The sequence below is a fragment of the Pseudocercospora fijiensis genome (assembly GCF_000340215.1).
Source record: "Pseudocercospora fijiensis CIRAD86 unplaced genomic scaffold MYCFIscaffold_6, whole genome shotgun sequence".
NCBI lineage: Eukaryota > Fungi > Ascomycota > Dothideomycetes > Mycosphaerellales > Mycosphaerellaceae > Pseudocercospora > Pseudocercospora fijiensis.
Genome location: NW_006921537.1, coordinates 340853 through 476860, shown reverse-complemented (window position 1 = coordinate 476860; position 136008 = coordinate 340853). Strand labels below are relative to the sequence as shown.

Below are 136008 nucleotides of genomic sequence, written 5' to 3'. Positions count from 1 at the left end.
TTTTGCTTGCCGGCGCTCGCGGCGTTTCTTGCTCCTTGCTCGGCTTGGTATTTCTCTGCGACTTGCTTGAGGCTGTCGGCAGCCTTGGAATTGCTCAATTGCAGTGTCAGCACATGCCCGCTTTTGCTTCGATAGCTGAGTTTGCGAGTGTCGGGTGATAGAAACATGGGTCGAGGTGTTTCGGTTGTTTGTGTGGTAGTAGCACCCATATTGGCAGGCAATATCAAGTTTGTTCACGCGTCTGAGTCTTGGGGGCTCACGGTCTTAGCCAATGTCGTCAGTGGTATCGATGCGCGATCTGTAATATCCTCCGCGATGTGTGTCGAATTGAGTTGAAAGGCTCGCCATGGCCATGGCTACAATGGGTGTGCAGACGATATATACTGCGGCGGTATAGTTCGGTAAGGAAGATGCGCGTGTCCAGGTAGTTCTTGTGGATTTGTGACGTCAATTGGCACGATATCCTGTGAAGAAGTCAAGGTGATAATGATCTCAAAGAGCATCACCAAGCATCACTGGCGCCGAAACTAGCTGGTTTGCGGGCTCACCTGACCCGGCTAACAACGGCCATCTCGCGATCGGAGTCGGGCACTGATCTCACAACCGGAATGTGCTCGTGTGACCGACTCCGATGTGAAGAGAGCAGCCACATCGCGGGCAGATCGAGTGTCAGGCCGAATGTGGTGGCTGGTATAGCTGGTTGGCAGCGCAGCTGCCAATCTAGACACCGCGGCCACCGCCCGCGAAAATCCAAGTTGTCCGCCAAGACCGAAATGATTGGCTGAGAAATTTCGCAGAAGTAATGTGCAATCAAAGATTGAAGGGAAATTTGACTTACCCCGGATTTCAGCGTAGAACGTCAGTCGAAACAAATATTAGAGGGAAATTTGACTTGCCCCGGATTTTAGCGTAGAACGCAAATCGAAAGCGCTTAACGAACCCCGGATATAAGCGTAATGCGCTAACAAAAATTCAGTAGGAGCTTACCGTATACTAAAGACCTAGATATAGCTATATCCTACTAAATACGAAGCCTATCGACTAGTATAAAGGTCCCTATAGCGAAAATGTTAGTAAGACTACTAATAGTACTATTGATTTTAATAAAGCTATTAGTAGAGCTACTAGTAACTTTAGACTATTAGACTATTAGTAGGGCTACTAGTAGGCAACTACTAGTAGGGCTAGGTATTAAGAAAACTATTAACAAACCTATTAGTTAAACTATTAGGTAAACTTTTGCTGTTAGATAGACTATTGGATAAACTGTTGGCTAAACTGTTGGTAAACCTAATAATAGAACTAAAAATAAAACTAAAAATAAAACTAATAACTCAAATAGCACTAATAGTAAAACTGTTAGTAAAACTACTAATAGGACTATTAATAAAACTACTAATAAAACTAATAACAAAACTACTAATAAAACTACTAGTAAAACTACTAAGACTACGAGCTAACCTACGAATAGGACTACTAATTAAAGTACTAAGACTACTAACTAAACTAGAAACAAAACTATTAACAAAACTACTAATAAAACTATTAATAAAACTACTAATAAAACTATTAAAGAAACTACTAATAAAATACTAATTAAAATTTTCGTTAAACAGAAACTAGTAATCGAACTGCTAATTAAACTATTAGTTAAATAGTTAATTAAGCTATTTATAAAATTACTAATAAAACGACTAATTAAACCACTAGTTAAGCTACTAGTTAAACTACTAATTAAACTACTAACGAAATTTTAAATTAAACCGTTACTAGTAATTAAAATGCTAATCGGACTACTCGCTAAACTACTAATCGAACTACTAATCGATCTACTAATCGTCCTACTAATCGACCTACTAACCGACCTGCTAATCGTCCTACTAATCGACCTATCTCTATTTAGAAGCTAGTAACTTAGTACTATATACTTTAAATTATATAATTTATCGGGGGACTAGCTACTAATAAAATACTAGTTAAAACTTCCGTTAGACTAAAACTAGTAATCGAACTCCTAATTAAACTATTAATTAGATATTTAATTAAACTGCTAATTAACTTGCTAATTAAACTACTAATTAAACTACTAATTAACCTACTAATAAAACTACTAGTAAAACTACTAATTCTACTACTAATAAAACTACTAATTAAACTACTAATTAAACTACTAATTAAACTACTAATTAAACTACTAATTAAACTACTAATTAAACTACTAATTAAACTACTAATTAAACTACTAATTAAACTACTAATTAAACTACTAATTAAACTACTAATTAATCGAACTACTAATTAAACTACTAATTAAACTACTAATCGAACTATTAATCGAACTATTAATCGAACGATTAATCGACCTACTAATTAATATACTAATCGACCTATCTCTATTTAGAAGCTAGTAGTTTAGTATTATTATTTATATACTTTAAACTATATAATTTATCGGGGTACTAGCTACTACTAAAATACTAATTAAAATTTCCGTTAAACTAAAACTACTAATCGAACTACTAATTAAACTATTAATTAAACTACTAATCAAACTACTAATCAAACGGGTAGTTAAACTATTAATTAGACTATTAATTAAACTACTAAATACGTTTTAAATCAAACTATTACTAGTAATCGAACTTCTATTTAAATTTCTAATTAAACTATTAATTAAACTATTAATCAAACTATTAATCGAACTATTAATTAAACTATCAATTAAACTATTAATTAAACTATTAATTAAACTATTAATTAAACTATTAATTAAACTATTAATTAAGCTATTGATTAAACTCTCAATCGAACTATTAATTTAACTATTAATCGAACTATTAGTCGAACCGTTAATCGACCTCTACTAATCGACCTATCTCTATTTAGAAGTTAGTAATTTAGTATTCTACACTTTAAACTATATAATTTATCGGGGGACTAGTAGTAGAAATAACTAGTATAATAGCTAAATCTATAATAGCTAGATAGTATAGCTTAAAGCTATTAATCTCTAAGAATTATACTACTAGACTTACTAGCTAGAGGATAACTACTAGTAATTAGGGGGTTATATATAATATATCTAGGCCTCTACTAAGGTAGTATATCTATTCTTTTAGTATCTATTCTATATATAGCCTAAATAATTAAGTTTTATTTATATATTTTAAGCTAAGTTTAATAACTTTTACTACTAGTAAATTTACTACTAAAGTCTAAATCGCTATTTTAGTATATAGCTAAAGTCCTATTCTCTCTTACTATAGCAATTAGCTAAGTAGTACTTAGTATTTACTATAGATATATTTAATTTTCTAACTAAATATTTAAAGCCTACTAACTAAGAGTCTAAGAGAATTAATAGCGCGCGTCTAGACTAGTAGCAAACTACTACTTAGATACTAGTACTTATACTAAGCCCTACTAAACTATATACTATAGCTAGAACAAACTACTATATAACTTAAAAAAGCATAACTATAATTAAGAATTGTAAGATTAGTAAATTTTCCTTTATAAACTAGGGTATAGAGATATATAGAAACTAAAATTATAGTATTCTCTATAACTAGTATATTTACTTTCTATATATACGTTTATATATAGATAGATAGATAGATATTTCATTTGCCTGTTGTAGTGCCTTTCGGCCTATGTAGGTCTGTTTCTATATATTGTTTTAGGTAGGAAACCAACTTAGTTAGTAAAAACCTCCCTCCTGTCCTATTTATAAGTGTTAATCTTCCTTGTTTCCTTATTCTCCTTCCTCTAGGGTATACTAGTGTTATAGTTGTTACCCTCTGACTACCTTGCCTACTGCCTTGCCCTTCTTTCCCCCTCTTTTTCCCTCCTTCTTATCTACTCCTTAGTTTCCCTTACTAGTGCGAATTGTTATACAAATCCCTGTTTGATAATCTACTTTACTATCCTCTTTAGGTCTTCTTTGCTCTAGATTAGCTTGTCGTATTCCCTTTCTATTGCTTTTAGTCTCTAATTACTTCTACCTTCTAACTATTAAGGGCAGACTAGCAGTATATGCTTAGGGTTCTAAGATTAGTAGCTATATTAGCAAGCTCTGCTTTCAATTCCTAGGACGTTTCTTCTAAATAGGTAAGATCTAAATCCAATGTGTTTAGATCTGATTTAGATAGCTAGGCTTGCCTCGGCCCTATTTAGGTCCTTATAGAGCTAGTAGTTATATTAACTAAATTTGATTAGTGCCTTTAGGGTTCCTAGTCTAACTTGTGTTTTGTTCTATTCCTACTCCTATAGGTATCTAGCAATTGATTCTGCTAGGCTTTATTTCTCTCCCTTTAGTTTGTCTTCCTTTAGCCTTATATTTAGTCCCTAAAGCTCTTTCTCTAGCATTTCTCTTGTTAAGACTCTATATTGCTCTAGGTCTTTGACTTTCTAGGGAGTTATTTATAGTCTATCTCGCCTCCTAGTCCTAATGTACTAGGCTTTTATCTTGTCTAGTGCCTTTTAGATAGTCTATTAGGCTAGGTATTCTATTATCTTTGCTATATATTAGTATCTTAGTCCCTTGAAGTATTATTTAACTAGTAGGATCCCTAATTCCATTTCTACTACCCTTATTAGTATAGTTTTATATACTCCTAGGATTTTCTTTAGGCTTTAGGTTTAGGACCTGCTAACTAGTTACTCAATCCTCTTTAGTGTTTTCTCCTAGGCTGTCTATATCTGTGCTCTATATAGCATTACTAGCTTAACAATTGCTTTATATATAACTTTAGCTTTCTCGAATATAGCCCCCTATATAGAGGCTATAAGCCTATTAATAGATTATATATTAGCATCTGCCCTCTGCTTTGCCTTCTTTACTTATAGTCCCCAATTCAGTTTTAGATCTAGCTAGATCCCTAGTACCCTAAGCTCTGCTAATAGTTAGGTTTCAAAGCCTTAGATAGTAATTGATTGCTTTATATTATAGGTTAATTTAGCCTTACTAAAATAGATAAGCTAGTACTTTTCTAGGGCGAATTTTGCTCTATGCCTCCTTGCCTATTTTTTATACTCCTAGTGCTTCTCTTCTAGGATCTTATAGTTAGTTTCTATTATCTTAGACTAGGCTAGGATGTTCGTATTATCTATAAACCCTAATACTAATGTGTTTTTTGATTCTAGGAGTAGGAGTAGGTCTGCTATAAAGATAAGGAAGAGGATTAGGGAGAGTGTTAATCCTTAGGGGATTCCCTTTTTAGTTAGCATTAGGTCTGATTTGAATTTGCCTAGAATAAGCTATATTGATCTTTCCTATAGGAAGGACTAGATAAATTGGACTATCTAGTTTAGTATAGCTTTCTATTTAAGTATATATAGGAGCCTTTTATAGGAGACATTGTTAAAGGCTCCTAAGATATTAAGGGAGAGGAGGGTTGCTACCTAGTTTTAACTATAGTGCTAGATATACTTAATCTGTTCTATAATTAGTTTTATAGCTATTAGTGTTAACCTCTTCTTTCTTCCTCCTATTTAGCCTTTAGGAAGGATGTTCCTTTCCTCGGTAAAGGTTATTAGCCTTTTAGCGACAATTTTTTCTAGTACCTTGCCTATTGTATTAAGTAGGGCTATTAGTCTATAGGCCTTGAGCTATGTATAGTCTTCCTTCTAAGGCTTCTTTAGCACTACTATTAGGGACTTCCTAAATAGTCTTAGGTAGTGTCCTAGTACTAGGCTTTATAAAAAGATATTAGCTAGTGCTAGGGCTAGCCCCTTCCTATATGCTTTTAGAAGTTTGTTATAGATCTTGTCTTCTCCTAGTGCCTTATTGCCTGGAATTTTCTTTAGGATCCTTTTAATAGTTTCGGGTTTGACCTAGGTGTCTCTTAGTATGCCTAGTAGTAGAGTCTCTTGTTCTATCTCCTTTATATCTAATAGGTCTGCTTATACTTTTCTATAGAAGAAGTGTTAGCCTAGGGCTCTTACTTTCCCTTCTATTATAGTCTGCATTTGTCCTTATTAGTCTATAATGTCCGGGAATTATAGTAGTATATCCTTATCCTATTTAGGTCTCCTTGCCTATTTAGCTATCCTCTATATCTCCTCTAGTTTCTTTATAATCATTCCTATTATAGATCTCTATTCTTGTATCTTGTCTTTCTTAATCTAGATCTTCTTTTCCTAGCAGGCTTTATTATAGTTGTCCTATACTTCCTAGGTATAGGTTTATGTCTACTGCCTCCTAGCCTTCCTTGCTACTTTAACCTTCCTTATATACTTACTAGTCTAGTATAGTTGCTAGTATAGTAAATGTTTCTTTGCTAGGGTATGCTTTCTAGCTACCTGTTTTAGGATCCCTATTAGTTCTTCTACTACTTTATTAATATCCTCTAGCCTTAGTAAGTACTTTATTAAGAGTTCCTCTAGTTTTAGGTCCCTTTCTAGTTCCTCCCTAATCTTGCCTTATTAGGCACCTTTCTAGTTAAGCTTCTCTTCTAGTTCCCTTTCCTAATTAGCTTAGACATTTAGCTTAATCTATACCGGGAAGTGGTCTAATAATTCTTCTAGCTCCTAGTTGATCCTATATCTTATAATCCTATTCCTAATCTAATATAATATAAAGTATAGGTCTAGTATGCTGCTGCTTCCTCTTGCCTCCTAAGTAATTAGTCCCTTTAGGGTAACAATTTCTATTTCTTCCCTCTCTAATATATTAATTAGTCTTCCTACTAGGAAGTAGTAAGCTAGGGTAAAGTCTAAGCCCTAGAGGGGATAGTAGAGGTTGAAATCCCTAAGTAGGATTTAGTAGGTGTTCCCCTAGATAACTCTAGGTAGTCTTTCTAGGGTTTTTAGTTAGGTACTACTTCTTGAGTCTAGTAGTAGGTTATATATATAGTAGACTTAGAGTATACCTTAGGATGTCTCTACTTAAACTAATATTAGGTCCCTATCCTCCTATAGTATAGCCTACTAGGTTTCTGTATCTATCTCCTTGCTAATATAGATGTATGTCCTTAGGGCTCCCTAGTTATAGATAATTAGGTAGTATCTTAGGTCTTTAACTATTGCTAGTCTCTTTATATATAGGTTGAGCTAGGGCTCTTAGATTGCAATAATATAATGTTCTTTTAGGTTTAGTGCTTAAAGGAAGCTCCTCTGTACCTTGTCTTTACTCTTATTGATATTGTACTATATAATGTTTAGTAATGTTGCAATGTTTATTGTGTTTTATCTATATTATTTCCCTATAAGTTTTCCCTTAGTCTTCCCTTACTTTAGACTAATATTTAACTAAGCTTTGTCTGCCCTACTTCCTTTCCTACAATATTAAGGTATCTTAGTCTCCCTAGTTGTTAGTGACTCTCTTATACTAGTAAGGCCCTAAATGTAAACCTATTATCTTATCTAGACCTCTTTTATAGTACTTAGCTAGGTTGCTTCTATACCTAGCTGCCCTAGCTTGTTGTATATCTTTTTAGTATATTGATTCTAGCTTCCTTTGCCTTCCTAGCTGCCTATATTCTTACTAGGCATTCCTTCGCCTAAGAGGGGTGTCTTTTAGTATAGTATATACATCTTGCTTCTCCCTTATATGCTTTATATTCTTTGACCTAGTAATCCCCTATACAATAGGAGTAGGTATTGGTTGTCTTTATATACTTAGCTACTAAGTGTCTATAGTGTTGATATTTAAAGTACTGCATTATCCTATAGTTGCTTCTATATATCTCTGTTTCTAATCTTTCAAAGTCCTAGAACAACCCCTAGTCTAGTACGTGCTGTACTATATTAGCTTGCTTTGCACTCTCTACCTAGATAATTAGGGAAGACTGCTTCTTAGTCTCTTCGATTTTCCTTTTAATCTATGCTACTTTTATAATCTTTAGGCCTAGGTATATAGCTTAGTTTTGTCTCTATAGGCTCTTAATATCCTATTCTTCCCTAAAGCTTCTTATTATACTATAGGCTATAATTATAAATTGCTATTAGGAGACCTTTACTGTTTTCCCTATCTTGGTTGTCTATTCTTTTTGTGTTTCTAGCTTCTTTTTGTCCTGCTCTTATACTATAAATAGCTTGATTACCCCTTTTCCTTCGTTCCTAGCCCTAATTACCTCTTTAACTGCAATTCTTTCTATAATCTCTTTCCCTATAAGTCCTTAGATTTCCTTTTGCTCCTATAGGTCCGTAATATAGACTCTAACTACTATCCTCGGGGGTTTTAGCGCCTCCTAACTAGCTACTACTGCCTAGGTACGGTAGTTTAGGCTTATCTCCTATTGTTTCTTCGTAATCTTTGCTACGACTGTATTAGCTACCTTTATAATTACGTAGCTTGCTTAGTTGTAGATTGCTTTTAGTCCTCTAAGGAGTTCTAAGATTATTATCCTATATACCCTCTTAGGGGTTCTTCTATCTTCCGCCTTTAGTACCTCCTCTGCCCTAGTATATAGTGCTTTCTATTCGTCCTCCCTTCCTTCTTAACTATCTTCCCTTCGTCTCTAATTGTTCGCTACTATTCTCGAGCAATTTCTCTTTGAATATCCACGTTTATATATACTCCTTAGTATATATATTAGAAAAAAAATTACCCTTTTCCTAAAAAGTAAAAAAAAGGTCGAATATTTCGAAAAACACTTAACCTAATACCTTGAATTGTGCTATTATTATAGCGAGGTCCAAAGTATTAATTAGTCTGCCGCCGGAGGATTACAACGCTACATAATAAGTAGCCGGACACCCCTGCTCCCGAAAATTTCGAGCCCTCAATAAAGCGTACAAGTACACTCGTTAAACAGCAAACGAATTCAAATGATTGGATGCCGGGTCCGGATTTAAGTTCGTATATAGAGTGTACACTGTACCTAGGAAATCCGGGGTAGCCTAGGTTGGGGAGGTACTTACCGCCGGCTTTTTTTAAGCAACGCCAAGCCGAAAATTTTCGAACGTGGATAACCATTAACCTCTGCGCTGCCACTCTTGGAACGCGCCCGCGGTCCACAACACTTCCTAGTATAGCTGGTGCAAGCAGGAAATAATAATCTGGGCGGCTGAAATTGCGACAAGCGCTCAACGCCAACAAATCTGGTTCGCTGCCCGTTTCGCGTGCCTGGAGCGCGCGAGAGGGAGCGGGAGCAGTGTTGCGGCCATGGCAGGCTGATTGCGGCGACGAGGGATCAGGGTGTCATGTCACCACCAAAGGCATGCTTGTTCTCAGGGCAGGGACCATGGCACGGCACGCCTCCCGCCTGGCGATCTGCAGGAATACATCATTGTCGAGCTCCTTCTGTGGTAAGATATCAACAAACAGAACGGGCTTTCAGGAGTCACTCCGCCCGTGCGCGTGTGCAGAGCAGAAAGTACATTTGGAGACAGTCCTGACATATTCTTCGACGGAGCAATTTCAACATTCGATTGTGCTGCTCTCAGACAGATGCGAGCCGAGTGATCCAGGGTCCAGCCTTGGCAGACACCCCGTGAGCGCGCGTGGCTAGCGCTGCCGAGTCCCGCGCTCGCACTCCTCCAACAGAGCACAACAAATCCAGAGCTGGCAGAGCACCTCTCGCGGCGCGTTGGCAGTCACGTCGCATCGACCCTGATCTCCATCGTCACGCCCACCACCCTCCTTCCCGCCCGACATTGCTGTACATACATGACAATAACATATCCCCAATCGCCCTCCCCCGCCGACGCGGCGTCACGGCACTGAGACGTAAACACGCCCACGCAACGTCGCCGGATGAGACGCGTGTTTGCATTCCAGTCATACCTAACAACACCGCCGCGCCGCCCCGCCACCGAAGCGACAACACCGACATCATTACGCTGCCGCACTGCGCGCATCCACATGAACCGACTCCGATAGCTGCACCCCGTTCTGCCGACTCCAGACGACAGCGCAGTCCCCAGCGAACGACCGCCACACGCGCGCGCCAACCACCCCTCCACCCAGCGACCCAATCTGGCTGCCTGTGAAACATTGCGAGGCATCAACTCGGCACACTGGCCCCAACAGCCACCAGTGCGAGGAGAGAAGCGTCTGTATCAGTAGACCACTCCGCCGCGCGACTGCGACTGCGCACACGGGACGGCTCGCCGCGAATCTGACCCGCGACACACTCAGCCGTTCAGCGCACCGCCAGCACCCAGCCGCCTCAGCAATGGAGTTGGAGTACTCGCCGCGACACTCGCCAGGCGGCACCATGCACATGCTGTCGCCCACTCATCCCCACGACGGCTTCACCACCATCCGGCAGATCCGCCGCTCACTATCGCGATCTCCCTCGAAGCCATCGCGATTTGCTCTGCTCACCACCAAAGGAACCACATCCCCAAATGCTCCCATGTCTCCAGCGCCGCGATCACCCTCGGGACTGAGTCGCGCATTCAGCCTTGACTCCACCCAAGCAAACGCCGGCAGCAAGACAACGTCCTCGCGTACCAGCGTGGTGCGAACAAGATCGCGCAGGACTTCTCCCAACAGCCCGCTCAGGCGCGCATTGAGCGACAACTCCAATTCAGCCAACACAATTCCTCGATACGCGACGCGCAGAAGTTCGACGGAGCATGACCAGGAGAATATGGATTGCTCCGAGGACTCCGTGAAGCCAGCTTCAGAATTGCGCTACGACAATCCCATCAAGATCGACTTTGGCAAGCCAGGCCCAGAAAAGCTGCTGCAGCCTGTCATGCGAGAGCACGCATCGCCAATGAAGTCGAGCCCGCTGAAGCGCAGTGATGGAGTCATGAATCTGGAAGCCGCAAGCCTAGGAAGCCCACGGAGTAGCAAGCGTCGCAGCTTACACGCCGCATCCAGTGTGGAGTTCAACATCTTTGAGCAGAGCTTCGACGGCGCCAGCAACGACTCTCCGCAATCGACCGACGAGCAGGACAGAGATGGTCCAGTGCCTACCTTCAACAACTGGGCTGCACCACCTCCCAGCTCACCACATCGACGTCCGTTCAGCTTGCGCAAATCGACACTTTCCCAGCGCGCCGGACCCGGTCGCAAGAACTTGTTCGCCGACTCAATGCGCGACTCGGTGATGAGTCCATCCCTGAATCGCGCAAGGTCGAGAATCTCGCTCGATGGCGCTTTGCCACTCCGCAGTCCTGATATGGATTCGCCTTTTCGCAGAGGCAATGCCAGTGACCCGCCTGTTCTGTTCCCGCCGCCTGGACAGAAACTGTACCAGTCAGCTCCAAAGCCGCACCCACTGTCTCACGCACTGACGCCTTCATCCTCCACGTCAAGCGTTGCCGAAGACAATACCACACCGCAACCTGAGCAGCAACAGCCCGCTACTACCGCTCCTGTTCACGAGGCATCAGCACAGCCAAAGGTAGTCGTGTCCAAACCTCCCGTTCCTGGATTCTCCAAGTCCCTACCACTGGGAGCGATGCGACCGGCTGCGATCGCTGCTGCAAATGGCGAATCTCATGCGACACCGGCTGCGTACAAGATGGCGAAGCCGCTACCGCAAGCATTCATGTCAACAGGCTTGATCTCGAAGCGCCACCGCAATATAGATGAGCCGCCTGCAGGCCTGTTCTCAAGCACGCACATGCCGGATACGCCCTCGAAGAAAGCACCACAGATCCACTTTGGTGCCAGTCCAGCTCCCTCGGCACTAGGAAAGCTTGCACGACCCATGCACGAATTTGGAAGTCCAACTACGCCGTTCAATGGTCGAGTGTCCAACGTCTCACCAGAGGCTTTCGGAAAAGGTGTCAATATCTTCGGTTCCAGGACGAATCAGCCTCAACTGACCAGGAGAAGCTCGTTCCTCAGCATCAATGGAGACGATGTCGACAATTCTCCTACACACCGCCTGGACAACCAACACCATCTTGACAACCAAGCACTCGCCGACGATTTGCCACCGACACCAACAAAGTCTACATCGTCCACCACTCGACCACAGTCCAAGGGCAAGAGTAATAGTCTGCGCAGCAGTCTGTTCGGGAGGAGGACATCACTGGGTCCGGACACGTTCGCCTCACCTGCTGAGCGTGAACATTCGCCGACCGCAGATGACGACGAATGTAAGTATCAATTTGCTGAGTCCACGCCCTGTTTTCGGCGCGAGAAGAGCTCGGACTGTGTCGTCGTCGATGACTCGCCCATGCCATTCATCACACTGACGACCAGTACGACTCCTTCGCCGCGTCTGTTTCGGAGCCAGTCGGAGTACCACCCTCCAAGACTGGCTTCTCCCTCACCACTTGCAAAGCGATCGCTGCGTTCTTTCCCGCTGTTGGATGCTTCCGAAAGCACTCTCACTAAACTTTCCTTCTTCTCAGCCCCAAGCCCGTCCAAGGCGATCCCAATCGTTGGCGACAAGACATCTCCCCACACTCCAGTGGAGTCGTTCACTCCTCCAGACCCGAGCAGTCTGTCCATCTCCGTCGATCATCGCCCGTCTGTGCCGGTAAACAGCTCTAGCTTCCCTCCGGCAACGCCAACAGGTCCTCGGGGAGATTCTTTTGGTGTCAGCCTTGGCCAAAGCCTCGCACAATCAGGCTACTTCCAAAACGAAGTGGATACATCGCTCAACACACGCTTCGCTCACATCGCATCCGTCGGCACTGGAGAGTTCTCGCAGGTCTACAAGGTCTCCAAGCCACTGGGTGCCAGCAACTCCACGAATCACAAGCGCAGCCCTGGAAGCGAAGTCTGGGCAGTCAAGAAGTCCAGGAAGCCATACACTGGCGTCAAGGACCGCCAGCGTAAGATGCGAGAAGTAGAGATCCTCAGGTCTCTACGAGGCCATGAGCACATCGTTGAACTCGTCGGTGAATGGGAGTCTAAGAATCACCTGTACATCCAGACAGAATACTGCGAGAACGGCAATCTGAAGGACTTTTTGCTGCAAGCTGGATTCAAGGGCCGACTGGACGATTTCCGCATCTGGAAGATCTTGTTGGAGCTGTCGCAAGGCGTCAAGGCCATTCACGACGCACACTTCATACATCTTGACTTGAAGCCTGCCAATGTCTTCATCGACTGGGAGGGTCTTCTCAAGATTGGCGACTTTGGCATGGCGAGCTCCTGGCCAGCACCTGCCGGTCTTGATGGAGAAGGTGACCGAGAGTACATTGGCCCCGAAGTTCTGTCTGGTCGCTTCGACAGACCGGCCGACATTTTCGCACTCGGTATGATCATGTTAGAGATTGCCGGCAACATCGTGCTCCCTGACAATGGTGCATCATGGCAACGACTTCGTGCTGGTGACCTCAGCGACTTGCCAAGTCTCACGTGGAGCACTGACAGCAGCTTGCCACGCGACGAGTCTGGTGATCCAGTGGAGATGCTCAATGGGCAGTCGAACGAATCACTGTGCACCTCACACCAGGGTGATGACGATCTTTCCTTCCTTCGACCATCTGTGCCCAAGCATCAGCGCAGCCAGGAACTCGGCCAAGCACCGAACTTCATGGTCGACCCAACAGATTCCGAAGCCCTCGATACAGTAGTCCAGTGGATGATTAGCCCAGACCCAGATTTGCGACCGTCTGTGGACCAGCTTTTGGTGACACATGGTGTTCAATGGGTCGAAACTCGGCGTCGTGCTGGAGCCACGGTGTACGAAGGGGCTTGGGGGCCGGCTGAAGACGTGCTCAATCATGGCGAGCAGGATGATGTGGAAATGCTGGACATTTAAGCGTGTGAAGCATGGCATTGTTGTCCCACCGCATTCATAACCCCTTACTCGTTTGAGTGGCGGTTGAGACCCCCTTGCGAACCTTGCTTGGACAACGGAGGAACCTCACATACATCGGGCCATCACAATATCATTCTTCGACACGGCGTCGGCAGCGACAATCAGAAAGGTGCAAGGGACAGTGGATATGAAATGAAAAACACAAGAAGCAAATCATAACGGCCTACTATCGAAAACATTTAACGACCTAACGAAGCATTTGTGGAGCATGCATGCAGCGCAACAGCAGCAGAAATGGAGTTTTAAGGGATGGATTGATGGATTGATTTCTGGGGATTGACCGGGAAAGTGTTTTGAGCGAAGCATGAGAGTGGATGGCGTGTCCAAGTTGGCGGCTAACGCTTTGACCATACTATACTGTAGCATTGATCAATGATAAGAGTGCTAGACTCGGGAGCATTTCGTCGACTCTCAAAGGTTGAGATGGAAGCGGGACATCCGGAGACCGGCTTCTTGGAAGAGATTTTCATTGTGAGTCTCGACAGCGCCATTCCTAAGGCCGACATCACGTTTGGATTTCTCGGTTTGGCTTCAATACCATCGACTATGATCGTCCAGATCGCGATATCGCTGGCTAGCCCGTGGGTAGCACTAGAGGCTCGCAAGTTTAAGGACGGGACCATTACAGGGACGATTGCTTTGCACCTACAGTACAAGCGACGACCTCAAAACGGTCAATCTCACCCTATTCCATTGGTTATCACGACATGGATATGAAACCTTCCATCCATGAAAGTTCCCTTGCTTCTAATTTGGGCACCACAGAAACTCAAGTACCGACGCTTCCGGAGGTAGGCCTAATCTCCTCGCGCGTGGTCAGTATCACCCCGGCGAACATGGTCAGATGCAGGTACACCACATCCAATACATCATCGACTGTGCCCATTGGGTATACTGCTTACACGTTGGAACAGTGGTAGAAGTGCCGGCGCTGGGCATGAGTGCAGCACATATGAGGCACGCGGAGAAGCTTGGTAGAACGGCACCTACACGTTCGTTGACTCACTCACGCACCAGACTGCGCTACACGTTCACAAGATGTTGCTCGATAATGTCGTAGCACTCCTACTTTCCTCCGTCCTAGCCTCTGCTCAACAGGACCTCGTCAGCACCCTCAACTCTCAGTCCGATCTCAAAACTATCGCCGCAGTCTTCCCCAAGCTCCCACGAGTCCAAGAATTCATCGATGGGGCATATAATGTCACTATGCTTCTGCCCACCGATTCCGCCATAGCTGCCGTGCCTGCGGACAGCTGGGAAGGCAAAATCTTCTCGGCAATGGACATTAATGGAATCGCAGCCATCCTGTCCCTCCACGTCATAAACGGTGTCTACAAATCCACCGACTTCCAAACCACTCCCAAGTTTGTCCACAGTCTCTTGACTGATGAGGAGCCAGTCAACGACAAAGCAGTCGCATACGTCACAGGAGGTCAAAACGTTGGTCTCGTGCTAAATGGTGAAGACACGCCTTTCTTCCCTTTCCAACTTCCTCGCATCCGCTTATTTTTCGTTTCCAGGCTCCACCGCCACCTGCCTCTCCGGCTACCTCTCCACCTCCAAAGTCGTCCAAGCCGACATCCAAGCTACCCACGGCATCACAATCCACAAAGTCGACTCCGTCCTCCGCCTCCCCCTCAACGTCTCCGCCACCGGAACAAACCTCGGTCTCACCGCCGCAGTCGCCGCCCTCAACTCCACAGGCCTCACCAACACCGCAGACACAACTCCCGACCTCACCATCTTCATCCCCAACAATGCGGCCTTCGCGGCCATCGAATCCACCATCGCGAAAGCTACGACGGACCAAGTGGCTGGCATCCTTGCTTACCACGCAAGTGCGGGAAAGGTTCTGTTTTCTCCTGATCTGAGTAATGCGACTGTCCCCAGTCTGGCGCCGGGGTTGAATTTGACGGTTACGGTGCTTCCGGATGGCACGGTTCTGGTTGATAATGCCAAGGTTGTGGTTCCGAATGTGATTTTGGAAAATGGCGTTGCGCATGTTATTGATTCGTGAGTGGCCCATATCTCTCTCCCCTGAGAAGTTTTTTTTTTTCTTTTTTTGGCTTTGATTGATGAATGAATGACTGATTATTATTTTTTGGGGGGGGTTTAGTGTCCTTATGCCGAAAGTTCCGGGTATCACGGCCGGTGGTTATGGTCCTCCTCCTACGTCAGGTGGGAATACGACGAATTCTACGAAACCTGTGGCGTATACTGGTGAGGCGGCGGGACTTTCGGCTCGTTTCTCTGCAACTGTCACTGCGGGTGTGGTGCTTCTCGCTATCATGTTGGCGCTATAATGAGGCGATGCTAGGCTATAGTATAAGTGAGTGGTGGATAGCATGTGATAATCTTACATGTGTAGCAGCTTGGTCCGTAACGTAATTGCATTGTTATGACTTTTGATCTCTTGATGCAACTGAACGCTGCCTTCGCTGCTATGAATTACGGGGAATAAGGTAGCAAGTAAGTTCTCGTCTCTTGCATTTCACAACTCTAGAAACTCTTATTAATCCCGAGCCTTCTAACTATACCCTTCTTCTCCTACCCCAATCCCCTATACCCTACAACACAAGTCTCGAACCTCAACCTCTCCCTCGCACGAAACACCGAATTCGAAACCCCCTAAAATCACAACGCGAGAAAAGAAACAACCCTCCGCGCCGCGAAAAGGAATAGTTTTATACTCCTACCTCTCCGTCTCGCTCCCATTCCCCACGAAGTGGAGCTCGTTTGCATAGTCCATAAATGTGTCGCCGGCGACGAAGCGTTCTTCTTTGCCCTTCTCGCCCCATTGTTGCGAGATTACTGTGCGTTCTATGACATAGTTTGGACCTGCGCTGGGATGGGTGTGTGGTGGTGCTTTGTAGCCGGGTGCGTAATCGAGAAGGATTGTGCGGGTTTCGTAGCCTGGGAGTTCGGGGATTGGGTAGCGGAGGAGGATGGTGCGGGTCGTTGGTGCTAAAGTCATTGTAGAGGTAGAGGGGTCTTTTCTCTCGTTGCGGTGTTTTTTGCGATTAGGGGTGAATTGTGGATCTGAGGTCTTGGAATTGAATGCCTGGACGTTTTCTGGGCTTTGATATGTTATGTGCTCTGCTTGCGGCTGCCGTCTCTTCGACTTTGCCTGGAACTTGGTAAGCTGTCTCTAAAGTGTAAGATACCTCCTAGCTGTGTTCAGAAAATGGCTTCTCCTACATGGTATATTAGTAGAAGATTCCACATTGCCTGCGCCCTGGGATGTTCTGAATAGGTTAGATGTCATCCGATTTAGCTAAGCATTTCTAAGCGCGATCAAGAAGGATTGGTGCTGACAAGCTACAGTAAAATAAGCTGGGGATCTTTGCAAGCTTTGTCTGGAGTAGTCTGCAATCCCAATCTGCAATAAGTCGAGAACAAAGTAAGGGCACGATGTTGAAGTATTCCAAAAGCAATGCGGGGACATCAGACGCGAGCACTCTCTTTCTATTGCCTACCGAAGCCTGCACGCTAGCGGCTGCTTTGATTCATTCACTCCGGGACGTGCCGCACTTTTTCTAGAGCACGGACGAAGACTTCTAGAGAAACATTTTCAATCTTCATCTCACTTGATTAGGCTTATTACGACATCTCCAAGCTTCCGAAATTGGACTATGAAGAGACACACTATGTTGCAAGCACTCGCAACTCCTCCATCCTCAAGGCAGACCAGCGACTGGTCCAGCCATCGCGCGGATGTCCAGACGGATGAGGTCGCATGGAGTCCGACTCCTTCACCTCTCTACTACTAGTCTGCTCAGAATAGCTCGTGCCTCTGCCGAAGATTCGCCCAGCAGGTCAAATCACTTGACGCTGTCGATCCTCCACCATTTCCCCAACTCCCCTCAATCTCCCCGCTTCGGGGTAGTTCTAGCCCTCGAGACGGTCGAATGCCTGCATTTACCGCTGTATACCCTCTGCTCATCCCAGATCTCCCTCTCGCTTGACCAGGTTTCAACTATGGCAAAACGTGTTGGCCACGCTGCCTCGAGTGAGAGGGGTGACGGGACTTTCAAGACCATCGCCTCGAGGCATTCTTGGCGATCATGCAATACATCTAATTCTCTTCATATTTACCAAAAACTCCCTCTAGCATGACATGACCGAGATTTGACATCGGACTCTCTTGCTTTTAGCTTCAACGCTTCGCAGAGAGGCCCTTTCGCCAACACTGCAGAGCTGAGCCAATCCCTCACGGTCGTCATGTCTCGCCACTCCAGCATATCAGTCGAAAATCAAGCAAAAGCCAAGCACCAGGAGCAATGGATCGAACTTGCTCGGCAACAGAATGTCGACGTGGACGGAATAGAGCCATATGCACCCAACTCCGAGGCAGAGAAACGACTACTCCGAAAGCTAGACATGCGAATAATTGTGAGATGTTCTCGTTGCATTGATTCGTTCGCGAAAGCCGCCATGAAAATACTGAACATCACATTAGCCATGCTGCTGGTGCTTATACTTACTCGGCTATCTTGATCGCGCAAACATTGGGTACCATCGAGTCGAGTCGAATGTACAGGACCCGCAAATGCGCTGACGGATATTTCCAGCAACGCGAAGACCGGCGGTCTCGAAAAAGACTTCAACCTCAGTTCGACGCAATATTCGGTCGTGTTGCTGGTCTTCTTCGTCAGCTATGTCATCTTCGAAATCCCTTCGAATCTCATCCTCACACGAGTACGGCCATCACTTTACCTTCCAGCGCTAGCCGTGGGGTGGGGAGGGATCGCGGCATCGATGGCGGGTTGCAATAATTGGCATCAGCTCGCAGGTGTGCGCTTCGCTCTCGGGGTGATCGAGTGTTGACAAAGAGGCTTAGTACACCTCAAAGAGCATGTGGAAATGAGCTAATCTCCGATAGACAAAGAGGTCTAGAGATAAATAGAGCTCGTGTCTCCTAGGTAGAATAGACAAGACAAGTAACATTATACAGTGGTACCTGTTTCAACAGGTTATGAGCCTGTTTCAACATCGAGGCAGGATTTGCGCCGGGAATCGCTTTCTACCTCTCGTGCTGGTACAAACGCTACGAGCTCGCCCGCCGGTTTTCGTGGTATTACACTGCGGTTGCGTGTGCTGGGATTGTGTCGGGTCTACTTGCTGGCCTCATCACCAAAAACCTCGACGGAGCACGCGGGATTGCTGGCTGGAGATGGTTGTTCATCATTGAGGGGGTTGGACTTGAAGAGTGTGTGTGTAGGCTATTACGTGCATAATGCCTGAGGCTGCAACTGTGCACACTTTATCTTTGGGCTTTCTGTAGTTAGCCCTTCTTCTGAATACAACATTAGTTACATTAAGTAGTTATAAGCCCCCTGCGTTTCTAACGCATTCTATACGTATTCTAATAGTTAATCCGACTACTACGTAGCTAGCGCCTATTACTAAAAATTACGCCGATACTAATACTATCGCCGCCGCCGCCCTCGAGTACTCTAGTAGGTACTAGTCCGACTCGAGTCGGTTACTATTAGTATTAGCTGTCCGCTATACTAGTTCCTAATATTAGTATTAGCTATCTGCTATACTAAAATATAGGCGCGCCTATCGGCCGCCCCTCGAGATAAGTCTATAGTCTCTATCTATACCGTCGCCTTCGCTATCCGCATTCGTAATAGCACTATTAACTAGTGCTATAGGCGCCTATATAAGCAATATTCCTAAGCTTAAGAATAAGGAGAATTACCTATCTTAGTCGTACGCCGCTAAAGGCGCCTTTAAAGATATATTAGTCTAGCGCTATATATAGGGTACTCGCTAGCGACCCCTTTCTAAGGCCTCTAGTAAGTCTTCTAAAGAGTTTAAAGACCGCTAAGATAAATAGGACTCTAAAGATTAAACGGTACGTACCTAGATCTTTGCTAATTATATTAGTAACATTTAATAATTACTACTTAGTCTATCTATATCCTAGGAAGTATAGGACTTCCTTAAGAAGAAATACACTAGTAAAGGTAGGTCTACTAAATTTATACTCTACTAGGAATATATTACCCTTCGCTACGATAGTAAGGACGTTAAGAAGTTCTATAATAAGTATAAGAAGAAGCTCGGTGCCTTAAAGGATACTAAATTAGCTATTAGCTAATACTAGGCTGTCTATATGTTTATTATATAAATCGCACCGTTCTACGAAGCTTTCGTATAGATACGCCGTAAGCAAATGCGCGCCTTAGAATATACTATTAATAATAGTATCCTTAACAACATTATTAGCGCGTTGCTTAATAAGAATGTAGCTTAACTAAACTAGGCCTAATACAATAGCTTCTTCGGTCTTTAACGCTAACTATAATAGCAAGGTAGTAATAGTAACGGTCGAGGTAACTCGAACCGTAGCGGTCGTAGTAGCCGCGGAAACAGCAATAGTTGTAGTCGTAGTAGAAACAACTAGAATAGTTAAAATCGCGAGAAGTGCTTATACTATTAAGGCACTTACCCTTCTAACTGCTACTATACTAAATACCCTTATCTAAAGGAGGAAGACCGACTACGTCGTAAATAGTAGAAGGCTAAGAAGAAGAGGGTATAGCAGCAGCAGCGTAGACTAACTGCTTAGTAATAGTAGCAGCCGCTATCTAGCTAAAATAGTGCTTAGGGGCTGTATGCGGCTAATGCTACCCCGGGGGTGTTATTAGACCTAAGCTACAATTACGCCTTTATAGCTATAGTTACTATAAGCGACCTAGTGTCTACGGCTCTTACGGCTAGCACTCGTACTACTAATTGGGTTGTCGACTTAGGTACTAGTATATATATAGTTAATAACCCTTTATTGCTTATTAAATACGAAGGCTATTATATTCCTATTCGGTTTAGTAGCAACACGAAGCACGCTACGATAGTTAGTATAGCTTAGACTAAGGTTATTAATAAGCGTAGTATTAGCAATATAAAGCTGTCTAATACACTATATGTTCTAGGTCTAGCAGCTAACCTCCTATCTACTAAGAAGCTTGCCGATAAGGGCTATTTCTATCGGAATAATAGGCGTATACTGTTTACTATTGTTAAAGGCTCGGAAGTTACTATTGCTTAGACATACCGCAAGAATAGTCTCCCCTATCTGCATATACTAACCTCTAGTCCGGATAGCTAGGTTATTACGCTTCTATCGAAGAAGGGGGTACTAATAGGTACGATAGAAGAGTAGCATCTACGATATAGCTATATCTATTACCGCAAGCTGTTACGAATAGAAGCTAAGGGTTAGATTATTATTACTAGCACTAGCAATAAGAACGACTTCCGCAACTGCATTGCCTATCGAATAGCTATATTATATAAGGAATACAATCGGCTACTACGCGTACGACTATCTACGATCTATTACATTATCTATATAGATATAGTTACTATTACCAATCCTAGTCTGTTATAGGAGCGCTATTTTATACTGTTTATATGCGCTAAGTTAGGCTATCGACACGAATATGCTAGCTTACTAAAGTTAGGGGCTGTAGTAGCAATTAAGGACTACCGTATATACGTCCGTATACAAACTAGCTATTCGATCCTAATCTACCGCCTCGATAGAGGGGGTAAATACGGCGGAAATCAGCTATTAAGCTAGGCTCGTAATTAGGGCATTGTACTATAGGTTACAGCTCCTTATTCTTCGACTTAGAATAGCCTAGCTAAGGTTAGCAATTATATCGTATATACGACCGCTCGGAAGATAATGCTTTATACTAATTTGCTAAAGGCCCTATAGCTGTATATAGTTACTACTGCTATATAGGTCCTTAATATTACTCCTAGAACCTTAGAAGGTCTTAGCCCCTATGCTATTATAGCTAGGGAGCTTAATTAGTCTCGAAAGCAGCTACGCCTTTAATATCTTCGGGCCTATAGCTATACTGCTATTATATATAATTACGGAGTTGCTCGTAGAAAGAAGATAGATAGCAGAGGCCTTGTTAGTAAGCTAGTTAGCTATACTAAGGACTTAGTAGACTTAGGAAAATATATAATTTATCTTCCTAACTAGTATAAGGTTATTCTATTAAAGGATGTCTAGTTCATTAAGACAGCTAGCGAGCTGTTGCTTCTAGAGGGCATAAACCTATACGCTAATCCTAATAACCTAGCTAAGAACGAGTTTGTTACACTCGAGTCTATTATACCGGCTCTATTTAATTCTATAAGTAACGAGGCACCGTCGCTATAGGAAGCCGCTAGTATAGTCTAGCAGCTTCTAGCCTAGTAAGAAGAGCCTCTAGACGAGCCTGCTTAGGATATAGAGGTAACTAATAAGGTCGCAGCTCGCTAGTCCGTTACTACTCGACGATAACCTACTAGCTATTCAACCGCCTTTAAGTAATAAAGATAGCTTTTAGTTAGCCGAGGAAGAACTAGTGTACGATCCTTACGCTAAGAAGAGCGAGCTAGGCTAGTTGCCTAAGTTTAAGCGACCTGCTAAGGCTATTAGTAATCGTTCTACGCGCAAGACCCGGAGCAACAAGTTAGCTCGTAACCTCTTATATAGGTACCTAGCTAATGCCGGTGTTTAACGTAAGGCGCGCCGCTAACTAGCTAACATGCCGATAGTCTATATAAAGGGCTTTATAGCCTCCTGCTATATTGCCGAACAGTCTAATAAGCCTAAAGAGACTATTCCTATTCTAAAGAGCTTTAAGGACGCTAAGGAATTACTATACTAGCTATAGTAGAAGGAAGCCTATAAGGCTAAGTACAAGTCACTTATAGACAACATTACCTAGATCTATATTTCTAAGCTAGAGGTTCTAAATAGCCGTAAGGTAGTCCGTAGCAGATAGGTATTTACTATCAAGCGCAATACTAATAGCGAGGTTAGCCGCTTTAAGGCACGCTAGGTTATTAAGGGCTTTACTTAGGTTAAGGGTAAGGACTATAATAATACCTATACTACCGTTGCTAAGCTATCTACTCTTCGGGCCTTATTTAGTCTTATTGCCTATTATAATTTAGAGGCTTAGTAGTTTAATATTCTTACTGCCTTCTTAAACGCTATAATTAGCGACAACTACAAGATCTACGTTAAGCAGCTATACGGCTTTAAGGATCGTAGTAGAGGCAAGGGCATAGTTTACCTGCTAAAGAAGGCCCTATATAGACTTAAGCAATCGCCTATACTATAGTATAAAGAGCTCCGCAAGTACCTAAAGAGCCTAAACTTCATCCCTATAATAAGTAATATGTGTGTGTTTAAACACACTATTAGTAACTCTATTATCGTTATCTACGTAGATAATATAATTATTATTATATATAGTCTGTTAGCTCTATAGGCAGTCGCTTAGTTGCTTAAGGATCGATTTAATATACGCGAGCTTAGTAATCTTTACTACTATCTCGGTATACGTATTATTCGCAACCGTAAGGACCGTACTATTTATATTATATTATTTTTTTTTATATAGGACGCCTATTTAAACCGGCTTAGTAAGAAGTACGGTATATAGGGCCGTATAGCGCCTGCTACTCTAATAGCACTACGCTATATTAAGACTAGCATTTAGCGTGCACCTAATAGCTATATAGCTAGTGCTGCTTTTAAGGCTAAGTACTAAGAAGGCATTAGAGAGGCTCTATAGCCTACGATAATCACTCGACTAGATATATGCTATACTGCTAGCCTATTGTCGCGATTTATTGCCAATCCGACTAAAGAATACTATTACGCTTTGCTATAGCTAATTAAGTACCTAGTCGGCACTTCTAGCCGTAGCATATGCTTTCGAGGTACGTATAACTATAAGCTAAACTTTGCTAGTTACTGTAACGCCTTATAGGCTAATAATCTAGTTACTCGCCGCTCTACTAGTAGCTTCTACTTTATACTAGTAGGTAGACCGCTTCTATATAAGTCCGGCCGACAGGCCTTAGTTACTTTGTTATCTACTAAAGCTAAGTATGTTTAGCTTACTACTACCGCTAAGGAAGCCGTGCCCTTAATGCGTATATTAGAGGAAATAGGTTATAAGGGCTCTATTAAGCCTGTTACCCTATATAAGGATAATTAGTTAGCAATTGCTATTACTAATACTAAGTCTATAACTAATAGCTATACTAAGTATATAGATACTAGGGTACACTATATTCGAGAGAAGATTGCTAATAGTACGGTTGCTATTATATAGATTAGCACTTACGATAGGTTACTAATAGCTTTACTAAGCTACTTAATAAGCTTAAGCATAGTCTCTTTATTTAGTAGTTAAACTTAGTGGATTGTAAGGCTGCTATTAAGAGCGCCGCTTAGCCTACTGCTAAGTACTAAATAGATAGAAGATATAGGTTTATTGTCTAGTTTAACTGCTTGTATTTGTTTAATTGCTCTATTATAATAGCCTGAAAGTAGTCTAGTTGTTTCTATACCTAATACCCCTTTATTTGCTTCGCTAGTTTGTTTGTTTAGCTGTATGCACGCGATAAGGGGGTAACTTGAAGAGTGTGTATATAGGCTATTACGTGCATAATGCCTGAGGCTGCAACTGTGCACACTTCATCTTTAGGCTTTCTGCAGTTAGCCCTTCTTCTGAATATAACATCAGTTACATCAAGTGTTGGATCGTATGCTGTTGGCACCGTTGTGTGGTTCTTCATGGCAGACTATCCTTCGACCACTCGCTGGCTGACACCAGAGGAACGAATGTTGGCTGCGCAGCGCATGGCTTATGATGGTATCGGCTCTACACAAGGTACAGAGGAGCAAGTCAAAGAGTGGACTGCTTTCAAGATGACGATTTCCGACTGGAAAGTCTGGGCTCTCGCTCTGATGTATGCTCTCCTCACCGGTTCGCAAACAATGCAGTACTTCATCCCGACTCTTGTTGGCGTATTCGGTTGGAAGGGCTGGCAGGGACAGTGTAGGCTTGGGCCTCTTTCTATCAAGAGTACATGCATTGCTGACAGAACTCAGATCACTCCATTCCGCCATACGCACTCGCTCTAGTCTGTACACTCGCCTTCCCGTGGATCTCAGACCACTACAAGAACAAGCCCCTATTCATCATGACCTTCGCCGGCTTCGACACCATCATGTTCATAATCCTCGCAGCGACAAGAAACCACATCGTGCGCTGTAAGTCACCCGCAGTGCATCGCGCCAAATGCAAACATACATATTGACACCCGCGCAGATGTCTTCACAGTCTTCGCATTCGGCCCATTGTTTGGCTTAGTGCCATTGGTTCTTATGTGGGTAGCGAACGTGATCGACAGTCCAGCCGAGAAGCGAGCAGTGGCTATAGCGCTGGTGAACGCTGTTGGAAACTGCTCGTCGATCTATGGAGTCTTCTTATGGCCGAAGAGCGATGCGCCTCAATATGTGGCAGGCTTCAGCGCGACGACAATCTTCGTCGCTGGCATCGCTGCATTGGCGCCCATCGTGGCTTGGAGATTCAATAAGGAGCAAGGCACTGGCCCGCTGACAAGGCTGGGCATTGAGAATGCAATGCCTTGGGGGAGGAAAGCGGGCAAGGAAGTACAAATTGCTACAGCAGATGTCTGAGGCTGTGGTTGTGATGCTTGCTTGCTACTGGCGAGCTAAAGTGTGCTTGCTGCTACGAGTGAAATCACAATCTTACCGCCGTCCTGAGAAGCGACCTCCATCAATATCTTCCTGCGCCATGTCGTTGGAGATACGTTTAGGTGACTTTTTCTTCGGCACGCTTTCCTCGCCACCTCCACGCTTCCGCTTTGGCGACTTGCTTGGTGTTCGACTGTCAGGACGGCTCTGCTTTGGTGACTTGCCACCAGCTTCGGAGCCCCTTTGCTTCCCCTTTGAAGACGACGATCCGGCGCCTACTTGTGCCTGGCCTTGTTGGTCATGTTTTCTTTTCAGCCTCCTCTGCACGATCCTATCCACACCAAGACTCGATCCAGGAACGTCATCACGATCATCTTGTGTCGATGGTGGCGCAGGGAACTCATCCATGTCATCCGGAAACTTCGAAAGTCCCGTCAGGTACCCCTTGAACATGTCTTCCCTCAGCGATGGCAATACGTTACGTTCGTCTTGCCATTTCGGGTCATCCTCACGGGCCCTCCGAAGTCCATTTGCATGGTCAATCTTCTTGGATTCGTCAGTGCGTTTCTGAATATATTCCAGGAGTTTGGAAAACGGCGGTCGAAATCTCTGCTCATGGCTCAAACATATGAGAATGAGATCTCTGAGGTTAGAAGAGTAGTGGTTTTCGGCAGGCTTTCGAAATGTGGGCCTGTCCAAAGTGTTTTCGTCGCCGTCATTTTTGACGCCTTCGGAAGTCTCCAGCGGGTCGTAGGAAAGTCTGTGGTCGCCATCTTCGAGTTCGAGAAGACTCCACATTATAATGCCTACGCCTGCTCGAACCTTTAGTATCTTGCAGGCTTGTTACGTCTGTCATTGGAAACCACATACCCCAGACATTAGTCTTCGCGTCCATTCGGCGACGGGGCATGCGCTCCTCGCCGGGATACGGCACCTTTGTCTGCTCTCTCGGTTTGCAAAACGGCGTGCCGCAGACTGGATAATCGTTTGTGCTTCGGTTGTCATCGCGCGGCACGATCTTGGCAAGACCATAATCGCCAGTCTTGGGAACAGGATAGCCCTTGTACTGCTCATCGTCTGGTAGTCCAAGAAAGATGTTCCGTGGCTTGTAATCAAGATGCAGAATGGTTTCCCATTTGTCGTCGGGAGCCGGCTGCTCCATCTCCTGGCCTGCTCTTGCTAGACATTCGAAGGTATGCCAAAGAAACCTATCAACAGGATATCAGCATTTGTCTCGCGCCCGAATCAAGTCTTCGTAGCGAAGAGTCGCTCCTTACGGCTCCGGCAAGAATATCCGCTCAAGCTCATCACGAGTCTTGTGAAACTCTGCAGCAATCTTGACAGGATCCTTGCTTTTCATCTTTTCTGTGTAATCTGCCAATTCCTTAACGTAAACCCCCAATGCCTTCTTATACGCAGATTTTGTCGTCGTATTTTCATCAGGCTTCACGGGTTCCGGAAAGTAGTTGCGCTTGGCCAGGTCCGCATCGCGAAGCTCCTTGTACCAGCAAGTCCATTGACCGAGGTCGCCATGAGGACAGAACTCCAAGTATAGTCTGTACATCAGTCGGTCCTCGAACATGTGCCAGTTCCTCAGGTTAACAATGTTTGTACTACCCTTGCGACCCCGTAGCGCTGCCATCGCAGCTATCTCAGAAGGCACAGTTTTCTCCTCATCGTCGGGATCGAGCGGGTCATACCAGAAGTGATTGAGCTTCTTGCTCCACTGAATCGATGTGAGGTAGCTGTCTTTGATCACGCACCGCTAGATCCTGTTAGAATTCGAGGTAGGTATTTCCAGGTCTCATACGTACGTCGAGTATGCTCTGATCCATACCCTGTTTAATCCACAAGAGAGGTAGGTTTCCAATAGCTCCTTTCTTTGCGAAGCTCCAGCCACCTACCCAAGATTTGCCCATGCGATATTCTTCTCTCAACCTTGCTTGTCGGCTTGCACTATCCTCGCAGGACTGGAGAAGCTGCTGAAGCTTGGCAAGCTTCCCATTCTCACCTTCCCATGGCTGTCTCAACTGTGTCCATTCCTCATTGGTCGCTTTCACGAACTCCTGGATCTTGGGATCGATCCTACGCACCAGTCTTCCCAGTACTCTAGATACTGATTGATCCTCGGTCCGTGTTGTGTTCAGCAGTGCATTTCCGGCAGCTATATGTTCTCTCAAGGTTTCAAGTTGGACCTTCCTCTTGCCATCGATTCCAACTCCAGGTTCAGTATTGTCAAGCTCTTCCGCGCCGCTGATTTCATCCAGATAGTACCCGGCAGTCTCATTGATGACACCTTCGATGATGGGCACGTCTTTGAGCGATTCGAGGTATTTGCTAATTAGTGGCCCCAGCTTTTTCCGGGTGGCGATTGGTATCGCTTCATACGTGCTTCGCGATGTCGTTTCCTCCGAAAGATCATACGCATAGGCTCGCAATGATTTCCAGTCTTCGAAAGCCTGGTCGGACATGGTGGGTTTGATGTGATGTAGCTATTATGACACGCATAGTTGTTGGCGGCGCTACGATAGCTAACTATAGATGTTCAGCTGATTTCATTGTAGGGCTACCTATACCAAGATAATAAGACTGCCGGATCTGGTCGAGGTGACAATGGTTCAAAGCAGTCCTTAGGGTATCAAAGGGCTCGGCTTCGTCTCTACGCACCCCTTTGTCTACTTGCTCTTATGATTACTCTTGAGAGTGCGCTTCTGCATGGCGAATCTGCGAAATCGACGCAGCCTTCGTCGCCTGATTCGCAGCCATCGTGGTCTACTGAGCCTACTTCGCGGAAATCTTCGCCGCAGGCCATACTGCGTCACGTACGATTGACATGCAGCCACATGGGGCTATCTGTGCCGTGTATGGGGTTCGGTAATGAGCAATAGAGGTCTCTAGACTCCGGACGCCCCTAGCAGTAGTTCTCCGATGCGTGATTCTGATTGTGGTGCGGGTTGATACGCGTCGCTGGTGGGTGAACAAAGAACGAGGCTGATGCCAAGACTTGCCGCTTACGTACTCGGGTCTCTGGGCTCTCTGTTGCTTGGAGGATTCGGAATGGCATGCTGAGAGAGGACGCCTCCTTCCAAAAAATCCTTCGAAAAGGTACCTAAGATGCGCACGCACCCTGTGGAGCATGTGATAGTCGCGTTGGCATTGTCCTGATCCAACGCCGAACGGTAAACGAAGCATACGCTCCAGTCAAGAGATTGGGATAGAGATTCCCAAGAAGACCAGCTTCGGTATTCTAGCCCCGATCAAGACCCCAATCCAATGTTGTGAATCGTGCTAAGGATGCAACTAATCATCGGATTGACAACTATATAACTATACAAAGAAGGATTAGGAGCCTGCTATAGAAACTGCAGTTAATATACCTATTGTATGTCCTTCCTCTTAGCACAAGTTAGCTAATAGTATTAGCTAACTAGTATATTACCTAACTGAACTACAATACTCCCCCTTAGGTAGAGATAATATGCTATTTAGATTAGACACTCTAAATCTAGGCTTAGAGCTTTACTTTATCTTCTAACTGTCTTTAGATGTTAGACTATATCTGCTTTATATATAGCTTTATATGCTATGCTACTTGTACGTGCTTGTATTATATTGTTTGCCGATTAGTTTGCTTTAGAGTAATGTCCTTAGTCGTAATTGTAGGGTTAGCAGGCGCCTATAAGAGACACTTAAACTTAACTAGACAACTTGAACTTTTACAATCTACTCTTTAGTAATCCCCTAAGTACTAGCAGCCTCTACTAGAATTCAAATTCTTACTAAAACTTTTCAAGTCTAATAGCTAGCCGAGACTTTATTATAGCGATAATTCTTTACCCTAGCCTAGGGAGTATAGCGAGTAGTATAGGTAGTAGTAGTAGCGGTAGCGGTAGTAATAATCTAAATAAGAATCGGTACCCCTCGCGTTATAACAAGCTCTAGCTTATAGAGACTAGTAAGTATTGCTGTTAGAGTTTTCCTTTTCTAATAATTTGCTAACTAGGCGCAGTCCTTAAGGAAGTTTAGTTAACTATCGCGATTCTCTAGAGAATTATCTAGTGCTTAACTAATATTGGTCCGGAGTAGACTCCGCCTTAGCTACGCAACGTTGATATTAGGCATTTTATTACGAGCTAGGATAATGCTTAGCTGTTTCTAAGTATGCCTCCGCGTCTGCGTAAGGCGGCTAAGGCATTCAATTTAGGCTCAAAATCGAATATTAACTACTTGCCTACCGCGCTTGTATATGCGGCTGCTACTAGACGCGTGTATACTAGTAACAGCTAGTACGGTCCTTATAAGCAGTTAAAGGGTCCGTACTTAGAGTATATAACTCTAAGTTATCGAATTAACGGTTAGGATATCGCTTTCCTAAAGGGCGCTTACACTAACTATACTAGCCTAAATTATTATAGTTAATGCGAGTTCTCTAGTAAGTTGAATCTAGTCTTGTGTATTTTTTTAAAGCAAAAACACTAATTCTTTTATTAGGTTACGTCTCTCGGCTACGCTCTAATACGAATCGTTAGACGCCTATAGCGCCTCTGCCGCCTCGCAATCCGGGGAGCAGAGCAGGCACTAATTAGCGTCGTCTATACGTACTAGTCCCGTCTAGCATCGATTAGAGTACTCCTTAGGGCGCCTAGGCAGTAGCAAATTTGCTACTATAGTAGGCAAATGCTTATGCCTAGGCTACTACTTAGGGACGTAGTCGTAGGCTAGGTTCTAGGTTGTCTACTAGTCCTAGCTCGACTCGCGATTCTAGTAGTCCTTAGAGGGGTTTCTCTAATTACGAAGACAGTAATGCTAAGATAGGTAGCTAATTAGGGAGATTCGGTTTTTTTTTTTTTAGTAAGCAGAGAGTTGTAATGTATGTTTTCGATTTTGAAATAGGCTAGGCAGTCTAGATTAGTAAAAGCCTTGCAGCATTAGAGAGTTTCTAACTCTTAAGGGCTAAGGTATTTCTTCCTGCTTAGTCTTAATATTGTTATAAAAGAAATTTTGCAGCTTAGACTGTATAGTACAGCTAGGCTGTTTCTAGAAATTAGAATGAAATTCAATAAGTGTATAAAGTTTGTTTTTAATCCTACAAATAAGATTTTTTTTTTAAGGAGTGACTTAGGAGTTTGTCCTAGAGACGCTGTGTTATTAGAGAATTTTGTTTAGAGATTTGGGCTTAGTAAAACAGTCCGCTAGCTGCTTGTTAGTAGTGACGAATTCGACACTAGTCTTTCCCTAGGCATACTGTTCTCTATAGTAGTAGTTCCTAAGGGAAACGTGCCTTAACCTCTTGGAATTTGTATAGTCCTTAATAAGGGAAATAGCTAACTAGTTGTCTACCTAGATATAAATCCTGTTAACTTCTTCCCTAGTAAGTGGTTAAAGCTTAGTTATCAAATTTCGGAGCTAGCAGATTTCTCTATATACTTCTGTTAGAGCAATATACTCTACTTTAGTGCTAGAGAGCACGACTTCCTTCTAGAGCTGTAATCTCTATATAATTAGAGTGTTGTTAAGAAGTATAAGGGCGCCTAATATTGATCTTGATAATAAAGGGTTACTAGCAAAGTCTACGTTAGAGTATGCCTAAAATTCCAAAGTTTTCTTCTTTCTAAAGACAAGTCCTTTGTTAACTGTGCTAGCAATGTACCTCTAGAGATATTTAGCAGCTATAACATACTTAGGTCCGGGATTCTAAAGGAACCTAGCAAGGTAGTTAACGGCATAGCTAATGTCTAGTCTAGTCTAGTTAGCTAGAAACTGCATTTCACTAATTATAGTGTTAAATAGCTAGTAGTCCTAACGGTTATAGGGGGTTGTAAGAGGCTCGTAAAGCTTCTTAAGTAGATGCTTTATTAGCTTGCACTAGTCCAAGCTATACTTCTAAAGCTTCTCTTTAGTATAGTGTGTCTAGGAGATAGTAAGGTTTCCCTCCTTGTCTTCCTTTAGATAAAGGCCTAGAAATAGGTTAGACGTAACAATCTTAATTGTGTACTTCTTGCGAAGACCTTCAATTAGAGTATCGATCTTTGCCTTAGAGGTTCTAAAGATTTAGAAGTTATCTATATAAAGGAGGACAAGAATACTATTACCTTACTATAGGCAACAGTTACTCTTTGTCCTGCTTAGGCTAAGTTAACGAAGAGTATCTAAAGCATTATAGTACTAGAGATTAGCAGCCTACTTAAGGCTATACAATCCTTTTCTAATACGGATAATCTACTTTAGAGGGTGCTTCTTAAACAGGTACGCGCCTTCTAGGGGTCTAATGAAAATCTCTTTGTCTAGAGGGGGATTTAAGAAAGCAGTCTCGATATTAACCTATCTTCGCTTCTAGTTTTTGTTTACTAAAAGCCTAAGGATAAGTCTAGTAGTAGCTGCTCTTAGTATAGGAGTATAGGTGTTGATATAGTTAAGACCTTGCTTCTATATAAAGCCTCTAGCTGTCTATCTTGCCTTGTATTTGTTAATAGAGCCGTCTAGTAGGTATTTGATCTTAAAAACCCATTTTCCTATTAGAGGTGTTCTGCCTTTTAGTAGGGATTCGGCTAGAATCTACTCGATTACACTAGACTTTTTAAGAGACCTTATCTCTTTTATAACGGCTTTTCTCTATTTATCCTAGTTAGGCCTTTTTAGGGCTTTAGCTAGGGTTGTTAGGTTAGCTAGCTTCTAAGTATCTTTTATAGTAGCAGCTATAGCAATCTTAGTAATCTTGCTATAGTTATGCTTAGCTACGGCTCTACTAGACCTAAGTCGTACTTCGGCTTAAGGAGGGTTTAGCTAAGGTGGGTTAGGAGCCCTCTTTCTCTTGCTAGTAGTCTTAGGGACTTAGAAGGGAGTGATTAGGGTGTCTTCTAGTTTAGTAGTATCTATTTCTTAAGTGTACTGATTTTTCTTAGGAGTAGCTTCCTACTAGGCAGCTAGTAGTTCTAGTTAGTGATTTTAGAGTATTAGCTTATTAGCTATAGGTATTAGCTGAGGTAGTGTTCCTTACTTAAGTGTACCTTGCTCCCCCTAAGCTATAAGGGAGTCTTCCTAATCTTCCTAATTATAAGCCTACTAAGGCTAAGGGATGCTACCTCTAAATAGCTCCCCCTAAGGTTCTAAAGAGTACTAAGGTGTTTGGTTATTACTAGGGAATAGTGCTAGGATTCCTGACTCAAATGAAAGGTTAGACTAGGTTTTAAGTACCTAAATAGTCTCCTAAGGGACAGCTAGTCTCAAATACTCCCCCTAAGCTTAAAGGGTACTTAGAAGCTTAGTAAAATTGTCTTTATAGACAAAGTCCTCGTTGAAGGTAACGTATAGAGAGAATCTGATATTATGCTACTATACGCTATCCTTCTAGTGCGGGTTCTAAAGTAGATAGTTTGTTAACGAATTTTCTTAGAATCTAATAAACTAGTAAACGAAAGCTCTTAGTGCAAATTTCTAGGAGTTAAGTCGTTTAACTCCGGATTCGAGGTATTTAAATGCCTTATAGCCAAATCGTCTCGTCTTAGACAGGTTAATGTCTATACTGCTAATATTCAAGTCTAATTCGAAAGCCTTAAGTAGAACTTCCTTAGTTCTTAAGTTTACTAGTCTATTAGTTAGGTAAATCGAATATATTACTGTAAAGTACTAGTAGTATATTAGTAGGCTAGAGTCAATTATTATTGCTCTTACCTTAAGCAGAATCGTCTTGTTTAACGACTCTGTAATGCTATTCTACTCCGGTATATATAGTGTAGACACATCCTATCTAATGCTAACTTCCTCTATAAAATGTACTAGATCGTTGTTAGTAAACTCTCCCCCGCTATTACTAAAGATAATCTTAGGGATTTTGTTATATTGCCTCTTAATTCTAGTTATCTAGTTAGTTAGCTTATTACTACTTGTTACCTTGTCTTTGTTTCGAAGTAATAGACCCTACCTAAGCCTAGTTTTAGCATTAGTTAGGATTATAATGTACCTGTTTCTAAATAGATTAAATGGTTGTACGCTAACAAGGTCAATATAGACTTCGTTAAGGGCTTTTTCTAGTCTAGTTCTGTATTCTCTTAATACAACTCTTTAAGCTCTCGAGAGCTTATAAATCTTATAGTGCTCGAGTTCAGATATATCAACTTCTTCTAGGCCTAGAATAGCTTCCTTAGTAGCTGTTAGGATCTTGTTACCGACGTAGCTAAGTCTCTAATGCTATCTTAATATATCCGCTCGTAGTCTAGCGATAGCTAGGGCTAATAGCTGTCCTTTCTAACTCGATTCTAAGTTTAGTTTTAAAGCTGAGCCTAGCATTTTGACTCTAGCATCTTTAAGGGTAAGTACTCCTTATACTTCCTTAACCTTTCTAATTAGCTTACCTTTAAGTATTAAAGTGCCTAAAGGTCTGTCTAAGTAAATGCTATATTTCTTCTAAAGACGCTCTACTAAGATTAGGTTGCAATCTAAGTTCGGGGAGTAGAGGACGTCTATTAGAGTAATTAGGGTTTTCTTTCCTTTATAGGTTAGGAAGATGTTAACAGTTCCTAATCGTAATACACTTGATTTTCCTACTGCTTAGGAGAACTAAACAGGCTTAGTTAGGTGCTTAAGATCGCTAAACTAGCTCTTATTCCCTATAATATATAGTAATATACCTATGTCCTAAACTTTTGTATTAGCTGTTAGGTTCTTAGAGCTTGCTATAGCTAGTCCCGGCTTTGCAATAGCTCCCCTAATTAGGCCCCTACTAAGGCCGTCTAGCTAATAGTCTCCCTTATCTTCCGAGTTAGAGGAGGAGTCTAATTCATCTTTGTTATTGTTAATAGTACTACTAGATTTGCCCTTTCCTTTGCCTTTACCCTTCTTGCCTTTGTCTTTGTCTTTGTCTTTGCTCTTGTCTTTCTTTCCCTAACTAGGTAGTGCTATATTAGGGTATTGCTTATAGCACTTAGCGTTAGTGTATTTGTGCTTGTACTAAGTGCACTAGTCGTCATTATTGCTAATAGCCCCTCTAACAAGCTTTAAGCCGCTAGATAACTATCTAGGAGGCTTTTCTCTCCTTAGGGACGTTATTATTGCTTTAAGGGAGGAGTCCTTAGCTTTAGGCTTGTTGTTATGCTTCTAGGATCTAAGCTATTCGTAACTAGAAAGGCCCTAAATAAACAGCATCCTAATAAGCATGTTAGGTATCTTAATGTCTAATAACTTTATAGGCGCTTCTATTGTTGTAACTAAGCTAGCAAATTGTTCTATCGATGTTTAGAATCTGTTGAACTACTACTAAAAAGATTCGCAGTACTACTAGGTATTCGGATTAGTAAGGGGCATCCTAATATGCCTAATAAGTTTAATAGTATCAAATATGTCTACGGTTACAATAGGCTTGTATAGAGCCTTAATATAGTCGTATATATCCTTAGCTAACTTAGGTATATTACCGAAGTCTAGTCTAAGGGCAGGGTCGAGTCTAGTAATAAGTATGCCTAGGGCTTAGATGTCTTTCTTCTTCTAGTCCCTAAACATGTCTCTGTACTACTAACCGGCTGAGTCCCCTATAAACATGCTCTTCAGAGGTAGTTTTATTTCATTAGCCTAGTTAAGTCTATAGAATACTATACTAACTAGGTCCTTTTCTAGAAGAGCCGCCTAGAATATAAGCTTCTAGTCTTAGAAGTTGATTCCCTTCCTAAGAACCTGATTCTCCTTTACTGTCTTTATCTAATTAGTGTCTATCGTTCCTAGCTTCCTTTTAGTATAGTGCTAGGTAGGGCTTATAAGGGACACTTGCTAGGTTTTAGTCCGAACTAGAGCTCTTAACTAGGTACCTAATAGGTCTAGATAGCTAGCTCTGTTTAGTAGACTCTAGAAACAGTTCTTTTGTAGTTAAACTAGACAGGTAAGCGTATACGCCGGGCTTATAACCTGTTATAAATCGTACTAAGGATGTAACTAATTATCGGATTGACAACTATATAACTATATAAAGAAGGATTAGGAGCCTGCTATAGAAACTGCAGTTAATATACCTATTATATATCCTTCCTCTTAGCATAGGTTAGCTAATAGTATTAGCTAACTAGCATATTACCTAACTGAACTACAACATCTAAGTACCGACGTTAACCGGGAAACAAACGTCTACCGAAATGTCTATTAAAAACACTACTACGGTCCTAATTATCGCCCTCTTTATTACTAGCTAAGTCATCGCACACTGCTAGATACTCTAACTTCTCCTCGTCAAAATAAGCAGCCTCTTCTACCTCCTACTCGTCCTGCCTCTCTACGGTCTTATCGTGCTGCTATCGATTCTAGCTATATAGCTGTTGCTTATACATAGTTAGATCCGCACGCAACTCTAGCTACGTGTCGTACTCTCTAGGGTCTTCGAAGCACACTCCGTAGCCTTTATAGTAGCATACCCTTAGATCCGGTTAGAGGACTAGTGTTTAATTAAGTATGTACTGCTAAAAATACTCAAAGATGCGGCCGGTAATATAGTCGGTAAGCTAGTTAGTTAGTTAGTATGTCATTTGAAGCCTATTTAAAGACCCTTAATCTACGCGGCTTATAGATACGTAGCCTAATGCCCCCGCATTAGCTACAATTTGACCCGCTCCGTACTAATCCTTCGCCTTACTATCGTCGTAATTTTATAGACATTCCCGTCAACATTTGATTAGTGCGCCTTGCAATGTCCCTTAGATTGATGTGTACCTCTTAACGAATCTTAATAAATAGGCTAATACCTCCTTATACAACTAGGGGGTTGCTCGCTCGGTTAGGGGTATAGTATGTATATATTAGCTTACTAGCAATAGGATTGAGCTACCTATTTGCCGGCGTACTATAGATAAATGTCTGTTCTACTGCTACCTAAAGCGATAGGTGCGCTACCTACCCTAATTAGTAGTTCAAATACGGAGTCTAAGGGTAGTAGCGGTATTATAGGGCGGCTCGGTTTCGATAAGCCGTACGCCCGGTAGTAATAGGCTTTGAAGAGGTTAGTATTAATGTCCGGGCTGTTTCGGTCGGTAGTCTTTCGATAGTAGTTTCATTAGCGTGCTAGCTAGTCGGCTAATTGCTTAGTAGAGTAAGTGAATTACTTATATAGTATTGTTTTACGCTAATAGGGGTTCGTATAGCATTTAACTGTCTTTGCGGCGAGTGCGTAGTTGTCCTTAGGTGCCCGCTAGGTTCGTTGGCGTATAGTACGCTCTAGAAGGCGTATGTAACGCTATTAGGGGCCGAATTGATATTTCGGTTCGCCTAAGTAGATATCCCGAGTTTAGACTTCAATTCTTGTTACTATAAGTCCGTAAGCCCTTCCGCGACCTGTAACGGTAGGTGGTCCCTCTAGCGGCTGCGTATTTGCTTAACCGTTCGGTTATAGTCCCTCGTCCCTTTTTTATAGTATGCTTTAGCTAGGATTAGCGGTAGCTTAACGGTCTAGGCGGATGTCTTTCGTAGAGCTGCTTACGTAGCGTTAGCTTAGAGCGGTGGCACGCTCTTTATATATAAATACTGCATACTACTTGACTATAACCCGGTAATACTATGCGGTTACCCGTATAGCAGCCTCCGCGTATCGCTATTTCATCCGAGCCTAGCGGTCCTATTTCGCTACTTTCTTCGCGGCTTTAGCTTCCTTCTTAGAGTTTAATACTGCTTCTTGCTTTTAAATTAGGTCGCTGTGCTTAGATTCTACGAGCCCCGGATCGATTGCCCTAAATTGCTATAAGACTTTCGCCTTTAGTAATAATAGGGCTGCCTGTTGTACTATCGCTAGGTTACTAAGAAGGAGGTTGATGTTAGTAATTCGTTTACCGAGGGCTGCCTACATATTGTCTCTATCTTTGGTTAGTCTTAGGCATTCGAGTAGGATATAGGCGGGTGTTTGTCTTTGTAGGTCGTATCCTTCGTCGTTAATATAGAGGCCGCAGAATGGGCTACCTACTACGCTAATGCCGTAGAGGTATTAGTTAAGCGCTATCTTTCCGGTCCTTATCTAGGTAATAATGCTTCCTATCGGGCGGCTAGCCTAGTTGTATCTTTGAAGGACGTCTTTCGTAATTGTTAGTTGGATCCGGTAGACTCCGCGGCCTATAGTGCCTTCTATCTAGTGTTGTTACTACTAGTCTTTTAGAAAGAGGTCGATTTGGCCTTTGGCCTATTTGCTATCGTTCGTTAGCGAAGAGTGAATTGCTTTAGCCCGGTCTGCCGCTTTAGTAGCGAGTTTGTCTGCTAATTCATTGCCTAGTATGCCCGAGTAGCTAGGTATCTATTAAATAGAGATAGGGCATAGTGTATAGGGTCGGAGTTCATAGAACTGTTTAATAGCATCCTAAGCGGTATTAGCGCTAGTGTCGCTAATCCGCTATACTAGTCCTCGGTTGTCTGTATAGATATAGGCTAGCTCGATAAGCCCGTAGTGAATAATTAATTAGAGGGCTAGTAGCAGGCCGTATGCTTCTACGTAGAAGGATAAAGAGAAAGTTGCCGTTCCTAGTAGGCGGGATTCGTAGACTCGGCCGTTAAGGGATACTGCTAAGCAGCCTAGCTTGTAGTTGCCCTTCTTGTCTTCCTTAAGTAACCCGTCTGTATAAATATAAATGCCCGGTATGCGAGTTGTTTCGTTATGTATCCTAATAGCCTCCTCGGTGTCCTCTAGCACCCTCGTGTTTAGGTATTTACCCTATAGTATATTAACGAAGACCTGTTAAATTTGGAGTAGCAGTTAGCTACCTGCTGCGAGGTAGGTCTGTTTGTAGAATGCTAGTAGTATAATCCACTTACGGCGGGTGTCGGCGTTCGCTCTGTTAATTAAGCTTGCACTATATAGGCGGCTCGCTATTCGAATAAATGTCCTAAGGCAGACTAATTAAAGGTATACCTTAGCTAGTTCGATGTACAGCTCGGTATAGAGCGCTGCCTGTAATGTAGTTTTAAAGGCTCCCGCTATTTAGTAGGCGGCTATATACTAAATAGCGTTAATTAGTTTAGTCGCCTTCTTTGCATCCGCCGTACCTAGCCGGTACTAGACTAATACGCCGTATGCTAGTAGTAGTCGGATAATCGCTAGGTAGGCTCTACGGACTAAGGTTAGTAAGGCCCCCTACGATAACTTGTTAAGTACGGCGAGCATATTAGTCTTCTTCGCGGCCTTCGTTTCAATGTCTTTTCGGTATGCTACGAAGGTAAGCCTCGAGTCTAGGGTGACTCCTAGTATTTTAACTGCCTCTAAGGGTTGAATTGTAGTGCCTTAAAATGTAATAGTAAAGGCAGTCGTGCGTGCTGTCTAGTAACGAGAGCTAGGTAGATAAAAGTGAATTAATTAGAATTTAGCCGGCGCGAATATCGCTGCGTGTTATGCTAACTAACGTTCGCAAATCGTAACTAGTCGTTTTATAGTGTTCTCTACTGCCTCTGCCGTAGGTCCGGTAACTAGCATTATAATATCGTCGATCTAGGCGACTAATGTATTGTTTTCTACCTAGCTCGTCTGTTCTACTAAGTCTGCGTTAAAGATTATAAAGAGCGGTAGCGAGAGTAGTAAACCTTATAGTATTCTAACGGTAACTTCCGCCTCTAGAGCTATAATATTAGGTAGCCGGAGTTTCGTTCTACGGCCGGTAAGAAAGCTCTATGTCTATTCGGCTAGTTTACCGCCGAGTCGTCTCCTACGTATATTATAGAGTAGTCTTTAATATAAGACGTAGTTAAATGCGCCGGAGATGTCGAGTGCTAGGGCTAAGGCGTAGCCGCCTTGCTGCTATGTATCTGCTATCGGTTTAATAAGAGTATAGAGTGCCTCGTCCGTTGCGTAGCCTTTTCGTTTACTAAAGTAGCTAGTCGGTAGGATGCCTTAGGTTTCGAATGCCTAGTATAGTCGTTCGGCGATAATGCTTTCGAGGCATTTACTAATCGTATTAAGTAGTGCGATTAGACGGTATCCCTTCGGTGTTACTAGGTCTTTGCCGGGCTTTTAAAGGGCTACCGTCGTTAATGTTCGGAGCGCTTATAGGTAGTAGCCGACCCGGAGGGATGCATTAAACAATGCCGTAATGTATATATAGAAGGGCGTAGGCCCTAAGTCGTCTTTATTGTTCTTACTCTAGTAGCGGGCGCTCGCCGTAGAGTTAGTAGTACTGTCCGTACCTATGTCCTCGCTGCTACTAGCGGTAGTATAGTTGCTACTCTCGCTGCTCTCGTCGTCCGAGTCTACCTAGTTGTCTTCGAATAGTAACAGGTGTATTAATGCCCTTTTAATAAGCTCCGCTAGAATGCCGTCTAGTCCTAGGGCCTTCCTAGTAGCTATCTTCCTTACCGCTAGGGCGACCTCGTATAGCGTAATCGGTAGGTATTGAATAGGCTCCAAGTACTCAAAATTTAGCGTAATGTCGGCTAAGTCGGCCTGTCTCTACGCTAGGAAGAAAGCTAATTTAAGGAGCTTTGCTTTATCGTAGCTAGATGTAATTAAATAACTATTATATTGCATTGTCGGGAAGTAAGAGGTCCGCGGGCACCCCTAGTTAGATTTCTACTTAATTACTCGCTAGAGTCGTAGGAGGTTGTTGTCGTAGGCCGCTATATCCTGCCTAAATTAGTCTCTCTTCTACGCGCGGAGTTGTCGTTTGTATTCGCCGTATAGTTCTTAGTACCTTTCGTATTCCGGTCCGCTAGTAATCTAATAGCGCCTAAGGCGCCTTTTGAGTTGCCTAGTCTCTCGTCGTAGTATTAAGAATTCGGGGGTCTAGCCGGTCTTCGTTCTACCCTCTATATAGCGGGCTGTTAGTACTGCTTCTTTAATAGCCTAGTAAAGAATCGCTTGTAGCCTAATTATACATTTATCGAGTCGTTCGGGGGTATCGAGTTCTTCTATACTCGGGACTTAGAGTTAGCGTAGGTAGGCGGAGAGGGCGTAAACATCGGTTTGTTTCTACTTCCGCCTCGGCTCTTTATACGGCATCGCCGGCAGGCTCGTAAAGGCGAAGGTAGATTCAATTAGTAGGTAGTCGGAGTCCTAGTCGTATTCGGTACTAACTAAGAGGCTGCGGTGTGTAATCGTTAGTAAATAGAATACTAGGTCTAACGTTAATGCCCCGCCGTCCCTTAGATTAATTCGCGTCGTCTGCCTTATAGGTACTACCTATGCTAGCCGGCAGTCGTTAGCTATTTAGTTTGGTTGCCTACCTCGGGCGTTATTTAGTTTGTCCGGCATCTATCTTTAATAGTATGCATTAAAATCGCTAACTAGGATAGTGTATAGCGTAATGTATATAGCGAGGTACTAGATAACTATAGAGTCGTTGTCGATTAGCGGCTAGTAGGCATTAATTATAGTAAGTGTTTGCTAGCCTAACCGGACTGTGATTTTGTAAACGTATTCCTCGGTTAGGTGCGTTATCTATTTACTCGTATCCCATCGTTTAGTAATAAATATAGCTACCCTCGTATCTAGTTTGCTAGCGAAGAGTAACTAGAAGAGACCCCGCTATAGTTAGTGCGTAAGTATATAGCCCTCGTTTTGCCGATTTAGGTAGAGTTCTTATATAGCTATAATATCGTATTCGTGTATCTAAGGGCTATTAAAGAGGGCTGCTATTCGGTAGAGGCTGCCGGCTACGTTATGTTATAGGATGCGTAATGTTTTGGGCGGCGGTAGGTCTACCGGTCTCGGACGTTATCGTAGCTGTCCGGTTGAAATAGTGTGTCTTAAGACTCGTCGCTGCTGCTGCCGCTAGTTCCCGCCTCGCTCGAACTCGTATCGCTGTCGTTTATAGCTATAGGGTCCCCCCGTACCGGTTAGAGCATCTATTCGTCTTCGGTTAGCACTCTTTACGGTAATGCTTGAATTAGCGCTATAGTTAAGCGGCGAGTAACCCGCTTTAGTTAGTTCTCTTTATCGCTCTCTAAGTTGCGTTTAGAGGCGCGTTTCCGCTTAAGGCTTTTAGCCTTCTTCTTAGCAATTTTAGCGGCTACCTATTAGCCGCTTTGCGTAAGGGTTTTAATTCGCTTACCTCGTCCCTATTCGAGTATTTTAAGCTACTCGAGGTCGCTAATTAAGTCTCCTATACTAGAGTCCGCGCTAGATTGCTAGCCGTTAGTATAGAGTTAGGTTATATCTTCCTTAACTAGTTGCTTTCGTTTCCTCGCCTTAGCGCGCTCCCTAGCTTGTTTGGCCTATAGTAGGGCCTCAACCTCTCTAGCTTTCAACTTTAGCTCTTTAATGCGGAGCGCTAAGTTTTTAAGCGGAGAGAGCGGTGTGTTTTTCTACGGTAATAATAGTATAGTAGTTAGCGGGTGTTCCTAGCAGGTATCTAGGTCGGCGAACACTTTAACCTAGTTCTACGTAGAGGGGACTCTATCTAGGCAAGATATTAGGATAGCGGGCGTAGGCGAAGAAAACACTAAATTTGCTTTAGCGCTTAGTACGGCAGCTATTGCTTTTGCTGTACTACCGCTAGGTTCTAGGACGCGTAGGACGCGTTGTTTACCTAAGTCTGAATAGGGCCTCTCCGGCAGGTCCTTATCGCTTTATAGGTCCGAGTTAGGGGGCGTAATGCGGCTAGTTTGTTTTAATTGTACCCCTAGTGTTTTATCTTAGCTGTTTTCCGGGTCTCGCGGCTCGCCTACTTGTATTGCTACTCGAATGCCCTGTCGCTCTATTAGTTGTTCCTCTATAGGGACATCAAACCTTATACGGTGTTCTCGCGTTCCTACTACCTTTGCTTTTACCTTCCTCCTCTCGGGGCAGCCCTCGCTAAATGCTATATATATATCTTTATATAGTGCATAGCATAGTAGTATGCCTAGTAGGCACGCCTCCTTCTTATATAGCCTAGTATAGAGCGGGCATCGATCTAGTATGCAGCACCGGGTTCTAATATAACCGTATAGTTAGCATTTAAAGCACTACTAAATTCTAGCGCTAGATTCGAAGATCTCGGCGATATATAGGCTGCTATACTAACGCATGCCTCGTTCTAGTATCTTGTTAGCGTTAGATGCCCTCGTAAAATATAGTAGAATCGACGACGTTAGTTTAGTAGCCGCTCTGTTCTTTACTAGCTATCCGATATAGGTAATTGCTCCGTTCGGGATTAATAAGCTGTTTTAAAGTAAGATTTCCTTAATAGCTTTCTATTTGCCCGCGGCATATATACTAATTGTGCGTGTTAGTATACCGTAGACGACTAGAGAGTATATTTAGGTAATAATAGTAGTTCCTAAGCCTAGTTTATTTAGGAATAGTGCGGATTGCCTAATGAATTGCTCTCTCTCCGTATAGCTGTTAAAGTATAGTTCGAGGTCTCCTAATAGGAGTTGTTTAGCGGCGCTAACTTGCACCTAAACGCCTTAGTTTCTCGCGTTCTTATTAATTAGAGAGAGTATTCGGAAAGGCTCCTAGTCTACTATCCTTAGTGCCTTCTATACTAATAGGTTAGGTATTTTGATCCTAAGGGTATAGACTGTCGCCGGTTCTATTTGCTGTTGTCTATAGCCTGAGTTAGAGTTCCGTAGAGAGAGTACCGCCTTTTAGACTACCTAGGTAGATTCGCGTATTATAAGTATATTACCTCGCGGGTATGTTTTTATATATTATAGTGTTTCCTTTCCTACGGCCGTTATAGTAACCAGCTACGAATGAATGTTATATAGCATTATACTAATATCGTTCGTCGCGTAGTTGTTTACTTAGAACGCGTAATTTAGTCTAAACTCGAGCAGCTTATCTAGGACCTAAAGCGCGTCTAATTTGGTCGGTCTCTTTCTAGGCTCGCCCTTTAACTATGTCTTAAGCTCCTAGCAGTGCTTCGTAAAGAGTATAGTATTGTCTTAAATTGAGGTAGTATTGAGTATCTTTAGTATTGTTGGTCGCTAGTTTGTTTTAATCGGACGCGTCGCGGGACTCATTTTAGCGACAGTGAGGTGGCGTCTCGTCGTATCGCGAAAATATTAGTACTGGCGGAGTCGTCACGTCGCAGCGGTCAACTTGATGTATGTTACAGTATAGTGTAGGTTACTTGGTGCAAAAGGTTTTCATAGTCGGTAAGCTGTGATGCTAGCAACCAGTCCCGGAAATGTTCGTACTTCGCTAGCTATCACTTCTTCTTCCGCCTACGCGTCTTCGTCTTGCCTTTCTCTCAACATCAACACTCGCGACGAACGGGAGCCTTGAAGCTCACACTATCGATGCAGCAGAGCAGATTGATGGCTTTGTGGAACGAGCAGTCTCAGCCTGACAGTCGACCCATGCAAGCGACTCCTTCCATTGCTATGTAGCAATATCGATACGTCCTCAGAATGGTGTCGTCAGCAGCCTAGTCCTCTTGTGGCATGTTGCAGTATATCGCTTGGACTTGGCCCACTGCTCATGCGTCGACCGGCTGGCCGGGACCACTCCTGACAATCAAATCCGAAGCCGATGCAGCATCGGACAGCAGAACGATGTCTAGCTCATTGTGATCTTGCAGCTAGATCACGATGTTCGTCTACATGATCTGTACAAAGATGCTGGTTTGTAGCCGATGCGAAAAGAAAGCAACGTGGTATGCATCAACGAAGAGGGCTTTTCGAGCCTAATGGACTCTTCTGTGGCTGGAATATCGGTCTGCGAGCAATCTGAACTGGACGATTACCATCACGTAGGGCAGATATACGACACAGGCGTCGCTATTCTAGGTTTTCAACTTTACATCTTCAAGCCCCCACACATTCCAGATAATCGAGGGTCTTCGTCGGCCAAGGTTTTAGGAGTGCCAGTCGTCCAGCAAAGCATCATGTCGTAGCAAGCGTTTGCACCGTTGAATGAGCGCAGAGCAAATTGGTCTGCCACAGCGCCGCCCCAGCCGGGCGTGAACAAGTTAAGTGGTCGCAGGATTACAACACCATCCACATGTGAATGAAGTTCTACGGTGCTGACAGTATAGTATAGCACGGTTCTGGACATCTTATTGACGCCTCAGTTTCTGTATAGAGTCGTACACACTGATCATTCTCGTCATGCATCAAATCCTGCTCTCACGAAAGCCAACAACCAGTTAGTGCCGTGGAGAGCGTGCTTCGAAGTCTGCTCTACCATTGCCTGAAATGGACCAGCGAGAATGTGTAAAAGTCGAATTCGATCGTGATGAAAACTACGGCTGGGTCGATTTGGGAGATCATGACCAGCTTCACAACTCTCGATTCTTAAGGCCATCGATGACTGAATCTGCACCAAATGAAATTCGTATCGAGGCCTCGCACGAACCCGACGAGAGCGCTTCTCCTGGCTCACCCGCTAGTGTAGCAGTGTCAAATCTGCACGAGTCCTCGATCGCAGGACCTACTCCAGAGCTTGTAAAATGGTCGAACCACGAAGACCTCAAAGCGAGCATTACCAAGAATCGTGCGGATCTCGAGCAGATGATGCAGAATTCCGAGACCGATCGCGCCCAGCTTTGGAAACATGTTCAGTCTCTTCGGCAGGAGCTCAGCGAGCGTGGCGACCAACAAGAGCTCACGCTCAGAGAGATGGAGCTGAGATTCAAGAGACGAGTACAGGCCCAAGGCGACGAGCTCAGTGTTCTAAAGTCGCAACTGCAGACCCATGCTGAGCTCAAAGAAGTCCTTCAGCGTATTCAAGGACAGAATACTTTCGTACTTGAAAGTACCCGTGCAGAGATCTCAGCCGAGCTCAATCAGCTCACGCATAAGATGTCTGCAATCGAGCAGGAACTCGAAGACAGCGTGGACCAGAAATTTTCCACGCGGGCTGCTGATATCGAGATCGCTCTAAGACATGAACGCTCGGTACAAATTTATGGGGAACGTCGGCTTGCAGAAAATTTACAAGACCTGAAGACAAGCACGGAGAACGCTATAGAGACAGAGCGTGTTAGGAATGAGCGGGCTGTGGCCACAATGACTACCGAAGTCGAGCACGTCAACACTAACGTCGGTGATGCCCTCCGCAGCCTGAAAGCCGAGATTGACGATAAGGGTGATGCTCTCGCTGCCAATATTGACCGTGCATTCGATGAGTGCAGGCGCATTGAAAACGCTTCGCAGAAAGAGTCGTCGAAGCGGACGAAAGATCTTCAAGCTCTCGAAGCCCGTCTGAAGGAGATGGAGCAGAGACATACCAAAGACATGTCCGTCCTAACCTAAGAGTTAGAAAAGACACAAGAAGGATTTTCGATCCTCAAAGAATGGAACGAGAATTTGCAAAGCGAGATTCAGAATTTCCGAACATCTCGCAAGACTGGTGGCAAAAAACAAACGGCTGAGGAGGGAGATGAAAGCAAAACGAGCTCATTCCGAAAGACGACTGGAGCAGAGGAGGGAGATGATCACAAATCTAGAAGCAACCCGAAATCTTCCACATCGACATCGACAGCGAACCCGATACCTCATACTGAGCAACAGCCCGATCAACAATGTCAAACTTCATCGCAACCCACCGAACCTCCCCACTACACCCAAAACCAACACAACTGGTACCACGCCTTCAGCTACCACGGCGACTGCGAGTATTGCACGGAACGAATGTCACTCGATGGACTCTGGTACTAACTCAGTCTGCTTCGGCGTGTATGTATGTACGTAGAAAAACACGAGACTTCTTGCACTTTTGTCCTCAATTTCCCCCCCAAAAAAAAGAAAAACTCATATCTCAATTCGCTCTTACAACGGCAGGTCTCGGACGACTCTCCGCACTAATCCGTACTTTCCCATCATCTGTTTTGGGACTTAGTCTAGTCGATACCGGAGCTCGTAGGGGTTGGGGTCGAGAGGTGTTGTTTGAAGCTGCGAGTTTGGATAAAGGAGTGGTGGTAGGTTTGGAAGGAGGAGGAGGACGTGAGGAACTGGAGATTTTGACTTTGCCGTCTGGGGTTCTTTCGCTTTGGCTTGTTGATACGGGGGGTGGTCTTGGAGTTGAGGTTGTGCTTGGAGCGAATGGTGGACCTGTTCCAGGCTTTGTAGTTGGTGGTGGCTTCGTTGGGGCTGGAGAGGTGCTAGGCATAGGTTTCTTCGCGGGTAAGACGCGATTCGTTGGTTGTGGCGGCTTCGAAGGCATTGCTGCAGGCTTCAGCGAGCTTGGTGTCTTGTCTGGTGCAGGTGAGGCTTTCGCTGCAGCTGGCAATGCCTTTGTCGCCGTCTTCTGACTTCCATTTGCTGTCCTCTTCACCGCTTGATTCGGCTTCACGGCGGTCTTCGTCTGTGCGCTTCCGCCGCCAACGGGTCCGTCGGCTGCCATTGAGTTCTTGATGCCATCACCATAGTTGTTGATGTAGCCTCCCACACCACCAATCGCACCTGCGATGCCTAGGAGTTAGATTGCACATTAGTGAGGATGTTACGCGTGCGGGAAGACACACCACTCGTACTTTGCCCAACTGAACGACCTGAGTTTTCGATCAGAGAACCAACACCGCCAACAGCATTACCGGCAAGCGTTCCTCCAGCTTGGATGCCAGTCTTCGCATAGCCAGATACTTTATCTATGACCCAGTTCTTGGCCCATTCCATGTTGAAATCGTTGCAACTGATTATTCAAAGTTCCAGTATTTCGTTGTCGAGACTGTTGGAGTCATGACAAGTCTTTAGAAACATTGTGAGTGGCGTCAGAAGAGCAGTCAATCGATCCAGACCCTTTGTCGTTCAAAGGAGTCGATCTCTTGCATATGGTGGAGTCGGCCTCCAAGTTTCACGCAACTTCTTGCGTAGAATGACGTTATGCTATCAACCTGTGCAACCCCAGCCACAACACAGGATCACAAACATCCCTGTGCTGAGTACAACCATCGCCACTGTCGCTTAGACCGCGGTAGAGGATGCTGTGGAAATCACACGAATGGAAGCACGCAGCTTTGACTTTCATGGCTCAGACCCAAACAAACGTCTGATGCCAAGTTGATAAGATTTGTCTGCCTGGTTCGTTGTACATGCTGCATCACCTAGTCGCTTAAACGCTTCCATCTCAGGATTAACAAAGATTCAATTCATCTTACCATTAGGATACTTCAAAGTACCAAGAGGCTTCGAGTTGGACGATCTGAGTTTCCTCTTGCCCTCCTCGGTCAGAACAAAGGTCGGAGGCTCATTCGGTGTAGCTGGCGACTCTCCTTGTACAGAGGCTGCTTTCTTTGGCGGAATGACTTTTGGTCTTGCAAGCTTGGGAGGTGCGCCATTCACAGAAGCTGCTTTTACCGAAGGAGCCTTTGCAGGACCATTACCTCTGTTCACGAATCCATTCGGTGGCTTTACTACGCTGGCTACTTTGCGAAGACCGCCAGAAGTTTTTGGAGTCTTTTTGACGGGAGGCGCTGGCTGTCCAGGGAGTGCGGCGCCCTTCGTGCTTGCTCGATGAGCAGCCATATTCTTGAGTTGGGATCCAGCACTGTGAAGTGCCATGCTAGTGATCGGTCGCGTGATCATGCTTTCCATGTTTGCCAAAGGCATCTCTTTCTTCACCGTCGCAGCCGGTTCTGGTGACGGTGCGTTTACGCTCATCACCGACCTAGCGGCTTGAGCAGAGGCTTGCTTCACAGCTTTCTGCTGCTCTGCGGAGATCGATGCATCAGCAGCTGGCGCTCGAGCTACCTGCTTAGCAATTACTGGGTCTCCCGAACTTTGCAGAACTTTTTTCATTTGTGCTTGAGTCTTCGGCGGAGCTTTCAGAAGCCGGTCAAGTACGGTGTTGGGTAACGGATTCTGCTTGTTGGCAGCTAGCAGAGCACGGCGAATTGCTTCCTGACTGGCAGGTCCTTTTGGCGCCTTCCCAATATTCAGCAAATTGAACTGCTGCGACTGAGCAACCTTTCTCATCAGCTCATCGAAATTCACCGGTTCTGTCGGATCAATGCTTGAAAGTGCTCCAGCTGCTGTGGTGATCGGACCAAAGATGCTCAAGAATTCGTCCCAGCCGCCGCCTTTGACAGAAGTATGGATTGCTTTCGCCGGCCTCGGTTTCTCCTTGCCCTCCACGGCGAGCATAGCTTTAGCTGGATCTTCAGCTGGAAAGCTTCCAAATTTGTAGAAATGCTCCAACATGTAATCCTTCTCTCGCCATCGGTTGACCAGCCAGCTCTGGAACTGTTCATCGTCTTGATACGGAATCTCAGAAATTTTGAACCTCCGAAAGAACATGTTTACTGACTTCGGCGGCCTACCTTCGAAGAGTGACGATTTGAGGGTAAAGATGTCCTGGCCATAGAGGCCTTTAGGCACCCCTTCGTAGGCAATCGTGCAGTCATATAGCCAATTTGTCGATGGCCGCATCTCCTGTAGGCAGAATTGTAGGCCCGTTGTTCTCGGTAAAAGTTGGTGTTTCATGTCTGGAATTCCCGTCTTCTTCGACCAGCTTGCCGACTTCTCTCTTGTCACCGCAGACAGATTGGTGCCTTCTGGAAAGATCAAAAGCCACATTGGGTCCTGTGGGTTCTTGAGGTGATCAAGATGTTTCTTGAATCTGTAGCGATCTTGCTCCCATTTACGGCTCAAGAAGATGAAGTTGTAGAATTGCATGCCCCACCCTATGATCGGGACCTGCTTGAGGCTTTCCTTCAAGATGATGTATATTCGGCCGTGCATCTTATTGGTATATGCGATCCACCAGAGATAAAGCCAGTCGGTGTAAAGCTGATGGTTGCCCATCATAATCAATCTATGTGGGAAGTTGCACCTTAAGTCTCCATCGTCCATTTGGAACAATTGCCCTTTCATGCTGTCGTCGCCGCTTACTCTTACCACGGTAGGAGCCCACCATTGGGTTATAGTGGTCATCAGTACAGCAAACGATTCTTTCGTCCAGGCCATATAAGCTTCATAGAATTTCGAGTCGATGAGCTTCAGAGGCGCTCCGATGAATTGTGATGCCGATATGGCCATGATACCAGATAGAAAAGTCGAGGCAGCCGAGAAGGCGCGCTCTGCTTGTCCCATTCCGCCATGTCGTATAGGATTGGGATTGTCGACACCAGACTTCAGGCTCACACCTGCCTGCTTGATATTCTTGCTTGCTGGTTTTGCCACGGACGCCATACTTTCCTACTTGCCTAGTGTATTCGTGTCATGAGTGTGGCTGTTGCTTTTGTCAAGATTGTAACACAACTGACCTCGCGATGACCATGGAGATCTCGAACACAAGAAGAACGCCACGCACCGGTAAGCGACACGAGCGATCCCTGCCATGTAACCGCCATGCAGAGAGTGTGCTCTCAGCCACACAATAGCTACGGTCAGCTGGGTGATGGTGTGGGTAGCAATCCCTGTTTTTATGTACCGAATTCCATGGCCAGAGAGCTCCGCTGTGACGTAGGAATATGAGGAGGCGTCTCCTGGCATTCGAAGCACCGCATGCCAGTCGCCACAGGCAAGATATCGTAGACCTACTAATGATCAATCTGCTTGATCGACTACCCGCCCAGAACTTCACTTCCCCCGCGAGTGGTTAGAATATCGGAGAACGCATACAGCCCCAGTCATGGCGACGGCAGTGCATTCATCCAGTCCGCAAATCAACGGCTATCCTCGAAAGCCAACCGCTCCTCTCAAAAGACCAACAGCCACGGCCGCCAAGAAAGTTCCGCATGGTGCAGCAGCGAAGGCACCTCCAAAGCCCGCGGCGCCTGTCCAGAACAAGGCTGCATCAGTAGCAGGCGAGAGTCCCGCGAGCGGCGGAGGAGTCACGTCAGCTTATGCCATCATGGCCCATAGAATCGCGAACCGTGTCGCGGAGATGGCAGAAAGCATCACGTTCGTCGAGAAGTAAGTGTGCTTAATCAAATCAACCATCAAATAGAGTTCACACTAGAACTAACAACCCTCTCCATTCACAGGCCCAAACCTCAAGAACCCGAACCAACTCCACCCGCAGAACTCGAAAAGCGACGGCCACGAAAGCTCGAGATGAGGCTCAATGGCGGCACTGCCGACTCGGTAGCTTTCTCCGCTCCATTTCTGGATAACACGCTGCAGAAAATGTTGCAGTTGCAGAACCGGATGCTGAAGAGCAGTGCCGAGCTGAGCAAAGCCGAAGGTGTGGACGAGAAGATGGTGAAAGAGCATGCGGCGCAGAGTGCGGAGTTGAGCAGGATTATTGCGCTGATTTGTGCGGAGAAGGCGAGGCAAGGCGCTTAAGGAGGAGGAGGAGGAGGAGGAGGAGGAGGAGGAGGAGGAGGAGGAGGAGGAGGAGGAGGAGGATAACCAGATGGAACAACAGCACCGGCAGGAGAGATGCTGGGGAGATGGTATACAAAGATAAGGCAGGATATATGGATGATCGACGGAACTGCTTGTACGATGATGACTTAGTGCGAGGCGTTCTCGCGGAAAGGATGTTGGCATAAGCTGTGAGTATTTACAGATATGCAAGAAGGGTTTCAATCACTGCATACACTCTCAACCAGATCTTGACGTTCATCTCGTAGCATCAGTCGTGCAGGCTCAAGGACGAATTCGAGCGTGCAGGCTTGTCTTTTTGGTATGCGTTGTCAGTCTTCCTGGCGGAGCCGGCGACGACAGTTGGTCCACTCTTCGACTTAAGATGTACCATGTCTCATTGACTCTATCCAGACTCGTCGTGCCCTTCTTGTTGGCCACCACTCTCAATTCTTCATATGAATATCGTGCAATGTTGTACGCTGCTTTGAGCATGGCTCGCTGCATTGTGCTGTGTGCCCTTCAGAACACGAGGACTATCAGCTGCGAAATGGCGGCGCCTAGCTATCCTGGATGTAAGACTCTGTGCTCGAGGTCTTAATGCTCTCCAGGCGCGTATAGATGCCCTAGCTGTTGACATTATACACCGGTACAGAGGTGTTTATGGCGTCCGCAGTCAACCTTGGACAAGAGAAAGAAAGACTTGCCATGCCTACCTTAAAATTATGAAATACAGCCTTGCTTCGCTATGACGCTACAAGGCTCCATGATCGGAGGCAGGGTGGGAGCTGCAGCTATGTGCATCTGTCATTGGCCGTAACGGAGAAGGCTGCGCAATCGCTGGAAGGTGAATGAAGACAAAATCTTATCTTATCTGATCGTATAATGCGGCGCGACATCCTGGTTGTCGCCGAGCAAGGGCCGTTCCCAACCTCCTGCATCGCAACTTCCATACCTCGAAGACCGCCTTGCTCCGAACGAAAGATTTTCTCTAACTGATTTCTAGGTATCATACGTCCTAGGATAGAAGAGCAGCTTGAAAACGTTTGTGAAGATAGAACCTTGAGTTACACTACGGAAGGTAGAATGAAGTCTATAGGAAGAGCCCGAGAAGGAGGGATCTGACGTCGTGTAGCCAATATTCTCCCAAACGCTCTCCGGAGTCTTGACGCGGTCCAGCTCGCCAACAAGAATCAAAAATCCTTATTAGTGTCGAGATTGGAGATCTAACTCTACGTAAAGCTAATCTAGACAGATAGCGCGATTAGACTTTGTTTAGAATATATCTGCCGCTAAAGCCCTAGTTGTGTCCGCCTAGATACTAGGTAGGTTTGATAGTAGATAATAAGGTTCATCTACAGTACTCCAAATAGTGGCAGATGATCTCTAGTTCTAGGGCGCAGCGATTTCCCATATTAGGGTCGTGGCCAAAAGCGAAGCAGGGCAGGTGTCACGCCGTAGCTGAATACAGTAGATTGCGTCTTAGAGGATGCCTATATTTTCTCCGAAGGAGATCTGATCCAGCAGGTATGCCAATCCATCCTGATCACCATCCCCCGGCGTCAAGATAGGCTTATACCATGGAGACTCGTCTTGTGAAAGCATGATTCAGGACTTCACGAACGATCTCGCGATGATCAGCGAGTCCGACCAAGCACTGTTGTGCGCCGATATGGGTCCAGGAATCTCTATTACCGAGTCGTCACCAACACCTTCATATTCATTCCACCATGCAAGTCTGCCACCAGTTTGCAAGGACGTCGAGCTTTTCCACGGTCATCTCAACATGCCTCTGAATGGCGCAGCCGAACTATGCATACCTCCAGGGAACATTATTCTGCCCTGGGAAATGAACAGCCAAGTCCACGTCAACTGGATCGACAACAATAATGCCGAGCAATCGTGCGAAGCAGATTGGGGAGCAAACATCATCCAAGCCTCCTCCCCTCTTCCACCCAACAATCCTCTTTCCCCCTCCCCTAGCACACTACTACCCCCCTCATCAGAACCCCCTAGGACCTTACTCTGCACATACCCAACCTGCAAAACCCTCACGCGCTTCACCCGCAAATGCGACCTCCGCAAACACATCAAACGCCATTCCATCGCATTTCACTGTCGCCACAAACACTGTCCGCGCGCAGCGAAGGAGCAAGGCTTTTCATCGAAAAAAGATCGTGAACGACATGAGGCTCGCCATGATCCTCGGATTGGGTGTGAGTGGGAGGGATGTGCGAGGTTGTTTAGTCGGAGGGATAATATGGTGAGTTTGGTTCGGAGAGGATGGGATTGAGACTGAGACTGATGGTTTAAACGGTAGAGGGATCATGTGAGGAGGGTGCATTTACGGAGGAGGGATGGAATCGGGGAGGGAGTTGAAGTGAAGGGTTGTGAAAGGGGAAGATGTTTATTTATGCAAACACCTGGAACCTCTTGAGATCGGACTGCATTACTCTTGCACCTGTTCGACGGTCCTTTCGCGGCAGACCCGTTTCAGGACGCAAAACCCACATTCGAAAGAAAGCGATGGCGCAGGAGGGTATGGGAAAAGGTGGAAGTCACTAGCAGCCCCGAACTTTCGCGTGAGGCTGTGAGATGTCTTGGCCGGATTGTGAGAGCGGGCGAAGCCAGATGATATTGGTATATAAGCCCGGCCACTTCCCGCTGAGCTACCGCTCTTGCCATATCGATATTCCTTGAGTGAGCCAAATACTGCTCTCACTGCCACCGAAGAAGCAGGAAAAAGACGGCCGAAAAAAAAACTCGCGAACGTCAAGTCGACCTAATACTGGCACAAAGTCGCATGTCGACATTCTACATCCTACCGAAAACTTGACGGCGCCTAGAAGCAATCAGTTCCGACCAGCAAAAGAAAACGAATCAATCGGAACAGGCATGGTGTACGACCGACCGACACTCACATTTTGCTCATAAATTCGTTTTTGCGGCACACTATAGACTTATATCTTCAGCCTACGTAGCCAAACTTTCTCGAAACTCGAACGAGCATATGATGTATCTACGCCTTCTGAAACTGCTGATTCACATTCGCGCGCGCCTGCGCCACATCAGCAGGCGCAACACTGCTCCGTCTATTCGCCTCTTTAACCTTCTTCCCAAGCCCCACAAGCTGACCCATCTCCCTCCAAAAGCCCGTAGGCGGGTCCAGGAACGTCTCCTCGTAGGCATCAATGATAGGTTTCTCCCACACAAGATCCGCTTCGGAAGACTTGATCCATTTAGTTTTGTGGATGAGTTTCCAGATGAGGAAGAGAGGGGGGATGAAGAGTTGCATGGTGTAGTTTGCGAAGAAGTTCGAGACGTCCCAGGGGAGGTAGCAGGTGTAGCCGTAGATGCAGGTGACGATGATCATCCAGACGAGGGCGAAGTAGGCGCAGTAGGGTTGGAAGTAGCCGTAGTAGGGGAGTTGGCGACGGTCGAAGCCCTGCGCTTTCATGGCTTGGTAGAAGCGGATGTAAGTGATGCACATGGTGATGTAGTTTATGAGTCCTGGAATGGGTTAGTGTTTTTGCTTTTGTGGAGTGGAGCTCGATGTGTGGTGGACGTACCTCCGCCAGTGACCAAGCTGGCAAACCAGGTTGTAGCTACGGCTGAACTGCTTGAGACGGCAGTGAAGGCGAGCAATGGGAAGATCATGACTACACAGAAACAGTAGATCGGGACACCTTTGCGGGTACAGTGTCGCAGGAATTTGGGAGCTCGTCCTTCGAGTGACAGACTGTACAAGTTGCGGACCGCGCAGTAGGTGTAGGTGTTTCCGGCAGAGAAGATCGAGGTCAGGATCAATCTGGAGCACGAATTAGCAGGCAACCTCTGCGGTTTTATGATCGCGACTTACGCATTGACGATATCGGGGAAGACTGAGATTCCGAGGTTGCCCATGGCAATGACATACGGCGAAGCAGCGGCACCTTCGGCGCCTACAGTGCCAGTCACAATTCCGGCCAGGGTTGGATCACGGGAGCTGCAGACGATGCCAACTGCCAATGCTCCACCAATGAAGAAGATACCGAATCGCAGATACACCATTTTGAAAGCGGCCTTGATGTAGATGCGAGGGCGCATAGCCTCGGCTGCGACGATGGAGATGTACTCAGGACCGACAACTGTGAAGACAGCCGAAGTCAGACCACCCAGGTACCCTTCAAATCGACCTAGATCGCCACTGGTGATGTATTCTCGAAAAGCTCCTCCATTCGTCCAGTTCCGAAAACCATAGACATCGCCTCGTGGGTTTCCACCAACCATGGTGATGAAGGTGAAGAAGAACAGGGAGAATATCAGAATGACCTTTCCGCCGGACAGCCAGAATTCAGCCTCACCAAAGGCTCCGACTGCGAGAATATTGATCGCCCTACAACAAGTCAGTCACTGATCGCGCTTATAATGGGTAGAGCTCACTTACGCGTAGCAGATGATGACAGCAATAATGATACCAGCTATGGGACCAGGTTTCGTGACTTCATCGCTCCAGTAAGAGATGACCAACGTGAAGGCAGATATTTCGAAGGGGACAAGCAGAGCCTCGTAGAAGCTATATAAACAGCGTGTCAGCGTTGTGCGCGCGACACGTCCACGTCACCGCTTCTACTCACAAGAAATTCCAGCCGACCATGAATCCCAGCGCATCGTCAACCCATTGTCCAGCGTGTCGAATGAAACCTCCTGAAACGGGGTAGGCAGTGGTCATTTCAGCGACACTGTTGTTGACCATAGCAAGCACACACGACTGGCACACGTACGCGAGCAACAAGTTCGCAGCGCCACCATGGTAGAGACCAGTTCCAATGCTCACGAAAAGCGCCGTACCAATCGAGCCACCAATCGCGATGAGCTGAATCTGTCGGTTTCGAAGATGTCGCTGGAGTTGATCGGCGTTGTCGGCGGAAAGACCTACAGCAAAATCATGGTCCTGTGCGACTCCAGAAGCTGTCGGCGAGACATCGCTGCCCTTCTCTCTGCTGCCGTCGAAGATGCCCATGTTCGACGACGAGCTCTGTGTGAGAGGGTCTTGTTCCAAGAAATGCGAAGAGAGCGACAAGGGTCGAGGAAAGGAACAAGAGTCAGGGTGGGAAGGGAAGGGAAGTGGTGTGGTTGGAAGAGGCTTAGATGCCCACGCGACCGCTAACTTAGTCAACAGTAGTAGCTAGCTCGGCGATCTCTCAACCGTAACCCTTGCGGAGTGTGGACTGTGGAGTCGCTGCGCTTGCGGCGTAGCCGTGTCGTGTCAGTCGTGAAGGATCATTAGGCACCTTGCGCAGTAGGTTTCTAGCCGTTTAGCATATGTAAGAAGCCGCGAATAGCGCCGTTTTAGCGGCGGAAAGTGAATAACCAGACTAACGGTTAATAAGAGGTTGCGCAGGCAATTTGGTAGCGTTTCTCGATCGATTGCTTAGTAAGCAACGGAGGTGCTAAGACGCGCCCGGGGTCTTAGACCTTACTATAATTAGCAGGCAGATAGGATTGCTATTGCTATAGCATACTATAGCGGAATACGACTTAAACGGCTTCTTAACTAATAGTAAACTTAATAAGGATATAATCGCCGTTTGTAGTAGAATAATAGTAATAACTATAGCTATCTTAGCTTCCGAGGTCGACAATCTACTAGATCTAGCTATTCGCCGAGAGGGTAAGACCGAGCGTAAATACTAGTATAGATAGGCTCGTAGTAATAGGCTATATAAAGAGCTACGCGAGTATCTAAGAGATAAGCAATAGTTACTAGAAATGCACTCTAATACTAACTTCGAGGGCGACTTCCGCTTTAGTAAGTAACAAGTAATAGAATTAGCCGAGTTACTAGATATTAAGTCGATTAAGTTACTATACCGTATACGTTGCGATCTAGTAATAGTATTGTATATTATATGCGGAAGGCTTAGTAATCTAGGTTATTAACGCAACTTAAGCTAGATCTTTAGTCGTAGTAATAGCTAGATTAGTCGTATGTTTAATGCCGGCTGCACTTAAATAGCAAGGCGTTAGAAGGACAGGTTAGTATAGGACTTTAATAGGTTAAGTAAAGCCTATCTATAGCGAATAGCCGTTACTATTACTAGATTAATCGATATAAAGTACGTCTTCGGTTATATCGATAGTATACTACGGAAGTGCTATAGACCGACCTATAACTAGCGGCTGTTCTATAATAGCTATAAGCACTTCTATAGACTCAAATATTAAGGTATTGTCCTACCGGATAGTATAATATTAATCTACGGTCTAGCGCCTAGATTATATAGCGATACGGCTTTAGTACTCGAGTCCGGCTTTAACGATATCTAGAAGTCCTATTTCGAGCCGCTAGGGTAGCTATAACGACCCTTCGAAGAGCGGGTGTTCTTATATAGTAATTAGGCCTATAATATCCTTAATAGCATTATAGGAAGCTAGAAGACGACGAACGGCGAGTTTCGTAATACTAGTAAGGCTACGGCGGTAAAGGAGATAAGTACTATACGCTAGTCGGTCGAATAGGGCTTTACTAAGGTTGTTAACAACTTCGAGTTAATAAAGTACTTCTATAGGCTCCGAGTCGAGTTAATACTAGTCGGAGCGATATATCTTATTACTATACTGCTTACTAATTGCCTTACTTGTTATCGTAGCAATAAGATTAGTCGGTTATATAAGGTAAACCTACCGAGTATACGCGAATATCTCGCTAACCTACTACCCCTACCTATAATACCTATAGCTTAAACTAACGACGGCGACCTTCTACGCTATAGTAGGGACTTCGGATCGGGCTATTAAGCTAGCGACGAGGTATTCGATAGCGGCGCTTCGTTTAGGTATAGTCGTATAGTTATACTGTTCTATAAGACGGACGAGATTAAGGTTGTTAATATAATAGAAGAAGATTGAATTAGGAGATAGAGGTAGAAGACGTAGGAAAGTAGTAGATACGGGTATACCCGTACTAGCGCGTAGTATATTATACGAGATGCTTTAGGACTTTAAATATAACAATAATATTACTAATTTTATATACTCTTACGTACGCTATATTCTTTAGTATACGGCGCGTCTTATCGTCTAAAAACGAGCGAAAACGAGTAATATATTATTATATAGCGAGTCGTAGAAGGTCGAAGCCTACTTACTAAGCGATAAAATCTCGGCTTTCCGTATTACTTCGAGCTATATACTATAACACCTACCCTATTTTACGAGTCCCTTAGAGCCGTCGATATAGGTTCGCCGTTCGAGCTCTAACCCTACGATTTTATTAGGTATAGAAGGTCTTAGCGCTCTCGTATCGAACGAAGCTACGATTTCGAATAGGCACTCGTAAAAGAAGATATTAACTAAGTAATTACAACATTCTCGATAATAAGAACACGATAATTGCAATACCCTAAGCTTAACCCTTACCCTAACCCTAACCCTAACCCTAACCCTAACCCTAAGAGATTAAATTATCTACGAGAATATCTCTTCCTCGATAGTATTAAGGTCTACGAAATAGTCGCTATCGTTATCGTAGTCTAGCGACTCTGTTTAACTTCCTATAGTACTATTAGAAGCTACTATTTAAGACAACGGTAAGGGCCGGAATAGCAACGAAGAAGTAATCGTTACGGATAAAGCCTAGATACTAGACTAGACTGCATCTAATTAACGTACTATCTTCGCCTTAACCTCTTAAATAGCCGCATTAACTCTTGTCTTAAGTCCGTCGTTAATGCCGCCGACGGCGCTTACAAATCTAGTAGGACTTAGTATATAAAGTCCCTCGCTATCGACGCTACTAATAGAGGCATCTATAGACGATAATCTTCGTCTTATACTACGTCCTTTAGCTAGTATTCTTAGCGTCTTAAATATAGGTAATAGTACCTCCTTAAGTATAGCTCCTTATGCCTACGAGCTACGCTAAAGCCGTTTAGACTTAAAGTCTAGTCGACGACGCTTAGTAAGCTATATAGTGTTACTATTATTACTAGTGCTTAGCGTATTTAAGTCGACGATCTCTATACGCCGAGCCGGAGTTAACGGTAGATTTAGATCTAGAGATAGCTTAGTTAGAGCGCTCGATATTAGTATAAGTATCCTTACTTTATTATTAGACTACTAAGAGAGGGTCGATAGTATATTATCTCGTATATTCTATACCGGAGCGTTAAAGACCCTTAGTTCTTAAGGCTATAATACCCTCTCTCGCTATGCCTTATCGAGCCGGAATATAGTATCGATTGCCTTATCTAGTAATTAATCCTATAGTATGTCTATAACAACCGCTCTAGAAGCCGCTTCGATAGCACGCTTAGCTTCTATACGCTAATAGACTAGTCGACGTAGAATAACGGAAGCGTTACTAATAGTCGGCTTATCTCGTAGCTAGTAAGCTATTATAATATTCTTTAGCTTAGCATTCTACTAACGGATCTTGCCGGAGACTCGCTTATAAGCAATCGCTATAGCTACTTTAACGATAGTAAGCTTATACTTAGGCGAGATATAGCTATATCTACGTACTCGAGTATTAGCGGTATTAGCTTCTACTATAGAAGTAGCGATTAGGTCGTCTTGTAATAGTTATTTAGCTAAAGATTAAGTGTTAGTCGGCGTAGAAATTAGCGTAGAAACAGGCTCCTTAATTAGTCTCTCGACTAGCGTAGAAGCGGCCTCTTCGACTAGCGTAGAAGTAACTAGATTACTTACTTTATAGTCTTAATTAGCTACTAGCTTATAGACGACTTTACTAGTAAGTAATTGCGTTAGACTATATAGCGCAGGTTAACTATAATAGTCGCGGAATATAGCTAGTAGCGTATAGAAGGAAGGACCTAAGCGAGGGTATAGATCGCTCTAAGAGAAGTTAAAATTAGGGTCGAGAAGGGAGGTAATTCTAGGTAGGGTATATATTAGGGTAATAGGAGCCGCTATAGTGCTAAGATGCTCTAAACAAGAGGTATTTGCTAACAAATCTAAGCTTCTAAGTACCTTCCGTACTCTCGGAAGCCCTAATATATACCTCTCTTAAGGTACGGACCTAATTCTAATTATATCGCTCTCCTCCGAGATATCCGTAACTCCTCCTATAACGGCTCTTAGAGTGATTGCACACTAGCTATTAGACCTATATAAGTCTTAGCAGCCGTCCGCCGACCTTTATATACCTCTTACTAAACTCTTTGCCTTTATATATATAGATAGGGGTTGTATAGCGACTAGTATATAATAGGTACTATACTAGCGGAGAGGAATTTAATAGAAGCCGAGGGCAGGGTTTAAGCTACTACGCTAAGCGCTCCGCATACTCCTTTACTTAACTATTAACGGCCTAGTGTAGGGTCTAATTAGCGTATTTTCGATTATATAAGCGTATACGGGTAACAGGTTAAGACTAAGGTGTTACCCGTGCTTTTATTTACTTAATCCTTCACGCACGGGTAACAGGTTGGAGTTTATTTACATAATAGTGCACTAGCGCGAGCCACTTCCGCGTGCACGGAGCGCAACTGCCAATTCAAACCTACTGCGCAAGGTGCCTATTGTTACCGGACACAGATCCAATAGATAGCGTGGCGCCCGAGTGGCCGTGGTTCTTGCGATTGGGCGCAGGAATATCAATGCGTGTCTGGGCATGCTTCCTTCGCCCAGGAACCCGAGCACAGCAGCGGAATATGTCACGTTTCTGGCCCTTTCAAGCGCAAACCATCCCTTTGAAAATTCGACGTACGAGAGCGTTCATGCAGGTTGCCCCAGTTTTGCCTGTGCGCTCATACAAATTCTGTCTGTGCACACAATTAACCGCCTTTTCTGCTCCACTTATGTTCGCCAAGCACAACCGGTATAACCTGCAAAGGGATGACGATGGTTGAGCGGGGGCTGGGTGACGCTTGTGCCGCGTCCTTCTTCACGGGCCGAATCACGAATGCAGGCCTTCTCGCGAACAGTCTCTTGGGACGAGAGACACAGATCCAGTCTTGGGTGATTATCTAATGGATGATAAGAGAGATAAGCTGAAGTATGCGCTTTTGGTTACTGATGAGTGGATTCGTTTCAGGTTTAATGGAGATGGCGAACACTGGGAACGAGGACGTGTGCCGTGCGTGTGGAGAACTGGGGCGGAATACGGTATTTCCAAGACCAGCGGATCCTTGGCACTTCGGCCAACCTCAGGCGCAATCCTCTCTCAGCCTCCGCCCTAAAACCGGCCTCAAACCGCAGCGCGCGAGCCCGCGATCGATGCATAGCAAGGCGTATCTGTCTAACTTCCACCACCGAGAGGATGGTCATACCTATGGACCATCACATCGGCGCACTTCTCTAGCCCTTGCTAGACAGACGACAAGCACATCGAAATGCTTGATTAATCCTTATCGATGACAAGTATCGAGCGCGGCTTCTTGACTGTGTCCCGTCGCTTGCAGTCGACCGGAAGCAGCTTTCACTTGGGAATATTTCTGCCACGGGAACTCGCCTTGCTTCGGCAAATCAAGCTAACCTGTCCTTTGTCCTTCGATCTTATCGTCCCGACCACTGCCCATAGAGAGAAGCCGGGCAAGCTCGGGGAGCCCGTCACATGCGCCCTACGCCTCGCTAAGATCAGACCCACCTATTTGAATGCGTTTCCGTATTGTCTTCTTGGAGAAATCTTCCTTCTGCAGCCCAGCACAAGTTCACTAGCCCCTCCTATCCTAGAGAAGGGGCAATCCGTATTGTGCCGCGTATTGATTTCGCGCAGCCACGATCGCAGCTCTTTGATCTTCTGGCATCTGATCGATCTGTGCTCTTGACAATGAAAATAGTTGTTGTAGTAGCGCTTTCTGTTCTTCGGGAACGTGAGCAAGTTGAGGTGGCGGGGCTTGCTGCGGAGGTGGCTGGTACATTGGCTGCTGTGGTGGAGTTGGTGCATATCCAGTCGGACCTTGCGGACCATATCCAGGAGGATATCCGGTCGGCATTGGAGGTGGGTAGCCTGGCGGAGGCTGCTGTGGAGGATAGCCTTGAGGTGGCATCGGTGGCAGCGCTGCCACAGGCGGCGGCGGTTGTGCTGGAGCAGGCGCGGTTGCAACTAATTGTTGAGCAATGTTGACGTCGACTAGGTCAAGCAAAAGCATGGCTTGGAAGACAGCGTATGCGAGTTGTGGCGCTTGCGTGAGTAGCGCAGTTGCCTGGGCGGGGTTACTGGCGCAAAGACCCTTGATCTGGCTGAGAAAGTCGATGAGTTGTGGTGTTGGAACGTTGTTGATCGTCCTGCTGATGGCGTCTAATGCTTGGACACCAGGTGGGAGGTCTGCACCTTGCGGAAGAGGAGGCACAGCTGAAGCATCTGGACGACCGCCATTGGGCTGATTCGTATCAAAGTGAGCTGTCGGAGGCGCGCGGTTGTTGTCCTGTGTCTGATTCTGATTGCTCGTGCCGCGGTTGTCATTGCTATAGTCCACTCGCAGCGTCCGACCTTTCAGATCGAAGTCGTTCAGGTTGCGCACAGCAGAGGCTGCGGCGTCCGTGTCTGTGTACTCCAAGAAGCCAAACCCTTTCGGCTGCCCTGTCTCCTTGTCGTATACAAGCCGGAAGTTGACGACCTGTCCCGCGCGACCAAAAATGTCCATAATTTGCTCTTCGCTGACGCCTATGCACCCATATTAGTTCCGCTTGGAATCAGGCTTTGGCATATCCGCCGCCCATACCATATGGGATATTGCCAATAAAGACAACTCGTCCGCCCTTTTCTCTTTGCGCCATTCTGGCTGTTGCGCGCTCACTGGCGCGACTGTTTCTCGGTTGAGAGCTTCACAGTATTCGGGGTCTGTATGGCTGAAATCGTGGAAGGCGAACGTGGTTGTCGGCGTCAGGCTGAATGTGAAGTCTTTGATACAGGTAAGGTGGATTGGGTTGAAGAAATGGTGTGATTGATGCTGTCGCAAGCTGCGTGGATGGAGCTATCAAAGAATGGAAGTCGCGATTTGACGCGGATGGGGTCCGTGCGCTCCCGTTCCCGGTTGAACTTTTGAATTCACTCCAAAACAACAATGTTTATAGTCCAGCTGTCACCACATCTCGCGGCGGTGAGAAGAGGTCGCACATTCGGCACAAAGCATCTTGCAGAAGGTATGATGCACCGTTGCCAATATGCAGGCCGAAATGGGGGTCCAGAAGGCCGCATGAAGACACAATATCGGGATCACTTCCACCTGCTCGGGGCAAATATTCACAAAATCTGTGGAAAAAAACTACTCCCTCGACCTACGCGCGTAACTGGTTTCGGATTGTCTCACAGCATGGTGAAAAGGCTTGTCAGCATTTCCAAGCACGATTCTGCCCTTCACCATAATGCCTGATAAGACTCGTTCAGCTACCAAACGAGACACATTGCGAAAATTCGGCATTCTCAAGTCAATGCCTTACAAACATCCCCGACGATGCGTTTTGCCTGCTCCAGCATGATTTGAAGAAAAGGACCACGATAGACTGACGGCCAAATCATGAGCATGAAGTCTGCACCCAGCTTTGTCATGCAACCAACTCCGAAAACTCGAGCCCATGCCATAGATCTCTGCTCTTGCTTCTGGTACATCAGAGAACCTCACTCCTGGTATCTATGCAACGTCAGACCGGTGAAGATATCGGCCCACCTTTCTCGCTGAGTGTGTCGACCAGCTCTCCTGCCCATATTGCTTCGCGTAAGCTTCGTTCAGCTGGGCAGGGGAGCTCTTGGCCATATGCTTGTCAAGAGGGTGTTGACAGACCAGAAAGTCTTCCGCCTTCCTTCCAAGGGCGCAGGCGTCGACGCTCTTCAAGAGACCACAGAGCCAATTCCCAAGGCATAAGCCCATGAGGTCGTGCTTAAGGTTAGTATCTGAAGCATCAATATTGGGCCATAAGTTCGTGGAGGATTGCCACGAGCTTTCTGCCCCAGGGCGTGGGCTTGCAATACCGACTTGGATCAGACTTTGGCAACACTCGCTGATTTCGCTTCAGGTGCACGCATCGACACTCAACTTCCGTAATCTGGTCATCGCCACGGGCCATTATCCATTCCCTGTAAAGGACAACTTCGTGCCACTGTCAGATGCTGCAGGCACTATAGAGGAGGTTGGACCTGGCGTCTATGGATTCGAGAAAGGAGATTTCGCGATCGCCAACTTCGACCCCACCAATCAATTCGGCCCCCAGAAAGATTGGGAAAATTCCCTCGGTGGTCCAATCGATGGGGTTTGTCGTCCATACGTTGCTCTACCAGCCAGCGCCATAGTCAAAATCCCAAAATCGACCAAGCTATCATGGCCTCAGCTTGCTGGTCTGGTTTGCACTGGAACAACCGCATGGAATGTACTCTATGGGAATCTCCCATTGAAAGCGGGTCAGACCGTTCTCTTCCAAGGAACCGGCGGTGTTTCAATGACTGGACTTATGCTTGCCAAGGCTGCCGGAGCCAAGACGATCATCACATCCTCTTCTGACGAAAAGCTGAAGTTCGCGCAAGATCTGTACGGCGCGGACTTCATCATCAACTATAAAAAGACACCGAAATAGGGCCAAGCCGCTCTCGAACTTACTAATGGCTAGGGTGTCGACTTTATCTTCGAAAATGGCGGCGCCGGCACTATTGCAGAGAGCATGAAATGTGTTGCTCGCGGGGCGCAAATCGCAGTCATTGGCTTCCTTGCAAAGGTCGATCAGAAAGACATGCCAGATGTTGCAGCATTGGTGCTGGATAAAGGCTGCATTGTACGAGGTATCAATGTTGGTGCCAAGCAATTAACGGAAGACATGGTCCAGTTGGTGTGCAGTAAGGATCTGGGTATGCCGATCGACAAAACTTTCAAGTTCGAGCTCGATGACGTTAAGGCTGCGTATAAGGACTGGAGTTGAGTAAGGCTGGGCATGTGGGTAAGATCGCTATTCAGATCCAGTAGCTAACTGCCTACTTGCCACATGTACTCTCTTTCTCCCAAAAGAACTTTTCCTTCCCTGTCTTCGATGGCGAGCTCTGGCGATACGATCGAATTCGCAACGAGGTCTGCAAAGAGCGCAGCGATCAGCTCCGCGATCAGCGCAAGCGCCTAGTCGCCCTCAAATGCTGCGGCTCAGCCGCAAGCAGCACTTGGCGCATTTGTCAGATCCTTCGTTTTGGGCTTCCTCATACCGTAAAAGACGCTTTTCTCGGGATATTGCATTGTTGCTGTGGAAGGAAAGTGAGTGGTGGGAGGTATCGCGTCACAGCAAAGAAAACCAAATTCTACTTGCCCGATCTAGAGTGGCAAATGATTCTTCGCTATTGATACCGGGCATGAACACAGCGTTCAGAATTCCTGCCCACTTTGCTTAATCTGCATACTTTCTCTCCTGCGCCGCTACCGCTCCTTTCAACTTCCAGCTTCTCGGATTCCTGATTCGCAGTCGCCAGCCTCATGCTTCAACAGTGTAGTCAAATGTTCCCCGAATAATAGCACCGTAGACTCCATTATGAGCATACGTTTGTGCAACCTAAATTGTCGTGACCACCCCCGATCGATGGTCGGCAATAGTAGTTATTATTTCTATCATGATGACAGTGTCCATGGAAAGTTCCATGCTCCTGGGGAACAGTTTCATTAGCACGGGCTCACGGAGCGAGAGATACAGCACGAGACCCTTACATCCATATCCGTACAGCAATCGCAAATGCTGGAACAATCAATGAGATATCCGAGTGCAAGCCCGACGAGGCAGAGGAGTGCAGGAATGATTCGAGATAGCATTGTAGCTAGACGTTATAGTTGTAGGTGTTTTAGGTAGTGGCTAGCAGCCGATGCAGCAATGTCAAAGAAAGGAGAAAGGTTAGAGTAGGCGAGGGCTGCTATCAAATATATACCTTCGAAAACGACACTAGTGCCTATATTTATACCTTTTCCCTTGGATAAAGTTCCGATAGTGAAATGGAACATAGAATTGCAACGTGTAGGGGAGCTTCGTTTAATAATAGCTAGCTAGCCTAGCCCTACGAAAGACTCGGAAAGCCACAGCCACAGGCAACAGGACAGGGCAAACCCATACGCAAAGGTGTACACCCCGATTAAGCGAGATAACGGACTAGGGTAATCCCTAAAAACGGGATCTAACTAGTTAAAGCTAGCGTACTACCTAGAGGAATTATCCGCACCTTCAAAAAGTTCACTTCTAACGTTTTTAGGCTAGCTGCCGCTTACGCAGATTACCCTCGTCCGCTATCTCGCCAGCACACAGGCTTCAGCCAGCAACTTCTCCAAATCTTCTCCACTACAGTACCAGTACTCTACCAAGTACAGTACCAGCATACTCTACCAAGTAGGGAGGAGGAGAGATCTGATAACAATATATAGACCTACGTAAGCTCCCAGGGTCTGATTGGAGACAGGTCCGCTAATGCCAAGCCTGACAGACGCAGAATATTCGTTTCGCACTCTAACCGTACTCCCGCAACAAATGCCGTCAAGGCCGCCGCATCTCTACCGGTGATGTCGAATCCCTTGAGATCATAACCGACGAATCACTTCTTCATCCCGCGAACGTCCGCCATGGTCTCGGTCAGAATCCTGTGGAAGAGCTCAGGAAAAACGCCAACTTTTGAAAGCGCGCTGTGCCGCACAGCGTGAAAGTCACCAGAGTCATTCTTTCCGGGATATATGGTGAAGACGAGACCACGGTCAGAGAAGAGCTTGCAGCATTTTTTGGACCTAGAGGATCCTCTGCCTGGATGGATTGATGATAAGGTTGATTCTACTTGTGCTGGGACCGCATTGGAGCGCTGTTTCGAGCGAGATTATCAGCCAGAGCACTTCACTTGAGCAGCCGAGAGTCGATCTCTGGTGAAGTCTCCTTCGTATAGCGTTATGGCAAGTCGGCGAGATGTCATGTCGAGGTTCTGAACGTAAGCCAAGCTTTTGCAGGGGTTAAATGAACAAAGAGATCTTTATAGATCGGGCCAATGCACAGACGCTGAGCATCTCTGAAATGCTTTGGCACCCACTAACTTCTCCATATCACTGCTTCTCCTCAACAAAGAAATACTCGTCATTGTTTCGCCGAAAATGCCCAACATCCGGAATCGTCACAAATCCGACGCCTCGACGAGCGGGTGCGAACACTTTAGAATATACCCTGACGGCATCGGAAAGTAACAGCCAAAGCCTGATCAAGGATCCAGGATACGATGCTCCAAGCCACCGTTCCACGTGGCTAATCATCAACAACACCTGTGATCCAGATAGGAGATTCGCTGTCCGGTCCGGACTCCTTCACAAAAAATATCACGAAAAATTGCCGCACGCGCAAGAACGCGTCAATGGCAGCGAACGGGCATGCAAAGAGTGAATACCAGCTCTTACAGTATGTTGTGGCTCCCGAAAAGCAGTAGCATAATTGAGGACCAACTTGTACTAAAAAAATTCCCGGATACAGTAGACGCAATTCCCAAGGACCGGTCGATGGCTCAGCGGATGCGGACACGATACGACATGAGCATGTTCCTGATCCGGGACCCCCAGATGACGACGCTACGGAGAGCGATCTCTGTCTTGAAGAATATGAGCTCAAGCGCGTGGAATCTGAACCCATTGGTGCCGCGAAGATTGAATCTATTACTGCAGTATGGACACCAACGACCAAACGCTTGTTCGTACTTGGGTGAGTCGAAGGAAGAAAGAAATACCCCCTAAATCTGCTCTTCTGCTAATTCACGAAATCCCTCTAGCCAAGCAATCTTCGTCGTCATGTTGTAAGTCTTCGCCACCACCTCATCCACAAAAAAAATTCCAAACAACCCACTAATATAAATCCCCCCCGTCCCAGCTCCTTCGCCAGCACAACAACCCACTCCTACGTCTCCTACGCCCTCTCCGACTTCAAATCCCTCTCAAAACAAGGAAGTCTCGACGTAACCGCGCAAATCATCTCCATGTCCCTCAAACTCCCGGTAGCAAAACTCTCCGACGTGCTCGGTCGGGCCGAAGCCTACTGCATCCTCACAGTCTTCGACATGCTCTCCGAAATCTTCCGGGCCGCGGCACCATCCTTCACAGTTTTCGGGATCGGATGGATGTTTTACGTCGCTGGCCACGGAGGTTTCAGCGTGCTGAATATGATTCTGATTTCTGATGTGACGAGTATGAGGATTCGGGCGTTGGCGGGGAGTGCTTTGTACAGTCCGTTTTTGGTGACGCCGTGGATTTCGGGGCAGTTGGTGGAGAAGGTGGTGGATAAGGAAGGGGGTGGGATGGGATGGAGGTGGGGGTATGGGATGTTTACGATGATAATACCGCTGGGGGCGGCGCCGTTGATTGGGGTTTTGTTTTATTTGCAGAGGAAAGCTGTGAGGAAAGGGTTGGCTGTGACGAAGAGGATGACGTTTAAGGATTTTGCGCAGCAGACGGATTTGGTGGGCTTGATTTTGCTTTGTGGGGGGTTTGCGATGGTGTTGTTGCCGATTGCGAGGTTGAATTCGACGGATGGTGGTGGGAGTTGGAGGGGGCCGTGGGTGATTGCTTTGATTGCTACGGGGACTTGCATGATTATTTGGTTTGTCGGGCATGAGCGGTATCATGCGAAGTATCCGGTTGTGCCGTTGAGGTACTTCAAGCAGACGGCCATTGTCTTCACTTGGCTTCTGAGCATGTTCGACAGCGTGGCGTTTGGGGCGACGCATACTTACCTCTTTCCATGGTCGGTGGCGGCGCACAACTACTCGGCGAAGAAGGCACTATACCTGAGCTACACCAACGGCGTGACGACTTGCCTGCTCGGAATGCTGGCTGGTGTGGTCATGTACAAAATGCGATCCTACAAGCGGATGGCCATCATCGCTTCCTTTGTTCGGCTGATAGGGTACGCTCTGATGACCAGACTCCGGACCAAGGATAGCAGCGACTTCGAGCTCTTTCTGGTGCAGATGATCCAGGGTATTGGGACCGGTATCATCGAATCAACGAGCTTCGTGGCCGCGCAGATTGTAGTGCCGCATTCAGAGCTCGCCCAAGTCACAGCTTTGAGTTCGTTGGGCTCGCATTTGGGAGATGCTATAGGTGCTGCCATTGCAGGCGGTATATACACAAGCAGGATGAAAGGTCGACTGCGCGCTCATCTTGGTCCTGGAGCGAGCGCAGACGAGATTGACGGTATTTATGATTCGATACTGGGCCGGGAACTTCCAGACTGGGGCACGCCGAAGAGAATAGCTGTAGCTGATGCGGTACGTCTTGTCTCCTTGAGGAATCTTGCATTTGCTGACAAGTCTGCAGTATTCCGAGATTATGGGATACGTGACGATCGTCGGCCTCGTAGTTTCCGTCCCGATCATTGCGTTCGCATTTCTCATACCTGACAACCGGCTTGGGTCAGTATTTAAACCTCCTACTCTGAAGTACTCACTAACAAAACCCCCCAGTGACGGAAAAAACCTCACCGCAGAATCCAAATCCGAAGGCCTAGACAGCGTGCCCCTACGTCCGGCCAAAGTCACTCAATGAAGTACTGTACGCTGTACATAACGGCCCCTAGCCGAACAACACCTATCTTTTTTTTCTACTACTATAGATAGCAACCTGAAACCAAAAGTTCCAAGTTGACACACCCCGGAGATTATCTCCCATGCACCTAAGCACGAATTCGGGAGCTTGGCCGATGCTTGTACATGCTCGCTTGTGCTGGTGTGAAGTTAAACTTTCAGCACGTGAACACATTTTCGAGAGCTGATTGCATACATCGCGTTTTGGTGACTAGGATGTATTTCAAAATCGAGGAAATCGTCCGGTCCGGAGACGTGGTAGAGAAAAGAAATAGAGGGGATTGTCAGTGTCAGTGCAGAAGCGGGATTTCCTTTAGATGTTAAGTCCAGGCCGAGGTTCCAGTTCGTGACGAGATAACAGGTAGGTTGAAACATGTACAAAGGTATTCATTGTGTATGCTTACTGTTTTAACTTTTCCCTGAAGCAGATTCACTCCCTCAAAATGCTATACCACACCCTCCTCCCCCTCCTGCTCTTGACCTTATCGGCAACCACATCCCCCCTCCCCACCCTCACCCCCCGAACAACCTGCTACTCAGGTTTCTACATCATCGTAGCCCGCGGCAGCAACGAAGCAGCCGGTGAAGGCGAACCAGGAAAAGTCGCAACAATGATCGAAGCCCGCGTCCCGAATTCCGGTTCCGTGGCTGTAGACTATCCCGCGAAAATTATTGACTTGAGTGGAAGTTATCCTGTTTCTGTGATTAAAGGGATAAATGACACGAAGACGAAGATTCAGGAGTATGTTGAGGAGTGTGGAGAGGATGCGAGGATTGTTTTGCTTGGGTATAGTCAAGGGTACGTAAGGAAGGAAGAGATTTTTGGGGGAATGGGTTTGAGTGTGTGGATCGAATTGGGCTAATAAGGTTTTTTTTTCGTAGGGGAAATGTCATGACGGATGTTCTGGCTGGTGGTGTTGGTAAGCCTGCTCCATTGGCGGAGGAGTATAGGAACAACAGTAAGTCGTTGTCTTCCGCACTTCTGTTTGATTGATTGAGCTGACGTTCCGTTCGTTGCAGTCAAAGGCGTCGCAGTCTTCGGAGACCCGACTTTCACAGCAAAACAATCATTCGACGCGGGAACTTCCACCAAAGACGGAATCTTCGCCAGACGCGGATCGAGTTTGACGTTGCTGAATACTTACGCTTCTGTGCTTCAAAGCTATTGTGATGCGAATGATTTCTTTTGTGCGAGTGGGGGTAGTTTGGATGTGCATTATGCTGAGGTTGATAATCATGCGCAGGCGGCGACGGATTTTATTGCTAGCAAGGCGTAGATAGAGTTGGAGCATATACAGGACAGAACGAGATTTTCTGAGAATCTGGCTTGGGTGTTCAATTCGTCTGGCTTTTGGCTTCCGATCATGTTGCTGCGAAGGGGATCCGGCTTGTGATTTGGGAGGTGAATGACCACGGGAGCTCATCGACAATCCTGCGAAGTTTCCTTGGGATGTCCGGCACGCTAATTCTAATGTATAATCGGCCCAGCTCGCTCATGATTTCGGATCCCAAGAGTGTCGAATAGTGCATTCCATATTCCGAAGAGCCCAGCCTTGAATATATGGACAACATCGGCTTCCATCCGCTATGTGGGTCCAGGGAGACTTGGAGATCAGCTACATGTGTGATGGTCGATCGGACTTTGACGTGCTATGGAAGCTTGGATCTAGATTAGCCGTCTCAATCGCTGCCTTCGTCACCACTGTCACCGAAATCCACCAATCCCTTTGGCAGACGTCTAGCAGGCTTTGGCTCATCCTCTTCTGCCGCTTCTCCGCCATCCTCATCCTCACTGACGTCGACAGTCTTCTTGGGCTTACCACGCTTCGGCCTAGTCTTATTCTCCTCATCGCTCTTGCCCCATCTGTCGGCGAAGTCTTGTGTTGCCTCCAGCTCAGCGGCAAGCTCGCGAGCTTCCTTGATCTGGCTGGCCTTCTCGTTACTGTACCGTCCTGTCATTCCAGCATCGTCCAACAATCCCTTCAGATGCTTGATCTTCTCCTTGTCTGTCGAGCACTTGGCGAGCTCTTTCCCCCAGACCTTCCTAATGCCACACTTCACCAGCCAGCCTTGCAATCGCTTGATCTCTTCTTGATCTGGGGACAGAGTGCTCTCCGCCTTCGCCTTCTTGGCTGCTTTCGGCTTTGCTGCCACCTTTGACGTGGTCTTTGATTTGGGTTCTGCCGATTTCTTCTGGCGCTTCTTTTTCGGAGGCTCATCGATCAGAGAGGAGAGATCGCTCTCGTCGTCTTCCAGCGCAGGCGCCTTGCCATTGGCCGCCGGTGCGTCCTCTTCTGTCTTGGGAGGTTCTGATAGCTCGCTCTCGCTCTTTGCTGGCTTGTCCGCAGGCTTTGCCGTTTCTTCCTCATCGCTCACAGCCTCGATCTTGTGCGACGACTCTTTGGCCGGCGTGCTCTTCTCAATGTCAACATCAGATGCCCCACTATCCACAACTTCATCGCTTGCTGCCTTCTTGGCCGGCTTTCCCTTGGCAGGTGCCCGCTTCTTCGGCTTCGGCTTCTCTTCCTCTTCGAAGTCATTCTCATCGCTGTCCTGCTTCTTCGGCTTCTTGGCTGGTTTCTCCTCAAACTCGTCGCTGTCGTCGATTACCGCATCTGATATTTCTTCCTCTGAATCCTCCTTGCGCGCCTTCTTCCGAGGCTTCTTGGCTGTCTCGTTAGATTTGCGCTTTGTGCCTGCCTTCGCTGCAGGCTTCGCTTTGGGTTTGGAAGCAGGCTTCTTGGGCTTTTCTGGAGATGTTGCTTCTCCATTGAATACGGCTTGAACGATGTCCTTGCTCCGTGCCTTCCAATGGGCATTGTTGCTAAGGAATTCGTCATCGAGTCCCAACTCGTTCTCGGCTCCTCGACGCGCTCTGTTCACGGTAACATTGTCGGGATCTGTTTCTAGCAGATGATGTGCGACGCGTCGAATGGCCTTCTCGATTTCAGTCTTGGCAGGGATGTTTGACGGCATAGTGATTGGCAAGCTTAGATGTCAGGAGCGGTGGAGAGACGCGTTCTGTCGCGAATCAGCAATAATGGCCTTGACTGCCCTCGAGCTCTCCCGTGCGAGTGCCAGTGTGGATCGGCCCGCGGCTCGCATTCACCGACAGTCCGTGCCCGCGAAACTCCGCGCCACAAACTCTGTTCGACTCAAGGTTCTTTTTGACGTAGCGGCGCCATGTGGCAGTCGATGGGCCATCTGATGATTGTGCTCGTTGGTGTAGTCCAGTCCAGCTGCTCGTGTCGTGTCGCGTGTTGTGCCATCATCTGAATAGTTGAATGTTCCGCTCCGTGCAGCGCACGACTCGTCACCGAGAAGGTCTGATATCATCCGACAGTCACGGCTGCGACAACATCCAAGCACACCCCTGCACCGAAAGCGCTCGAACAAAATCTGTCTCAATCTTGCTTCCACTGTTCCACTCGCGCACCACCGCCACCGCCACCGCCTTTTGCAGCATCATCATATCGATATTCTAATCGATAAGCAGCAGCACTTCAGCTGGCCGCAAGCACTGATTCTTCGCATCAAACACCAACAAACCCTTCCCCCACAGCCCGGATTCCGTGAGGCTCCACACGAGGCTGCGACTGCCATCACAGGCACATCCCACCTTCCGCTCCACGGCCAAGGTGACGACGTTTCAACTCCACGTGCGTGCACAAACTTCGCTTCCTCACCCTTTATCGCTGTTTGCAACACGATCCTGGAGCCGCCGCCGACCTCAGCCGTCACACTCCCGCCCCCGAACCTGCAACTACAAAGCCACTCTGCAAACTTCTCGCTCTTGAACCTTCATTGTAAGTTTCTCGCCTTTCACTTCACCTACGCCGCAATCACATGTTACACGCCCGCGCCAAGCACCTGCGTCATCCACCGAAGTCATCATGAGCCACCTTCTCAAGACTTCGACCTCGAAAGCCATGCAGAATCAAATCGCCGCTGCTCGAGCTACCGCGCACTCTGCAAACATGGCAATCAAAGGTGGCGAGCAGGCCAACCCCGATATATCTTCTCCCAACAAGGAATCACACAATGTGCTAACACCCTCCCCTGCAGCATCATTCGGCACCGCCGCCATGCCTGCCTTTGACGAAACTCCCTCGCCAAAGGGGCGCCTGCTTCTCGTCTCCAACCGCCTTCCCATCACCATCAAGCGGTCCGATGACGCTCACTACGACTTTTCCATGTCTTCAGGCGGTCTGGTAGCTGGGCTATCGGGTCTTGCCAAGACTACCAAGTTCCAGTGGTATGGCTGGCCGGGGGTGCAGGTTCCCGAAAATGAGGTCGACCATGTCAAGGGTCGTCTCTTCGACGAGTACAGCGCTGTTCCAATCTTCATGGAGGATGAGCTTTCCGACCGCCACTACAACGGCTTCTCAAATTCCATCCTCTGGCCTCTCTTCCATTACCATCCTGGGGAGATTACTTTCGACGAGTCTGCTTGGGATGGCTACGTCGAGGCAAACCGACTCTTCGCCAAGGAGATTGCCAAAGACGTCCAAGACAACGATCTGATCTGGGTTCACGATTACCACCTGATGCTTCTGCCGGCCATGCTCCGCGAAGAGATCAACGCCCAAGGCGAGAACAAGAAGAAGAATGTCAAGTTCGGCTTCTTCTTGCATACACCTTTTCCCTCCTCCGAAATCTACCGAATTTTGCCCGTCCGCAACGAGATTCTTCAGGGCGTCCTTCACTGCGATCTCATCGGCTTTCACACCTACGACTACGCACGCCACTTCTTGTCATCTTGCGCACGCATTCTTGGTCTCGCCACCACACCAAATGGCGTCGAGTTCCAGGGCAAGCTCATCACCGTTGGCGCATTCCCCATCGGTATTGACCCAGAGAAATTTGTCCAAGGTCTGCAGAAAGATACCGTCATCAACCGCATCGAGACTCTCAAGAAGAAGTTCGATGGCGTCAAGATTATTGTTGGCGTGGATCGTCTCGACTACATCAAGGGCGTGCCACAGAAATTGCACGCACTCGAAGTCTTCCTTACTGAGCATCCAGAATGGATCGGCAAGGTGGTGCTTGTACAAGTAGCGGTCCCGTCAAGACAGGACGTTGAGGAGTACCAGAACCTGCGAGCTGTCGTCAATGAGCTGGTCGGCCGCATCAATGGCAAGTTCGGCACCATCGAGTTCATGCCAATTCACTTTATGCACAAATCCGTCAGCTTCGATGAGTTGACGGCTCTCTACTCCATCTCCGACGTCTGTCTGGTCAGCTCAACTCGCGACGGTATGAATCTCGTTTCCTACGAGTACATCGCGTGCCAAGAAGAACGACACGGCGCTCTGATCCTGTCCGAATTTACTGGCGCGGCACAGTCTCTGAACGGCGCTCTCGTTGTCAACCCGTGGAACACAGAAGAACTTGCAGACGCGATCCACGATGCAGTTACCATGGGCGAAGAACAGCGAGCCACCAATTACCAGAAGCTAGCCAAATACGTCAACAAGTACACTTCTGCCTGGTGGGGCGAGAGCTTCGTGTCAGAACTCACTCGGATCAGTGAGCAAGCAGAGAAGAAGTTGAAAGTCCGCCGACAGAGCCTGATGGACCCAGCCGGAACAGCCAACGAAACAGACCTGCCTGGAGACCGGAGAGATTCCAGTCGACCTCAATCCGCAGCCGCCAATGGTGATGACCACAAGGCGGCGTCGGAGCAGCAGAGCGAACTGGATAAGTAAGAACCATCCTCAAATTCCTGGCGGCTAGCGATACTCGGGGTGGAGTGATATCATAACGAATGACTGACCTTTCTTTCTTGAATAGGGAAGAAGATGGGGATGAAGAGGGACTCGTCATGCCGGTGCGCTCTCGAAGCAATACGCTCCCCAGACTTCAGTGATTGGAGGATGGATAGAGAGAGACCGATCGGGCCATTTGCATTGTCAAGATACCATAGAAGCGATTGAGCATTGGGACCACATTCACGTCCCTTATGCAGCGGGGCATGTGTACCAGATAGGGGAACACTGCGTCAACAATATATAGAAGACCAGCTCATCACGAGCTTCAAGGATGAGGTGTACTCTCAACCACACTTCTGCCGAAACTTTCTTGAACAATACTATCATCTAACCGCGTTTCATAGAATGCATAAGGTACACTGATGTCGTCCGCTCATTGGTGCGAAGTATAGGTAGGCTTGGTCTGTATGGCACCTTCCGTTGTCGAGGTGGCTTACCTCAAACAGCAGAGCTGTCGACCGCATCCAAGCTTCTCTGACATCCGATCACTTTGGACTTTCCCCAATCGCGGGAACTTAGAAGTAAGTAAGACGCTCAGCTGAGAGTTAAAGCTCTTCAACACAACTCCCGAAGATTCCTCACAAGCGTCAGGCAAATCTCCTGAATGAAATTCGCTAGAAATTTTCCGTTTTAACAACCACGACTTCACTCCCACCCCAATCCATCCACCCCCCATCCCAATTCCCCATCCCCATTAAAGCCAACAACCCATCCCCCCCGTAATATTCTCATAAGACAAACACTTCCACCTGCCCCCCCATTTTCCCAAACCTCATAAACCCAATCACCTCCCTCAAAACCCCCGGATGCTCCCCCGCAGTGCGAAGATCAATAAACGCCTCCGCATAAGGTTTCGTACGGCAAGGGAATTTTCACCTCGATGGAGTGGATCGCGCCCTGCCATTCGGGACATGTACGCACGACTTCGGCACAGGCGTTCATGAAGCCGGTGAAATTCATGCGTTCCAGACAGACCGGGGATGTGATTGTTGCGGTGAAGTTTTCGAAGGAGATGATGTCGGTGTATTTTGGGTCGTTGGGGTCGAAGTGTTTCGTGGAGAGTCCCGAGCAGATGGTGTGGATGATTTTGGTGATTGCGGTTGAGTCTTCTTCTGGGTTTTGATGGGGGGAGGAGGGGGGAGGGAGGTTGGGGGGATGGTTTGAGAGTTGCATTCTTTTTTTTTTCTTTTTTCGATGCTTGAGGTGAGGTCTGTTTGTTCGATTTTTGCTAGAAGTACAAAGCTATGCCGAATGTGTACGGCGTATGCTCGCATGTTTTGCGGCTGATTCCGGACAATCCAGGAGGGGGCCTTGGCGTCAGGTACGGCTGAGGTACGGTCGGAAATAACGGTGTTAGCGAGTTGGCCAGAGGAATAATTCTCCTTAGAGATCGTGTCGCTAGGGATATGGTGAATACTGTAACAGGAGCAGGATTGATCTTGAGGTAGAAGCCGGACCTTTTACTCGAGCCCAGGAAGTCCGTCCAAGATTCTTGAGATCCTTCCGGTGTAGATGTCGCTGCATTTGCGCGACCTTCTTTCGCACGTTATGACCGGTCGAGAACTGCTCGTTATAAGGTGAGGTGAGGTGAGGAACCATGGACCTGCTGCATGTGAAAGTACCATCCCACTCGGCCCGTTAATTCTCGGGAAGGCCGAAGCCGAAGCCGACCTTATTCTCTTTCCACGCGCCTATCGCGAGTCTCTTTCTGCCCTGAATACACAACAAAAAGACAAGTCGCGTCGTCTGCTCGAGATATCGACACATCACTACCATTCCAAGCGCAGCGACGTGTGCAGTGTCGGCTGAAGAAGGCACACAGCCATCACCCGATGTGATGGAGCCTTTACAGAACACACTCGCCGGCCTCGACTATACCAAATGTTCCACCGATGAGCTGAAGAAGTTTTTCGCGCAGAGGAAGAGCAGCAGAAGAACCCTCCCACCACCATCTGCGCGCTACCAGCTGATCTGGGAATTGGAGCGACTCGATTGCGCCGCCACGTTCCGATTTGAGGACATGGCCCCAGAGCTCCGCCTCCATGTGTACGAAGAGCTGTTCGATTTGTCTCCCAATATGGCTAGGAAACCAAACACTCAAATTCTTCGAAGCTGCAAGATGGTATATCGAGAGGGCAAACCAATATTGGATCAGATCATGAACGGCATCACACTCGTCCGCATCAAAGCGCTGAGCACCGTTGCAAGGCCGGGTGTTACATCGGTGCAGATCAATAGGGACCTCCCATTGCCAGAGCCGCGATTGGATCGACCACTCCACGAACACTTGAGCAGATGGCCAGCGAGCCTCGAAGCAGAAGAGAATGTGCTCATCCAAATAACGCTGCCGGAATTTTCTATGTACCATCTGCAAGGACTGGACTATCTTAGCAGCCAGCTGTACTTGCTCGCCACGAGACTTGGTCCATCGAAAACGCGTAAGGTTGTGGTTCACATCCGAAACGCGAATCCCACGTTCTTGCTGGATTTCTTTCTGTGGCCGCTCTCAAGGCTTGCCACAAATGCGAATCTAGTCATCAGTGGAGTGTCACAAGAATTTGAGCGAACGTTCCGAGAAGAGCACATGTCTATTGACATCGTCCCGACTGTTCTGCGAAGCTGTGTACAGCAGCGCGATGCGCTGAGCAAGCTCGAGGAAGAGCTGTCGGGTAAAGGAGTTTCGAAGAGCGTCATGCTTACCAAGCTCCAGCCCCGGCTCGCTCTCATTATGTCTGAATTCGACATGATTGGAGTCTGGTGTAACAGTTACGAACAGCGTCTCTCATACAATCTTCTCGAATTCCGCCAGGATTTTGCTGAAGCCCGGCGCGAGGCGTTGGGCAGCGAGTCATCTCAATGATGGCAGCATCGCAAGCTGGGAGAGACATGGTCCATGACATACTGAGCAAGAAGAAAGTTGGGGAGACGAGGCTGGATTTATCGTCCGGTCTGGGACAAGAGCGCAATCGGATGCGGTGGTCTTATCGGCATGCTGGGAGCAGCGTTCATCAGAGGCCATCCTGCCACTGCCCGAGAGCTTCATCGTCTTCTGGAAAGCCGTGTTCGTGGAGGCGCCGTAAAGTTTTGATAGGTTTGCGCATGGAGGAAGCAAGAGCCAAGCAGCAGCGGCAAACATCGCTCAACAGAGTCTAATCACTCTCCAAGATCATGTGCGAGGCACCGAATGATCAGTGTAGATATGATTTCACAAGACTTCGTCTGCAGGTGCCACGTCCTTCACAGCAAATGTTGGATTTGAGGCTGGTGAAGATGGGTTCTTGAAAGTATCGTCGATGACATGAGATTCCGGCTCATCTCCGGCCGTTCATCCTTTGTGCAACCAGGCTGAAGATGGCCACGGACGACATGAATAGCACCAAATTGTAGAACTGTTCCGCAGTAAGCTCTGCACGTAAAGCATTTCGGGAGATGTCTTACGGCATTTCTTGAGTAGGCGCTTTCCTCGGCTTCTGTACGCGCCTCTACGAAGAGTCGGCGGAGGTTTGGTAGGTTTGAGGGCTGCCAAGTAGTCAGAGTCGGTCCGGATACAGTGGGCGCTGTGCAGCATACCATTGTGACGAGAATCTCACGGCCTCATTGGGATCATTGAAGGTGTTGTCCAAGTGAGACAAGAAAGACGCGTGAAGTAAGCTCCTCCAAGAAAGGTCTTGGCAAGAGCAGCCAGGGTCGAACTCTGAAGTTCAAGCCAGCTTCGCTTCCATAAGTTGAACTCCATTATTGCCAGGCATCGCTGTTTCTACGCATAACGACAACCAGGCATCGCTGGTTCTACGCATAACGACAACATCACGACTTGACTTCTTCCTGGCATCTTGCGATACCGTCCTGAAGCATAGACCTTGCATGACTGGCCGACAACCAGCACTTGCCTCGCGAAACCCCGCCGACAGCTGACAATAGCCGGACGCCCTTTGTATGGGCGCATACCAGTAATCACCACACCCACGCTCGAACTAGAGCACGTCAAATATGGCAGTAAACAGGCTGCGGAGTGCGCTGGGCTCGGCACGGAAAGGAGAGACATTCGAGCTGCGCTCCGGTCTGGTCTCACAATATGCCTGGGAAAGAAAGGAGTCCATACAAAAGACCATAATGTCCATGACATTAGGGAAGGATGTATCATCACTATTTCCTGATGTTCTGAAGAACATTGCGACACCAGATCTGGATCAGAAAAAGCTTGTGTACCTTTATCTCATGAACTATGCAAAGTCGCATCCGGACTTGTGTATATTGGCGGTAAACACTTTTGTGCAGGATTCAGAGGATCCGAACCCGCTTGTTCGAGCACTCGCCATACGAACGATGGGATGCATCAGAGTCGATAAGATGGTTGACTACATGGAGGAACCGCTACGAAAAACGCTGAAGGATGAATCCCCATACGTGCGGAAGACTGCTGCACTGTGCGTGGCCAAGCTGTTTGACCTGAATCCCTCCCTCTGCATCGAGAATGGCTTCCTAGAGACGCTGCAAGAGATGGTCGCAGATAGCAATCCTATGGTGGTTGCGAATTCGGTGCAGGCGCTTTCGGAAATCGACGAGGCTGCACCGGAAACAAGAGCGCTGGTTGTGACGAGCCAGATGCTGAAGAAGCTGTTACTGGCCTTGAACGAATGTACGGAGTGGGGTCGCATAACGATAATGACCACGTTAGCGAATTACAGGCCGCAGGACACGAAAGAGGCAGAGCACATTTGCGAGCGAGTGATACCGCAGTTCCAGCACGTCAACCCATCTGTGGTCTTGGCAGCTGTCAAGGTTGTGTTTCTGCATATGCAACACGTGGAGAAGGCCTCACTTCACGCCACATATCTGAAGAAGATGTCGCCGCCGCTTGTGACTCTAATCTCAAGTCCTCCAGAAGTGCAATATGTCGCGTTGCGAAATATTGATTTGCTGTTGCAGAAGCAACCGGGGATCCTCGACAAGGAGATGCGAGTATTCTTTTGCAAGTACAACGACCCTCCATACCTCAAAGTGCAGAAGCTGGAAATCATGGTCCGGATAGCAAATTCGCAGAATGCCGACCAATTGCTTGCGGAATTGAAGGAATATGCCATGGAAGTGGACGTTGACTTTGTGCGAAAAGCGGTTCGCGCCATCGCTCAAGTCGCCATCAAGATCGAAGAATGCGCAGAGAAGGCAGTGAACGTCTTATTGGAGCTCATCAACATGAAGGTGGGATACGTGGTGCAAGAAGTCATCGTGGTCATCAAGGACATTTTCCGGAAATACCCAGGATATGAAGGCATAATACCAACCCTTTGTCAATGCATTGATGATCTGGATGATTCGAATGCGCGAGGCAGCTTAATTTGGATCGTCGGCGAGTACGCGGAGAAGATCTCGAATGCTGGAGATATCCTGGCAGGATTTGTGGAAGACTTCAACACGGAGTTCACACAGGTAAGTCTGCAGTTTGTGAATGGCTTATACAAAGTGCTGACCCTCTTCAGACGCAACTTCAGATCCTCACAGCAGTCGTGAAGCTGTTCTTGAAGAAGCCCGATCAATCTCAAGGGCTTGTCCAGAAGGTGCTTCAGGCTGCGACTGCTGAGAACGATAACCCTGATGTTCGAGATCGAGCATACGTCTACTGGCGATTACTTTCTTCTGACCCTCAAATCGCCAAGAATATCGTGCTTTCCGCCCGACCGCAAATCACCTCAACCATCCCGATGCTACCAGCCCCCTTGTTAGAACAACTTCTTCCCAACCTTGCAACATTATCATCCGTGTATCACAAACCACCAAGAGCATTCCTTGGCGCTGGCCGGAGTTCAGCACTGCAAGAAGCAGCTATCGAAGAAGCGAAGCAAGAAGCCCGCGACAATCCGATTGCTGCTGCTGCAGTTTCTGCGGCCATGGCCGGGAAATCAGCACCGCAAGCACAGAACAACGCCGAGAATCTGCTTGATATCGATTTCGACGGCGCGGCTCCTGCGTCTATGCAAAAAGCACCCGCCATGGGTTCTTCTGGCCTTGAAGGTCTTGCCGGGACACCGCAGAGAGTGGCCAGCCCGATGCAAGCAGGACCATCCGGAGGCTTGGAAGATCTGATGGGTCTTGGTGGCGATGCACCAGCGCCCTCGAGCAGTGGCGGCAATGCCGATCTAATGAATGGATTCGCCGACCTCAGCATGACCAGCGGGTCTGCACCTGCACAGCCGCAGATGAATGGTGGTGGGCAGAAGAAGACGAACGAGGATCTACTCGGATTATTCTGAGGACCAACATTCCAAAGTCGAAGCTTCTACGTTGGGAAATATCACAAGATGGCCATACTCCAGCATGGCGGTCCAGGCCACGACTCCGCGAATATCCTACCCGACCCGCCCAGTTCTGCGCCATCCTCACTCTCGTCAGCGTGCCAGCATGCACGCACCATACAGGTCAATAGCCAAGACGTTGATTCACTCCATTGTCGGGGACAGGTCGATTCAACATGCCCTCCGTCATCTCCATCTCCTCGAAGAGTTCAGCTTGCCGGTAATGTCTGACGAAACGTCTTGTTGGTGGAGAGGTGGTCGCAGGTGATTCCGGATCGATCATTCGTGCTGTGCAATCAGCTGTTAGTCTTGATCATCGAAGGGAGAGAGGGTGCTTACATCGACGACGGTTTTTACTACAGGCAAGCCAGATAGTGCCAAGACTGGCAACCACGGCAAGAATACCGAATGCGAACGTTAATTTCGAGTTGAGATCCATGGTCGTGTTGAAATTTCTTGTCGGTATCTGACTTCTACTTGAGGAGATGTGAGGTGGAACGGGGAGAAGGGCATCGTTTTGTACTGGCAAGGCGATGTCCTACAAGTCTGTAAATCGGGGTTTAACTTCGTGCCTGCCGACGAGCTGGTGTAGGCCGCAGCTGCTGCAGGTGGGCGAAAGCTCCGAGGTCCGCTCATTGGTTTATTCATGATTGATGGATTTGATGGGGCTTAATCAATATTGAAGATCTCCAAGCTTGAACTTGATTCCATCATGAATGTGACGTCCTTCCCGAGTCCTGTCACAATGTCTTCCAACCACATCCTCATCATCGGCGCAGGCTCTCTGGGTGCCTTCTTCGCATCTCGCTTCGCAAGCACAGGAGCAAAAGTTTCAGTACTATGCCGCTCAAACTTCCAAGCAGTACAAGCCTCAGGCCTCAAAGTCACAAGCTCAACATTCCCCGAACAAACCATTCAACCAACCTACACATTCTCCAGCCGCCATCACGCCCTAGAATCCAAACACAAAGATAGAATCTCCTGGACCTACATCTTCATCGCCACAAAAGTCATCCCCGAAGCAGGCGACCCAAGCGTACTCCTCGAAGGCCTCCTCGACGAAACCTCAACCATAGTCCTGATCCAAAACGGCCTGGACATAGAAGAACCCTACCGGCAACGATTCCCTCAAACCCCAATCATCAGCGCCGTAACCCGAGCCTCGTGCGCAAAAATCTCTCCCACACACATCCAACATAAAAATTGGACCCGAACAACACTCGGCCCTTACGCACCCGATGGCGAGAAGAAGCACGCAGAACAACGAACCTCCGAGTTCGCAAAACTTTTACAAAATTCCGGGATCCCGGATGTAGATCTCCTCGACCACACCGGCATGCAATTCGCCCGCTGGCACAAAACCGGGATCAACGCCGCCATGAATCCCACCTCCTGTTTGTGTTTGGGTCCGACCAACCAAACCATGTCTTTAGATCCCGAAATCTATATCCATCAGACAAACGTCATGCGGGAAATTCTCACCGCCGCAGAGAAGTGCTTGGGACAGCCTGTCCCGCGGGATTTGAATTTGCCGGATGTGGATTGGGTGTTTTTGAATGCGAGGGAGGATGGGAGTGGGAGTCAACCGAGTATGTGGAGTGATTGGGAAGCTGGGAGGGGGGTGGAGGTGGAGGTTATTCTGGGGAATGCGGTGAGGAGGGGGAGGGAGGTGGGGGTTGAGATGCCGAGGACGCAGACGCTTTATGCGTTGTTGAGGATGGCGGTGGAGATGAGGGATCGGGGCAATGGGAATTGAAGCGTTACATTATTATTATAATTCTATCATTCGATTACTACCCGAAACCGCCACGGCATACAAATGCCATGACTTCACGAACCCATGTAAAGTTGCCCTGAGACAAATCGATGGTACGCTCGAGAACTTCTCTTCGCTGCCTATTGGAGAGGAAAGCGGTGTTGTGGCTACTGACATCTGAGCCGTCGTGTCCTCCAGGCCTAGGATATCCACTCAGTTCGTCGGGAACATAAAGGGTTCTATTGTCGAGTCGAAGATGATGGATCGTCGCGAAACCCTTCCGGATTACGTCGTAAGGCCTGCTAGACACGCAAATCTTGACATTCGGCAGCTTCGCCAGCTCAATGACTGCTTTCCCCAGCTGCTCGAGAGCTTTGGCACCCGTCTCGCCGCCACAGATGGCTTCATACTCGTCCAACCCATCCACGAAGAAGCAAAAGCAGGCATCGGAGACCTTGGCAACGCGGTGCAAGGCGGACCACAACTCCGCCAGTCCCCAATCTTGGTCGAAGGCACTGGAAGGGCCATTCCACCGTTTCGCGCAGAGCACAGGCGTCAGCTCGGGATCAAGGCTGCACAGCTGATGCAATAGTCCTCGGATCAGCCCTTCTTGTGATCTCTGAATCGCCGCTCCACTGTACGAGAAGAAGTGATGGGCCATGTAGATTGTGCGGCCAGCTGCCCACGACTGCAAATACCGCCGTGTGTTTGAGTGCTGCAGAATGTAGTTGACAAGAGTAGATTTGCCACTGCCAGGAGGTCCAGATATCCAGAGCATGTCAATCCCGAAAGAATGCGTGAGCCAGTATGTTAGCGGTCCTGTTTGGCGGTCTGAAGAAGTGCAATCCGCATTGGAGCTGGTGTCGTCGCTGTCTGAGGAGTCAAAGATCCATTCGAAAGTACGGGCTGCTCCCCTTGACGGAGGACCCGTATCAAGATTCACATATCCAACGTCAAGACTGTCTAGTATAGCACGTTGTCGTTGCGCATCGTTGCCCGAAGACGTCGCCAAATGGCGTTCTCCTGTCCTGCTGTACAGCGGCGAACGCTGGGAGAGCGGATTTCGATTTCGCTGCCAGGGTTGAGTAGGAACGACCGCGCGAACATTTTGTAGCGGCAGAATCTCCTGCAGCAAGTCTCGCCATTCTTCCTTTGTCAGACCTTGATTGAAGGTCACGCCGCCATAGACATTTCCATTGACCTGTTGAGAGGAGTCTGCCGCCTGATTGTTGTCATATTGTTGTCTTGGACGCTTCGCCGGGCGCTCGTCCATCTGCTAACACAAAACAGACATGCCAGCTACGATCCATTGACATATGTGACGTTGTGGGTGTTGACGAGGAAGCAAAGAGTGAGATGTGAAGGACGAGGAGAAGAAAGAAGACGTGTTGTTCGAAGGTGGACATGTCATGTTAACAAAGTGCGCGATGGGTGGCGGCTGAGGCGCGAGGTCTGCGCCCCGAACCCAAGCCGCCAGTGAGGCCCGTGGAGGTACAGCGTAGAATTCGTAGGAATGCGCCGATGTTTCTCCACGCGAGCAGGGCTCTTGTGTAACAATAAATAGCGGCTGAAGTTCTACAATGCCGTCTGCAAAGATATGTTCTTTCACGTCGTTCCAAAAAATCAAAACACATCAGAAACGACATCCGCGGGGCTATTGTAGAAAGAATACGATTAGCATTTGCCAACCAGAGACGACAGAACGGCCGTGACCTGAATGAATAGCAAGGAGAAGATTAGATTGGACTCATTCCTTCATTGGCTATCTTGTAACTGTCTTAACAAGACGCCGTCGTCATCGCATAGTTCGTAGCACTTCATAAGGGGCTATGCACTGCCTTCAGATGGCGGAGATATCAATCTCGCTGGCGGTCACCCTATTATCTTTTCCATTAATCACACCACCACCACAGATGAGAATGATATTCTTCTGCTGCTCAACCAACAATGACCTGCCATAAACAATCAGCATCGATCGACACATCACGAAGAGTTCCTGGCTTATGTACTCACCTTGTGTAACTCGCTCCCTCCGGCGTATCGATCTCAATCCAATCACTCCCAGGAGCGGCCAGATCACGATTCGCGAAGAGCGTACTGTTACTTGCAGCACTCACAAAGATGGTGCCATTGTTGCCACCAACCGGGGTCCAGACGTTATATGGACTACCATCAGGTTGCGTCCCATCAGTCGCAGTGATAACATGGCCGACAGCATCGTTGAATTTCAGCGGATCGGGTGAAAGACGATAGTAGACCGCGAATTTCGCCTCCACAGCACCGTAAAACTCATAAGTGAGGATATATTGACCATTTGGAAGGTGGGACACAGTCGTCATGCCAGGTCTCCAGTCGTAGGTTCCATAAGCCACGTCGTCTACAACAGGTCCAAAGTTTTTCAGATCGGACGTTGTTTGATGGACAAGCTTTTGGCCGTGCTTCGGATCGCGCTGGTCCGAGTAGTAGACGACCAATTCGTGGTTGTAGACCATGAGGAAAGGTTCCCAAACGGGAGTCTCCCCATTCTTGGGAATAGCGCGACCGCCTTTCGCAACATGTGAAACGAACTCCCAGGTAGAACCGCAGTCGTGAGAGGCATAGATCTCAATCTGTGTTTGAGAGAGGTCGTTGGGGATCGATGAGCCTGCGAGAAGTACAGTGCCGGCTGGGTAATCGCCAATTGCTTCTGGAAGCTCGTAGAGGAATGGCTGATATCTGAATCGCAATCAAATTTTAGCTTTCTTTAGATAGGAAGGCTGCCATCTTGACAAGGACCTGCTGTCCTCACCTCAGACCCCAGCCATTCTGCGTATCCTCGACTCTGCTTCTCTCACTCCAAGTCGCACCGCCATCTGTGCTTTGGTAGATGGGAAAATATGGAAAAGTGTTGTTGTTCGGCCCATAGTTTTCCCATGTTGCTAACAATGTCCCATCGTGGTATTGCAAGGTTCGCGCATACAGGGTCCGTGGGACAGTGTAGTTGGCAGGCGGTTGGAAGACAGTGACGTTGCTGATTAACGGGTCCGTTGGTCCATCGTCACCTATTGGCGCTGGGGAAGACAACGCTTCAGCAAAAGTCGCCAGCACCAATATGAATATAGAGAGAAGCATGACGGCGTGAAGAGGTGAAGTCGCAGGCGCAAACTTACTTCAGAATGGCAGAAGGCGCTTTCTACTTATTCTTCCGTATCCAGAGTGATATTATTATGCAGGTACAAATGGGAAGACGGCACTTGTTTAAGGTGTGATTCCTTGCTGCGGGATGGTAACAACCAGGATGCCCGGCCGACGTCTCCGCATTCATACAACTGTAGATCCCATGCCAATGCGGGGAGGACAAGGATTCAAGGATGACGATCAGTCATCAATATCCCTTCCCTTTCAGCCTTCTTCCGCTGGTGTCTGCATGCCAGATCTTGCTTGCTCTCCATCAGAAGGTTCCTGTCGTGAGGGAGGCTGAGACTCGTCGAAATCGCCGTTGAGTAGGTATGGATTCGGTGGGAAAGCAGGTTCAGCGGGTTCTGGTGGCAATGGCTGTCGCTTCCATACTCTGATGGCTTTGTCGGCGCCGCACGTAGCGACAGTCTGGTCTGGCAGGCCAACGTCAACACCAAGCACGACGCCTTCGTGACCTTCAAGAGTCTGCATGACTTCTTTCGAGCTCACATCCCACAGGACAACCCTGCCGTCCTCGCTACCGCACGCGATGAAGGCCCATCTAGGTTCATCTTCAGGCGTGCCATTAGCTCCACCGTCCTGGGTCGGTGCGAAATATGGCTGTTCAGTATACACGCCGAAGCATGCCTGCATACTGAACTTCTCGTTCTTGTGACCTTGATAGGTTTTCTTGCATGTGCCATCGACGTAGTCCCAGAGTCGCAAAGAGTTATCAAGGGTGGCAGCCAAGACGTACCTGCCGTTTGGCGAGAACTTGACGTTGGTTACAGGCGCTCGGTCTTCATGGACGAGTGTCTTCAGACATTGCCCAGTACCGGTGTCCCATATTCGAATCAGGCCATCGCTCGAGCACGAGGCTACCAGCGTGCCATCTCTCACCACATCCACGCTTGACACAGGGTCTGAGTGAGCAGGCAAGCTTCTCATAAGCCTCGCCGTGCGCACGTCCCAGAGGAAGACAGCCTCATCGTATGAGCCAGAGACAAGCATGTTGCCTTTGGGGGAGAATGCAATCGAGTGGACATAGTTATGGTGTCCAGCTAGCGGGTTAGGCAAGCTTTTGCCAGTCGCGATGTCCCAGAGTCGGATGATTTTATCGTCGGAGCCAGATGCGATCACTTTCGAGTCTGGACTCCAGGCAATGGTGGAGATACCTGCCAAGTGTCCTTCCAGCGTCTGCGAGAGTGATCCTGTGCGCGCATCCCATATTTTGATCGTGCCGTCCGCCGCTATGTCCAATTAGTCTTGTGCGATATTCCGTATCTGTGGTTGTCCTCACAGCAACTCGCGATCCACTTCCCATCGGGTGAGAACTTGACTGATGCCACGCCTCGCTTATGCCCTCTCAGCGTCAAAAACGGCACATAGTTCAGCCTTGTCGGTCGCTCGACCCTTCTTCTCTTAGGACTCCTCGCCTCGTCGTCGCTGCCTTGATCTGGTGTGTTGAAGGCATTGTCGGCATCGCTGCCCAGGTCATCATCGTATGCGAAGGAGAGCTTGGCGTCGGCGCCGTCGTATTGAGGCGTGTTCAATCCAGAGGACACCGCTCGTTTGCGCTTCGGCGAGCGGCCTCGGGGTTCAGGCGACGCTTCGAGAGACATTTCGTTGTGCGAGAGTGCATCGTCCGCCAGGCCAGAAATGTTTCGGCGCGTAGCTTTCACTAGCGCGTTTTGCTTAGGCTTAGTCAGTGCCAAGACCCTGGGCGCCTCGCCTTCTCACGTTCCTCCTCTTCTCTTCTTCGACCTCCACTCTACGCACACCTCGACAACACCAGAAAGGCAAGCTGGATATTTTATCACGAGTCAGCGCCAAAGGCCAACAAGTGAAGTAACGAATGGACGCGATGCAAGATACGGCCATACGAATGTACGAGCGAAATGATGAATAAGAAAGCTTTCGCAGCAGTACATGTACCAGTACCAGCACGCTATATGGATCTCCTGGTGTTTATTGCACTCATTGCGAATCATAGTTCTTCTCTGTGTGCTTTTCCCATGCCGATAAGACTCACTTCCCACCTCATCAAGACCTGGAGGTCGCTCATCCTGACAGTCTACCCTTATCAAATGCAACGCGGCGCTCTCTGCTCTTCCTCCATCTTTGGATAGTGCATGGCCCGGAAATCTCTGCAGAGTCATATAACTGACTGGCTTCATCATCTTTCCGCTCATCCTCGGTAGTAGCTCTTTAGCCATTTGGCCAAGGTGCGCCGGTCAAAAATGTGCTCTTTGCTACCCATATCGGATGGCTCTGGACGCTGTGGCTCCTGGTCCATCTTCGACTCACGCTCAGTCTCGAATTCCGTCTGCAAGTCTTGCCAGGTAAGAGCCATGAAATCGGACCACATAATGAGTCGCTCGAGCTCTAGTGCTTGAAGACTGCCAAGGTCTGGACCATCAGAAGCAATCAGAGTTTCATGCTGGATGCCCACCGAATGACGAGACTGGTATGCATGTAGGCAACTCAATACCACCTGCAGGAAGATGCATGCCAACATGATGCGACCGGCCTGGCTCGCAGTCCACAGCAGAGCGTCGCACGCCATCTTGCCAAAACGCTTGCCGTTCGCGAGCCATACCTGCTTGTTATCGGTGATGTACTTGCCAGAACGACCGATTTGCTGACGCATAGCTGCAGTGAAGCGGGCAATGTAGGGCTGCAGACTGTCCGATGCCCACAGCAAGCCGGCTGTAGCCAACTCGAGCACCGGTAGGCGCGGAGTCTTGACCATGAGAACGAGGCAGACGGCCATGAAAGTGCTGTTGTAACGGATCTCGCCAAAATTTTCCACTGGAAGCACAATGTAGCCCACGAACGCAGCCAGGATTGCCTTGAGCACCATATCGAGGACGAGACCGATGAAGCCGTCGCAGAGTCTCAGCATGTTCGAGGCCTGTACACTCTGAGCCGCCGTGTTGTTCGGATGAACGACTTGCTGCTCTGGCATCCACTGCTTGGCCATGGCCTTAACCTTCTGCTTAGCACCGGCGAGCTCTCGAGCCATGGCTGTGTCTCTGAAGTTGACCTGAGACAAAGCATAGATGCACATCGATCCCAGAATTAACAACACGACATATTCCACGACTGGATGAATGGTGATCTTGTACCACGGCGAGATTGCTCTCTGGATGACGAGTACAATAGCCGGTAGCATCATAGAGTCAGCGATGGTCTTCCAAGCCTGTCGAAGTTGCTTGTCGCCCTCGGTAAGCTCTTGTTCTTCCACCTCCTCTTCTTCCTCTTGCAAGCTGTCACGGAACGCTTGCCATGTGTCTGAGAGCTTCTGGCGCACCGCTTGCCATGTGTCTACCAGCTTCTGGCGCACCGCTGGCTGTCGCGCGACAAGAACGATCCCATAGCATAACATAACAATCAGTATTACCTCGGCGACAAGGAGGAGTCCAAGAATGAAGATGAATTCATGGGCTTTGGCTTCCGATTTGGTTCTCTTCATAGCATTGTACGAAAAGACGGGCAACATGGTTATCGCGAAGGTGGTCCAGGCGAAAAACACGATCGGGGTTATCAATTCCACACCTTTGGAATCCTTCTCTCCGTCGTCCGCAATTGCCTGCCACAAAGTCATGAGCTGTTGGCGTGTAGCGTGGGCGACACGAGCGAGGAACCCGTGGTAGAATTGTGCCAGGCGCACTAACATGGTGACGAGAATGAAGAGCAGGAGACCGTTGATAATGGGCTCTGTCTCCTTGACTGTTGCCGGTGGGCCAAACATGACGAAGACTGCAATCATCAAGAGTGTCGGAAACATGATGGAAGATATCATCACGTCGACCGTGGGTTTGTCTTGCTCAACCTCTTCTGGTGCCTCCGATGGCGTGTCTTCGAGGGCAATGTCGCTATCAACCGTCTCGACGTTTATGCGGGCCGTCGAATCGCGGCTGACTTTTGACGATTGAAAACCGCGCTCTTCTTCAGATCGCACAGCTCCTTCCCAAGTGTCAATCTCGAATTGCGCGAGTGAGCCTTCATGATTCTCCTCGCTCCGAGGCTCCTCAGATTCGGCATCGAAAGCATCGAAGTCATCCAGGAGTTGCTGGACTTTCAAGTCGTTGAGAATTTCGGACTGAGTCTTAACAAACGTCAAGCCTGCGCGCGAACGTCGAGGCTCGTTGGACATAACTGGTCGGCTGTCGGAGTGCTTCGCTGGCGACTCAGATGGAGTTGGCGTGCTGACAGCCTCCCAGTCTGAGTCTGACTCGTTGTCAGAGGTGACCTTGCGAGTCGAGGTCGCTTCCATGATGGCAGGTACTGAACGCTTCATAGCGCAAGCAAGCGATGCTTCCAGAAGTGTTGCAAGTGACCGTGGTGGTGGTGGTGGTGGTGGTGGTGATGCGTTGTTGCGACGCAGAGTGCCTTGCGAAGTGGAAGTGCTGATTAAACGCGCAAGTTGTCTTCAGATTAGTGGCTTCTTTTGTAGGTCGTAAAGTGAGGTGCATCCGTGCGCCCCGCACAGCGTTTGCATGTGATGCAACTCTTCGAACCGGTGCTCACTTTCTGTTCGTACATGCGTTTGGCGGAACTTCCTTCAACGCCATTGAAGATGTGTTCTCACAACACAGAAGACGCGAGGGCGCTACCCTATACGACTTTCGTCGTCGAATATGTCATATTAGCTTGTTGCGATCATGTGGTGTTGAGGAAAGGAGGACCTATGACAACCTTCACATTCCTTGAGCGTGATGAACAACAAACAGCAGGCACTAACCCTATTGCTTAAGTTCGCGCTGGCATGCTCATAAATCTCATGGCCGCAGAGCTTTACTTCTTCACATGCACAATACCTCCCTGCTCATAAGTGTGACTGACCTTATGCAACGGATCAACATTAGCATACCCAACCCCCTCTACAGCCTCATGCTCAATCTCTTTCACTCGACCCACATGCTTCTCATCATCCGAAGATCTACCAGAAGAAGCATTCCTCTCACTCACAATCTCCACGCCATCAATCGTCGTCTCAACCAAACTACCTTTCGCAGGGAAGAACTTGTGCAAAGTGATATAGATGACGACACTACTCGTGAAGCCGTAAAGCCAGCAGAAAGTGTAAAGATTCTTGGCTCCATCTGAGATCTTCGCGTTAGAGTTGATACTATGAGCCAGACCAGGAGTGTTAGGACCGACAGCGACGAGGAAAGCTACGAAGCCTTGCCAATTGATCCCGTGCCAATAGCGGTATCGTCCGTGCGGATCGTAGAGGGCTGGGACATCGAGGGCCTTGCGTTTGACGATCCAGTAGTCGGAAGCCATGATGCCAGCGATCGGAGCTAAGAAGATGGAGTAGCCGCCCATGAATGCCAAAAATGTGGTGGCAGATGATAAGATCTTCCAAGGTACTATAACCCATCCCCCTACAATGGTAGCGATGATGCAGCGTCGGAAGATGTTGACCCAGCGAGGGAAGAGGACTGTCAGATCATTCGCGGCTGAGATGCTGTTTGCTGTGATATTCGTCCCAACAGTGGCAATATACTGAAAGTGAGGGATAGAAGCGTTAGCACATGTCCTTAGCGAGGAGCAGCGGTTGGCCAGCAGGTGAATTGATGGGCGCTGGGATATTGAGAGAAGGAGGCTACAATGTGGGAGTGGACAGGTTGAGGGCTCTTGCCAATTGGTTGACTCACCCATGATGCCGCAGCAAAGAATGTAGCAGCTCGACCGCCTGATCCAGATTCTTGCCAATGCTTCAGAATGTCCAGTGGATTCCAATAGAATTCACCCCAAATGATCTGAGTCGTCGAAGTCGTAATGATTCCAAGCACCCCACACAGCGTGAAGATGAACGGCAGAGACGGGAGCTGAATATACTGAGCTCTCGTAGATTTCGCATAACGAGAGAAATCCGCAATATTGCCTAGAACATATGTCAGACAAAGGATCAAGCACTTGCTTCCGAAATTTTCTTCTTACACGAAAGAGTAGAGTAGCTTCCCGTCACTGAAGACATGCAGCTTAGCCAAAGATAAGCATAGGTCGAGCCAATAACACTTGGCTTCACATCGAAGAGCGATCCACCTCCACCAGCTTTGTGGACACACCAGCCCAAGGTCGCAATAGCGGTCACTGGTGCCGCGACGAGCTTGATAATGAAGAGCCATCGCAGTCGGGTCGGTGGGATCAGCAGCAGTGGCAATTGTACTATCCAGAAGATAAAGTAAGAGATCATGGCCTGGGTAGTGATACCTTGGTCTGCTGGAATCGTATTCTTAACGTTATTGTACGAAGGCCAGATCGAAGAGATCATCAGTGTCACACATTGCGCGCCATTAGCGTTTTGGACACCAAGCCAGAACATTGCCAGGATCGAGCGCGAGACAATTGCGAAGTAGGCGAAATAGTAGCCGAAGCCGGATCGAATGATCACTGAAAAAGGGACATGCAAAGCAGCTCCGATGGCGCCGTTGAGGACCATTGGAATGGCGACGCAGAAGTTGCCGACTACCTGATGTCTTGTTAGGACATTCGCGATTGGGACGCGACCACGTGCCTACCATGATGGGAATTGCTTCTCTCCAAGTCAGACCGACTGCTACGATGGAACTGGCAGTCTCCCAGGTACCCAAATTGATGCAGTCAGTCGCCCAATACGCCATCCAAGTCCTGATAGTCCAAGTCTGGTCTTCAGGCAAAACCGGATCCATATCTTTGTTCGTCCAGACATAATCGGGCGCAACAGCACTGTTCTGCTTCGGGAGCTCCCAGCTTCTGACAGAAGTGCATCGTGCCCTAAGCGTCTGCTTCGAGGGAATATGCCTCTTGACCTTATCTGTGACCCTCTCCATGTCGAAGTCGAAGATGAAGCCGAGCGCAAAAATCTCACAAGAGGATGTCCACGAGAGCAAGCGCTACATGTGATTTTCAACTTATCCCAACAAGAAGTCAGCCTTCGCACAACCTATCTGTGCTACTCTCACGAGTTGGAAAGCTATCATTGGTAGTACAAGAAGTCTTATCGCGGAGGCTGACCGGCCCTGGAAGTCTGAATTGTGCAATGGTTCATCACAGCTGCTGCGATACCACATGGCAGCAGCGTGGCCGTCGGCATGTCGAATACTTGTCTCCATCTACCTTTCTCTTATCTTTGTCGCCGGGCCTGCCCAGGAGGAGGCCTGTCTTCCTCGACCGGTGTTCTAGGCTTGCTCTGCGGCACCTCGTTTGCGCTCCACGATGTAGCGGACGGCACCGATCAAGCAACAATGCTTAGGAGGAGATTTCTTGAGGCTTGAAGCTCTTGAAGTCGATCGCTAGAGGAGGTGGAGTCGTTGTCGTGTTGTGGTCTCGCTGTTCGGCCAAACGAGTCATGGGCGAGGCTGCCGTGAGCGAGGCAGTATCGCCTTCATTATCGGCATCGTCGGCATCGCAGTTTTTCAGGATTTCGACACGATACACATGGCATTAGATTGACTGTGATGGTGCAAGCTCGAACAGGCCCAAGAAGGCAACCTCACTTCGGTCCGAAACACGAAGTCTTGAATGGTACACTCGTCCACAGCTACCCCTCACCTACGGCAAGATTGAAACGTCTTTTGCTCCCGGTGGCACATAAGTGGGCACTAGGGCATAAGCGACAAATGTGGGTAGGAATTCATCGAGTCAGTAGTATATAAGCTACGTTCCTCAGTTATTGCAAAAGCACAACATCCACTCCCGTAAAAAAATGGGTTCAGAAGCCTATCCCGTCCACAAAAGCGGCATTTTCAACAACCTGCCCACGTTCAACCCATCGATCACAGGCAAAACAGCTCTCATCACAGGCGCAAATGGCATCTCTGGCTTCCATACCATGCGAGCATTGCTCGATAGTCCTGAAAGATGGACGAAGATCTGGGCTGCGAGTCGAAGGCCTCCTCCGGAAGAGATGATGAATCTGCTTTCCGAGGAGCATCGGTCTCGGGTTGAGCATGTAGCTTGTGACTTTCTATCCAAGCCAGAAGAAATTGCAAAACAGCTTCAAGACAAGGGCGTCAAAGCTGATTATGTCTTTTTCTACTCGTATGCTCAGCCGAAGCCGAAAGAAGGCGCTCCTGTATGGTCCAATGCCGAGGAACTGGTTGAAGTTAACGGTAAGATGCAAAGATTAGATATGCAATCGCTCAAGCTGATTTGTGGCTTTGAAGCTGCTCTTCTTCGAAACTTCTTGGGCGCCCTGGAAGTGGCGAGTATCAAGCCTGCTAGATTCTTGCTGCAGACTGGTGCCAAGAACTATAACATTCACCAGGTCAGAGAGACGGCATTCCGCTAAATGCTTCCACTAATGCTATAGCAGGGCCCATCCCGAACGCCGTATGTCGAGAGCGACCCTCGAAGCAACGTGGCCCCCAATTTCTACTACCCGCAGGAAGATATCCTCTTCGACTACTGCCAGCGTAACAATGTCGGCTGGAACATCATCTGTCCAGCTTGGATCATCGGCGCCGTCAACAATGCCGCGATGAACGCGACTCATCCGATTGCTATCTATGCTGCAGTACAAGCTCACAAGGGGGAAAAGTGCGAGTATCCCGGTGACTATGCAAGTTGGCTTGCACCGGCAGAGCATAGCACAGCTCAACTTACGGGCTACCTCTCCGAATGGGCTGTTCTTGAAGACAAATGCAAGAACCAGAAGTTTAATGCGAGCGATACTTCTCCATTGCCCAACAATCGGCTCTGGCCAGAAGTTGCTCGCTGGTACGGCACGACCAGTGTCAATCAACCCGAGCTTGACGAAAGCAAGATCACTACGCTTGATCTTGGGCAAACCGAGGTGCCCCTAGGTTTCGGTCCTGGTGGCAAAGTGCGATTCGTGTGGTCACTCCAGGAATGGGCGACGAAAGCTGAGAATCAGCAGGCCTGGAAGGAAATCATGCAGAAGCACAATTTGACGCACAATCCATTTGAGGACGTCAAGGCCAATTTCGAATGTGGCGAGTTCATCGTTTGGGGCACTGCTGGCAGTCTGTCGATGAATAAAGCCAGGTATTTCGGTTGGACCGGCCATGTCGATACACTGGAGAGCTTATTCCGAGCATACGGCGAGCTCAACAAGATTGGAATGTTGCCGCCTATAGTGGTGCATAATGCTCGGCCGTTGATATGACAAGCATTGTTTTGACCTTTGCTGATTCTGTTCGAGCCAATCAGAAAAGCATAGAAGGACGCTACACACGCCGGAGTTCACGCCTTTGTAGCCGATTCCGGTCCATCACTGCCCGTGTGCTTCGGCCAGGTAGCTGGTCAACCATTTTTTCGACTGATGCACCATCTTTTCGCAGCTGTTCGAGCTTCTGAATTTCCTCGTCCGACCACGGCTTAATTCGCCTCGCAACGAGGCCTGCTCGGAGGAGCTTTTTCACGTAGGTTTGGATAGTGTTGAATGGATGGTTCGGCAGTGCTGCACAAATTCGCGCAATATTTGCGCCTCGGTTGCGCATGTCCCGAATCTTTCCAGCTTCCTCGATACTTAATCGGACATGAGTCCTTTCCTGTAGCCATTGGTAGACAGTTTGATAATTAAGATCAAGAATCCGCGAAATTTCCGCGGTCGTCCTGCCTGCTGCTCGTAATTCCAGCGCGCGCTCATATTCAGCCTGTGATCGTTTTCGATAAACCCGCCGCCTCGTTTTCTTCACAGGGGTGGTTAGACCCAGTTTGGTAAGCCTCCCATTAACTGCAGACGCACTGCGTTCCAAAGCATTCCCCATCGCGCGATATGTCTCGCCCTTCCCACGAAGCGTTTTCAAGAGCAGATCTTCCTCCGAAGTCCAAAGACGCCTTCTGCTTGTTGGCAGTGTGGTGGCAGCTTGCGCGTCGAGCAATCCGTCGTGCCGCAATCGAACTAAATAGCTCACAACACTGCGATGCGACCGATGAAGCTGTTCAGCAATGGTCTTGGGGTGAGCGCCACGGGCATGCAACTCTTTGACCTTGTCGAATTCTTCTTGAGTCCAGCGACGAGCGACGTCCCAAGATTTGCTATTGCTAAAGAAGCGATAAAGCTGTAGGTTTCCAAAAGGTACTGGGCGGTGCCAGGTGAGTTTGCATAGGGTTGGTGTGCTCGTTCGACACCCGTGGAAGTGTCGTGTCCACATGTCTTGATGAAGTGAAGTATGTTGGGTATTCCAAGATACATGCGGCGAAGACGCGTTGTGGCGGAAGAATCTGTCCAACAGTCAGCTGACTGCTTGGCAATCTGAAGACGGGAAATTAAACCACGACGATACCGCGACAACAAGCAACAGGTATTCACTGAAACATAGATGTTCGAATTCAGCGGGTACGATGAACCCAGTCGTGTGCTGAAGATGCTATATCAATGGGGAATGTAGACAATATCGACAGTTTGAACTTGCCTTACAATATGAGGTCCAGAAACTTGAGTTTGGCTAAGCGAATCTCGGCATGTTGAACTGGTGCCTCTTACAGACCAACAAAAGTGTTACAAAACGCTGTTAATCTTGGAGGTAGTCGTCCACTTTATGAAATTCGTCACACCACTTCAATTGATACAGAATCTATAAGTCACATCAGATGATCTACATCCTTCAAAGTCTTCCCTGTCAACCTCCAGTAACCTAAGGACTCTGCAAAAGATACACAACACTCCTCCCTGCATCCTCCGGCGCACCAAATCCCATCGAATACTAATCCGCAATAAACTTCCCATACGCCTCATCAAGTTGCATCTCCTCGAAGTCTTTTCCTAAAGTCTCGATCATTTCTGGAGCATTGTCCTTACTCCAACTCCTTACCACCCAACGTTTTCCTCTGGACTGATATACACTGTCGTTCTTCCCTCTTTTGGGCGAAAGATAACGCAGAGTCTATCCAGCAAAGTGGTTGCCATTCGGTTTCCGCCTGCGACTTTGCTCACGCCAAGCAATTCACCCGCTTGCAGTCTGTCCATCTCCACGACCACGATTGCCGTATCTTCATTGAACTCGGAGGGCATAAAGGTCAGCGGCTGTGTAAGATTTTCATTATCCACGAAGAAGTGGCGGAAGAATTGCATATCCATTTGCATCTGCATCACAGTAAGGTCTTTGTCGGGCTCAATGTTTATTTATGATGCTGTTACCTCAAAGTGCATCTTCGAAATGGAGTATTTTTCGAGACGCAATGCGGATTTGACATTGTCTCCAATCTCCTTCTTCGTCAGAGAGCAGCTGCCGACATCCTTCTTTTTCGACTTCGTGCTTAGCTTTCTGCTTTTCTTGGCTGGTTGCTCTGGTTTCACGTTCTCGACATCATCGAGGCTGGAAGCGGGCCGCTAAACATGTGAGCTTTGCCCTTAAGTCTCACACCAAGATACATACCTTTGGCGCTGACTTGGGTGGCATTTTTGGTGCTGCTAACTACAAAAAGCCCGTCAAGCACCAACAACGAAGTGGAGGACGCGACTCCACGCGTACGGTACGTGTACCCTGGGAGCGTTTAAAAATGCCCCAAATATAGTTCAAGGTTCCTCCATGGATGTGAGTTCTCCCCTGTGCGTGCATCTTGTCTGTGAAACATGCATAGCATACGGACATTACTATTCAAGATGACAGTTCGCCGACTGTCTCTCGCATCATGATACTCGCGCGTTCTGGCAAGACAAAGAAATTGCGTGACAAGTCGGAGAAATGAGCCCAAGTGAAGACCAGCCTGACCAGGTTAGACAGGAACGAAGAAAGGCTCGCCAGCACAGTCATCATCAAGGTAGTAGTAGTCGCGACTTTTCGCATCTTGCATCTGGATCCCGCCTTGCGATTCCTTTCGGCCTGGCTCATCTGGGCAACCGTTGGTTCTAGACAATTGTGGGATGAAGCGGCGTGCTTCTGCCTGTGCTTCAGAGAGTAGGACTCTGCCGCTGCCAGTAGCAACACAAGCAATCAACGTGATCATACAACACATGCATGCCGCTGACGAGGGATATCTGTGGATGTCGTAGGTTGATGAGTGAATGGAAAAATTGTGAAACATCGCGTGAAGCAAGCGCGTTCATTTCGCGCTGGTCGAGCTTGCTAATAAGCTTGCTCGGCCCGCTCGGCCTTCACGTGTCAGGGGCAACAACGCGGTCTGCGAATTGACTTCGCTGTTGCTGAGGAGAAGTCAACGGCTTGTCCAATGTCCAAATCGAATGACGTCCTGATAGACAGGAGACATTCAACCACCATTGTCCAATAATATAACCTCTGGCCCACGAACATGCGTGGATAGAACAGCAGTTGCCGAAATATCTGGCAAACAAGAGCGACTAGGTTCCGGTGCAAATCAAGATTGTCCACGTTTTATTAGACAGGGGTGGTCAGTAGGGAGTCCGCCTTACCACGAAATACTTTCTGTACGAGATTCCAGAACGCCCGCACCTGCACCTGCATCTGTACCTGCGCAAGAGTCAAGGCACACGCACGCACGCACGCACGCACAGCCATGGCCGATCCAGCGTCGACGTCGTCCGAAGTGGTGGAAACCGCACCTTCACCACCTGAATCGAGCATTACGAGTCCCATACAGCGACCAGATTCCCCTTCACCGTCTGTGACGCCTTCACTGGCACTGGATGCCGTGCCACTCCTCGATCGATCAGTGTCCACGCCGTCAAGCACAACTGGCAGCACGCTGTCTACTCGATCTAGGCATTCGAGGCTCTCAGATGCATCGGGCACAGTTGTGCGAAGGAGGGGCTACATGCGACCTCAAGGTACGGCGTTTGCCGACAGTGCCAGAAATAGGGACAGCGTCATGAGTTTGGGCAGTATTGCTCACATGCAGTACTATTTCGCCAGGACTGGACTGCTGGACGGCAAGGGAGCACAGTTGGCAAGAGGTGATAAAAAGAAGAAGAAAGGCCTCATGGAGTGTGGCAGAGAGATGCAAGGCACGGATAGTCTCGAGCCGAGGACGAGCGGGAGCGAGCTAGACTTCAGCATGAGCTGTCTCTCACTGAGCGACAGCAATTCCGCGTATGCTGTCTCCGAGTCGGGCATGGATCATAGCGTCGTCGAAAGCCCGATCGAGTGTGACGAGGTATGGGACCCGAGCGATCCCACAATGCTGCCTCCTACGGTAAGCACGTACAAGGTCAGGCCAGAATATACCGAGCCACTTCCGGATATGCCAGTCTTACGAAGAGAGCTGAAAGAGGCACTGCAAGACGCCTGCAAGGTGCTGGAAGAGTCTCAGAAACAGCCTGTCGACGATACGACAAACAATGCGGATGATGAGAGCGGTTTCTACGACATCCAGGGTCTGCACTTGCTCGATATCATCACCTTGGCAATACGAGCGGCAAAGAACTACTACACTGCCCATACCAACCCGCACAAGCTGTATGCTATAAGATCGGAACGCAACTTGAGGAAAGATCTGTACAGTGTCTTGGATACGCTCAAGAGGATGGCAAGCCGGAACTTCAGAGGCGGCATTCGTTTGCTTGAGCTTACGGAGATCTTGGAATGGATCGAATCACTAGACAAGCTCCTCAAGAAGGAAGAGCAACAGGAGCAAGAAGAGCAAGCCGAGCGTGAAGCGATGGTCTGGCGCGTGGGCGACTGGACAGGCAAAGAAAGAGAACGAGAATGGCTGTTCATGAAATCGTTCGACCAGGATGAGCCAACGTTGCCACAGTGGCCAGAGCCAAGTGACGAGCAAAAGCTTCCCACAGAGTTTTTGCAAGTCCTTCGTGACGGGCAGAGACTAGTGAAGATGCACAATGCATGTGTGGCCAAGAGCAAACGAAAGTTTGACGAGATCAAGACCTGGCACACGGACGTCGCAAAGCCATATCGTGCCGCGGAAAATCTACGATACTGGGCCAAAGCGGCGGAGCTCAGATGGGATGTGCACTTCACGATCCAAGCTCTTGACATCGTCAATGGCAAGGATGAAGCGACATGGAAGGCCTTCGACGAAGCCATCTTCAAGTGGTGCCAAGGGGTGAGAGAAGAGCTCACAGAAGAATGGCGACATGAAGCGCAAAATCAAGAACGTAAAAAGGCGCCGGAGCTCAAAATCGAGCTTCCCCGTGACGAAGATACGAGTTCCACGAATATCGAGCAAGCAAGCAAAGCGCATGTTGGCGAGGAAGATGAAGAGAATGCCGTGCCGGTCTAGGAGGCCAAGCGGAGACGACGAGCTGGCGGCATATGGAACTAATCATGATGAAGTCGGGAGTTGCATGAGCGGCAGACAGATGCCCTTTTTGATGCCCAAGATTGGAAAGATGATGATACCCTATCCGAGATGCCAACCACCGGTGGTTCCAAAGAATGCTCGGAAATGTGATTTCGTTGTGCTGTGGATTAAGCGTTGGGATTGTTGTTTCCTATGGGTGACCTGAGACAGGCTGGAGATAGCTTATGAATGAACATTTCAAGTTATTTTTATTTTACTCATGCGATCGACGTCAATCGCAGTCCCACTGACCCAGGACGTGTGGTCGCGTTCGTGCACGGCATGATGAAAATAAGGTACCGGTACTACAACCAGAAATTCGGGAAGCATTTCACGCCAAAGCCGCGGCCGATAGGCTCAGGGATCCGATCTTTGGCCAGCTGGGATATCCCTGTCCTCGTTGACGTTCAGCCCGCCCTGGTTCTGTTCCTCTGGCGAATGAACTGGTCACGCGTTTCAGGCCAAGGATTCGAGCAAGGTGTGAGTGGGTGTTGGAGAGGCGTCGAAAGGGCCGAGAGGATTGTGGAGGGCGATGGCGAGTCTTCTGTTTGGCGACAGTTCACTTACTTTCACGGACAGCGGACAGCGGACAGCGGACAGCGGCAGGCCTTCCCGAACGGCGCGAGCCAGAGCCAACAAACGGCGAGAAGGAGGCGGGACGGTCGACAGGCGTTGTGATTTGTGAGTCTCTTCCTGCGCCGTGCCCTGAGTGCCGCTGTTCCTGAGTGCTTCCACCTGCGTTGGTGCAACGTGCGGTGCATACATGTGTACTCTCCATGCTGTGTAACGTGCGAGAAGGAGTGTTGTTTATGTTGCCATTCTACACGAGTCGTCGACGCGTTTCATTCTACGCCGACTCGTGAGCTGGGGAATAGAACAGTTCTAGTGGGGGCGATCGCTGAACCTTGAGATGGCACAGGCACAGCCAGTCTTCCACCACCCTTCACCACCGGACCGCCAGGCATTCGACAGGCGCCGGGATTGGGACAGGCATCACCGCCCGCCCGCAGCATCTGCTTGTCCGAACTACACGCCATGCACTACTTACACGGCACAAGAATCGCAATCACGCACGGTCGACGCACGACATAGCTCAATCGCAACTAACACAGCGGATCCCCGTCCACCACCTGCATCGACGCCCACGTTCCAAGGCAAGCAGAACTTCTCGCGGCCCTTCAAACGCCTGGCACCCGGTCTCGAAGCTCGGCTGCAGAAACTCCAACAGCAGCGACGCCGTAAGCAGGAAGAGGCGGCCCAGCGCCGCGCAGACGAGAACTGCATTGGCCGCATTCCGGAACAACAGCTCGAGCAAATCGAGCGAGAAAGAAGAGCGCTTGAGGTGGAGCGGTCCGGCAAGGCGTGGGCGGCGTGGCAGATAATGCCACACGTCGGCGGCGGCGTGAGATTAAGCGGAGGCCCTGTATTAACTGACAATGAAGCTTCCAGCACCCAATTTGAATCCGATGTTGACTACCTCAGCTCGGTCATAGACATTTCCGATGCGCTAGGCCCAAGTGATACTGATGACGAGGGTTTGGAGTCGCGGCAGGATACGCACAAATATCGTCTACCTGACTGTGGGAAGACGAGGCTGCATTTGAGGACGAAGGAGCCGCTGCCGCAGAGTCCTGGCCCGATCGCGACTGCTGTTTCAACATCGGCAAACGCAAACATGTCCAACAAGCCGCTGCCGCCTGTACCGCCGAATGCAGCGACCTCGGCGCCAACGACGCCTTCGCGGACTACAAGTTCGAGTACGGTTCGAGGCGCCGCGAACGAGAATGGCAATGGAAGTGCGACGGGTCCCGGGCCCTCGACATGGTATATGCACAATGGCAGTGTGGAAAGCTTGGGTGATGGAGAATTCAGACCGAGTCTGAGCAGAGCTGGATCCGTGTACACGCTGGGTAGGGTCAGCTTCACAGGACAGCTTGCGCAATTGACCTCCATACGCCTGCCCGATGCCGACTCCTTGGCGAAGCGAATATCGGCACTTCCATCATCGACCGAAGCTGCAAAGGCGCTTTCCGATGCATCGGAGCAGATACGGACGTGGATTGCGAAAGCTTCAGATGTGCTGGAGGGTCTCAATGCAGAAGATGACGTGGAATGGGCCGCGGCTGGAGGGAGAGAAGGCATTGAGGACGTGGAAAAGGCCATCGGCCGTTTTGAGCAGCTTGTCGAGGTGTACATCACTGCCATTGAGAACCTGCAGACGCGAGACGATATCGCGCTACTGTCCGCCAGCGAGATCACGAACAGTATGGAGCGCATGGAGAATATCGTGACAAGCTGGAAGAAGGTCAAAGATAAACTGAATGGGGTGAAGCTACAGGTAGAGATCGCAATGGACTGGCAGCGGCTATGGGACAATGTGCTCGGCGACATCGCACAAGAAATGGAAGGTCTCCATCGATTGGTGTTCGAAATGGAGGAAGCACGACACAATGGTTCCGAAAGTGTGCTATCGAACAAGGAAAGCATCGATATCAGCGAGCTGGAGACGATAGTAGAGGAACAGCCTGGCCGAAGTCGTTTGCGACAGAATCGCCTCAGCCTTGCCGGCGTGTCTGCTAATGGCTCCATGACGCCGCCGCAAGCTCTGCCACCTCAGGATAAGGAGGACGCCAGTCTGCTTGCGCTCTTTGCAAGAATGCAGCCACTGCGGGCGTCATTAGACTTTCTACCCATGAGGTTGTCGACTTTCCACAGCAAGGCCAAGCCGGTCTTTCCGTCTGCCTGTATCGACCTAGACCAGCGACGAGACCAGCTCGAAGCTCAATGGACCAAGCTTGAAGCAGATGCGAACTCGTTGAGAAGCGAATTAGGCGAAGATAGATGGGTCGCCGTCTTTCGCAACGCAGGTCGCCAGGCACTGAAGATGGAGGAGTCAATCACGCGAAGCTTCACAAAACTGAAGGATGCGCTGAACGTCAACGAGCAGGAAGCTCACCCACATGCAATGCAGAACAAGATCGAGAATTACGAGCAGAAGAAGCGACATTACGGCCCGGCTATCGAACGCGTCCTTGCCATCATCGATCGTGGCGTCACCGACCGACTGACCGCTAATGGGGAGATTCTTCGACTGCAGAGCGAGATGAAACGTCGGTGGACAGAGCTGCAAGCCGAAATGCACGACGTGGATGTCATGCTGGAGGATATCAAAGAAGATCTTGCAAATGCTGAAGCACGAGATAAGAATCTTAGAGATTCCGTCTCGACTGTCATCAGCAGCGAGCAATCGGTCGCTAGCTCAATGGGTGTCGATACACCAGGCAGCTCGCCTGCCAGCAGCGTCATTGCTGGTGCGATAAGCCATCGCGGCAGTTTTGGCTCGCGCACACCTACGCCTCTCACTCACATCAAGTTGAGAAGCAGCTCGGCCAAGACATACGACAAGTCATCACTAACGCCAAGCTCGATCCCGAAACGGACCCTATTCACAAAGAAGTCGCTCACAGATATGCATTCGAGTAAGCGCTCGCCATCGTCAATACCAACTTCAACGCCGAGCAAGCAACCTGCCTGGCCTGCTAGACCAGACGTGACACCTGCGAACAAGCCACGCTTCCAACGCGCCATCAAATCCGATGACAACGACTTCAAACCCTTGTCGGCCTACGAGCCATCTCCCTATGCAAAGCAACCCATCACACCAAAACACAACTACCTGCGGTCTAGCCTTGGTCAGAGTGTGGCGAACGCGAGCGCGAGCGCGAGCCGCAAAACGCCGCTTCCATCCTCCTCACGAATCTCCAGCGCACCAGCCCCCAGCTCATCAATTCCACGTTCATCAAGCAGTATGGCCGCTCACCGAAAGTCTTCATTACGTGTGCCTCCAGTTCCATCTCAGCCCACACCGTCCAAGCGACTTTCAGCCAAAGTTTCTGCTCCTGCATTACGAGTCACGAGTTCAGGCAGGCGCAGCAGCATGATGCCACGTGCTGAAGTCCAGGATGGAAACGAGGCCGACAGTGAAGCTCCTGCCCACCAAAGCAAGAGACCTCCCAGCGTTCTCGCGTCAGCAAATGGAAGACGAAGCAGCATGTTGCTTGGTCGTAGCAGCAGGTTAGGCGAAGCTCGAGACAGCGTAGCAGGAGCTGAGAGGCCGAAGTGGAGGCCTTAGACAGACTTTGGGGTTTTTCTTCTTGAGCATGATATGACCCAGGAGACAGGAGACGGACAGACTTTCGTTGTTGTTGTTCTTTTTTTTGTCAGCCATCAGCGAGCGAGCGAGCGAGTGACTCTTTTGTCAACGATACCGATAGTGATACCTATAGCATTTGCATTTTTTTTATAACGAGGCGTGTAATGGGAGCGATGTCAGATGAAGATTATCGGCAGCAGAAGAAGATGAAGGAGAAGGAGAAAGAAAAGAAAGAAAGAAAGATGCATGCCAGAGAGTTGAGCTGTAGGAATAGATTCTAGGACTGAAATGAATCAAATATGCATGGATTGTAAGTAAGATCTTACCTTTGTAGAAGAAGAATGAAGATGAAGAAGAAGATAATGAATGAAGAAGAAGATGATGATGAAATGGATGGGTATGTGTGTATGCTGAGTTACCTTTTTTTCGGTGTATACAATCCAAACCCTCCAATCACGGCGACGACAAAGTCCTTTGATAGTTCAGAGCCATACGGCGTACCTTAATAAGCAAATTCACTACCTCCGAGTCTGAGAATCTCCTTGTTTTTTTTGTTTCTTTTTTTTTCATTTCTAGTATCTTGCTACTTGATGTTTTAAGAAGGTTACCTAATAAATCTTGTATTATACTTCGGAGGATTCGAGAACGAATCGTTCGCAGTACTATAACTTTCTATAGTCTAGTCTATATATAAAGCCTCGAGGGTTCTTTAGTTTATACGATATAGGATATAATATTGCTCTCGTCTCTTTGTAATCTAAGTAAGACATTTTCTCTCGACCGGATAAACTACGCTATAGTGCTAGATATGCTCTATCGAGATAAGATAGCTATCTACTAAATACTTTATAGATATATATAAGGATCCTATTATTACGAAAATATTATACTAAGATTTTTTATCTAGCTAGGGTATTACGGATACGAGTCTAAGTTATTTATAAGTACTAGTCTAACTTCTCTACCGTCTCTCCTACTTTAATAGTATTCTCGAAACTAATATATATACTTATTTAAGTATTCTTAGCCTCGCGATAAGTATCTCGAGATCCTCGATAATAATATCTATTAAACACTATACTAGATTAACGCCGACTAACATGTGGATAGGCTATTGCATATTCTTTATGAATCGCGGCTTCTTGAAGGCTCTTAGCTAGAGCCTTGGCGACCGGGCTCATCTCGGCCCGTCCTTGTAACAACCGGGATACGAAGAATCCCCAATCTCGCCTCTCGACTGCAGAAAAGCTAAGATCATGAAGACAACGTGCATACTACTCTAGCTCTTTCGAGCACAATGCTGTATGTCAGACGCCAGCAGAAGCCACGATGGAGGCACTGAAGGGAGGGAAAAGATCGATTCTGCAAGCCCTCATGAGAGCCAGCCAAAAGTTGACTCCGCCAGTCCCTACGATCACCGCTCTTCCCACCATGATGAGCTAGACGGCCTCCCATCAACAGAACAACTCAAAGGCATCCTCATCCGCTACGTCAAAGCCGTAAACAGCCGCACTTTCGACATTTCTCAACTACCTTGGACACGTGTAGCGCCAGGTTATACAGGCGTCTTACACAACCCCAAAGAGCCTACCACGTCAGCGCAAGCTATCATTGATCAACAGAAACACTATCTCTCTATCGCTCCGGAATACTCGCTCAAGATTCTGGATCTGGAAGTGACTTACCTGAACGAGGACACTGGGAAAGCGACTTTGTTCTGGAATAGTGAGACGAGCGGATTGTATCCCGATGTCAAAATTCACACTACCGGAATCGTGGAGTTCAGGAGGATTGGCGTGAAGTGGATGGCGAGCAAGTTCCAAGGCGCGAGGGGTATGAGGAGCCCTGGTGAGGGTGTCGACGTGCCAATGTTCTAGGCTGTTGGATATGCCACGAGGAGAGGGACTCAATTCTTGTATCCAGTCAAGTGGAGTCGGAGCCGATGTGGTGATGGTGTCGGGGCTCCCGGATGAGAAGACTCTGTATATCTCAGCACGCATCAGTACCTTTCGTCATGACGCTGTCAGTCTGTTTGCTGCCGCCAGGCAGAATTGAGTTCGCGTTGGTAGCGCGAAATGGCAGGCACACTGACATCACCACTTTCACGCGGCAGGAGAGGCGCGTCTTCCAATGCCTTACCAAGAGTGCAGCTCACTTCAGTTCCGCTCAGTTAAGTCGCTTTCCATCTTCATTGCTCCCTCTTCCACCAACATACTGAACCTCTCATCACTTGAAGACACATAATTGACTCCGCTATCCATTCGACAGCCAGTTTACTGTAAAAAAATATTGTAAAGAGACGCCTTTGCCATGGCCGGAACGCGAGAGAAGAATCAATCGAGCCCTCCGTCATCAGCAAGCAAGAGTGGCACCAAGCGCAAGGCCGATGAACAGTCGAGCCCATCTAGCAAATCGAAGGGTGGCCGACCCGCCAAGGAGCAGAAGACGCTCGAAGAAACGATAAAGAACGGTGATGAACAGGAGCATGTCGACAAGGGTCCCGATGAGGACATGAAGGGTGAGCAGCCGCAGAAGGAAGAAGTCGCCTCTCAAGAGCCGACAAAGGCTGAAGCGAAGGCGAGCGAGGACAGCGAGGTGGACGAAGCAGAAGGCGGCGACAAGGTTGAAACGAATGGCGACAAAGGCGCTCTGGATCAAGTCAAGGCCGATGCGAACGAGGAGGGTAAGACGAGCAAGGTATGTGTCTTGTTGCGATCATCTACACCGGAGCGAAAGGGCAGCGCACCTCGCATCGCAGTGCAGTGCTTATTCTCGACTGCTGAAATTGAAGTGATTGATCACATGCTGATTCTCTGAAGAAAGAACAGACCACCGGAGAGATCGCTACGGGCGAGGCAGTTGAAGAAGACAAGGAGCGCGAAGAAGCGCAGCCATCGAACGTGCTCGAGAAGGGTGTGATCTACTTCTTCACACGTGGTCGCGTAGGCGTCGATGATCCAGATAGCGTTCAAGACCTTCAACGCAGTTTCTTCGTCCTACGACCACTGCCGCCTGGAGGCAAGCTGACAGACGGCGCCGTCCAAGATGTCGGCAACAACCGACTCATCGCATTGCCCAAAAAGGTCTTTCCGAGAAACGGCAAGGACAGGTTTATGGCCTTCACTGAGAAGGCCAAGGTCAGCATGGACGCTCTCAAAGAAGACTTCTTTCAGGGCTCTTCATACAGCACTAAGACTACCGGAACTCGCCACACGCCGGAGGTGACGCCGGTTGGCGAGGGGGTCTACGCCATCACGTCAACCGGTGGTGGTCAAGGCACGACGCATCTCGCCTACATGCTTACGATCCCTTCTGCAATCGGAGAGGTACAGAAGGACCTTGGCTTGGCCGAGAAAGGCAGCTTTGCTCTGAGTCTGAAGAATCCAGAATCATCCGCTCCAGCCAACGCCCTCCCGAATGCAGCAGAGTACTCGAAGGAGATCATCGACGATTTCCGTGGTCGTGGTTGGATGCCGGTACGTAAGCTGGACTCATCGCCGCAAGCGCCACGAAGCTCGCTGAATCGCAGATGCGGCGTTGACTTCCGCTGCTTCCTGCAGAGTGAATGAAACATGAGCATACCTGCTGACAGATTTCGAACAGGCCTTGCCAAAGCACCTCGATTACGTCAACTCTTCATTCTTGATGATTGGCGAAGGCGACTTCGACAACTCCAGCAATCTAGACCCGGCGCCTGGGGATGAGAAGGACGAAAACAAGGAGACGCCACAGGAAGAGCTCGAGAAGCTGGAGGGCGAAGATGAGCATCGCGTAGACAACCTCAAGGGCGATGATACTATATTCGCTGATCTCGGTATCTCTTCGAAAGAGTACCCAAAAATCCTCACCACCTGGTGAACTCTGCTTCTAGGTGGCTGGCCGCGCCAGCAGAGGGTGTACCAGTGATGCAGAGTGGGTGAAGAGAAATTGAGATGATCTGTAACAAAAATATACTTTACCTCACCTCTCTTATAACTAGTCCAGCTTATAAGAAATCCCAATCCATGTTTCCCGGCCGGTACCTGCATTTCTTTGCCGCACCTCGCCCCGCCAAAACTTCTCAAGATCTGTCACTCACTTAACTACAGAACTATAGCCTTACGGATAGCACAAAATCCCTCGTTCCTACACCAAATTCCTTTAATATCTCCACACCATGGCGACCATAAAAGTAATCGGTACTTTTGGAGGGAATTTGAAGGTTGCGGCTAAGGATGGTCGGATTGTGAATTTTACGTGTTTGTCGGGGACGGGAGAATGTAAAGGGGGTGGATTTTGGGTGTTTTGTGGCGAAGAGGTTGAGGTTTGAGGGGAGTAGTTTGAGGAGTCGGGATGAGGTTATTAGGGGAGATTGAGGGATCGGGTTGGTGCGGCATGCGCTTGCTTCCGATGTTGAGGGATGGGAGGTTGAAGGGTGTGAGTGAGAGGGGTTGCCTTCAGTGGGATACAGTACTACCTGGTAGCTGAGATTGTTACGTGTATACAACTCGAGCAATTTTGATTATATCTCTATCCCTCCTCCTCATCCTTGACAACCCTAACCTCAACATCTCTACTCTTCGAATACACCCTCAATCCCAGCACAACAACCCCATTCCAAGGATCATCTTCGAAAATTCCTGGACCATAATCCTCATCGTTTCCCTCCTCAGAGCTTGTATCGACAGGCCCATCGATTTCCGAATCCCAAGGGAAATCATCATCATCCAACTCCTCCAAAGGTTCGGGCTCAGAATCGTTTTCGGCTTCGTTTTCAGATTGTGGGTGGAGGGGGGAAAGAGTAGGATCGGGTAGTGATTTGTCGACGTCTTTGAGTTCGAGGTTTTGGAGTTCGGAGATCAAGTTGTCCTTTTCTTTTGGATCAGCGATTGGTTCGTTCATGACCACATCAGCCTTCTCAGCACCATCAGGAACCGTCTCTTTAGGCGCCACATCAGCTCTCGGATCCTCTTCCAGCTTACTTTGCACGATACTACCAGCCTGAGTCCCCATTTTCTCACCAGTAGAAATCTGAGCACAAGTCCTCTCATCCTCACATTTCTCTCCCCTCTTAGCTTTCATTCTCTCCCGAACTTCCCTCCTCTTCCCTCGCATCGCATCATGAATCCTCTGTTTCCGCTTTCGAGCTCTATCATTCAACTTCCGGTTCATCTCCCGATCTTTCTTAAACGCAGTGATCCGTTTATCTTTGAGCTCACGTTTCTTCGCTCTGCGCATATATTTCTCCATACCCCGAAGATCACCTTTGCTTTGAGCGTAATCGAATCTTCGACCGACGTGTAAAAGTTTCTCTTTCCTGTCGATGGCGTATTTCGTGATGTTTTCTTCCGCGGTCCTTTGGCTTGTGCGTAAGGTTGTGATTTTGAAAATGACATCGTAAGTTCCGGGCTCCAGATCTTCGATTTCTGCGGACACGGAACGTGTGAAGACGGTTTCGTTGCCGGAGTTGTGCATGCTGCGGACAATCCAGCGAGATTCTTCTTCGCCTTGCTTGTACACGCGGAAGTGGAGGGAGTGTAGGTATCTTCCTCGCAGGCCGTGGAGATAGCGATCGTCAGGCTGCGCTAAGACGATGACGACTGGGCCATTTTCGGAGATTGTGAACTGGAACTTGGTGTCCATGTAGTCCACAGTCCACGGTACGCTCACACAGGACCACTGTTGCCCAACCGTCCAGCTATCATCGAAGAGACGAACACGGTTGATGCATGGAAAGTGCTTTAGGAAGTCTTTGTATAAGACATCCAAAAGACGCCATCATCGCCAAACGTATGTTTCAGCTTGGTCATCATTTCTGCCGTCCAAAGCTTTGAGCCGTCGCTCCAATCGCCTTCCCATTCTGTGTCGCCCCACGGATTCCGGATTTTCACAAGCCGCAAGTCGCCTTCCTCCCAAGCTTCGAGAACTGCGTACGCGTGCCCGCTGATTAGTCCTTTCGGGCTCGAGGGTTTTGATCCGCCGCCGAAGAGGTACTTCTTGTTGACCTGTGAGAGCTGTTCCCTCCAGAAACGGTCTTTGTCCATGATGTCTTCTGGGTTCAAAACTACCGCAACGCCGCCCGTCAGATCCTCGATACGCTCGCTGGCAAAGCCGCCCTGCTTCACATCAGTTTCGAATTGTTATGATATGATTTTTGCAAAGGTCCTACCTCAATGGCATAGTAATCGCCGTGCGCTTTGGCATATGCCTTCTCGATCAGTGGCAACCAGGTCTCGTTAGATTTGCAGTGGCTGAAGTATAATGCTTCACCACCTCTCTGCAACGCTTCCTTAAGCTTGTCCTCGTCGTAATTAAGATACTGCCCTTCCTTGTCTTCTTTGTCCCAGTCTCTCACGACATCGAGATTATCGTCATCTCCAACACGGAGGTAGAGCTTGTCGTCAATCACTTCATAGATCCACTCCCCATCTCGATAGAAGACAAATCCATACACTCCAACCTTTTCGTTCCTCGCCACACATCATTTGTCGATCAGCTCCCTCTTCGCGCTGACCGCCATCAGTGATGCCAGAAACCAGCAATCCCCGCCACTTCCCTGGTGTACATCTGTGGCTGTAGCTCCGTCAATGAAGAATTCCGGGTTCTCAAAAATGTCCTCAACTCGTTTTATCCACGGGGGAGCGTCAATCTTGTCACGACACGCTTTACTTCTTCCTGCACTTTGCGAGCAGCTCTGGAAGTCTTCTTGGCTCGCTTTGGCTCGACATACAGGAATTTGTCCCATGCTGGGTAGAATTCATCAACACGCCTCCCGCTCGGAGTTGGGTCAGGATCGTCTGCAGGTCCTGCTGTGGGCTCCTGATCGCTAATAATCTTGATCGGAATAGCTGGTGAGGGGTCTTGTGGCTCGGGCTCGGAGTCCCTTTTTGCGATGAGCTTGAAGCCCTTCATGGCTGTCTAGAGCCGAGTAGCCTGGGAATGTGAGGCGGTAGCTGAGGAGAAGGGTACACGTGACAGAAAAGTCCTGAGGCTGCGGAATTGTTATAAAGAAGTCGATCTAGTCACGAGCTTGAACTCTGTATATGTCACCGTGTCTCGGAAGACCATTTACAGGTCTTGTTTGGAAATCGGAACTGTACGGCCTGCAGGTATTTTGAGGCCGCCAATGTGCAAACCAGGTGAAGGCAGACGAGGGGGAAAGAATGGTGATTGTGAGAGATATAGGACCTGACCGGTGTCGATATCTGTAGTCTATACATGATACGTGCGCGATATGCGTGCGGCTGAGTACATATTGGTATGCTTGGGAGAGGCACAGCCGAGGACTCGGCGAGGAGCTGAAGTGAGGCGTCAGGCGTTCAGCTGATGATCCAGATTGCCAGATTTGGCGCTTGGATGGGCGGCCTTGTATAGAACTAAATAGATCGAGACATTTCGCCGCATCATTTCCAGGGCATTCACATGCGGATATCGGCTATATGCTTGCTGAGTGAATGGAATCTGCTACTGTACAGCAATAGCATGATTTTCGTCTCCCGCTGGAGCTGATCAATGTGCGAGGAAGCGGCTTGGATTTCACGATCAATTGTGCATCAGCATTCCCTTCACGCTGCCGGAGACAGTCCATCCGCCGACGTCTCGCTGCTTGGAAGTTGTAAGTTATGAGGATGGAGAGTGACGTGTAGGCGCCGAAGGATAAAACGTGTCGCACTAGAGTAGGCGGAGAAGTCAGGGCTGGTCAACGTCAGCGCCGAATCACACACGGCAAGCTTGAGCACCCCACTAGAACCTACGGGCTGCGTTTGCACTGCGTTTGTACGTGTGACTTGGACAGGTCGTCGGCGCTTCTACTGAACCGAAACGAGTAGACATAGAAGAGCATCTGCCAGCTGCATCGTTTGCCATCGACGCCGTCCCTGGTCACAGAGATTCTACATCACCATCCATTGCTACCACCGCCCCCGCCGTTGCACCCTCTGTCGTGCAGCAGCACTCGCTCTCCAACGCCGACCCTCCATAATCGGGCACGCCCTTTCTTCGCGTCAGAATAGATCAAAGAGTGCTCAGGCACAGCTTCGAGCGTCCAGCATACCGCAGCTACGAGCGTGAGTCCTGGTAAGGAGGTACGTCCGGCGCACTACACACTCCAGCCCACATTGCAAATACCTGGCCTGGCCCAATGCACATATGCTGTGCATGTGAAAGCACGTGGCTGTGGCTGCGGCTGGAACGTAGCTGGCATTGTCATTGTCTTCTCTTTCTTTGGCGGGTCCATTGACGAAATCGGAATCGGAAACAGGAGCTGACTGTGCAACCCAGAAGCAGGAACAGGACGCACGCACATTACCTACACCCTCACCAATTGTCGTCTCTTAGCAACACTCCTCGCGAGAGTGCGAATTTCACGTCTCTGCTCCCGACCTCCCTCGTTGCTAGGCGACCTCGGCATACAGATACCATCACACACGCCCATTCGCAAACACACCACATTTCTACACAGAAAGATCCAGCAACATGTCACGAGCGCCGCAGCAGGGCGGCTCGCGCAAGATTAGCTTCAACGTATCTGAGCAGTACGACATCCAAGATGTGGTGGGCGAAGGCGCATATGGCGTGGTATGCTCGGCGCTGCACAAGCCATCTGGACAGAAAGTCGCAATCAAGAAAATCACACCCTTCGACCATTCCATGGTGAGTAGATTGGAGGGAACAAGGCACACATTAGCTGGCCGAGACTTGCTGCGCTCTTGAGATAAGACGCAGCAGAACGCTTGCCGCGGAGTGGCCTTTATCTTGGACACACGTACTAACCTCATACCCTTTGCGTTTAGTTCTGCTTACGGACATTGCGCGAAATGAAATTGTTGCGCTACTTCAACCACGAGAACATCATCTCCATCCTCGACATCCAGAAGCCGAGAAACTACGAAAGCTTCTCTGAGGTATACCTCATCCAGGAACTCATGGAGACCGACATGCACCGAGTCATCCGCACTCAAGAATTGTCCGATGATCACTGCCAGTACTTCATCTACCAGACTTTGCGCGCTCTGAAAGCCATGCATTCCGCCAATGTCCTCCACCGAGACCTCAAGCCATCGAACTTGCTTCTGAACGCTAACTGCGATCTGAAAGTTTGTGACTTTGGTCTTGCACGCTCCGCCGCAAGCACCGAAGACAACCAGGGCTTCATGACCGAATACGTCGCAACTCGATGGTACCGCGCACCAGAGATTATGCTTACGTTCAAGGAATACACCAAGGCGATTGATGTCTGGTCAGTGGGCTGTATTCTGGCAGAGATGCTGAGCGGCAAGCCACTTTTCCCCGGCAAAGACTATCACCACCAGCTCACCCTCATCCTGGACGTGCTGGGCACACCAACGATGGAGGACTACTACGGCATCAAATCTCGTCGCGCGAGGGAATACATTCGAAGCTTGCCGTTCAAGAAGAAGATCCCCTGGAAGGCCATGTTCCCCAAGACTTCCGACTTGGCTCTTGACCTGCTCGAGAAGCTCCTTGCATTCAACCCCGCCAAGCGCATCACAGTTGAGGAGGCGCTGAAGCACCCATATCTGGAACCATATCATGACCCTGAAGACGAGCCAACGGCAGAGCCCATCCCAGAAGAGTTTTTCGATTTCGATAAGAACAAGGACAACCTGTCAAAAGAACAGCTGAAGCGTGCGTATAACTCCAATCATGCATTTCCAACTCTACTGACGCTGATTGAATAGGTCTGATTTATGAGGAGATCATGCGGTAACGTCATATCCAAAAAGTCATCCACGAATTTCCTTTTTTTCTGTTCAAATATTTCAAAGTACTTCACTCTACACCAGCCAGTCTACTGGTGCTAATGATTTTTCGCAGCGACCAATTGAAGCCATCTCCCACCAAATACTCTGTTCGCCGCGATAGCCATGCCGACGCAGCAGCGGGCACTGGTCCACCAACGGTCTCTCCTAGCGACGGTGACATTCCAATCGGCATCGACACGACAATCTCTCGTCGCATTACCGTCTAGGAAGGCGCGGGCATGGCAGATGGTGATAGGGTGAAGAAGGCGACTCCGTGGTACACAACCTTGAGACGCTGGCTCGCCTGAATCTGCTATGCCCACGCTTTCCGGACTTTACTTTCAACCAATTTCAGAACTGTTCATGATGGCGCATGGGAACTCGTGACGGGATCGAGCGGAGCGCGAACGAATGCATGGTGGATCGAGGTGCATTGTGCAAGAGCAGGGGCTTTTGTATGGGTTGATGATGATGCTATCGACGATGTACGCACGAATGCGAGAAATTAGACAGTTTCGTTGTGTATCGAGTCAATGGCAAAACTTGGAGAACTAAATACATAAGGGTGCTGGCAGAGCTTCGCTTGACTCTTGGAGCAAAACCGCCTGCATTCAAGTAGCTACTGTCTGTACTGATTTCAAGCCTCAGGTACGGAGTATTGAATTGTCCGTGCCATCCCTGCTCGGTCTGAGGTCGTGACCGTCGTGTCAGCGCTCAATTCCAGTCGTTCTGAGCTGTCCGTCACATACAGTAACATTCACATATCAGAAGCATGTGAATTCTCGGCGAGCTCCCGTCCATATCAAACAGGAGAATGCAGTGCTTGCCGCTTAGCCCCGAGGAAGGCAGTGCGCGGCCAGTGACAGTTGATCGACAGGTTCGCGTTTGCCAGCAGGATCGCAGAAATGACGTCTTTGGCGCACAGTTCGCGATGCTCATAGCAACTCTATCCAAGTTTACCAAACAATCCTCTGAAGCTAATCACACCTTCTTTCCTGCACCCAATTCCTCTCTTTCCTACAATCACACAGGATCACAATGTCTACCCTCACCCTACGAAGCCTCCTCCTGCCGGCATCACTTCTCGCCTTGGTCGCGGCAAATCCAGTACCTGAGCCAGTCGTCGAAGCTCGAGATCCTCTCATCACGCCATCACCTGTCAAACGCGATCCGACGAAGACGTACAAACGACCGCGAGACCTTATTTCCGATATTGCATCAGGTGTCGACGGCATTCTGAGTACCTTGGGTTCAGACATCCCATCGTACGTAGCTAGCGGTATACCCAATTTCTTCCAGAACTTCCCAACTGGCGATTCGGTACAAAGCAGCCTTGGAATCGACGACAAGCAGCTCGCGGCTGTGCCGACTCAGGCACTGAATCTGCCCCCATATGCCAATTATACCGACCAGGGTTGGAATGTGAGGTTTCATGGAAATATCTACAAGCAGCCGGACACGAATGAGAGTACACTGAACGATCTCGCCAATGTATTCTTGATCGATACGTCTGTTGAAGACTTGCCTCAAAGTCAGGCTGATATGGCACGCAATGTCACGGCGTCCATCTTCGTTGTACAGCAAGGCCATGTCGCTGTCTCACCCATAGACATTACTCCTATCGAGGGCGGACCGGGCGAGTCCCAGCAAGTGAAACTGCCATACAACACGACAGCTCAGGGCGATTTCGACGTCTTCATGCCAATCAACAGCAACGGACTCATGGCCGGTAACTCCACCGAACAAATCCAGAAGCTTTCTACGTTCGTGTCCAACACCACAGAAGGCAACGGAACAGCATATCTCGTCCCGAACACTGGACTGACCGTGATCTCCGACATCGATGACATCCTTCGTGTCACGAAAATCTACGATCCGAAGGAAGGCTTGCTCAATTCTTTTGCCAGGCCCTATGTGCCTTGGGAGAACATGAACGAAATCTATGCCAACTGGAGCACGAGTTTGCCGAATTTGCATTTCCACTACCTGACGACTCTCCCGGAGCAAGTCACAAGGCAATACGAACAATTCATCTACGCCTACTACCCTGCCGGCTCTTTCGATGTCCGCCCTCTCAACTTCAGCGACATCAGCGCAACTCTGAGCATTCGACAATTTCTCCTCACCAAGATCTTCCAGACTTTCCCGCAGCGAAAGTTTGTTTTGGTTGCGGATACGTCGAATAGTGATGTGATGCGCGATTATCCCAAGTATGAAAGAAACATTTCCCCCAAATCTCATTTTTTTCTGTGAGTGATTGATACTGACTCGTTTATTTCCTTCCAGGTTAGCACACGACTACCCCGACCAAGTCCAATGCATTTTCCTCCGCAACACCACCGCTACCGACCCCTCCGATCGCTTTCCCTACAATACCGATGGTTTCAAGGGTCTCGATCAGAAGAAGTATATGTTCATCGTCCATGCGAATGACCTTGCCGGGATCAATATCGCGGGCAACAGCTGTTACAACACCTCCGTGGCTCAGAATTTGACGTTTGGGTATCAAGGTCTTCCAGGTGGGATTGGTGATGATGGGCCCGTCAATGGGAGCGCCAATGGGAGTGGGAATGCTGCGAGCGCCGCTAGTGCAAGCAACGGATTGACTTTCTTGGCTTTTCTTAGTCTGTTGTTTTGGCAGTTGGTTTAAAGGTTGAGGAGGTATTGTGTGAGTATGAGGGAGGAGATGAGTTATGCGCTGGAGACAGGACAGTGTTTGATAGTACGGTGTCGGTAGCATCTACATAGATTTGAACCCGTAAGACTAGTTACGGAGTAGAATAGAAATTAAGCTTGTGCTTATATGCTTATGCTACGATTGATTAATTTCTTACTACTAGTTATATAAAAACCTAAGTTCGATTTACAATATATCGATATAGATTGCGAGCGTATCGTATTATATATTAGCTTCTCTATTTAAGAATTATATTTAGCGAAAGTAGTAGCGTCGGTAGTTATAGATCTCTATTACTAGAAAGTTCCTATACTAGTAATCTATACGTATAGTAGTAAGAAAATAGAGTTTCTAGTTCCTTTTTCTTTTTCTTTATAATATTCCCTTTACTTTCTCTTCTATCTATAGTAGTAGTACTAGCTATCTTATTAAAACCCCTCCTTATCTTATATACTATCCTTTTTTTTAACTTTTTTTCTATAACTATCCTCTTCTCTTCTCCTTCTTCTTTTAAAACCTTTAACCTTTTTCTTTTTTATTTTTTTTATCCTTATCCCTTCTTTCTCTTCTAGCCTTACTAGGCGTCCCTATAGCTTTAATCTTCCTTCCTTATAAAAACCTACTATATCTAGGACTCCTTTCTTTTTTTTTAAAAAAAAAATCTTACGCTATTTTTTAAAGAAATTCTTATATCTAAAACTTCTTCCGCTACCTACTAGTAGCTCTAAAACGAAAGTAATATAAATCTAAATTTGTTTTTTTTATAAAGAATCCGAGTTCTAAGTCTAAGCTAACTCTAAGGTAAGATAAGAAGGTAAGAAAATATAGGAGGGGAGGGTTTAATACAGTCGTTTAGTAACAGCAGTACTAGGGAAGATATAGTTCGATAAGGTTTATATATAGTATTATATACTTTAAAGAGTATATATAAGAAGAAGAGAGAGAGAGAGAGTATATTTTCCTAAAAAAATTTCTTTAGAGTATAACGTTAGAACTTACTACCGTAACGAGCTTTATTATAAATTGAAAGTATAGGGCTCTAAACCTTAGGAGTCTAACTAAGCCCTCGCGAGATACGATAGATTTAAAAACAATATTACTACTCGCGATTACGATATTATAAGCTATTAGCTAGCGCTATACCTCCTACCGCTACGTTTCCGCGGATTACGGCTATTATAAGGATCTTTTTTAAAGGGAAGGTATATAGAATATAGTAAAGCACGTTATCGAGGCTATTAGTACTATATACTAGGATTCTAGGGATAGGGTAGGTAAGGCTTCGATTATATATAGATATAGTTATTAATTGTTAATTAGATTAAGTATATAATTACTTATAATTACATTAATTATTAATGTAATTACTAAGTATATAATTGTAATTATAATTAGTTAATTACTCGGTATTTCTTAGAGGTAGGATAGCAATACTACGGCGTATATAGATCCTATAAACTATCGTATTTCTACCTCTTTCCTTATATAATCTCGTACTAATAATAGGTTAGAAGCGCGTAGAAGCAATCGAAGCAGATAAATAGCAAATACTATCGACTACTATAGCTAATCGTATAGCTATCGGATAGCGAGTCTAAATCGGAGGTTATAGATACCTTATTATCGCTACTACCGCTACCGCCGCTATAGACTTAGACTTAGCTAGTAGATAATAAGCCGCCTATCGAGAAGACGTCTATCGCTAATAGTATATCTAGCGCTTCTAATAAAGGACAACCGGTTACTAAGAGGCTTCGTAAGAACCCTAAGAAGATAGTAAAAGGTTAGGATTAGCTCGAGCAATAGTATAAGGAAATAGAGGCTTAGTAGACGGTTATAGAAGGGTTGTTATAAGAGTCTCGCCGTATTCTAAGAGAATACGAAGGCGTAGAAGACCGACTAATTATAAAGAATACCGAGCTCGACGTTTTTACTAAAAATTAGGAAGCTTTTAATAATTATATCCGTAAGAAGGGCAACTATATACCGTATATCTAACTAACTATCGCTACGAGGTCTATCGTAAGCGTATATAGAGGGTAGAAGAGAGGGCGAAGCACTTTAGATTTAGTAATCCCTATACTTACTACTTATATATACTACGTACGGGCGAGGAATACGAATTAAAGGTCGAGCTCGCTATATAACGTACTCGTAATACCTTAGCTATCGAAGCTTTCGGAAAGGAGTATATTAGTAGTAGTAATAGTAGTATTAAGGGTATTATAAAGGATTAGAATAGTAGAATAGTAGGACTTGTTAGTATTCTAGTTACTTACGCGCCTGCCTATTCCTATTAATTATATTATTTAGGATCTTTAAAGCCTAATAGCCTATAGGAGCCTCCGAAGTCTACTAACTAAGCGGCTTCGGCTCGCGCCTTAAACCGTAGTAAGCCCTATTAAACTTAAGTTTTCTAAACCTCTATTCTTTTATAACTTCTACTATTTCCTTACTATAGTAGAGATACGCAAAAAACCCTAAGCCTTTATAGCGGCACTTAGAAAACTTCCGTAAGAGCTAAGAAATATAACGGGATTTATAGACCCCGTAGTAGTTCGGGTTGGTTTAGTTTAGTTTGCTAAGCCGAAACTTATTAGGGCTAAAGAGGCTATACGTGATTAGTATATAACTAGGCTAAGTGAAGCTAGGGTCTTAGTGCCTTAGGTAGGGCTTAGCGCTTAGCAATAGGCTAACTTGCCTACCTTCCTCCCTCTCCTCCTAGCTCCTTATCGAATACTACTCGTACCTACTACTACCCTATCTACCTGCTAATATACCCTTCTTATATAGTATTTGATCTACCCTTTAAGGGCAGTAGCTAGATAGTTCTTATTTCAAGCTTTTAGCGGTATAGCTACGAACAAGACTAATCTAACTATATTGCGCCCGAAGAACGGGACCTATACGTACTATTCTATCGAAACAACCGTACCAATTATTAAGCAAGGCCTTCTATACGGCCTATTATACTAAGTCAAGCATACTAGACCGATATCTACTAATTCCGCTATATCCGCATCTTAGGGGCTAACAATATATTATTAGTACTACCCCTTATTACAATAGCCGGCTTATTACGAAACAATAATCGCGGCGCCGCTAGCAGCGCTAGCAACGACAACGCTAGTAGCACAGTGCCTACTAAAGTGCCTACTAGAGCACCTACTAAAGTGCCTCCTACTAAAGAGCCTACCGGAGAGCCTACTAAAGAAGAACCTATAATTCTAGGTAATGATCTAGAATTGCCTATTAACGATATTCTTAACAACATTGTCAATCGACGATATAGCTAACTAGCCTTTAGGCCTTAACTGTTAGGGAGACTTTGGGAAGCTACCTAAAACAGGCTTACTGCCCTACGTTAAGAACAATAGCTAAAGGATAACCTCCTCGAGCTCCGTCGCCTTTAGGAAGCTCTAACGACTACTACTAAACCTATAGTAGGACCTTCTTTACTACCTATCTAAAAGAAGGATGCTAAACTTAAGGACTGCACTGTGTTTAACGGCTCTAGTCGCAAGCAATACAATAACTATATACGTAATTGTAAGCTTAACTAACGAAATGCACCGAGGGCTCTTCTAGACGACTATTTATTAGTTGTCTACGCTATACAGTACATTAATAGCGACCTAAAGCGTATATGGGATAACTATTTCGACTCCCTTAATAACTAGACTACTATTCAGTAGCAGACCTACAAAACCATTATACTAGACACCCTTAGAAACCCTATACTAAGGCAATAACATGCTTAGGACCTATATCTTCGAGCTAAATAGAAGACTAATTAATCGGCTCGCTTATTTAAGGCCTATTTAAAAACCCTTAAAGACGACCTTCCGCCTAAGACTAATTCTATATAGATCTCTAAAATACGCCCTAAGCTTAGGTAGGAGCTTATTCTCGAATTAGACCGCCGCCGTGTATTTGAACAGGCTAACCTAATACGTATTCAATTTATAGTCGAGGCAGAAACAGCTAAACGAGCTGTTTAACTCTAATAAAGACTAGAATCGAGGATCCGACTAACTAGTACTAACCGTAGTAGCCGTAGTAGCCGCGGGGGAAACTAAGGTTCCTACTATAACAATAATGCTAACAATAGAAACAGTAACGACCGTAGAAGGGGCCGTAGCCGGCGGCTATATAGAGGGGGCCGCGATAGGGGCCGTAGAAGGGGCTCGTATCCCTATAGTACTAATCGCTTAACTAACAATAGTAGCAATAGCGGCTATAGCAACCCTCTAACTAGATTAAAGTGCTTCAATTGTAATAGTACTAGCTATCTACTAGGCTAATGCGACAAACCTAAGGACTAGGCCCGAATTAACCGTACTTCCGCTAAACACCGAAAGCACCTCTTAGCGGCTAACGCTATCCCTATCGGCCCCTCTAATTAGTCGAAAAAAGAGTAAGCGCCGTACTAACTATTAGCCTTGTACGGCGTAAAACTATCGACATTATACTAGCTATTATACGCACCTGTCTTATATAGGATATATATAGAGACAACTATAAGACTAAGGTTATACTAGATCTAGGAAATTCAGTTAGTGCCCTTATTAGCTATCGCCTAGCTAAGCAATTAGACCTCCGACAATTGCCTAGAACTAATATGCTAACCCTTGCTTAGTTTAATAACGCTCGGTACTTAACCTATAGGGCCTACTATATTCCTATAGTTCTAAAGGACGACCTCGGAAATGAACGCCTACTAGACTTTACTGCCTACGTAGTAGATATAGACAACCTATATAGGGGAGCTACTATTGTTATTAGCAACCCTATTCTTAAGCACTATACTATAGTTATAGACTTAGGCAGTTAATAATAGCGATTTAGAATCGCTAGGAGAGAGGATATTAAATACATCGATATTAGCGAGTGTCCTAATAATATTAGGGTCCTATTTATTAGCAACCTAATACCTGCCTTAGCTAATCCGATAGCTAATCTTCTCGGTAGAGATAACGATAAACCTATACCCCCTAATAGTATAGACCCTAATTAGCTCTCTCGTATACTAGTACCTATTCGAGAAACCTATATTAATGTATTTAAATACTACTTAGCATCGACATTGCCTATATTCAAAGAGACGGACTATAAGATTAACATTATAGAGGGCAAAGAGGTTCCTTTTAGCCCCCTCTACAACCTTAGTAAGCGAGAGCTTGCTATATTACGTAAGTACCTAGAGGAAAACCTAGCTAATAGCCGCATTCGGTATAGTAACAGCCCTGCTAGTGCACTAATCCTGTTTGTTCTAAAGAAGGATAGTAGCCTATAGTTATACGTTAATTACCGTAGACTTAATGCTGTTACTATTAAAGACCGCTGTCTACTTCCGCTTATTAATAAGACCCTCGATCGCCTTTCTAGGGCCTACTTCTATACTATACTAGACATTAAGGATACGTACTATCGTATCTGTATTCGCAAGGGCGACGAATAGAAGACGGCCTTCCGTACTCGCTATAGCTATTTCGAGTACTTAGTTATACTATTCGGCTTAGCTAATGCCTCTATAACATTCTAGTCCTATATCAATCGGGCCCTTTCGGGCCTATTAGACTATCTCTATATAGTTTACCTAGATAACATCCTAGTTTATATATATTTACCTAATATTATAGAACACTAGGCCGTAGTACGTAAGGTCCTCGACCGCCTACGAGCCTATAGACTATATTATAAGCCTTCTAAATGCACCTTCGCTGCTAAGGAGGTAGCCTTCCTTAGTTTCATCGTATTAACTAATAGTATTAAGGCTAATCCTAATTAGATCAAAACAATTACTAAATAGCCTGTTCCTACGTCTATTAAGAAGCTTTAATCGTTCCTCGGCTTCGCTAATTTCTACCGCCGTTTTATTAAGGGCTATTTGAGGCATGTAATGCTATTAACTAAGCTTACTAAGACTAAGGCAAACCCTTCTAGAGAGTTTAGGTAGACTAACAAAACATAAGCCGCTTTTAACGGTCTAAAGAAGCGATTTACTAAAGTCCCCTTATTGTACTATTTCGTGCTAAGTAAGCAGATCCGAATTGAGACTAACGCTTTATAGTTCGCTATATTAGCTATTATGTTATAATAGGCTAATAATACCTATTAGCACCCGATTACCTTCTTTTTACGAAAAATAATTAATATAGAGCGTCGATACGAGACCTACGAGTAAGAGCTCTTAGCAATCGTAGAAGCCTTTAAGTATTAGCGCTACTATCTCGATAGTGCTTAGCATACAATTTAGGTCTATACGGACTATAACAACCTCCGTAGAATTACGAAGGTTACTAGGGTTATAGGTCGATAGGCTAGATAGGCCGTCTACCTCGCCGGGTTCGATTTTAATATATTATATCGGCTAGGCGTAAGCAACCCTACTAATAGCCTATCGAGGCGACCTAATTACGATAGCGAGACTTAGTACATCAATTTATTGTTTCTAACCCTATAGTATAAGATTGCTATAGCCCGTATTATTAATAAGCAAGCGTAGGATAAGCGGACTTCCGGACCCCGCGGCGGTAACAAATACTATAGCGGAGTTGTCGTTCTTCTAGTATACGTTAGAAAGGACGTAGATCGCTCGAGCTATAATAACTCGATTAAAGACATTGCTATCTATAGTAATAGCCTATATAGCGATAGCACTATAGAAGAGGTTGTAGTAGTTCCGGCTACTAGTGCTATTAGATATATACAATGCGTACCTCGTTCGATAGCGAGGGTACTATTAAATAACCTTACAAATAGGGATAGTTAATCGTTTATAGATAAGCTGTTACGTACTTAGTAGAGGGACGCCTTTGCTGTCGAGCGTATTAATAAGCTTGTAAGTAGGCGGGCGACTCGATCTAGTAAGAGTAATAACAATTAGTCGATCGACGATAAAGGTTACTATTAGGGCCAAAGAGGCTATACGTGATTAGCATGTGACTAGGCCAAGTGAAGCTAGGGTCTTAGTGCCTTAGGCAGGGCTTAGCGCTTAGTAATAGGCTAACTTGCCTGCCTTCCTCCCTCTCCTCTTAGATCTCTATCGAATACTACCTGTACCTACTACTACCCTATCTACCTGCTAATATACCCTTCTTATATAGTATTCGATCTACCCTTTAAGGGTAGCAGCTAGATAGTCCTTATTTCAAGCTTTTAGCGGTGTAGCTACGAATAAGACTAATCTAACTATATTGCGCCCGAAGAACAGGACCTATACGTACTATTCTATCGAAACAACCGTACTAATCATTAAGTAAGGTCTTCTATACGGCCTATTACACTAAGTCAAGCATACTAAGCCGATACCTACTAATTCCGCTATATCCGCATCTTAGGGGCTAATAATACATTATTAGTGTCGCCTCTTACAATAGCCGGTTTATTACGAAACAACAACCGTACTACCGCTAGCAGCGCTAGCAATAACAACGCTAGTAGCACAGTTCCCGCTAAAGCACCTACTAAAGTGCCTCCTACCGAAGAGCCTACTATAGGACCTACTAAAGAAGAACCTACAATTCTAGGTAACGACCTAGAATTGCCTATCGACGATATTCTTAACAATATTGTTAACCGTCGATATAGCTAGCTAGCCTTTAGTCCCTAACTAGTAGCGAGACTTCAAGAAGCTACCTAAAACAGGCTTACTGCCTTGCGTTAAGAACAATAGCTAAAGGATAATCTTCTCGAGATTCGCCGCCTCTAGGAATCTCTAACAACTACTACTAAGCTAATAGTAGGACCTTCTTTACTACCTATCTAAAAGAAGGATGCTAAACTTAAGGACTATACCGTATTTAATAGCTCTAGTCGGAAGTAGTACAACGACTACATTCGTAACTGTAAACTTAACTAGCGCAACGTACTAAGAGCGCTACTAGACGACTATTCCTTAGTCGTATACGCTATATAGTACATTAATAGCGACCTAAAGCGTATATAGGATAACTATTTCGACTCCCTTAATAACTAGACTACTATTTAGTAGCAAACCTACAAAACCATTATGCTAGACACCCTTAGAAACCCTATACTAAGGCAACAATATGCTTAGGACCTGTATCTTCGAGCTAAACAGAAGACTAATCAATCGGCTCGCTTATTCGAGGCCTATTTAAAGACCCTCGAGGATAACCTCCCGGCTAAGACTAATTCTATATAGATCTCTAAAATACGCCCTAAGCTTAGGTAGGAGCTTATTCTCGAATTAGACCGCCGCCGTGTATTTGAACAGGCTAACCTAATACGTATTCAATTCATAGTCGAGGTAGAAACAGCTAAACGAGCTGTTTAACTCTAATAAAGACTAGAATCGAGGATCCGACTAACTAGTACTAACCGTAGCAACCGTAGTAGCCGCGGAGGAAATCAAGGTTCCTACTAAGACAACAGTGCTAACAATAGGAACAGTAACAACGACCGTAGAAGAGGCCGTAGCCGCCGGCTATATAGAGGAGGCCGCGATAGGGGCCGTAGAAGGGGCTCGTATCCCTACAATACTAACCGCTCTGCTAACAATAACAGTAGCTACGGCAGTCTACTAACCGGATTGAAGTGCTTTAATTGTAATAGCACTAGCTATCTACTAGGCTAATGCGACAAACCTAAGGACTAGGCCCGAATTGACCGTGCTTCCGCTAAGTATAAGAAACACCTTTTAGCCGCTAACGCTACCCTAGTCGGCTCTTTCAATCAGTCGAAAAAAGAGTAAGCGCCGTACTAACTGTTAGCCTTATACGGCGTAAGACTATCGACATTGTGCTAGCTATAATACGCTCCTACCTTATATAGGATACGAAGGGCACTACCTATTAAACTAAGGTTATGCTAGATCTAGGAAATTCAGTTAGTGCCCTTATTAGCTATCGCCTAGCTAAGCAATTAGACCTTCGACAACTGCCGAAGACTAACCTGCCAACCCTTGCTTAGTTTAATAACGCTCGGCACTTAACCTATAGGGCCTACTATATTCCTATAGCTCTAAAGGACGACCTCGGAAATGAGCGCCTACTAGACTTCACTACCTACGTAGTAGACATAGACAGCCTCCTATCTGATATTGTTATTAGTAACCCTATTCTTAAGTACTACGCTATAGCTATAGACCTAGGCCTCTAGAAGTAGCGATTTAGAATCGCTAGGAAAGAGGACATTAAACACATTAATGTTAGCGAGTGCCCTAACGATATTAGAGTCCTATTCATCGGCAACCTAATACCTGCCGTAGCTAACCTAATAGTCGACCTATTAGGTAATAACGATAAACCTATGCCCCCGGAGGGCATAGACCCTAATTAGCTTGCTCGTATACCGGAGCCTATCCGAGAGACCTATATTAATGTATTTAAACATTACCTAGCGTCGACATTGCCTATATTTAAAGAGACGGATTATAAGATTAATATTATAGAGGGCAAGGAGGTTCCTTTTAGCCTCCTCTATAACCTTAGTAAACGAGAGCTCGCTATATTACGTAAGTACCTAGAGGAAAACCTAGCTAATAGTCGAATTCGGTACAGTAATAGCCCTGCTAGTATACCTATCCTATTCGTACTAAAGAAGGATAGTAGCCTACGCCTATATATCGACTATCGCGGGCTTAATACTGTTACTATTAAAGACCGCTGTCTACTTCCGCTTATTAATAAGACCCTCGATCGCCTTTCTAGTGCCTACTACTACACTATATTAGACATTAAGGACGCCTATTACCGTATCTGTATTCGTAAGGGCGATGAATAGAAGACAGCCTTCCGCACTCGCTATAGCTATTTCGAGTACTTAGTTATACTATTCGGGCTAGCTAATGCCCCTGCTACATTCTAGTCCTATATTAATCGGGCCCTTTCGGGCCTATTAGACTATCTCTGTATAGTTTACCTAGATAATATCCTGGTTTACATATATTTACCTAATATTATAGAACACTAGGCCGTAGTACGCAAGGTCCTCGACCGCCTACGAGCCTATAGACTATATTGCAAACCTTCTAAATGCACCTTTACTGCTAAGGAGGTGTTATTCCTTAGCTTCCTCGTATTAACTAAGGGTATTAAGGCTGATCCTAATCGGATTAAAACTATTACTAAATAGCCTATCCCTACGTTAATTAAGGAACTGTAGTCGTTCCTCGGCTTCGCTAATTTCTATCGTCGCTTTATTAAGGGCTATTTACGGCATGTAATGCCCCTAACTAAGCTTACCAAAACTAAGGCTAACCCGTCTAGAGAGTTCAAATAGACTGACAAGACGTAAGCCGCTTTTAACGGTCTAAAGCAACGCTTTACTAAAGTGCCCCTATTGCACTATTTTGTACTAAGCAAGTAGATCCGTATTAAGACTAACGCTTTACAGTTCGCTATATCGGCTATTATGTTATAGCAATCAGATGAGGACTATTACTAGTACCTAATTGCCTTCTTTTTACGAAAGATAATCGATGTAGAGCGTCGCTACGAGACCTACGAGCAAGAGCTCCTAGCTATTGTCGAGGCCTTTAAACATTAGAGGCACTATCTCGATAGTGTATAGCACACTATTTAGGTCTATATAGACTATAACAACCTCCGTAGCATTACCAAGGTTACTAGGGTTATAGGTCGATAGGCTAGATAGGCTGTCTACCTCGCCGGGTTTGATTTTAATATATTATATCGGCTAGGCGTAAGCAACCCTACTAATAGCCTATCGAGGCGACCTAATTACGATAGCGAGACCTAATATATCAATTCTTTGTTTCCAACCCTATAGTATAAGATTACTATAGCCCGTATTATTAATAAGCAAGCGTAGGATAAGCGGACTTCCGGACCCCGCGGCGGTAATAAATACTATAGCGGAGTTGTCGTTCTTCTAGTGCACGTTAAAAGAAAGGACGTAGATCGCTCGAGCTATAATAACTCGATTAAAGACATTGCTATCTATAGTAATAGCCTATATAGCGACAGCACTATAGAAGAGGTTGTAGTAGTTCCGGCTGCTAGTACTATTAGATGTATACAATACGTACCTCGTTTAATAGCGAGAGTGCTATTAAATGACCTTGCAAATAGGGATAGTTAATCGTTTATAGATAAACTGTTGCGTGCTTAGTAGAGGGACGCCTTTGCTATTAACCGTATTAATAGGCTTATAAGTAGGCGAACGACTCGATCTAGTAAGAGTAATTAGTCGATCGACGACAAAGGTTATTTAAAGTTTAAGGGCAGATACTATATTCCCGCTAAACAATCGATTAGACAAGAGCTTTTAAAGAGGCACTATAATAGTAAGCTCGCTAGTTACTATAGTATAGAGAGGTCGCACGAGTTACTATCGCGTACATACTACTAGCCAAATAGTAAGCGGCATATAAAGGAGTATATATAGACCTATATAGTATACTAGCGAGTTAAAGCACCGAAGCACTTGCCGTTCGGCGAGTTGTCTTCGCTCCCTGTTCTAAAGAAGCTATTTGCTAAGCTAATAATAGACTTTATTATAGGCCTTCCTCCTGCTAAGCGTAGGGGCAGCAAGGATATATATAATACTATCCTTGTTATAGTAGATCGATTCACTAAAGGCGCTCGATACATCCCGGCGCGCAAGGATTAGACTGCTATTAATATAGCAGAGGCGCTATAGACTAACATCTTCTATACCTATTAGGGAACCCCTAAGGGGATAGTATCTAATCGTGGATCGACACTAACATCTTACTATTAGAGCGAGATTTGCTTGCAGCTAAGACTAAAGCATCGGCTATTAATAGCCTTCTATCTATAGACTAACGGTTAAACAGAGAGGCAGAATACTACCCTATAGCAGTACCTACGCAGTTATATTAACAAGAACCCTAACGACTAGGTTAACCTCTTGTAACTAGCTGAATTCGTATACAATAACAGTGTCTACTCATCGACTAAGGTATTACTATATATAGCTATAATAGGCTAGAACGCTGCTATACTATAAGACCTACTATCGCTCGAGGCCGAGCGCAAGGAAAGGGAAGCGCGTTAAGTACTAGAAACGCTAGCGGCAATAGAACGTGTCTAGAAGATGCGAGAAATCTATACTAAGATAGCCGAGAAGTTAACAAAGGCTTAAGAGTACTAAAAGACCTACTAAGATAAGCACTATACGCCGATGACCTTTAAACAAGGCGATATAGTTATACTAAGCACTAAGAACCTCCGTATCCGCAAGCACCTATTACCTAACGGCAAAATAAGGCCTAAGCTCGCACTAAGATACATTAGCCTATTCCGTATTCGAGAAGTTAAGGGCTCTTCCGTATAGGCCTACTAGTTATAGCTTCTACCCTATTACACTATCTATAATACCTTCTATGTATCCCTCCTTAAACTATACTACTAGCGTAAAGGCGATAAAGCGCCTACTAAGTTAGAAGAAGTCTTAGCGGATAGGGAAGAGCTATAGTCTATAGAACGTATCCTATAGTACTGGACTAGGAAAGGCAAGAAGGGAAGAGCTATAGTCTATAGAACGTATCCTATAGTACTGGACTAGGAAAGGCAAGAAGGAGTACCTATTAAGATAGCAAGGCTATTTACCTAAATAGGACTTATAGGAAGCTGAAGGTTCCTTTAAGGACATAACCGAGTTATTAGATAAGTATTAGACTAGCGTAAAGAACAAGAAGAAGGCTAAAAGCTTATAATGTTACTATTAAGGCCTAGGATTAATGCTACCCCCGGGGTGCTATTAGCTAACTAATTAGAGGCAAGCAATTGTTAGCAACAAGAGACAATAAGACTATACTACTATAGTGAACGCGCACCGAGTGTTAACAAGCGCGCTACGACGCGTTAATTAGTTACTGCTCTTTTAAAGACTCTACCTCTTATTCCTTTATTCTACCGGGGCCTCGAGGCCTAGGCAATCGACGAGAATACGCGCGCGCGCGTACGAATAACGGTATGTTAGAAGATAGCTAGCGCGGCTATATTAGTAACAGTATTGCGGAGTGTATTACTATTTAAGAAAGGAAGGACACCGCTATATTAGTAACGGTGTTGCTAAGTTGTTATTAGTCGAAGAAGGAAATCGAAAGCAAGGTAAAGTTAGCGCTAAGACGACTAGCGCCGCTATTGTCAACATTACTTGCTATTGTCGCTACGCCTATAGATACAACCTTACCTATACTACGAGCCTAAAGCACCTTTAATCAAACTTTAATTAAAAGCTTTGAGCCTATTAAAGGTTTGATTAAAACTTTAAGGCTAAGTTAAAACTTTAACTAAGTTAAAAGATTAAACGACTAATAGACTAACTAAGGGCAAAAACTATAGAGCTAAGCTAGCCGGGGTCGATCTTGCGGACAATAGGTTACTCCTCGATCTTTCTAACCCTTTAAACGAGGCGAACCTTAACTACTGCACTTACAATAGCCTTTACCTATAGAAACTAGACGAGCTGTGTTTTTTCTGAAAAGTAAATAATAGCCCTTATAATAATAAGAACAAACCCTCGGAAGCGGACAACCCTCGGAAGCAGACATTGCTAGGTCTTTTAAGAGTAGACGCAAAGAACTCGATACGACATTACTTAGAACGGAGGTAGTGCTATAATACCTCGTACGTCTACCTATTATAGTAGGGAAGACGCGCTCGTATTATAATTAGTCGAAGGCCTTCAATTCTTGTAGATATATATCACTTTATAGTTTATTATATATAGAGATAGCGCAGTTAGAGTTATACATTGTATTGTTTAGAGGTGAGGTTTAATATAGTTATATAATCCGGTAGTTAAGTGTTCAATTTAGCGCGGGCTAAGTAGCTTATTAGACTTGCTAAGTTAGCGGTAATAGAGGTCGTAGAACATAGACAGGCTACGAGGGCGCGGCCTTTAGAAGGGAAGCGTATATTAGGGCTAAAGAGGCTACACGTAATTAGCATGTGACTAGGCTAAGTAAAGCTAGGGTCTTAGTGCCTTAGGCAGGGCTTGGCGCTTAGCAATAGGCTAACTTGCCTGCCTTCCTCCCTCTCCTCTTAGATCTCTATCGAATACTACCTATACCTACTACTACCCTATCTACCTACTAACATACCCTTCTTACAGTTACTTAAAGTTTAAGGGTAGATATTATATCCCCGCTAAACAATCGATTAGATAAGAGCTTTTAAAGAGGCACTATAATAGTAAGCTCGCTAGTTACTATAGTATAGAGAGGTCGTACGAGTTACTATCGCGTATATACTACTAGCTAAATAGTAAGCGGTATATAAAGGAGTATATATAGACCTATATAGTATGCTAGCGAGTTAAAGCACTAAAGCACTTACTATTTAGCGAGTTGTCTTTACTTCCTATTCCTAGGAAGCTATTTACTAAGCTTATAATAGACTTTATTATAGGCCTTCCGCCTACTAAGCGTAGGGGTAGTAAGGATGTGTATAATGCTATCCTAGTTGTCGTAGACCGGTTTACTAAGAGCGCTCGTTACATTCCTGCTCGAAAGGATTAGACTACTATTAATATAGCTAAAGCCCTATAGAACAATATCTTCTATAGCTATTAGGGGACCCCTAAGGGGATAGTCTCCGATAGGGGCTCGACATTTACATCGTACTATTAGAGCGAATTATGCCTATAGCTAAGACTAAAGCATCGGCTATTAACAGCCTTCTATCTATAGACTAACGGTTAAACAGAGAGGCAAAATGCTACGCTATAGCAGTACCTACGTAGCTATATTAACGAGGACCCTAATAGATAGGTTAACCTCCTGTAACTAGCCGAATTCGTATACAACAACAGTGTACATTTATTAACTAAGGTCTTACTATATATAGCTATAATAGGCTAGAACGCTGCTATGCTATAAGACCCCCTACCGCTCGAGGCCGAGCGTAAGGAAAGGGAAGCGCGTTAAGTACTAACACCTAAGACACTAGCGGCTATTAAGAGGGTTTAAAAGATACGGGAAATTCACGCTAAGTTAGCTAACAAACTAGCAAAGGCCTAGGCATATTAGAAGGCCTACTATAACAAACACTATACGCTAATAACTTTCAAGCAAGGCGATATAGTTATGCTAAGCACTAAGAACCTCCGTATCCGCAAACACCTATTACCTAATAGCAAAACAAGACCTAAGCTCGCACCGAGATATATTAGCCTATTCCGCATTCGAGAAGTTAAGGGCTCTTCCGTATAGGCCTATTAGTTATAGCTTCTACCCTATTACACTATCTATAACACCTTCTATATATCCCTCCTTAAACCGTACTACTAGCGCGAAGGCGATAAAGCGCCTACTAAGTTAGAAGAAGTCTTAGCTAATAGTAAAGAGCTGTAGTCTATAGAGCGTATACTAAAGCATCGGACTAGACAAGGTAAGAAGGAGTACCTCCTAAGATAGTAAGGCTATTTACCTAAATAGGACTCGTAGGAGGCTAAAGACTCTTTTAAGGATATAACTAAGTTGTTAGACGAGTATTGGACTAGTATAAAAGACAAGAAGAAGGCTAAGAGGCTATAATATTACTATTAGAGCCTAGGATTAATGCTACCCCCGGGGTGCTATTAGCTAACTAATTAGAGGCAAGCAATTGTTAGCAATAAAGGATAATAAGACTATACTACTATAGTAGATGCGTACCGAGCGTTAACAAACGCGCTATAACTATTAACTAATCGCCTGCTCTTTTAAGGAATCTACCTCTTTACTAGCGTACCCTATAAGACCCTCCTCTTAGCGCCCCTCTTATTTCTACGTCCTATTAGGGCCCTAAGGCCTAGGCGGTCGATAGAGGCGGCGCGCGCGCGTAGGCGAATAGTATTAGTAATAATAATAGTAACGACGGCGTTACGCTTATACTAAAGGGCGATACGGCCGGCGCGGCTATATTAGTAACGGTATTGCGGAGTATATTATTAGTCGAAGAAGGAAATCGAAAGCAAGGTAAAGTTAGCGCTAAGACGACTAGCGCCGCTATTATTAATATTACTTGCTATTATTACTACGCCTATAGACATAACCTTACCTATACTACGAGCCTAAGGCACCTTTAATCAAAACTTTAATTAAAACTTTAAGCCGCCTAAAAGATTAAGCGACTAATAGACTAGCTAAGGGCAAAAACTATAGAGCTAAGCTAGCCGGGGTCGATCTTACGGACAATAGGTTACTTCTCGATCTTTCCGACCCTTTAAGCGAGGCGAACCTTAACTATTACACTTATAATAGTCTTTACCTATAGAAACTAGAAGAACTAAGTTTTTTGAAAAGATATAATTAGTTAATACTTAAAGGCTGCTAAACCTAACTAATTAGGGCTAGTGAAACTACGATAGTAAATAATAGCCCTCGTAATAATAAGAGCAACCCTCGGAACGGACAAACCCTCGGAAGCGGACATTTCTAGGTCTTTTAGAGTAGGCGTAAAGAACTCGGAACGACATTACTTAGAGCGGAGGCAGGGCTGTAATACCTCGTACGTCTACCTATTATAGTAGGGAAGACGCGCCCGTATTGTAATTAGTCGATAGCCCTTAATTCTTATAGCTTTATATCCCTTTACTTTATTATATACAAGGATAGCGTAGTTAGAGTTAGACATTGTATTAGAGGTAAGGTTTGATATAGTTACATAATTAGGTAGTTAAGTGTTTAATTTAGCGCGGGCTAAGCAGCTTATTAGACTTGCTAAGTTAGCGGCAATAGAGGTCGTAGAACATAGACAGGCTACGAGGGCGCGGCCTTTAGAAGGGAAGCGTATATTAGGGCTAAAGAGGCTATACGTAATTAGCATATAACTAGGCTAAGTAAAGCTAGGGTCTTAGTGCCTTAGGCAGGGCTTAGCGCTTAGCAATAGGCTAACTTGCCTGCCTTCCTCCCTCTCCTCCTAGCTCCTTATCGAATACTACTCGTACCTACTACTACCCTATCTACCTACTAATATACCCTTCTTATAAAACTCTAGTTTAGTTTAGGTTGGTTTGCTAAGCAACTATATAAGTAGCTAGTTCGAACTATATAATTTATCGGTTTTTAAGAAGTGTAGGAATGTATACGTAGCTTTAAGCAAGCCCTTTATAAGACTCGGTAGTATAGCCGGTAGCGTAGCCGGCATTTTTAGTCCTTAGTACTTATAGAATTTTCGAATCCTACTTAGGCTACGTAGTTGTATAAAGGTACTTATATAACCTCAAATCTATAGACAATTAGCTAAGGGCACTAACTAATTAAAAGCATATATATATATATATATAAGGCATTATAGTTTAGTTCGGAAACTATACTCCTTAGGTATAAATTTCATCCTTTCGTTTACGGTTCAATTCCCTAACTAGTTAGCAGAATATCTTTATCTAGATCTAGGTAGAACTTATCGATTTCCCTTAAAGCTCTCCTTAAGAAGTTCTAACACTTTCCTACTAAACTATTCTCTAATATTAAGTACTAGGATAGCTCCTCCCTCGATATTGGTATAGTATATAAAAGAGCTATAAGGTAGCTATATAGGGCGTTCTACTAGTTACTCGCTATACTAACGCCGAGTACTAGTTCGTTTCTTAGAACTCTTAGTTATTTAGCAGATATTAAGGATAGCGTAGGTAGTAACTTCGTATTATATAAGGAGGTAGAGGCTACTATAGAGGAGTCCTTTAACCTATAGAAGATAGTAAAAGATATAGAGATAGCTATAGGTCTAGGTACCTAGTTAAATTTCTAGTAGGTAGAGTATAAGGATATTTAGAGGGAGTATTAGGTAGAGTTGCGAAGGCAGGTATATAATATAGTCTAGAGAACAGGGATAATGCCTATAACTATAAGTATTAGGTTCTTTAACCTTCCTCCTTTTTCCCTATTTTCTTTTTATAAAAATCCAAACTAATATAAATTAACTAGAATATCTATCTTCTTTTAGTTCTTTGTAAGACCTAGTAGCGTAGCCGGTAGCGTAGCCGGCAACGTAGCCGGTAGCGTAGTTAGCCTTTTTACTCCTTAGTACTAACGGGATTTTCGAAGACTTCTATAATGTTCTATTCTATACGGCTAATAAAGTATACTATACTATATATGTATACTTAGAGAGTATTTAGAGCGCGGTATATAGCGCCGTATAATAGCGGCCTATTTCGTATATAGAAACGCTTATAGATAATACTAAGAATATCCTTCCTACTAGGATATCTATCCTACCTACTACTATCTCGAATATAGACATTCTAGCCTTTAAGAATCTAATCGAGGGCTTTGAAATCCTTATCTATAATCGTAATACGCTTCGCGTAGATAGCTATAAGGTTAACCGCTAAAATAGTATTAGTATAGTTCGAAAAGAGATAGAAGAGAAATATATATTCGAAGATATAAACTAGGTAGGCTTCTATAGCCTCCTAAAAGGCCTCTAGTACGGAGGCTTAAAAGCGATAGTCCGCTATCTAGCCTTAGGCAATCTCGCGAATAAGTCGTCTAAAAGGAGTTTTAGCTACTAGGAGTCTACTATACTTCTAATAATTCCGAATTTCGCGAAGGGCTACGGCTAAGGAGGGATTAGTAAAGACGAGTAAAGATGCCGGCTACGCTACTAGCTATAGAAGAAAAAACTTACTTCCTAGACGCTATCGACGGCCGCGACGATTATTGCTACTAGTAGTAGAAGCGCTAGTCGTTATCTTCCGTAGAGCCTTACCTATAACGGTCTTTCTACTACTAGCGGTAGTAGTAGTAGCCTTCTTACGTTAATATACTATAGTCTTTCTAGTAGTACCGATCTTATTGCGACCTATAGTAGTAGTAGGTCCTTTCTTACGAGACGTCGTAACTTAGTTAAGTAGACTCGGTATTACGAAAGTCGTCGAATTAATAAAAAAGTGCGTTGCGAAGGTATACGAAGGCGCGCGCGGAGCGAGGATATTACGGTAGTAGTAGATATAGAGCGTAAAGGTATAGGTATCGATACGAAGATTATAAAAAGCGAGAGAGATAGTATCGCGGTATCGCTAGGCAATAGAGTAAGCTTCGCGTAAGCCTACCTTATAGTAACGTTAGAGCAAACAAAAAAGATAGGTACGGCTAAAATAGGCAGGTACGGCAACGTTAAAAATATAGCTAGTACCTATAGCCGGTATAATAGGGTAGGCTATACTAAATAAAGTAGCTATTTTATAGGAAGAAGCTTACTTCCGTCTCTATATACCGCCTACGAGTACCGGCTATACCTCTAAATTTAACTCCGCCCTATCTCTAAGGCTAAGGTACCGAGTAGAAACCTAGTATCTTATATTTACTCGGTTATTACGGAGCGCTTATAGGTAAAGTATTAAAAAGGTATATAAAAAAAAGTACGAGAATAGCATCCTAAGATATAGGTCGTAAGTAAATAAGAGTAGGACGCCTAGTTATTTATATAGTACGTTACTCTAAACGACTAAGAGCCTATATTATCTCGTGCTTCGCGCGTATACTTAACCTT

The 136008-nt window shown here is 46.8% G+C and overlaps 33 protein-coding genes across 33 annotated transcripts; 21 read left to right on the top strand and 12 right to left on the bottom strand.

Annotated features, from left to right (window-relative positions):
* Window positions 1–10121: 10121 nt before the first annotated feature.
* On the top strand, window positions 10122–13625 carry MYCFIDRAFT_114448 (uncharacterized protein; the record flags this gene model as incomplete). Its single annotated transcript, XM_007929969.2, has 2 exons — window positions 10122–11904; window positions 12265–13625. 2 exons carry the CDS (start codon window positions 10122–10124, stop codon window positions 13623–13625), a joined length of 3144 nt encoding a protein of 1047 aa, XP_007928160.1.
* A 928-nt stretch (window positions 13626–14553) lies between these two features.
* Window positions 14554–16060, top strand: MYCFIDRAFT_57949 (uncharacterized protein). Its single transcript, XM_007929836.1, has 3 exons — window positions 14554–15144; window positions 15206–15698; window positions 15802–16060. Exons 1-3 carry the CDS (start codon window positions 14724–14726, stop codon window positions 15986–15988), a joined length of 1101 nt encoding a protein of 366 aa, XP_007928027.1. The 5' UTR covers window positions 14554–14723; the 3' UTR covers window positions 15989–16060.
* A 1846-nt stretch (window positions 16061–17906) lies between these two features.
* On the top strand, window positions 17907–25203 carry MYCFIDRAFT_35652 (uncharacterized protein; the record flags this gene model as incomplete). Its single annotated transcript, XM_007929746.1, has 7 exons — window positions 17907–18077; window positions 18145–18197; window positions 18257–18507; window positions 18666–18900; window positions 24255–24559; window positions 24613–24774; window positions 24833–25203. The coding sequence occupies 7 exons, from the start codon at window positions 17907–17909 to the stop codon at window positions 25201–25203; spliced, it is 1548 nt and encodes a 515-aa protein (XP_007927937.1).
* A 24-nt stretch (window positions 25204–25227) lies between these two features.
* MYCFIDRAFT_176152 (uncharacterized protein) lies at window positions 25228–27692 on the bottom strand (the record flags this gene model as incomplete). Its single annotated transcript, XM_007929968.1, has 6 exons — window positions 25228–25255; window positions 25280–26043; window positions 26069–26400; window positions 26438–26454; window positions 26499–26970; window positions 27032–27692. 6 exons carry the CDS (start codon window positions 27690–27692, stop codon window positions 25228–25230), a joined length of 2274 nt encoding a protein of 757 aa, XP_007928159.1.
* Window positions 27693–27718: 26 nt separating this feature from the next.
* On the top strand, window positions 27719–28513 carry MYCFIDRAFT_176151 (uncharacterized protein; the record flags this gene model as incomplete). Its single annotated transcript, XM_007929967.1, has 7 exons — window positions 27719–27730; window positions 27786–27828; window positions 27856–28090; window positions 28120–28165; window positions 28206–28326; window positions 28357–28421; window positions 28451–28513. The coding sequence occupies 7 exons, from the start codon at window positions 27719–27721 to the stop codon at window positions 28511–28513; spliced, it is 585 nt and encodes a 194-aa protein (XP_007928158.1).
* A 15773-nt stretch (window positions 28514–44286) lies between these two features.
* On the top strand, window positions 44287–45345 carry MYCFIDRAFT_79968 (uncharacterized protein; the record flags this gene model as incomplete). The annotated part of the gene is made up of 1 exon (XM_007929915.1): window positions 44287–45345. The coding sequence occupies one exon, from the start codon at window positions 44287–44289 to the stop codon at window positions 45343–45345; it is 1059 nt and encodes a 352-aa protein (XP_007928106.1).
* Window positions 45346–48195: 2850 nt separating this feature from the next.
* MYCFIDRAFT_35494 (uncharacterized protein) lies at window positions 48196–49221 on the bottom strand (the record flags this gene model as incomplete). The annotated part of the gene is made up of 1 exon (XM_007929742.1): window positions 48196–49221. A coding segment is annotated over one exon (1026 nt), but the record flags the coding sequence as incomplete, so codon positions are not given.
* Window positions 49222–49720: 499 nt separating this feature from the next.
* On the top strand, window positions 49721–50319 carry MYCFIDRAFT_102072 (uncharacterized protein; the record flags this gene model as incomplete). The annotated part of the gene is made up of 2 exons (XM_007929966.2): window positions 49721–49947; window positions 50019–50319. Coding segments are annotated over 2 exons (528 nt in total), but the record flags the coding sequence as incomplete, so codon positions are not given.
* A 767-nt stretch (window positions 50320–51086) lies between these two features.
* Window positions 51087–51754, bottom strand: MYCFIDRAFT_176147 (uncharacterized protein; the record flags this gene model as incomplete). The annotated part of the gene is made up of 5 exons (XM_007929965.1): window positions 51087–51134; window positions 51162–51180; window positions 51238–51401; window positions 51467–51519; window positions 51700–51754. 5 exons carry the CDS (start codon window positions 51752–51754, stop codon window positions 51087–51089), a joined length of 339 nt encoding a protein of 112 aa, XP_007928156.1.
* A 600-nt stretch (window positions 51755–52354) lies between these two features.
* Window positions 52355–52684, top strand: MYCFIDRAFT_24521 (uncharacterized protein; the record flags this gene model as incomplete). Its single annotated transcript, XM_007929703.1, has 2 exons — window positions 52355–52603; window positions 52661–52684. Coding segments are annotated over 2 exons (273 nt in total), but the record flags the coding sequence as incomplete, so codon positions are not given.
* A 582-nt stretch (window positions 52685–53266) lies between these two features.
* Window positions 53267–55419, bottom strand: MYCFIDRAFT_57946 (uncharacterized protein). The gene is made up of 5 exons (XM_007929835.1): window positions 54957–55419; window positions 54767–54895; window positions 54200–54715; window positions 53910–54148; window positions 53267–53850 (listed from the first exon to the last, which is right to left on the bottom strand). Exons 1-5 carry the CDS (start codon window positions 55340–55342, stop codon window positions 53360–53362), a joined length of 1761 nt encoding a protein of 586 aa, XP_007928026.1. The 5' UTR covers window positions 55343–55419; the 3' UTR covers window positions 53267–53359.
* A 5594-nt stretch (window positions 55420–61013) lies between these two features.
* MYCFIDRAFT_139429 (uncharacterized protein) lies at window positions 61014–62064 on the bottom strand (the record flags this gene model as incomplete). Its single annotated transcript, XM_007929964.1, has 3 exons — window positions 61014–61304; window positions 61392–61951; window positions 62010–62064. The coding sequence occupies 3 exons, from the start codon at window positions 62062–62064 to the stop codon at window positions 61014–61016; spliced, it is 906 nt and encodes a 301-aa protein (XP_007928155.1).
* A 287-nt stretch (window positions 62065–62351) lies between these two features.
* MYCFIDRAFT_189177 (uncharacterized protein) lies at window positions 62352–64194 on the top strand (the record flags this gene model as incomplete). The annotated part of the gene is made up of 3 exons (XM_007929963.1): window positions 62352–62387; window positions 63301–63809; window positions 63939–64194. 3 exons carry the CDS (start codon window positions 62352–62354, stop codon window positions 64192–64194), a joined length of 801 nt encoding a protein of 266 aa, XP_007928154.1.
* Window positions 64195–67123: 2929 nt separating this feature from the next.
* MYCFIDRAFT_140751 (uncharacterized protein) lies at window positions 67124–68804 on the top strand (the record flags this gene model as incomplete). Its single annotated transcript, XM_007929962.1, has 2 exons — window positions 67124–68527; window positions 68577–68804. Coding segments are annotated over 2 exons (1632 nt in total), but the record flags the coding sequence as incomplete, so codon positions are not given.
* A 262-nt stretch (window positions 68805–69066) lies between these two features.
* Window positions 69067–70119, top strand: MYCFIDRAFT_57944 (carbohydrate esterase family 5 protein; the record flags this gene model as incomplete). The annotated part of the gene is made up of 4 exons (XM_007929834.1): window positions 69067–69203; window positions 69268–69641; window positions 69725–69801; window positions 69863–70119. Exons 2-4 carry the CDS (start codon window positions 69286–69288, stop codon window positions 70117–70119), a joined length of 690 nt encoding a protein of 229 aa, XP_007928025.1. The 5' UTR covers window positions 69067–69203; window positions 69268–69285.
* Window positions 70120–70522: 403 nt separating this feature from the next.
* Window positions 70523–71818, bottom strand: MYCFIDRAFT_79960 (uncharacterized protein; the record flags this gene model as incomplete). Its single annotated transcript, XM_007929914.1, has 1 exon — window positions 70523–71818. One exon carries the CDS (start codon window positions 71816–71818, stop codon window positions 70523–70525), a length of 1296 nt encoding a protein of 431 aa, XP_007928105.1.
* Window positions 71819–72405: 587 nt separating this feature from the next.
* MYCFIDRAFT_51116 (glycosyltransferase family 20 protein) lies at window positions 72406–74900 on the top strand. The gene is made up of 2 exons (XM_007929804.1): window positions 72406–72648; window positions 72908–74900. The coding sequence occupies exon 2, from the start codon at window positions 72928–72930 to the stop codon at window positions 74548–74550; it is 1623 nt and encodes a 540-aa protein (XP_007927995.1). The 5' UTR covers window positions 72406–72648; window positions 72908–72927; the 3' UTR covers window positions 74551–74900.
* On the bottom strand, window positions 73993–76137 carry MYCFIDRAFT_208161 (uncharacterized protein; the record flags this gene model as incomplete). Its single annotated transcript, XM_007929961.1, has 13 exons — window positions 73993–74702; window positions 74735–74801; window positions 74840–74940; window positions 74974–75050; window positions 75093–75108; window positions 75146–75166; window positions 75196–75213; window positions 75255–75340; window positions 75363–75384; window positions 75414–75452; window positions 75490–75823; window positions 75852–76051; window positions 76078–76137. 13 exons carry the CDS (start codon window positions 76135–76137, stop codon window positions 74601–74603), a joined length of 1143 nt encoding a protein of 380 aa, XP_007928152.1. The 3' UTR covers window positions 73993–74600.
* A 2238-nt stretch (window positions 76138–78375) lies between these two features.
* MYCFIDRAFT_51112 (uncharacterized protein) lies at window positions 78376–81627 on the top strand. The gene is made up of 2 exons (XM_007929803.1): window positions 78376–80043; window positions 80094–81627. Exons 1-2 carry the CDS (start codon window positions 78604–78606, stop codon window positions 80862–80864), a joined length of 2211 nt encoding a protein of 736 aa, XP_007927994.1. The 5' UTR covers window positions 78376–78603; the 3' UTR covers window positions 80865–81627.
* A 24-nt stretch (window positions 81628–81651) lies between these two features.
* Window positions 81652–82706, top strand: MYCFIDRAFT_155052 (uncharacterized protein; the record flags this gene model as incomplete). Its single annotated transcript, XM_007929960.1, has 1 exon — window positions 81652–82706. One exon carries the CDS (start codon window positions 81652–81654, stop codon window positions 82660–82662), a length of 1011 nt encoding a protein of 336 aa, XP_007928151.1. The 3' UTR covers window positions 82663–82706.
* A 1796-nt stretch (window positions 82707–84502) lies between these two features.
* On the bottom strand, window positions 84503–85773 carry MYCFIDRAFT_35532 (glycoside hydrolase family 93 protein; the record flags this gene model as incomplete). The annotated part of the gene is made up of 3 exons (XM_007929743.1): window positions 84503–84614; window positions 84676–85377; window positions 85451–85773. 3 exons carry the CDS (start codon window positions 85771–85773, stop codon window positions 84503–84505), a joined length of 1137 nt encoding a protein of 378 aa, XP_007927934.1.
* A 44-nt stretch (window positions 85774–85817) lies between these two features.
* MYCFIDRAFT_176138 (uncharacterized protein) lies at window positions 85818–86016 on the top strand (the record flags this gene model as incomplete). Its single annotated transcript, XM_007929959.1, has 2 exons — window positions 85818–85857; window positions 85889–86016. The coding sequence occupies 2 exons, from the start codon at window positions 85818–85820 to the stop codon at window positions 86014–86016; spliced, it is 168 nt and encodes a 55-aa protein (XP_007928150.1).
* Window positions 86017–86328: 312 nt separating this feature from the next.
* On the bottom strand, window positions 86329–87248 carry MYCFIDRAFT_100372 (uncharacterized protein; the record flags this gene model as incomplete). The annotated part of the gene is made up of 2 exons (XM_007929958.1): window positions 86329–87068; window positions 87119–87248. Coding segments are annotated over 2 exons (870 nt in total), but the record flags the coding sequence as incomplete, so codon positions are not given.
* A 3263-nt stretch (window positions 87249–90511) lies between these two features.
* Window positions 90512–92655, bottom strand: MYCFIDRAFT_87514 (uncharacterized protein). Its single transcript, XM_007929957.1, has 4 exons — window positions 92352–92655; window positions 91771–92302; window positions 91485–91714; window positions 90512–91332 (listed from the first exon to the last, which is right to left on the bottom strand). The coding sequence occupies exons 1-4, from the start codon at window positions 92640–92642 to the stop codon at window positions 90619–90621; spliced, it is 1767 nt and encodes a 588-aa protein (XP_007928148.1). The 5' UTR covers window positions 92643–92655; the 3' UTR covers window positions 90512–90618.
* Window positions 92656–93517: 862 nt separating this feature from the next.
* Window positions 93518–94939, top strand: MYCFIDRAFT_35190 (uncharacterized protein; the record flags this gene model as incomplete). The annotated part of the gene is made up of 3 exons (XM_007929738.1): window positions 93518–93923; window positions 93978–94078; window positions 94127–94939. The coding sequence occupies 3 exons, from the start codon at window positions 93518–93520 to the stop codon at window positions 94937–94939; spliced, it is 1320 nt and encodes a 439-aa protein (XP_007927929.1).
* A 40-nt stretch (window positions 94940–94979) lies between these two features.
* MYCFIDRAFT_176135 (uncharacterized protein) lies at window positions 94980–97610 on the bottom strand (the record flags this gene model as incomplete). Its single annotated transcript, XM_007929956.1, has 13 exons — window positions 94980–95000; window positions 95049–95677; window positions 95707–96146; window positions 96197–96255; window positions 96287–96335; window positions 96365–96448; window positions 96499–96662; window positions 96704–96889; window positions 96917–97108; window positions 97141–97193; window positions 97223–97342; window positions 97374–97426; window positions 97453–97610. The coding sequence occupies 13 exons, from the start codon at window positions 97608–97610 to the stop codon at window positions 94980–94982; spliced, it is 2208 nt and encodes a 735-aa protein (XP_007928147.1).
* A 706-nt stretch (window positions 97611–98316) lies between these two features.
* On the top strand, window positions 98317–99789 carry MYCFIDRAFT_117614 (uncharacterized protein; the record flags this gene model as incomplete). The annotated part of the gene is made up of 2 exons (XM_007929955.1): window positions 98317–98681; window positions 98778–99789. Coding segments are annotated over 2 exons (1377 nt in total), but the record flags the coding sequence as incomplete, so codon positions are not given.
* A 2035-nt stretch (window positions 99790–101824) lies between these two features.
* On the top strand, window positions 101825–104510 carry MYCFIDRAFT_155045 (uncharacterized protein; the record flags this gene model as incomplete). Its single annotated transcript, XM_007929954.1, has 1 exon — window positions 101825–104510. The coding sequence occupies one exon, from the start codon at window positions 101825–101827 to the stop codon at window positions 104126–104128; it is 2304 nt and encodes a 767-aa protein (XP_007928145.1). The 3' UTR covers window positions 104129–104510.
* A 912-nt stretch (window positions 104511–105422) lies between these two features.
* On the top strand, window positions 105423–106245 carry MYCFIDRAFT_211654 (uncharacterized protein). Its single transcript, XM_007929953.1, has one exon. It carries the CDS (start codon window positions 105454–105456, stop codon window positions 106024–106026), a length of 573 nt encoding a protein of 190 aa, XP_007928144.1. The 5' UTR covers window positions 105423–105453; the 3' UTR covers window positions 106027–106245.
* Window positions 106246–106459: 214 nt separating this feature from the next.
* MYCFIDRAFT_98945 (uncharacterized protein) lies at window positions 106460–108007 on the top strand (the record flags this gene model as incomplete). Its single annotated transcript, XM_007929952.2, has 3 exons — window positions 106460–106846; window positions 106978–107625; window positions 107753–108007. 3 exons carry the CDS (start codon window positions 106460–106462, stop codon window positions 108005–108007), a joined length of 1290 nt encoding a protein of 429 aa, XP_007928143.1.
* Window positions 108008–108658: 651 nt separating this feature from the next.
* MYCFIDRAFT_79946 (uncharacterized protein) lies at window positions 108659–111040 on the bottom strand (the record flags this gene model as incomplete). The annotated part of the gene is made up of 4 exons (XM_007929913.1): window positions 108659–109826; window positions 110063–110244; window positions 110298–110598; window positions 110859–111040. The coding sequence occupies 4 exons, from the start codon at window positions 111038–111040 to the stop codon at window positions 108659–108661; spliced, it is 1833 nt and encodes a 610-aa protein (XP_007928104.1).
* Window positions 111041–111914: 874 nt separating this feature from the next.
* MYCFIDRAFT_51107 (MAP kinase) lies at window positions 111915–114572 on the top strand. Its single transcript, XM_007929802.1, has 5 exons — window positions 111915–112212; window positions 112409–112780; window positions 112921–113776; window positions 113830–113915; window positions 113966–114572. The coding sequence occupies exons 2-4, from the start codon at window positions 112604–112606 to the stop codon at window positions 113856–113858; spliced, it is 1062 nt and encodes a 353-aa protein (XP_007927993.1). The 5' UTR covers window positions 111915–112212; window positions 112409–112603; the 3' UTR covers window positions 113859–113915; window positions 113966–114572.
* Window positions 114573–114797: 225 nt separating this feature from the next.
* MYCFIDRAFT_204060 (uncharacterized protein) lies at window positions 114798–116693 on the top strand (the record flags this gene model as incomplete). The annotated part of the gene is made up of 3 exons (XM_007929951.1): window positions 114798–114816; window positions 115022–116102; window positions 116179–116693. The coding sequence occupies 3 exons, from the start codon at window positions 114798–114800 to the stop codon at window positions 116540–116542; spliced, it is 1464 nt and encodes a 487-aa protein (XP_007928142.1). The 3' UTR covers window positions 116543–116693.
* Between the last annotated feature and the right edge of the window lie 19315 nt (window positions 116694–136008).

Coding starts and splice junctions, on each gene's coding strand:
- MYCFIDRAFT_57949 (XM_007929836.1), top strand. CDS start 14,724: ATGTTGCTCGATAATGTCGTAGCACTCCTACTTTCCTCCGTCCTAGCC. Junction 15,145..15,205: donor CGTTGGTCTCGTGCTAAATG/GTGAAGACACGC, acceptor TTTCGTTTCCAG/GCTCCACCGCCACCTGCCTC. Junction 15,699..15,801: donor GTTGCGCATGTTATTGATTC/GTGAGTGGCCCA, acceptor GGGGGGGTTTAG/TGTCCTTATGCCGAAAGTTC.
- MYCFIDRAFT_57946 (XM_007929835.1), bottom strand. CDS start 55,342: ATGGGCATCTTCGACGGCAGCAGAGAGAAGGGCAGCGATGTCTCGCCG. Junction 54,896..54,956: donor ATGGTCGGCTGGAATTTCTT/GTGAGTAGAAGC, acceptor CTGTTTATATAG/CTTCTACGAGGCTCTGCTTG. Junction 53,851..53,909: donor CAGCTTGGTCACTGGCGGAG/GTACGTCCACCA, acceptor AACCCATTCCAG/GACTCATAAACTACATCACC.
- MYCFIDRAFT_51116 (XM_007929804.1), top strand. CDS start 72,928: ATGCCTGCCTTTGACGAAACTCCCTCGCCAAAGGGGCGCCTGCTTCTC.
- MYCFIDRAFT_51112 (XM_007929803.1), top strand. CDS start 78,604: ATGGCAGTAAACAGGCTGCGGAGTGCGCTGGGCTCGGCACGGAAAGGA. Junction 80,044..80,093: donor TCAACACGGAGTTCACACAG/GTAAGTCTGCAG, acceptor GACCCTCTTCAG/ACGCAACTTCAGATCCTCAC.
- MYCFIDRAFT_87514 (XM_007929957.1), bottom strand. CDS start 92,642: ATGGAGAGGGTCACAGATAAGGTCAAGAGGCATATTCCCTCGAAGCAG. Junction 92,303..92,351: donor GAGAAGCAATTCCCATCATG/GTAGGCACGTGG, acceptor ACAAGACATCAG/GTAGTCGGCAACTTCTGCGT. Junction 91,333..91,484: donor TCTTTGCTGCGGCATCATGG/GTGAGTCAACCA, acceptor CCTCACTTTCAG/TATATTGCCACTGTTGGGAC.
- MYCFIDRAFT_211654 (XM_007929953.1), top strand. CDS start 105,454: ATGTCAGACGCCAGCAGAAGCCACGATGGAGGCACTGAAGGGAGGGAA.
- MYCFIDRAFT_51107 (XM_007929802.1), top strand. CDS start 112,604: ATGTCACGAGCGCCGCAGCAGGGCGGCTCGCGCAAGATTAGCTTCAAC. Junction 112,781..112,920: donor CACCCTTCGACCATTCCATG/GTGAGTAGATTG, acceptor CTTTGCGTTTAG/TTCTGCTTACGGACATTGCG. Junction 113,777..113,829: donor GTCAAAAGAACAGCTGAAGC/GTGCGTATAACT, acceptor CTGATTGAATAG/GTCTGATTTATGAGGAGATC.